At 56.5% G+C, this 140,579-nt stretch overlaps 4 protein-coding genes across 4 annotated transcripts; all 4 read right to left on the bottom strand.

Annotated features, from left to right (window-relative positions):
- Nucleotides 1-25,672: 25,672 nt before the first annotated feature.
- Nucleotides 25,673-75,409, bottom strand: PARD6G (par-6 family cell polarity regulator gamma). The gene is made up of 3 exons (XM_054583902.1): nucleotides 75,310-75,409; nucleotides 55,180-55,402; nucleotides 25,673-26,922 (listed from the first exon to the last, which is right to left on the bottom strand). The coding sequence occupies exons 1-3, from the start codon at nucleotides 75,379-75,381 to the stop codon at nucleotides 26,111-26,113; spliced, it is 1,107 nt and encodes a 368-aa protein (XP_054439877.1). The 5' UTR covers nucleotides 75,382-75,409; the 3' UTR covers nucleotides 25,673-26,110.
- A 9,959-nt stretch (nucleotides 75,410-85,368) lies between these two features.
- On the bottom strand, nucleotides 85,369-105,743 carry ADNP2 (ADNP homeobox 2). Its single transcript, XM_054583805.1, has 4 exons — nucleotides 105,670-105,743; nucleotides 98,516-98,636; nucleotides 91,365-91,454; nucleotides 85,369-89,664 (listed from the first exon to the last, which is right to left on the bottom strand). The coding sequence occupies exons 2-4, from the start codon at nucleotides 98,621-98,623 to the stop codon at nucleotides 86,377-86,379; spliced, it is 3,486 nt and encodes a 1,161-aa protein (XP_054439780.1). The 5' UTR covers nucleotides 98,624-98,636; nucleotides 105,670-105,743; the 3' UTR covers nucleotides 85,369-86,376.
- Nucleotides 105,744-117,311: 11,568 nt separating this feature from the next.
- RBFA (ribosome binding factor A) lies at nucleotides 117,312-127,691 on the bottom strand. The gene is made up of 7 exons (XM_054583901.1): nucleotides 127,484-127,691; nucleotides 125,607-125,649; nucleotides 124,426-124,602; nucleotides 123,755-123,867; nucleotides 122,007-122,091; nucleotides 118,468-118,541; nucleotides 117,312-117,643 (listed from the first exon to the last, which is right to left on the bottom strand). The coding sequence occupies exons 1-7, from the start codon at nucleotides 127,642-127,644 to the stop codon at nucleotides 117,370-117,372; spliced, it is 927 nt and encodes a 308-aa protein (XP_054439876.1). The 5' UTR covers nucleotides 127,645-127,691; the 3' UTR covers nucleotides 117,312-117,369.
- A 1,104-nt stretch (nucleotides 127,692-128,795) lies between these two features.
- LOC129078789 (probable 2-ketogluconate reductase) lies at nucleotides 128,796-139,912 on the bottom strand. Its single transcript, XM_054583804.1, has 6 exons — nucleotides 139,773-139,912; nucleotides 136,766-137,150; nucleotides 135,639-135,810; nucleotides 134,129-134,307; nucleotides 132,765-132,861; nucleotides 128,796-129,059 (listed from the first exon to the last, which is right to left on the bottom strand). Exons 2-6 carry the CDS (start codon nucleotides 137,145-137,147, stop codon nucleotides 128,903-128,905), a joined length of 987 nt encoding a protein of 328 aa, XP_054439779.1. The 5' UTR covers nucleotides 137,148-137,150; nucleotides 139,773-139,912; the 3' UTR covers nucleotides 128,796-128,902.
- Nucleotides 139,913-140,579: the final 667 nt, after the last annotated feature.

Raw genomic sequence — 140,579 nt, 5'->3', positions numbered from 1 at the left:
CTTCACTGGCAAGGTCTCAAATGTGTGGATTCTTGACTTGGTGCAGTAAAAATTTCACAACACAAAGCCAGGGGATATTGACAGTTTGTATATTAAATGTAGGGACAACGAAACAAAGAAAAGGCTTAAGATAGAAGAGGCAAACTCACAGCAACAAGAGTGAGACTAGGCGGAGCTGCTCCATGGAAAACAGAAAAATTAAGACACAAAGGTCCCAGGAGACAGGGTCAGGGGGTCAGCCCGGGACGAGCTGCCGCTGCCCACTGCTCCCCTGGTTGCAAGTCTCATAGGGACCTTTGGAGATTAGGAAAACCAAAGCAAAGATATGCAGTTAAGGGAAGAAGAGAAGGAAGGCGCCTTGTACTCAACTAACAGTGTGTGCTGGATCCTTTGTCTTAAGGGTTTTACCTGTTTTCTAACATTGAGGACTTTAGGCTGCTTCAGTTCGACTTGGGGACTTATGCTGGCATTGAATTTGACAGAATGACCATCAGTTTTTAGACACGAGATGCCAGAGCCAAACTCAAGACCCTGGACACAGACCCTTGACTCAATCCTGGACCCTGGAGTGCACCCCAAACCAAAACCTGGACCCCAGGTCCAAAGCCCCAAACCCAGAGTCATGTGCCCCAACCTCAGCCTGACTACGTGGTCTGAAGGCCAAACACCAGATGCCAGGGACTGACATCAGACCCTTAATGCCAGACTCCATACACCAGAACCTAAAGCTTTAGCTGCACGTGGACCTCACACACAAACCCAGTACACAAAGCCACATCCTAAAAGTGCGAGACTGCAGACACACAACTGAATACAGTTTTGACTCTAAAGCACAGACTCTGGACATAGAACCCAGATCTACAACCAGGGTCCCATGGCCAGAATCTGGAGTTGGAGCAGGGACTGGACCCCAGGTGCCAGATGCAGGAGCTGAACCAGATGCTCACACAGTAAACAAACCTAGGGTTCGATAAAATACAACTCATGTTTCTCCCAGTGCAAACTTCAAGTTTTAACAAACCCAGCAGCCATAGGCCAAAAGACAGAGTGGACAAAAATAACGCTTAGCTTTGATGGCAGACGTCCGTGATCTCTCAGTTGCAGGGGGTTCAGGGGTGAGCGCCGTCTCAGCCGTTCATTCCACACCGCCGGCTCTTCAGACCTGGGGGGATGAGAAAGCAGCATTTTCCACAAACCTTGTCAGTTTTAACACCTGTGAGATAATAATCACTATAACATGAGCAGATTAATACAAGGTGTTCAGCATTTAATACGTGCGTGAGTATAAATGAATACCAGACGAGGAGGTACTATTAGGTACAGAGGGCACTGAGGAGTGTGGGGAACAGGGCCTCACAGAGGTGAAATGGGTGCTGTGCAGGTGACTTATGGGAAGTGCAGCAGGCGGGGCAGGTTAGTTTCCGTTAGTCGGTCCAAAAACCACGGGACACAGGGTGTAAGGTACAGGGTTCAACAGAGTCCTGGCTGGAATCTCAGTGTCTAAACCTAAGGTGATTATGCTAATTTCCTCTTTTCCAAGTAAATTTCTTAGGAAAAAAATTGGGAACAATCATAGTTGTGGTTTTTTCCCTCAGTTTTGGATTCTAAAAACATCAGCTTAAAATCAACATACCACATGTCAAACTGATGTCCTGCTCATTTCCAGCTTTGAAACGTAAAAGTCTTACATGCACCAGCTAAATTAATAAACTCTTCCAAGTTTCATTAGCATAATCACTCAGTTAAGAATAGGTTTCTAGCTTTAATTTGTTCAATCTTATGGCAGCAGCGACAGACCCAGCCCGAGGGACCGGCCAGCTGCCGGGAAGGCCTGCAGCGCCCACAGGGCCCAGGCCCGACAGCCGTGTCCAGTGCGGTGCGGCCCGGCTGTCTCCACCCCGCTGCCGGCCCAGGGCGGCGGGGCCGTGACCAGGAGGCGCGGGCGGCGGCACACGCGGGACGGCGACGCGGTGGGGGCTTCAGCGCCGCGGAGACATCAGGTGACCAGGACAGGGGCGCGCTGGACACACCGACGCCACTGGGGCATTGCCGCGCCCCCTCCGTTCTCGGTCAGGGGACCCTCGCCCCATGCGCACCCGCCCACGCGGGCTCCTCCGTGGCCACTGAGAGGGAGGAGAGGGAACAGGTGGGCCGAGGGGGCACAGGCTGGAGCGGAGAAGGGCTCCGGGACCAGGGCCGCGGGGAGGCCCAGCCGAGGGCCCCGCAGGAGCGGCCCCACCCGGGCGCGGGGACACGGAGCAGAGGGCGCTCACTCGGTAAACACGCGTTAAGTATTTGCTGATGTCGGGCCCAGGGACGGGCATCGAGTGCGTAAGGGACACGCACGTTGGTCAAAGACCAAACGCGCCTTCGTGGAGCTCACTGTTCACAGGGTAGAAAATATATTAGTTTACATGGGGATAAGTACTGTGAAGAAAAAACAGAATATTCAGACAGGAAAACGAATGAACAGGGGGAAACCCTCTCTTTGCAGAAGCAGCGTGGACGCTGAGACCTAACGAGCAGCGCAGGCCCGGGCGTCGGGCCGAGACGCGGCGGAGGCGCCCAGGCCGAGCGGACAGGCACCGAGGGCAGCGGGCGGGAGACCCGACACCCAGGAGACCGAGTCCCGGTGCCGACGCGCTGCGGGCGTCTGAGGATGGGACGGCCGCTTCCTTCCTCGCTGCTCACACGTCAGTCCTTAATACCTGTTCCGTAATGTCACTAAAATACTCTTTTTTGGATTCCAAAATTCACCATCTAAAATCTTCCTTATTGAAAACGTGGGCATTTGCCATATAGTGAGTTCCTCAGACAACCTAGAAGGGGCACCATTTCACTTACAAAATATCTCAGATTCTAGAAGACCAGGGGTCCAAGCCCTAAACATTTAAAAATAACCTGTTCCTGTTTATTTAATCAGTAATGAACTTATCACCAAAAAAATTTTCTAACTCCTCACATTACCTCATTTCTTCATGTTTTCTTCCAAGCTTTATCTATTTTTACATTTTTAAAACAATTTTCGTACTGAACGATAGTGTGTTACCTTGATAACAGTGAAAAGCAACTTAATTATTGCAAATAATAGAATTTATTACAGGGAGGGGAAATAACATGCAGAAATAAATACCCTTTAGATGTATGTAGAGACAGTAAGTCAAAGATATAATCAAAGAAACAAACCAACAGCAACAGATAACATACCTAAGATAAACCTTAACAAGAATGTGCATTATCTGTAGGAATAGAATTTTAAAATAATACCCGAGGGAAGACAGTTGAGGAACTGGAAAGTAACATTGTATTCTTGGATAAACAAAAACATTAAAATGTCAATTCAGTTATTTATAAATTTAATGGGCTATAGATTAAAATATCATAATCTTTAAAACTAAAACCTCTTTTCAGTTCACCCTTTAAAAGTTGAAACGAAAATTCTGAAAGAGCAAAGTAATGAAGAAAAGCTACCCCAACCAGACAGGTAAATGTGTTGTATTACAAACCTGCGGTAACTGAAACAGCGGGCCCTGCCCTGGGAATAGACGAACTGAAGGGACAGACCTGAGAATCCAGGAACAAATGCAAAACCAGACGGGGATTGTCTATGACAGAGAGGCTCTTCCTCAGGTGGGAAATGTTCATTATGTATCAGTGGTGTTGGAACAGCTGAGAGGGGAAAACATTGGACCCTTTCATTGTATCCCCCACCAAAATCTATTCCTTACTGATTTTAGCAGCCACTTATAACTAACGTAAAACACTGAGAGCCATCTAAAACACAGAGACCTGAAGTGAAAGAATAGGAACAATATACTACACAAACATTAACCCAATGAAAATTACATAACATAGAGACCTGAAGACAAAAAAAGCCCCACTACTACAAATAAAGAGCACTTCATATAAATAAGTTCAATTTACCAGTTAATTCAAAATTTGTATTCATTTAAGAACATACACTCAAAATTATATAAAACAGAACTACACTGAAAATTATACAAATTCATAATCACAATAGGACGTTTAACAAACCTCTTTCATTCAGGTTCTGTTTCAGAACCAATTAGGCCCGCAAAAAATAGTAAAAATATAAAAAAATAACATGAGAAGCAAACTAGATTCGACATACATGAACACTTAACTGTAGCCCAAAACTGCAAATTGTAGATAATTTCCAAGCACCCTAGCAACTTTTTAAAAACTGACATTATTGTGATATAGAGCAAGTTCCAAAAAATTTCAAAGGACTGAAATTTATATAAAGTGTTTCTTGCTTTCCTTGCCATTTAGAAATCAGTAACAAAAGACAACTATAAAGTACTTACATTTATAAGTTATGAAATAGAATTCTAAATCATCCCCAAAATAAATCACAATCAGTGTTAGAAAATAATTTGCACAGAATGATAATAAAAATACTGCATACCAAGGTCAGATCATTATGGTTCCCCCCCAAAAAAATGATCAAAGCTTCAAGATCAGTGGTTGTAACCAAGGGCTGACTTTGCCCTCAAGGGGACATTGTATGGAGACCTTTCAGGTTGTCCTTAAAGTGGGGTTAGGAAGGGCGTTACCGCCCTGCAGTGAATAGAGGTGATGGATGCTAATGAGCACCCACAATGAAGAGAAAAATCCCCCAGGAGCAAGAACTGTCCTAGGCAATGAAAAACCCTACTCTCTATGGAGCAGGACACAGAGTCGATCATAATAGAAACAGCATGTGACTTTGGACCCTGGATCTGAAATAATACCTCTCTTTGGACAGGCAACAAGAAAGCTGAGAGCTAAAGAGAACAACAACAAACATCAGCCGAGACTGGGGAGGGGTGTCCTTGGCTGAGAAGACACCCGCAAAGCTCATCCGCCAAGGAAGACCTGACGCCTCAGGAGACGGAACCACTCGGTGATAAGCCACCGCGCACGCCTGAGGGTCACGCTTTTCACGGCCCATAAATCACTCTCCGGTAACTGTTTCCTGAAGTTACGTAGAATCTATAATCTTACTCTCTTAAATTCCAGAATTCACCCTCTAATATTCTCCTCTTTGAAAATGTGGACATTTGCAATATTGTGAGTTCCTCATATGACTTACAAGAGGCGTGTTTTCCTTACAAAATACTTCTGATTTCTAGAACACCATTGCTCCAGATCTGGAACTCATTTTAAATGATAAGAATCCTGTTATTACTTAATTATTAATGACCTTAAAACTGACACATTCTTTAACTCTTCCTTTCTTTGTGTTTTATCCCAAGCTTTAACCATTTTTCATGTTTTATATAGATAAACTAATGCAATTTTATTATTGCGTGATCTTATTTACCTTGACAACTCATGAATACAAACTGAAAAATTATTATAAATAATACAGCTTAGTTTGTTTTGTGGTAAATAACATGCAGAGATGAATTTCTTTTATATATACAAAGGGTAATTTAAAGATAAAATTTAAAAAAAAAAAGAACCAATAGTGCACTCCCAAATCCAGTATCCGGTCTAGATGTTGTGCTCATTAAAAAGTGGTCCCAAGGAATTGGTCACTTAAATTGGGACCTGAGACTTGTACACCACAATCTTTAAACAAAAATCAACATTCCGCTAGAATCAACCACTTTTCTTGCAGACCTGCACATTCCTCAAAGTGTCCACGAGATGGCAGCAGAGATGCACACTTGGAACTCATACTGTACTTAGTGGCTTGGCCAAACGGCTAGTTCGATTTTTACGTATAAAATGATAGCGGTCTTTTTTTTTTTTTTAACCTCTTGGGTTAGAATTTTACATAGATCTTACTTTCTTCATTGTTTAAGGAAGCTACAACAAAGAAAATTAAAAATGACTTTCAAGCACACTCGAAACTCCTAAAAACCTATTACACCATAAAGCAAATTCCAGCAAACGTCATATAAAACACATATATTGCTCCCTTTGCCATCAATCTGGAAACCAGTCCCAAATTAAGTATACAGTCCTTTCATTTAGACATTTTGATTACACTTCTAAATAACACTGCAATCAACAGTCGATATTCCACTAAAACCAACCCCTTTTTCTGCGGACCTGCAATAAGATATTTCCAAAATGCCCACGAGATGGCAGCAGAGACCACATTTGGGACGCACACTGTACTGGTTTGGCCAAAAGGTTCGTTCGGTTTTTATGAGAAGACACATTTTTCATTTTCACCAATAACTCTATTGAACAACGCGTTCACCATTTTGTTCCACTGCCTTATTCCATCTTTCAGGAAACTTCACAATTCCATCCTTCCAGAACTCTTTAAAAATTGCCTATATTAGACAAGTTCCAATAATTGTCACATACTTCACTTTTATTGCTCTCTTTGCCTGGCAACCAGTCACAAGGTAACTAGACAGTCCCAATATTTAGATGTTTTGAAAGACACTTCTAATAACTTCAAAATCACAGTCAGAATTGGAAAATAACTTGCATGTAAAACTAATAAAAACACTGCGTGCCAGAGCCGGATCATTCCAGTTTCAAAAAGAATAAAACCTTCGAATGTAGTGCATCTCTAATGAAGATGGCTTTTGCCCTGAGGGGACTTTAGTAAATGTGTGGAGCCAGTTCAGGTTGCCCTGAGGGGAGGGTGTCATCTGCCTGCAGTGAATGGGGGTATTGGATGCTAATAAGCACCCACAATGCAGAGGACGATGCCCCAGGAGAATGAACCCTCGGGCCCAGAAGGTCGATGGTGCCGAGAATGAGAAACCCAGCTCTGCACCAAGGAGAGCCCGTTAGAATAGAAATAGCAAGTCCCTCTGTATCCTGGACCTGAAACGCTGCCTTTCTTGGAACAGGAAGCAGGGAAGCTGGGACTTAAACAACAGCCCCAGGCAAACGGTCAGGGGGCAGGAGAAGGTCTGACAACTTAGGAGACTCGATCACCCTGTGACCCAACAGGGCAGGCGTCTGGGGACCTCGGCTTCTTTCCATCGCCCACGAGCCGCCTTAATAACTGTCTCATAAGGTGACTCAGAACAAAGAATCTTACTCTCTTAGATTCCAGAATTCAACACCTGAAGTTTCCCTCTTTGAAAATGTGGACACTTGTCATACTGTGTGCTCCTCAGATCACCAGCCCAGGACACATTTCCACTAGCAAAATCCTTGGATTTCTAGAACGCCGTGCACCCGAGGGCCTAAACTCATTTAAGTTACTAAGAATGATGTTACTATTTTATTTAGTCATTAATATACGTATGACCAACAAAGAGAATTTTTCTACCTGCTCACATCACCTCACTTCTCTCTTTCAAACTTTATTTCTACTTCATATGCAGCTACAGAAATGCAGTGACCACTCTTCATAAAAGCATATTTACCTTGATAACTCAGGAGAATCAATGGAAAAGTATTACAAACAGAAATATGTAGAAATAGTAAATAGTAAATTAAAGATATAGTTTTTAAAAAAGACTTAATAGCAACAAAACAGACTTTAAAAAACCTAAACGTAACAACAACGTGCAGGATCTGTATGAACAAAATTGGAAAATGCTACTCAATAACAGAAACTTTAACAAATGAAAAATATCATCTTGTTCTCGGATTTAAAAAAACAATGTGATGATACCCACTTACCAAAGTTGTCTATAAATGTAATATAATCTAGATTAATATAGAATAGTGGTCCCACAGGAAGTGGTCACTTAACTGGGAGCTGAGACATGTACCCCAGAAACAGCCTCGCCGCCCTTTTCTGCTCCCCTCAGGGTGGCTGTATCGGCCCCCCACCCTCTCACCTCGCACCCCACCCAGCTCACCTACTGGCCCTGGATTCCACTGCTGGCACCACATTTGGCCTGAGCGTCACCTCATGGCCCACGGAGACCAGGCACCAGCAACCCCCAACCTCCAGTCTGGCCCGTTCTCCCCTCAGGCCTGCGGCCCCAAGCTGCCTCCCACCCAGCCCCGCCCAGGCCTGTGGCCTGGCCCCCTCTCACCTGCAGCCCCGTCCCACCTCTGGCCTTACAGGCCCCGCCCCTCATCTGTAAGCTGGATGTTTAGTGGTCCATTTAAACGAGACAGACAGGAATGAGGTGCCCTTGTGAACATGCAGTTTAATGAGGAAATACATCAATACTGTATACTTTATGAAATTAAAGAATACTCTGAAAAAGTTCAGAGAATATAAAAGACAAGACACAAACTGGGCAAAAATATGAATTTCCTAAAATACAGAGTACAAAAAGATTGAAAGTAAAAGAATGTGAAAAGATATACAGGCTGGTGCAGAAGCAGCTTTACGGCTGTTCTTATGGAAAATAACACAATTCGTAAACAATAAGACGATAAACTCTGTTTCTCGTACTCGCCACTCTGGACCTACTCCTGCCCCACCCTGTGCTATGCAAACGTAAACCCAGTGAAAACTGCACAGTAACCCGCCGTGGACTTTGAGGCAAAAAGCACGACTAGAGGGGGAAAGCGCTTCGTATCAAGAAGTTTCATTTACCAGGAAGATCCACATTCACAATGTACTTATATCACAAACTTAAATTATATAGAACAGAGAGGCACAGAGTAATTAGTAACCATAACAGATTCAGCCCCTCTCAGCAGGGATAGAGCGGGCCTCCTTCAGAAACAAGAGAGCTTCTCGGGAAATCCAGCAGGGATACCAGGAACACCGTGAGCCGCGAATCGGATGCATTCTCCACAAGTGAACAACCGTATGTGACTCTACCTGCTGGCTGCACTAGGATGTTATCCTCAAAATGAACAGAATGGCCCGAGATGCACGATTGGAACATTTCTTACATCGACTGTACTGTAATGAAGCAAGTTTCAAAAAAATTCAACAGACTGAAATTATATAAAATATGTTTCTTGCTCTCATTGTAATTAATCTGAGGCAGGAGATAGTCAGGAAGGAGGACACTCCGGAGGTGCCCCAGGAGATAAAGCACATGGATAAAGGGCGGAGACCCCGTCCTACGTCTGGCGGCTTCTGCATCTGGAGAAGCGTTGGATCCCAGCGAATCAGGACTGACCCTGCGCAGAAGATGCTGCCTGACCCCGGCTCCACTGTGACGAATTAGCACCGTGGGGCCCTCTTCCCCGTAGCCAATCAGGGAAAGGGAGGCCCACCCTACGGAACAAAAGTCCTCCAGCCCCTGAGTCCCGCCCTTTTTGCCCTGCTCCTGCTCCAGCTGCTCCAGCGGCTCCAGCGGCTCCAGCGGCTCCTGCGGCCCCTGCGGCCCCTGCGGCCCCTGCTGCCCCTGCGGCTGCAGCCGCGGCTGGTAGGCTCGTCTCCTCTCCTCTCTGCTCCACTCTGCTCAGAGCTGCCCTGCTCCCATGTTCTGGGCGGCTTCATAACTCCGCTTTTCCTCGCTTTCTGCCATAAACTCTGTGTGTTCGGTTCCATTTTTTGTCCGCGATCACCAAGAACCTGGTTACCTGTGCCCACCTGTGGCAAATCTGGAACGGTAACTAGAAAGTTCTTACATGTGAAAGTTATGAAATGCACTCCTACATAAACCTCAAAATAAATCTCAATTGGAGTTAAAAATAATTGGAACTAAATAATAATAAAAATAATACATTAAAAAACATATGGGAAAATGTAGTGATAAGTCTGCACATTAGAGAGAAACAGCTGAAAATTTACAAGTTTTGCATCCATATTACAAACCCAGAATAATAAATTAAATCCAGAGAAAGAAGAATAAAAATACTCGGGTAGAGATGTCTGGAAGGGTTTATACTGAAAACAATAGCAGTGGTTCCCTGTTTGGGTAGGGTTTTCAATTTTTTAGTTTTCTGTATAATTTAAGTAAGCTGCAATAAAAAACAGGCATTCTCAGTTTGTGTTTTTAAAAAAAAATGCTAGAGGAAAACGTGGCACAATTTGAGAATAACAACAACCTAAACTGTCCTGGTGTCAACACCGGGGTCCCCTCTCCGCTCACACCGAGGGGCCCCTTTCCCCATTGGCCCTTCTTTGTGGGCAAGGGCAGCGGCGAGCAGAGGAAAGGCGGGGCCCGGCCAGAAGGAGCAGCTCCGCCCGGGGGGGCAGGGATGGGGGGCGACTCGCCCCGGGGCTGCCTCACGTCAGGGCCTCCTCACAGCCCTGAGCCTCGCAGCTAAGAAGCAGCCCCTCCGGGCTGACCCACGATTCACCTGTGACAACGCAGAGCCTCTTCACAGCCGCCTGCCCGCCCGGCTGTTCTGCATCAGGAGGAGCTACTTGCACTAAACAGAGTTCCCTTCTTCCCCGCACCCCGACGCTGGGACTCCTGTTGGCACTGAACTGGAGCCAACAACCATCACAGACGCCAGATGCCAAAGACGGACTCAGGACTCTGGAATCCAGAACCTGGACCCTGGAGCAGAACCAGGACCAAAAGCTGAACCCAGAGCCCTGCTTCAATCCCAAAACTGTCCCCATGACCCAAGCCAGACCATGGACCCTGAAAGCAGACACCAGGCACCAGAGACTGAGGCCAACACTGGACACCAGGCTCCACACACCAGACCCTAGAGCCAGAGCTGCACGTGGACCCCACACACCAGCCCAAGGCAGGAAGCCGCACCCAGAGACCCCAGATCCCGGACACCCAGCCACAGACAGATTCAAGCCCAGGCCACGGACCCTGGAGACAGGGCCCAGCCCTGTGACCAAGGCCCCACGGCCAGACTCCGGAGCTGGAGCTGGACATCGGAGCCCGATGCAGGAGGGGACCAGGTTCTCGCATGGAGACAGAGCCAGGAGCCCACGGAGACGCTCCTGACTCCCCAAGTCTGAGCGGCTGCCTCGCAAACACTTTTTCATGTCTGTGCAAGTGTATCAGAGGAAAACAACTTGCAGCACCAGCAAATTATACCAAACCCTGCAGAAATAGGCCAAAAAGGCTGACGAGCAAAAATAATAATGATGATGATAATAATAATAATACTCACTCCTGCCGGGAGCCGTCCACGGTCCCTCGGCGGCGGCACTTTCCGGAGGCCAGCGGTCCGGCCGTGAGCGTCACGGGGCCGGGCCACCAAACCTGCGGGGGAGTAAAAGGTTATTGTCGTCACACCTTCTAACGGCTGGGATGATGACCAAACTAACACCATCAGATGAACAGGAGATACTCAGCACTTACTACGCGCAACGGGAATCCCTGTTCAGATGGAAACCAGACACAGCGAGGTGACGATGGGTGTACAGGACATTTCGGGAAATGGAAGAACAGAGCCTCAGATTTCAAAGGTGACGTGGGTGACGTGCAGGTCATTTGGATAAAAGACAGCAGACCTGCCAGGTTCACTTTTGTTGGGCAACCCCCCCCCCCCACCCCCCAAAAAAACTGCAAGACACAGGGAGTGAGGTAAGAGGGTCAGCAAGCTCCTGCTGGGAGTGAGGCTCAGGTGACGGTGCTAAAGCTCTTCCCAAACCAAATTTTGGCAACTCAATCTCGTAAGAAGAAACGAGAAGATAATCATAACTGATTATGTCCTTCCTCTATTAACAGCCAGTGCAAAACCCACATGCCACGTGCAGATGCGGGCCCTCCTGGTCACCACCTGTGAAACTCTAAACAGAAGTTTTACACCCACAGGCTGATTTGTACATTGTTCTATATTTCGTTGACATAACCATTCAGTCTTGAGAATAAGTTACTTTAAATTGTTAAATCTTATTAAGTAAATGGTGACGCACACGTACTCCCCAAACTCACCTGCCCTCACACACCTGGCTGCCCGCCTCCGCGCGGGGGACACCGCCTTTCCTGTCCCCCAAGAACCTTCGGGCTGCTCTAAGGATCCCACAGCTACGACCCAGACCAGCAAATGACAGTAACCAAATTCCAGGCGTACACGGCGCGGGAACCTCACTTACAGGGGGAGCCAGACGCCCCACGTGCCGAGGAGCATCAGACACAGAACGGGGACGTGGACGCAGAAAACGAACCGAGGCTGTGCCCCCGGGAGGTGCCTGGGGCTCGGAAGCGTCCTGGCAAAACGGTCAGAGCCGCGGCCGAGCAGCGGGTGCCGTTCCCAGGACGTACGCCAGGTGGCGGCAGAGGAGAGCAGGTCGGGGCCGCGGCGCCTGAGCGGCGGGGTCCCCTCCGCCGGCGCCGAGGGTCCCGGCCCCCCAGCTCTGGACTCTCTGAGCTCTGGGTTCTGGATTCGCGGGGAGGGGTCTCGCCCGAGAGAGCCCAGGGCCCTGACGTGTCAGACCTGGGCCCGGTGACTGGGGGAGGGGCCCCCCAGAGAGCAGGGGTTCTGTCCTGTTTCCTCTGAGAGCCCTTGACTGTGGGGACAGGCTCCCGCGTGTTGGAGTTGGGGGTCCTCTCCCATCCCTTCTGGATCATTTGGGGCGCACTGTGCACCCACCTGAGAGAGTGCGAGATCCTCTGACCTCGCCTCTAGGTCAGGGGACTGAGTGGAGGAGCCGAGCTGGGGGCCTGGGACCTTGGCGCCGAGGCCTGTGGGCGTCGGGAGTCCCACCCGAGAGCGCGGGGTCCTGCGCGTCGGCTCCGGGTCCACGCGCAGTTGTCACGTCTGCGGATTTCAGGACCGAGACGCCTGCGCTCCTGCGTCAGCGGAGGCCTGGTTAGAAGGATCCGAAGCGGGAGCCCGTGTGAAGGAAACATTGTATCCCCGCCGCCCCGGCAGGAAGCGCCCCGCACGCCCGTCGGCGCCGCACGAACGCGGGGCGCTCCGTCCTCCCGACCGAGGGACACGGGCCGAGCTCCGCGCCCCGCAGCTCGCTGGCCGCGGTCCCGCTCGGACACTCAGTGACACGCGCGCCCCTCTCCTTCGGCTTCGCCCAATACAAAGCCCCTCCTCCCCGGCCCCTTCGCAGACCCCCCCACCGCCCGCCTTTCCGCGCTCGGCTGTCGGCGCCGCTCCCGCCTCGCTCTGGGCACCGGCCCCTCTCGGGACGGAATCGTCCCCTTTCCCTGAAACCCGCGCGCCCCGCCTTTTCATTCACTCACAGCCCATCCTTTTTTTTCTTATACACCGTTCCTTTCTCTATTGCTTTTCTGTTCCTTTAATTAGAATTTTTAACCTTGAAAAAACTTAATTTCTAGTTAAAAGTAAAAGAAACTGAATTGTCTGTTACGCCAGTATTCTTTAGGTTGACATTTATAAATAAATTCATTCGCTTCTAGAGACATATTTATTCACAGCCCAATTTTTTTAATATTCCAGAAGACATGTTTACTAACAGTCTCGAGTATCCTTAGTTCCTCTATCATTTGCAGCAAAACACAAATAAACCTGCGTCCCATCGCCGAGCCCTCACCCGAACTCTGCCGCACGCCCCACAGAAACCTACACCCCGGCGACGTCCCGCACCGACCCCACCCGGCGGGGACCCTCCCCCCGCCCGCGCCCCCGGGCTCGGGAGACGCCGCCCGGGGCTCCTGGGCGTCCCCAGACGCCACCACCGCGTACACGGGTCCGAGGCAGCGTGGGCGCCCCCCGCCGGCGGGGCCGGGAAGCCCGCGCCTCGCAGTTCGGGGCGGCCCGGGGTCCCGTCCAGCAGCCCCGCTTAAATCCACCACATTCGGGGAAATTCCAGCACCAACGAAGCCACAGATCCCACGGCTCCTCCTACAACAGTCACAGCGGGTTGGACACTGCAGCCCCGGGAACGAAGCGCCGCCGCGTCCGCGTGACTCGCTGCGGAAAACACGGACGGGGCCACCGAAGGCGCGGCCGCGGTCACTCAGCCACGCAGCCCCGCGGGGCGCCGCCGACCGAAACCTTCCAGACACGGCGAGCCCCGCAAGGAAGGCCCCGCATTTACCAGCCGGGGGCGGGGAGGGGGCGGGGGGGGAGCGATTCCCCTCCGACACCTTCTGCCCGATCCCTCCGGACCGCGCTGGCTCCGCCTAATTTCGTCACATCAACGCTCACGCTCGTCTTTCGAGAGAACTGGTCACGGTGGCTGCGGCAAAGACGGCCCTTCCCGGCAGTCACTTCACTTGTGGGACCAGAACTGTCCCCAAACTCCGTCTCTGCTCATCCCCTCGCCGAGCGCACAGGGACCACGAAGCGTCCCCGGGGCGGCATCCCCTCGGACGGGAGCATTTGTTCCGCCAGGGACGCCTCGGACGCGCCAACGCCGAACCGTCCCCACGGGCCCTGAGCAACCGAGGAAAGAAAGGCCTGGAGGGAAAAGCGCTCCCGCAACGAGCCCGCGGCCCGCAGGCCGCGTTTGTGCGCCGGGCCCTTCTCGGGCGTCCGGAGCCGCCGCTCGTGGGGTCCAGCCCCGCGCGACCCTCTCCCTGTTCTTGCACCGCGGGAAACAGGAGACGCCCTCAGTCCTTTACCACGCTCCCGGGGGCCGGTTTTCCCGTGTTTTCTTTTTTTCATAACCAGGAAAAGGGGGCTGAGCTAGGCGGTCTTGGCGAGCGCGTCCACGGAAACCCCAGCCCGCTCCGCTCCGCGACCCCCAGGCCCGCCCTGCGCCCCGCCCGCGCGGCAGAGGCTGGAGGCCGGCGCGCGGGGACGCTCCGCTCCACTCAGTCTTCTCGCGGGGAAGGGAACCCCCAGATCTGTGCGAGCGCGCGGCCCCGGGTCCCGTCCCTGACTCCATCGCCCAGCTCCCAGACCCTCCCCGAGTTTCCCACGGCCTCCACACCTCCGCCTGCCCGCAGGTCCCTGTCTCTAAACCTTGGTTCGCTCTGCTCCGCCCAAGTTCCGCCGCGGGCCCTTCCCCTCCCGCCCCCATTTAACCTTTTCAAAACCCCCTCAGGCGTCTCCGGTCCAACTCTCTCCGGTGCCCACCTCTTCCCAGCACCGCGCCAGGGTCTGGTCCTCCTTCCAGATGCGCCCGTTCTTCCCCTCCTCCCTGGGGCTTCTCCCCGACTCCGACCCCCCGACCCCCGACCCCGAGCCCGGATCGGAGCCCCGCCGGTACCTCTGCCCCCAGTAACACCCCCTTCCGGCCCCTCCCGGCCCCTCCGTCCCTCACCCGACCTCACCTGGTCACTCTTCCCCTAGAAGTTCTCGAAGTTCCCGTGGCGGGCATCGCCCGCGCCCCCTCCGCTCTCAGTCCCGAGACCCGCGCCCCCGCCGACGCCCCTCCGCGTCCGCGCACCAACAGCCCCTCCGCCCACGCGGGCTCGTCCGCCGGCGTGTCCCGGTCCTGCGGCCTCTGGGCGGGGAAGAGACAGGACGGGCGAGCCGAGGGGGGCGGGCTGGACCCGAGAAGGGCTCCGGGACCGGCCGGCGGGGCGGGTCAGGGCCGCAGGGAGGCCGAGCCGAGCGCCGGGCTGGTGCGGCCCCAGCCGCGGGGCGCGGGGCACGGGGGTGCGCGCGGCAGGACCAGGGCGCAGGGCCGCGCAGCGGAGGGCGTTCACTCGGTAAATACGCGGGAAGCGTCTGCTGATGTTGGGCCCAGGGACAGACATCGACACGCACGTTGGTGAAAGAACAAACGCGCCATCGTGGAGCTCACTGTTCACAGGGTAGGAAATAAATGTATTAGTTTAAGTAGAAAAAAGTTCTAGGAAGAAAAAGAGAAGGGTTTTTCTGACAGAGAAAAAAGACGAATGATCAGGGAGAAAACCTCTCTTTGAAGAAGCAGTGTGGACGCTGAGACTTTAATACCAGCAAAGGGCCAGGAATCTGGCCCAAATGGGGTGGAAGCGTCCAGGCTTCGAGGACACGCGGCCAAGGGAGACCTGACACCGGGGAGACCGAGTCCCGGTGACAACGCGCTGCGGGCGTCAGAGGACGGCCGCTTTTTATTTTGTCATTGCTCATAAATCACTCTTTAGTTACGGTTCCATAAAATTACTAAAAATAATCTTAACTTTCTAGATTCCAAAATTCAGCATCTAAAATCTTATTGAAAATGTGGACATTTGCCATATTGTGACTTCCTCAGATAACCTAGAAGGGGCACAGTTTCGCTTCTGATTTCTAGAAGACCAGGGGTCCAAGCCCTGAACTCATATAAAATGCTAAGCATCTTGTTATTATTTTATTTAATCATTAATGAACTTACACCAACAAAAAAATTTTTCTAACTCATCACATTACCTCATTTCTTCATGTTTCCTTCCAAACTATCTCTTTTTCCATGGCTTTACATAGCTAAAGTAGCACAATTTTATTATTGTATGATAGCTTATTTACCTCAATAAATCATGAAAAGCAATTTAATTATTACAAATAATAGAATTTATTACAGTGAGGGAAAATAACATGCAGAAATAAATATTTCTTACTCCTTATATATACAAAGAGTAATTTAAAGATATAATCAAAGAAAAGAAACAATAGCAAGAAAAGTGATAAAATGCTTGGGAATAAACTTAACAAGAATATTCACGATCTGCATGAATAAAATTTTTAAATGTTACCCACATAAAAAAGAAACTTTAACATGGAAAGTTACATCATATTCTGTTAGAAAACCATGCATATATGTCATTTCCCAAAGATGTTTATATATTTAATATAACCTATATTAAAATATTAGAAAGATTTTAAAAACAAGAATTTAAAAGAAAATTCTGAAAGAGCAAAGTAATGAAGAGAAACTACCCCAGCCAGATATAACAATATATTATGAAGTTACAGTAATTACACAGTGTGCTAATGGTCTGTACATAGACAAATCAATGAAACAGAATAGAAGTTCCAGTAAGAGGCTCGAAACCATATAGAAAGTTTGAACAATAAAAAGGTCCCCTTAGTAGGCAAATCATGTTAACCTAAAAAATACCGAGTCATTGTTATGGACAAATGCTGAGTCATGGTTACATAAAAATGCCGAGTCTAGGTCACACATTATATGGCATCAGAGAAGAGCTGTTATGAATGACCTTGACTGAAGTGTTATTCCAAAGATGCATGTTACATGGCAGCAGAGAGTAACTTTTTATGTTTACTCACAATCAGGAGTTATTCAGTAGTTTAACGCTAGATGGCAGCCGAAAAGAGCCTTTTTAGTGACCTCCACTAAGGGGTTATACCCAAAATGAGCACCAGATGGAAGCAAGGAAAGTTTTTTGTGTGTGTCAACCAGTCAGGTGTTGTTCACCAGATGCACACTAAATAAGTGTTATTTTATGGCATACACTCGGGTGTTATTCACTGGTTGCACAGTAGATGGCAGCAGAGCAGTGCCTTTCCTGGTGACATTTACACAGGAGTTACTCCCAGTTTACACATGAAATGGCAGCATAGAAGAGCTTTTTCAGGTGAGCTCCACTCAGGTGTTATTCCCAAGATGTACACTAGATGGAAGCAGAGTAACTATTTATGATGACATACAATAGAATTTTAATCACTAGTTGCACACTAAATAGCAGCAAAGAAGAGCTCTTTTGGAAGTTATGTGTTATTCATGAGATACATCTAGGTGGCAGCAGAGAATGCTTTCTTAGGATCACATACACTCAGGTGTTATTTATTAGGTGACCACTAGATGGCATCATAGTAGTGCGTTTGATGGTGTTATTCCTAACATGCACGGATTATGGCAACAATACCTTTTTATGTTGACATACAATCAAGGGTTGTTCACCAGTTGCACACTAGATGGCGGCAGAGAAGAGCCTTTTTGGTGACCTCCACTAAGGTGTTATTTTCAAGGTGAACACTAGATGACAGCAGAGAGAAGCTTTTTTATGTTTTTTAAGATTTTATTTTTAGAGAGAGAGGAAAGGAGGAAGAGAGGGATAGAAACAACAGTGTGTGGTCGCCTCTCACATGCCTCCCCCACCGGGGACCCAACCCACAACCTGGGCATGTGCCCCAACCAGGAATCGAACCGGCAACCCTTTGCTTCACAGTCTGGCACTCAGTCCACTGAACTACACCAGCCAGGCTCATTAAGGCCATTTCTAAAAGGAACTGTGGGACCCAGGCAGAGATGATTTCTGATGTGTGTGAATTTTAAAGTACATATATTGAAACATCTTTACCGTATGCAGGGTACCGTGCTAGGTAAATGATGGCAGTGACCTGTGCAGCTGTAGAGGGACACATAGAGCATCCAAATGTGCCTCTTCCCTGCAGCCATCCACCCGTCCACCCGTCCACCCATCCACCCGTCCACCGGTCCACCCGTCCACCCCCACAACGTGAAGGCAGAGTGAGCCCACCAGTGACCAGTTAGAAGTGCAGCCACAGTATAGCCTGAACCTGAATCCAACACCTGTCTCCTGTTGACTGGCAGGAACCGCACCGCCTGCGCTTATCCTGCTGCTTCCTTGCAAAGCTGGGAGTGGGCAGAGAGCATCCATGAACTGGTACCTGATGAGTTGTTTGATGGCAAGTGAGGCTTTCTTTAAAGGCAAATTCTGGTTCCCCATGAGAAATGTTTGCTTTTTCTGATGTTTCAACAGAATGTGGTTCTTGACACTGCTTTGTGTTTCTGTGGCACCTGCAGTCTCTGCTCATCTGAGTCTCAGACCAACCCTGTGAGAGAGGCAGGTGAGGCTTTTCTTCCTGCCAACGAGCAAACTGGCTGCGGGTGACGCGGCCTTTCTCAGCCTGCGGGGGGAGCCGGGAGAGCTGGAGCGGCCTGGAGTGACTGACTGACTTCCTACCATATGCTACCTCAGAATGAGAACAAGTAATTTTTTTTTTAAGATTTTATTTGTTTTTAGAGAGAGGACAAGGGAGGGAGAGAGGGGGAGAGAAACATGGAGGTGAGAGAGAAACATCATTGGGCTGCCTCTCACACGTGCCCCAACCCAGGACCAAACCTGCAACCCAGGCATGTGCCTCGACCAGAAATCAAACCAGCGACGCTTCACTTCGCAGGATGACACCCAACCAACTGGACCCAACACTGGACCCTCCCCATCTGCCGAGGCCTCTGGAATTTGGGTCGAGGGTAGAAGAAAACCTGGCAGCCGGCACAGCCCGGCTCCAGGCGGCTGGAGCACCTTCTCTGCACAGCTGGGCTGCTCTCCCGGGTAGGTGGTGACGTTCCCTTGACCCTACGCCTGCTCTGCTTGTGCCGAAGAAGGGCAGAAAGGCTTTCTGCTTTAAAATCACAGGGCGTAAGGGGCACACAGGTCCTGTCTTCGCTGGAAGGGGATGGTGTTCATTCTGGGTTTCTCCTGTGGGGACCGAATTTCCTATTCAGTTAGAAGACACCACCTTCCTGTTGCCGTTGGGCCCCAGACCTCACGGCCCTGGCCTTTCCCACCGGAACACGCCAACACACTCTTCAATCAGTTGTTCTGTCCCTTGCGATCAGGGACCAGCCCAACACACTGGTAAGAAATCACCGTACAGGCAGAGGTACCGCGGACTCAGTTCTAACCACGGCCCGAGAGTGAGTCTCACAACACAGGGAGCTGTGCTTTTTGGCCGGTGGAGGGTCTTGCCTTCAATTTGTAAAACAAACACAGCACCAGTGAAGTGCAGTACAAGGGGTCTGGGGACCCTCAAAAGATTGCCGTGTGGCCTCAAGGCCCCTGCAAACACAGACCCCGAAAATGACTTACTGCTCCCTTTACTTTCACTCCCTGAAGTGTTACCGGACCACAGGCTGACGCGTCGGTGTGCAAAACAACGGTTGTCCACAGCGACCCTGAAGAGAGAGGCAGGGACCTCCATGAGCAAATCAGCTAAGAATTCAGAGAGGCACTTCTAGGATGCTCACAGCCAGCCACTGTGCTCACTTTTTTATTGTGGTGAATACACAAAAAAATTGCCCTCCTAGCTCTTTGTAAGGGCACAGCCTAGTGGCATTAAGTGCGTCCACATGGCTGTGCCGCCGCCACCGCCGTCCTCCCTCGTCCTCCCAAACGGACACCCTGTCCCCTTTGAACACTCACACCCCCTCCACCTCCCCGGCCCCTCACACCCACTGTCTACTTTCCGTCTCCGATTTTTTCGCGTGGAGGCACTATCTGCGTGTGTGCATCACATCCCTGCAGAAAGGACCCCAGGGTCCCCCTCCTGTGCGTTGTTGTCCCCGTCCTCCGGGGCCTGGGATGGAGGCTGTCGGTGCGTCGTGACCGCGCTGCTGGGAGGAGAGCAGCTGGTGCGGCCGTTTTTCCAGATCTTTGAGCTGCTCGTCCAATCTGGCGCTAATCGCTCCACACGCGTCTGCCCTGCCTGTGGGGTTCACAGCCATCTCCCCAGCTCTGTGGTCGCCAGTCATTTCAAGCTCACCAGAGTGACCGTGCCTCACCGTCACAGCTGGGAGCTGTGGATGGCAAAGACCGTGGCTTTGAAGCACCCGGCACTTGCCTCTCTCTTTGGCGATGCTGACACTTTAAGCACATCGGCCAGGACACTCACATGTACTGTTGGGACGGCGTGGAAACGTGGCTCTGATTTCGACAACTCTACGAGCCCCACGGAAGTGGAATCACACAGCATTTGCCTCCTTGTGGCCGGCGTGTTCCACGGAGCATCGTGGCCGCCAGGTTCGCCCATGTTGTAGTGTGACTCAGGGCTTCCTTCTTTGTAAGCCTGAGAAATGTTCCATCATGCGGCGCAACGTTTTTCTTACCCACCCATCACCCGTGGACACTGGTTCCTTGCACGTTCCAGCTATTGCAGATAACGCTGCTTTGGACATGGGTGTACAAATGTTGTTCCCGTGAGTGTCCGAGGTACCAGTAGGGCTCAACTATGAGGCATGTGTCACAAGGAGGGACATGCAATAAGACCCAGCCCTGCACGGATGGTGAGGTGAGGGGTGGTTTTCTTCTTTGTGTTTTCTGTATTTTACACAACATTGATGTGCATTTATTTAATTTTCTAAAAATATAGTCCTGGCTGGTGTGGCTCAGTGCATTGAGCGCTGGCCTGAGAACCTGGCTGGTTTGATTCCTTGTCGGGGCACAGCCTGGGCTGCAGCCCAGGCTCCCAGCAGGGGGCACATGAGAGGCAGCCACGCAAGGATGTTTCTCTCCCTCCTTCCCCTCTTTCTACAAATAAATAAATAAAATCTTTTAAAAAAATATTTAAGTGGTATGTCATAAAACAGGGTTGCTGTTGGAAAAGTGATTAAATTCAATCGACCCATGAAGTCATTGATCACAGAGTTGTTGGTATCATTGTTGAAGTAAGAGGCTGCTCAATTGTGCAAGTTTCAAAGCTTGGAGTCTGAGAAGCTGCGAGCAGGTCATGGGGTTGACTGATCACCCCCAATAGCAAAGTTCTAGAATAAACAAGTAATTATATGTCTTTATTACCTTTGAAACTTGAGTGCAAGAAGACAAAAAACAGTGCCTTATAGGAGCAAGTTCTCCTGCCAGAACCAGCCTCATAAAAGGGTTCTGGGAATTCCTCCTGCACCGCCGACGTTCACTCAGCAAAAGGGCTGCAGGCGCGCCCTTCACAGCGTCCCCGGGACCTTCGCGGGGGTGAAGATGCCCCCTCCCCCGCCCCAACCAGGAGCCCACGGGTGGCCGCCTGCGGGGTGGACGGGCAAGGAGCCAGAAGACAGCGAAGACATTTTCTGGTCTAGACACATATTTAATGTTTGTTGGAAAAAAGCCTCATCACACGTCTGGCCAAGTCTGAACAGGGCCGCCTGCCGGCCCGGCCTGCCGCGACGCTGCCTGCAGAGGCGGCGTGGCGGCGGCACCTTCTCCTGCCGCCTTCCTGGAACTACGTTGCCATCGGGATTCACTTTCCGTCCGGTTCTCTTACCTGCGGGTCCGTCTGACGCTGAGGACGAAGCAGGACCGGGCGGCGCGGGAAGCAGAGTCCGAGGAGCGGGCTGGTCCTCGCCACGACTGTGCTGAGCGAATACACCTGACGCTCCCCCGACGGCAGGACGCGCTTCGCTCGTGTCATGCGCCCATGTCACCCCGCTGTTTCCCTCTCCGCCGGACAGGGGGTTGGGGGGGCAGAGCGCCCGTGGGGCGCGCGGGGCGCGGGGCCAGGACGGGCCCCCATGGCCCCGTCCGCGCACGTGCGGCGAGGAGGGTGTCCGAGCACCGAGGAGCCCAGGCCGGGGGCGCACGGAGGCGCGCGTGCGCCGAGGGCCCGTGCGGGGCGGCGCGGCGGCGGGGGTGCTGGGCCTGTCGACGGGCCCGCCCGGAACCTGGGGAAAGCGGCCCCGGGAGCCGACCTTCCCCGCCCAGGCGTGTGCAGCGCGGGCTGTCGCCGCGCCCAGAGGCACACGGCCCCCTCTGTCGCTGGGAGGCCCGGCAGCAGTGGACCCAGAGTGGGGGTCTGGCCCCTGAACACCGTTCTCCACTGAGGGAACCAGAGCTCCTGGGAGAAGAGGCTGGTTTCAGGTCTGAGGCAGGAAACGCATGCAACGCGCGTGAAGTACCGGAAGCGAGCGCCCTGCAGGGACGATGGGGACGGAGTGAAGGGCCACAACGAGCTTGGAGAGACTCCCATGAGCCAAGTCTGGGACATTCGGACATCAAAATAAATGGTGATAGCAATAGATTGTACCTCATTGAATAAAATAAGAACCCACGAGCTTATATTGATACGTACATGTTTCTTGAAATTTGATGAGGAGCAATGGTATTTCTATTGTCCCAAAGCATCTCCCTCCGTAACACCTAAAAAGGGGGAAAGAGCAGCTCTCTGACGGGGAAGCCTGGCAGACACCACCTTGTGGTCGGGGTGACGGCGGCATCACGAGCGGGACCACGACGGCGCACCGTCTGTGTGACGGGAAGCAGAGCTGCCGCTTGGGTGGTCCCTGCCGAGGGGCAGGGCCCGAACCTTCCCGTGAGGCCTCCTCGGACAGGACCGAATCACGAGGGCATCCGAGACCTCGGAAGTGCCAAGGACGGGGAAGTCAAGGGGGGCGGGAGAAGACTGCCCACCGCGGACTGCAGACAACGCCCGTGAGGAGGTGTTACCGAGGCAAGCGGCCAAGGGGGACTCCGGCCAGGGGTTCAGGGGTCGTAACATGGCGATGTTGACCTCTTGATTTGGGGTCAGGGGGTCATCAAAGGGGGTTTTTTTTAAAACATTTTTTATTGATGGAGAGAGAGAGAAACATCTGTTTGTTGTTCTTATTGATGCCTTCATCTGTCGCTCCTCGTATGTGCCCTGACCGGGGACTGAACCTGCAACCTTGGTGTATCACGGCGACGCTCCAACCAAGCTCCCCGGCCACAGCAGGAGATGCTATTTAATGGGAGAATCCAGTGCTGACAGTCAGAATATCTGGATTCCCATTTTTAAAAAACTTTGTATTGAGGTGTAACAATATCATGAGGACTTAAAAATACACTCTTACAACTTTCGAATATACAGCTCAGTGTTACCCACTGCAGCCCCGCCCTGCATTACGGCTCCGTAACGCACAGCGGGACAGTCTGTGTTTGCATCTCCTCCCCCGTTTCACCCCCTGCCTCTAGCAACCACCGATCTGTTTTCTGTATCTGTGAGCTTGGTTTTGCTGTTTTCGATCCCACACGCGGTGAGACCGGGCTGCCTCTGCCTTCCCCGGAGGGACCGCGCCCCTCACAGGGCCCCGGGCCCACCCGTGGGCCGCGTCTGGCTTCGCCCTCCCCAGCGGCTGAGGGGCGCCCCACGGCAGAGCGTTCAGTGACAGACACTTAGGCTGTTTCCATGCCTTTGCTATTGAAAAAAGTACTACAATGAACATAGGGATGCGTATGTCTTTTTAAGTTAGTATTTTGGGTTTTCTTTTAATACTTGTAAGTGGAATTCCTGGATCATAAGGTAGTTCTATTTTTAATTTTCGGACGACCGTCTCTGCTGTTCCCACAGCGGCTGCACCATCCACACGCCCACCGACACTGCACCAGGCTTCCCGTCCTTTGGGCAGAGCATCAGTGCCGTCTCAGCGGACCTTGAGGACGGGTGTCCAGCTGCGGGAGTGCCCCCACCCGGACACTGGGCGAGGGCTGCCCACCGCTCGGGACTGTCCCGTGTGCCTGCCGCTTCCTGGAGTTCCTGGTGCTCCCTGTCATTGCAACACAGGTCATTTCTTCAAGGAAGTGGACCGTGAGGCCATTTAGTGACGTAAGAATGATAAACCATTAAAAGAAACTTTGCAAACCTGAGTATATTTAGGAAAATGTGTAGAGTAAGTATTCAGAAAAGCTTCCTCAAAAGGGCTTTAAAGGAAGGTTCTGGACCTCAGACACGTCAATCTCCCACCAAATATGACTATGATTTGGTAGATTAAGAGTATCTACTACCTGCTTGAGTTTGGACCCATTTTCTCATCTTGAAAATGAGGACACTACCTGCCTCATGGAAAATACGAGAAGGTTAAGGGAAGAAACATAACCCGTGCCAGGCGCGTGGTGAGCGTCACAGGGACCCCAGCTGAGCTGGAAGCTTTTCTCCGCTCACTGTTAGCACTGACGTGCGTTCTGTTATTTAGGACACAAACAGAGAATACCATTAAAAGCAAAGAAAACATTTTTATTCTTTGATATATAAAACCAAGAAAACTTTAACATGTAATACAACATCGCCTCATTTTGTAAGAAAATGGCAGAAAGATAGACCTGGGTAGAAAAATAATCTCAAGCAGCTGTTCCCGGCAATTTCTAACTCCTAAAGTATGAATAATGCACAAATCTGAGGAAGCCTCTTCTTTTCTTTAGAAAAATTATTCTTATTTGCTTAACAAATTAAGATATGGTAAGAAATATAACTTTCTTTTTTGGTAACAGACCCAGTTAACAAGATACTCATGAGCTAGCAATAACACAGTAAAAGAACATTTCCTTGTGGTAGTACGTTAGCATTACATTTTTGGTTATATACTACATGTCACAGAACAAAAACCCACCGACCTTCTGGCTGCTAGTGCGCCCAGCGCCGCCCGCGCGCGGTTCGCCGGAGCTCACAGGGGTCTTTGGTCCGCCCTTTGCCTAGAACAAAACGGACAGCGTGCCTGGCGTTCAGATACGGAGTCAAACACGGGTGCAAGAAACAACCACCCCATAAAGCTATTTCTGAACAATAAATAGTTTCTGCACAAAAGAAAAATACTTTGCTTCTCACTTAACAAATTCAGGAAAAAAGGAGGGAGTGAGATACAGTTTTCCTTCTGTCACGAGCCCGACAGCCACGCAGGCGGCACAATTATGACGCCGGCCAGCAGGGGGCGCTGGGCCACAGGAGAAGGAGCCGCATTGAAAGGGCACCTAGAAAAATACTGTTACCTGTATTTATAGGAAAGCTTTATTTGGTCAAAGTTTAGTTCTCAAAATATAACTAACATTTTCTCCTCAACATCGGATTCAAACAGAATATACACTTTATATAAAATTTCATTGGTATAAACATGAATAAACATTCAAAATTACTAAACATGTAAATATCGCTAGAAGATCCAAGTGAAGTGACAATGAATATAATCTGTTAAAAATCAATTAAGATTTGTATGACTGGTTATTTAAAAACGAAGAGAACCGACGCGCCCGGATGTCTGTGTGCCTTCCAAGCCCCGCGGAGACGTCTCAGAAGCGGCGCTGGGCCCGCGTGACGCCGGGCGAAGGCTGGTGGCGCTCGTCTCCGCGCGAAGCGAACGCCGGCTCCGACCGCGAACGGCGCGCCCCGCCACCTCCCCGCCGGCCAGGCCGGTCCCCACGGTGGACCCAGGGGAGCTGCGCTTCCCCGCGAGGTCTGGGAGTCCGGCGCCCACTCGGCTGTTTGAAATCGGACCACGAACCACCGCACCTGGAAGTTCGCCTTCTACGCGCACACCGGTCGCAGGCGCAGCGCGGACGCCAGCCCGCACCACCCGCTCGGTGCCGGCCCATCCGCAGCGCTGGCGCGAGACCGAGGGGCCTCCGCGCCAACAAGCAGCGTGTGTTTGCGTGGCCAAAGGTAAAAACATGAATTTGTCCTTTTAAAAAGTAATTTTAAAGCTTCATGTAAAAATAAAGTTTTTGAAATTTAAAAGTGAAGTATTTCCTGCACTTGGTCAGACCCTTCCTACCACTTCACAAAGGCCTGGGCCTGCACCCGGCCTGGTGCGCGCGTGCCCTGTTTGTGGAGAAATTTATAAAAATAGACTATTTTGATTTTCTGTCCATAAGTTGAAACAGAGTAGGGGTGCAGAAGAAGAGGAGGGATAAATAAAACCACAGAAGGAAGGGTGATACGTAGAATGACTTTCTTATTTTAAAACGAGTACACACGTGGCCAGCGTTGCCGGGGGCCCGGCCGGGACGCTGCCCCGCGCCCCCTACAGGGTCACGGCCGGGCCGTGCTCCTCCACCCCGCCCGGGGGCAGCGCCAGGCTGTGGCGGGGGTCGGAGCGCAGCGAGCTGAGCAGCCGGAGCATGCTGCCCTCGCGCCCCAGGCCGGGCAGTCCGGACGCCGGGCCCGCGCCGTTGACCCGGGCGAGGCTGCCGGGCGGCCGCAGCACCGGCCGGGGCTCCAGGGCGCCCTCGAGCACGACGTCGGGCTCCTCGTCGCTCTCCATGTCGTCGGGGTGCAGGCTGAGCGGCGCGGCGGCCGGCAGGCTGTGGCGACTGGCCACGCTGTCTGAGGAGCGGCCGGAGCTGCCGGATGCACGGCCGCCGCGCAGCACGTTGTTGCGCTGATTGGCCGGCTTGACCGTGACGATGAGGTTGTGGCTGTTCGCGATCATCATGTCCGTCACCTGGTCCAGCGTCTTGCCCGCCACCTCGATGCCGTTCACCTCCAGCACCTCGTCGTCCACGGCCAGCAGCCCGGTGCTCTCAGCCAGGCCTCCCGGCACCAGGCGCGAAATGAAGATGCCCGGCACCTTCTCCAGGCCCTGCGGCGCCACCCGCACGCTCGTGCCGTCGCGGATGTAGAAGCCCAGCGGCTTCTGGCAGCCGTGCCGGTACAGCCTCACGCGCCGGTGCGTCTCGGGCAGGATGTCCACGTCGATGATGGAGGACACGGGGCGGAAGTCGTGTGGGAGCCCGATGTGCAGGTGCGCGCGCCGGCGCGGTCCCTCCTCCCGCAGCGCCAGCGCCTTCCTGCGCCGCGACAGCGAGCCCGTGGCCAGGCCGTGCTCCGCCTCCTCTGGAAGAGCAGAGAGGACAGTCAGGACAGGGGACACACGGGGCGAAGCGCGACCAAACCGCTCGGCGACACCCGGGGCCCAGGCTTCCTGCGGCCCAGCCTGGCTCTGTCTGTGGCGGCTGCGCACGGTCCCGCAGCCTCTCGGACTCCCCACGGCCCCGGGGAACCGCGCGCCGCCCCCCACCCCCCACACAAGCCTCGGCGCGGGACTGTCCGTCCACTTTGTCAACCTTGTCACACACTGCGCTGTCAAGTGTCGAAGAGCCTCCAGGATGCCACGCACACAGCCGTCCTGGGGCTGCCGAGCTGGCCCAGTGGAGTTCACCAGGCAGACGTTCGAGGCCAAGTCCAAGTGCAGTCACTTTCCCGAAATTAACTTTCTACACGTTTCCAAACGGATGCACAGCAACCCGCGTGATGCTGGAGAGGCTGAGGGGAAGGGAGCAGACAGAGACGGGGCCACGGACGGAAGGGCGAGGCCCTGCCCGGGCCCCGGGAGACGTGCGGAACACCCGGGCATCGCTCCTCAGCTGCGCAGCTGCAGGGGCGCGACCCGTCTGGCGTCGCTGTTTGGGAACTTTGGCATCTGTACGGAAGGCTCGCAACTTCAAGGAGAAGAGCTGGATGTAACAGCGGTCAATTTTAGTAAATTCCACCTACCGGCGCCGCCGCAGCCACCCGCCCGCAAGCCCAGCCCCGGCAGCAGCTGTCGCCAGGCGCGGGGCAGCTTGTGCACCAGCAGGTTCTGTCCTCCAGACACTGGGAATCGGGCTGACAGCCACTGCGGCTGCGGGTCAAAGAGCGAGGACGATGAGGGGGGGGCGGGCTGGCGCGGCCCCTCCCCCGCCTCCGGGGGCTCCGGGGGCTCCCAGGAGATTGGGGGGGGGGGCTGGACTCGACAGATCGACCCAAGAACAACTGCACGGGGAGACGACCGGAAAGTGGCCGTGCTTCCCGGAAAAATGGCTCGGAAAAGGCCAGAAGAGACAGCAAGTTGGCGCCTGAAGCGGGTTCTGGGCACAGCCAGGGCCCGAGAAAAAGAATTTTAAATGACCAAGAAAACCCGCCAACCCTGGGGAAGGGAAAGAATCTAATTTCCAGAGTTAAGTTATTAGATCCAAATGTCCAGTGTTCAACTAAAAAACAAAAAACAAACGAACAAACGAAAACAAACCCAAGACATTCAAAGCAACAGGAAAGCATGGCTCACTCAAAAAACAGAAAAAAGAAAAAGAAAAACAACTTCTAAACCAAAAACTATCCCCGAAAAGACTGAAGAGACAGGACAAGAAAGCAATGTGTGAACTAAATGAAAGTATCAACAAGTGATAGAAAACCTAAGAGGAAACCACATAGAAATTCTGGAGCCGAAAGGTACAAAACTGAAATGAAAAATTCACTGGGGGGGTTCAAATGCAGCTTTGAGCACAAAAAGAAGGAACCAATGAACTTAAAATAGGTTGATGTACACTATTACTATTGAGAAATCAAATGAAAAAAGCGGAGTCCTGACCGGTGCAGCCCAGCTGCTTGGCTGGTCCTGCAGAGCGGAAGGCCCGCCGGTTCGACCCCCACGCAGGGCCCCGGCCTGGGCCGTCGGTTTGGTCCGCAGCCCAGGCGCGTATGAGAGGCAACCAGTGCACGTTTCACACCCTCTCTTTCTCCCGCCCTTCCCCTCTTTCTAAAAATAAATAAAATCTTTGCTAAAAATTGAAGAACAGTGAACGAACAGCCCCTCAAGGACCCGCGGGACCCCACAAAGCAGACTGTAAACAACAAAACGGAGCCCCTTTCCAATGGAGCCGGAGCCGCCCCCCGGGGGGACTGCCCGGCGCCTCTCGCGCCCCCATCGCTGGACGTCCGCACAGGACGACCGAGCGCACTGCAGCCCCTGAACTCGGCAGAGACAGCCGGCAGTCATTAGGGCCGCTGGACAGGGGACGCCCAGACCACGGAGCCTGGCATCCCCGGGTTACGGCGTCTGCGCCCACGAAGCGCCTCCCTTCCCCGGGTGCACCCGTCCCGCCCGGTCCCAGGACGCCCGCCGCCCTCGCTTCCGCCTGGAGCCCTGCTTGGGCCTCTGCCCGAGCCGCCGCTTCCTGAATAGCCGTTCTTGATGATCTCAAATAAATGCTTGTTTGCTTCTCCTTTTGAAAGGCCTTTTATATTTAGGTTAACAAAACCAACATGTGCATGATGGGAGTTCCAGAAGAAAAGAAAGGCGTGGAGGGAATATTTGAAGAAATAACGCCCGAAGTTTCCCAAATTTGATGAAACGCATGCATATAAACATCCAAGAAGCTCAACAAACTCTAAGTATGATGAAGTCAAAGAGACCAAAACGGAGACACGTTACAGTAAAAGTTTCCAAAGACGAGGACAGAACCTTGAAAGCGGAGGTGGGGGGGGGGGGAGAGGAGCCGGTCCCTACACACGCGGGGCCCTCAGCGAGCGTGGCCGGCCCTTCCCAGCGCAGACTCTGAGCGCAGGGGCAGGCAGCGGACGGGAAGGGCCACCACAGGAAACGGACCGCCCACCAACACTCTTCTCTCCAGCAAAACGGTGAGAAATCCAGAAACAAGCTGAGGAGCTTGTGAGCGCGAGACCCGCCGGCAGGAAACGCTGCGGGGCCTCCTGGGGGCCTGACGGGGCCCAGCCAGCGAAGCGGCCGCGGAGAAATGCGGGCCTCAAGGAAGGCACGCGCAGGCGCGGCCACGCAGGCGCGGCCAGGGAGGCTGGGATCGTCAGAGCGATGGCCCGGCACGGCGCTCGTCGCTTCCCGACGGTTTCGGAGACAATACACCTGAAGGAAAATGTGAAGGAAAAAAAACTGTCTGAAAGCTAGTAGTGTTGTTACTTTGGTTTGGAACGTCAAATCTTAGCTTCGACATCACTTGAAAGACTAGAGCATTTAGGAGCACCATTCGTTTAGGTTTGGGGGCGCATGTGCACGGAGACGTGACTCTGTGACGCCCACGACCGGAAGCGCCGGGAGCGGAGCTGTGAAGGAGCAGAGCGGGTGTGTGTTGTTGAAGTCAAGCTGCTGTAACTTGATATTAGAATGTCCTAACTTCAGGGAGATCAAAGTAATCTACGTGGCAATCACAAAGACAATAGCTATAGAATATACATGGGAAGAAATAAGAAAGGAAATAAGATATTTTATACAAAAAAAATGAACTAAACACAAAAGAAGACAGGAAGGCAGGAAGTAAGGGACAAAAAGCCTGTGATAAATACGGAAAACAAAGAGCAACACGTCAGAAGGCGCTCCGTTCTTAGCAACTACTGTGAACGTAAATGGGTTAAACTTTCCAGTCAAAAGGCGGAGAGTGGAAAAATGGCTAGAAACACATGACCCAGCTCTGTGCTCTCTGTGAGGGACTCGCCTGAGAGCCAAAGACACGAAAGCCTGAGAGAAAGAATGAAGAGACGTTCCCCGCAAATTTTAACAGGAAAGACCAGGGGAGGCTGCACGAGCATCAGGCAAAGTCGGACTTGAAATACAGAAAACACAGGCAGAGGAGGACACTATCTACTCTGAAAGGTTCAACAGAGCAAGAAGATGTAACAATCACAAACATTTATACACGTACTGATAGATCATCAAAATATAGAAAGCACAAACGGACAAAACGGAAGGAAGAAAGTTCTGCAGTAGCAGCTGGACTTCAATACACCCCTCACAAAAATCTATATAATGAGTAACCAGAGGGAAGGAAAGTAAGGAAATAGAAGGCATAACGTGACGACCCACCTACATCTACCAGACACACACGTGACACTCACGTGACACCCACAACAGCGTGCAGAGCTGCCCCGAGTGCGCGCGGGCATGTTCCAGCACAGAGTGCGTGTTAGGCCATGCGCTCTCAGTAGAGCTGAAAAGATAAGACATCACACGAAGTATCTTCTGTGACCACAACAGAGTGGAGTCAAGAATCAGCAACACAAAGAAAACGGGAAAATTTTTTTAAATGTGGAAACCTAACACCGTAGTAAACAACTGACGTATCAAAGAAATCACAGGGCGACTAGAAAATAGGCAGAGGGGTATCGAAATAAAAACACAATGTAGCAACACGCATGGGATACAGGGGCAGCCGCGGCCTGCGCTGGAAGCCGAGGACGCCTCCAAGCAGCAGCCTGCTGTTACGGCCCAGGAAAGCCCCGGCTCGCTGGTTAAGTGGGAACAGGCTGAGCTCCAAGCTGGCAGGAGGGAAAGAGTCACGGACAACACGGCAGAGAGAAATGACAGGGAGGACGGGACTCAGCAGAGGAAGGCAATGACGCGAACAGTGCATTTCTCAAAAAGACGAACAAGGTCAGCAAACCTTCAGCTGGATGGACTAAGAAAACAAGAGAAGACTCAAGTTACTAAAATCAGAAATGAGAGTGTGAACATCACTACCAATCTATAGAAATGAAAGGGATTATGAGAGAGTATTATGAACAATTTCATGCCAACAAAGTGATTGTTTATATAAAATGGACAAATTCCTACCAACTCAAAACCTACAAAAATTAAATTACAAAGAAATTTTTTTTAAAAAAACTGAATAGATTTATAGTAAGGAGATAAATAAATAATCCAAGATCTTCCCAAAGAGGAGCTGTGGACCGGGTGGCCTCACTGCTGACTTCTGCTGAACATTTAAAGAACAAACACCGATGTTTCTCAAACTTTCCCCCAAATCGAAGAGGAGGGGACACTTCCCGACTCACCCCACGAGGCCCGCGTCACCGCAGCCCAGAGCCAGGCCGCAGCACGGCAGAGCAAGACTCCCTGGGAGCGCTGATGCACAAATGCTCAGCACACTACTGGGAAACACAACCCACCAGCGGATTAAAAGAATTATACACCAAGACCGAGTGGGATTGCTCCAGGAATGGAAGGCTCAACCTGCGGAAGGGCGATGTCATGCGGCCACCTGAATGAAGGGGACAGCATGAAGGGACTAAATGATCCTCTCAACTGATGCAGAAAAAGCAAACTTGACAACCTTTCATGTAGAAAGCTCTCAACACACTAGGAAGAGAAGGAGGCTACCTCAACATCCAAAAAAGTGACGTCTGAAAAACCCACAGCCAACGTCACGCCAACGGTGAGAGGCTGCGAGCTCCTCCTGTAAGATCGGGAGCAAGACAAGGCTGTGGTCCACTTTCCCCGCCCCGTTCGATGTGGCGTTGGGCGTTCTAGCCAGAGCAGTTAGACAAGAAAAAGAAAGAAAAGGCCTCACGAATGGAAAAAAGGAAGTAAAATTGTCTCTATTTTCAGATATGATGCTGCCTGCAAAAAATCCTGGAGACTCCACAAAAAGTTTTCAGATCTAATCAACAAATTCAGCAAACTCACAGGATACAAAGTCAACACACACACAGCAGTTGCACTTCTATACAAAAGCACGGAACGGTTTGAAGAGAAGTTACTGGTTAGGCAGGTGACGTTTGGAAAACTGAAGTAAACATTTCCTCATATCAGAAAAACTGTTTGGTTTCACTTTTTTTTATGTGCTATGCCTTTGGTCTGGGGGGCTCTATCAGAAAAGCGCTGGGAGCCGATGGAGGGGCAGCTGGCCGGGGCGGGGGCTGACGGCTGTCCACACAGGGCCGCTGGGCAGGAGGGGCCGCCCTGGAGGCCGGGCCCAGTCCCAGGGCGTAGCCACACACGCAGGCCCGTGGTTTGTGTGTTTGGGGCCATGTGTGTCCACTTTTGCACGTGGAATCTTCGCAGCTCCGCAGAGCCTGCCTGTGTGGGGTGGGGCCGTCTCCACCGCTTTGCTAATGAACACCCGACACGGGTGCTGCCCTCAGCACCCCCCCCCGCCAACGGGCGCCCACGAAGCGGCTGCCTGTCAACAACACGGGCCCTCTCAGGCATGCCTCTCGAGACAAAAGGCGGACAGACCGAGAAGAGACGAACCGCAGAAAGCATGAGTGGGCCGTCAGGGTGGGAGAAGGGCGGACACGGCAGGGGAGCACCGGGAGCCGCCCCGGAACCCCCGGGACCCCTGGGAGAACCGCCCGCAAACCCCGTCAACCCGGACACTTCTCCCCGACTGGCTCCCTCCAGAAAGGCCTGCGCATCGACTGGCAGGCCCGGCCCACGCCCTGCAGGGCCCGCGCCTGGCACGGGGGCAGCTCGGCCTGCACGGCAGCAAGCAGGCGGGCCGCCTGTGGTCGCCTCCAGGGACGGCAGACCCTGGGCCACAGCTCAGGAACGGACTTCGAAGGCACAAGCACGTCCACACGCAGCGCGGAAGGCCGGGCAGCGTGCAGCCAAGGCCGCCCAGAGGCCCGCACGTCTGCGCGTGCCACGGGCCTGGTGCCTGGAGCCGGGATCCTGGACCAGCCGTCAGTTGACTGGCTGATGAACTGGTGACACCATCAACCAAAATACCGTCACCTTTTATTCCACATTGATACGGCAGGGTCCAAAAGGACTTTTGAAATAAGGTGACTTTTCAAACAGTCACACTGGTAACACATGAGTATATTCCACTCTGCTCCACAGACGTGCCCACCCACGGGTGGACCTGCCCACACACTCACTGGGCACACGTGCGGCCACCTGCACCTCTGTCCCCTCGGCATCCAGGGTGGGCGGTGGCCAGCGTGCGACCTCGGCCAGCACCCGGCCTCTGTGCCTACACCCGCGGGCTCCAGGCCCTGGGCTCCTCAGGACACAGGATGCCAAGGGAGAGAAGTCTGTCCTGGAGAAACCATGGAGCTCGTGGCAGAGGGAGACACAGACACGATTTTAAGGGAAACTGTTTGGAAAACAATGCAAGAAGAGTATGGGCTGGACCTGGTGGGGACAGTGTGGCTTTGGGTCAGCAGGGACCCGCCTCCCACCGGCTGGAAGGAGGGGCCAAAAGGAGTGAACAAGGCCAGGCCAGTGAACAGCAACAGGACAGACCCACACAAACATTAATTAAAAGAAAGCATGAGACACTCCGCTGACATCAGATAAAGCAGACCTCAGGCCAGGGGCTGAGAGGAGGAGGGACCGGGAGGGACACAGGAGCACGAAGCAGCAGCCCACCAAGCACACGAGTTCCATGCAAGTCGTGGGAAGCAGAGCTAACAAACCGCAAAGACCAGCAAAACGCCGGGGAGAGTCGAGGAACCAGGCCCACAGGTACGGCTGAGGACGCTGGCCCTCCTCTCTGAGCAAGGCCACGGGCAAGTCCGCAGAGGGCCAGCAGCACACTCGGGGCAGTGCCGTCGACCCCGGGGCCCGGCAGGCACGTCGGCACAGCCAGCAGCAGCGGGGCACGCGCTCAAGTGCCCGGGGACCGCGGCCAAAGCAGACGGTGTCCTGGGCAGGGCAAACCAGCCCAACAGATTCTGAAAAACTGAAGTCACACCGAGTGTGCCCTCTGAGCATGGTTGTGAATCATGAGCTCGAACTAAAAATCAACACCAGAAAGACCACAGGAAAATCTCCAAACACTCAGGAAATAACCAACCCACTCCTAAATAATCTACAGGTCAAAGGGTCCGACCGTCTCCAAGGAAGACACCACACGGACCTGCGTGAACGAGCCTGACCCGTACGCAATGCGCGGCAGCAGCACGTGCGTCAGGGGCGGGCGGGCGGGTCGGTGCCCCGGCCTCAGAAACCCAGAGAAGGAGCAAACTGGACCTCAGAGAGACACGGGGCGGAAGGCATGAGGATAAAGTGACTCAATAAAACTGAACACATGAGAAGACCAGAGGAAGCCCACGGAGCGGACAGCAGGGTCTTTCTGGGGCAGTTGGCTGCAGGCGCCTCTGCCCGGACGGAACCAGCTCCACAGGCCGCCCGCCTGCCCGCCCGCTTCCCGCACAGGAGGCCAAGCCCAAACTGCCACCCGCAGGCCCAGTCCCTTTCCTGGGATGCACATCCCTCGCCTTGAAGGGAATTCTCTCCACAACGTGTCCTCCTCCTGTCTAAAGGGCGACAGCACCCCGGCCAGCGTGGCTTGGCAGGTGGGCATCGTCCCACAAACTGAAAGGTCACCGGTTCACGCCCAGGAGTGCACACGTGCCGGGGCTGCGGGTTCGGTCCCCAGCAGGGCTGCCTATGGAAGGAGCCAGTCGATGGTTCTCTCACACTGACATTTCTCTCCCTCTGCTTCTCTCTCCCTTTTCCTCTAAACTCAAAAATTAAAAAAAATAGACTCAAAGGGCAACAGCTTAGAACTTTCACGTCAGCGTTTCTGTGGGTCTGCTCTGCTCTTCGCTGCTGTCCTGTCTGAATGCCGAGTCCAGAGCAGAGCTGACCGGAGGGCCCTGGGCCTCCTGAGACCCTCAGAGAGCACACGTGTGCCTTGTGCACCCATCACCCCAGCCAACTCCCCACCTCAGTAACTGCTGGTTGGACATGCTGCTGAGCCGCTAACCTCCGGGAAGTTGCCAGGGAACGTCATCGCCACCATTTCCACCCACCTCCTGAGCAGCAAGCTGGCCACTTCGTCCCCATCTGGACCTACAAACAAGTGCTGTGGCTCTTCGCTTGTATCTGCCTCTGAAATGAAGGCAGGGGCACCTGCAGGGCCACCGGACACGCAGCCTGGCTCCCGAGGCCACCGGCCAGGTTGGCGCGGACCACGCGCCACCACAGCGACGACTGTGTTCCGGCCACCTGTCCGTCCCCAAGCGAGGCCAGTGAGCGTCTCCCAACGGGGGTCCTGGCGCCCGTCCCGGGAAGCCCCACTTCACGTGGCCAGGGTGGCAGCACAGCCCGGTGCTAGCGGCAGGTCTCCGCGGCCTCCCCTCCCCGCCCGTCCCCTCCCCTCCCCGGCGGGGAGTCCTGGAATGAGGCTTCTGGGAGGGGGGCAGGAGGCCGGCGGGAAGGCCCGGGGGCCGCAGCAGCGGCAAATGGTCAGGACTCCGGGCCTGCAGCCCTTGCTGGCACTCAGGGTCCAGGACAGCCAGGTGGGCCAGGGAAATGGCAGAGTCTCCGATGTCCCTCCTTTCTAGCGATTCACACGCACAAATACTGCCTGTTTCTCATGTTTGCCTACTCACGCGTGAGATGGTAACTAGAATCAAAAACGAGCCCTTACTTTTAAACACTATGCTACAAATTGTCTTCTCCCGAATACCACGGGTTCCCTCCAGCAACCGTTTCGGCACAGCAGCGGCAGTCTCCGCGTTCCTACGCCTCCTGACTTTCTGTGCACAAGTCTGATTCTGACCCTTTTCCTGGAACCACATGCTACCGTGGCGCGTGTACTCCTCCAGCATCCAGGCTGTTACTCCGCTTTAGGTGATGAAATGTTCCAGCTGCGCCAGATGGACTCTTGACACTGATGTTGGTGTCAGCTAACGAGCCCAACGCACGCGTGCGCCTCCCCCATCAGCAGGTCCACCGCAGGCACGGCTGCACACCCACCGCCCCCACGGGCGGGACCCCGCAGCTCCCCTTCCGACCAGCCACTCGGTGGCAGCTTATTTTTTAAGAACAAAACAGCATTTCCAACATCCCACTAAGTGTACTCCGTAGAGACTGTCCGACAAGTGGGGGAGAACTTGTCTCCCCCACCCATTTTCCCAGCCCCAGAACCCTCGCGGTCTACAAGGCGTTTCCAGCTCCTGGGAGGCCCAGCGCAGGCCCGCCCGGCCCCACACCTGGACCTTGGGGCTGACAGCCCACAGCCCAGGCGGCGGCGACGGTGTGCACAGCGGCTGGAGGGCACGTGGGCTCCGTCCCTGAAGCGCCGTGCTCACCCTTGTCCCCTCCAGGCACGGAGGCGGGAGGACGCAGGAGGAGGTGGGGCTGGGCTCGGCCCGTCTGCGCTGCGCCCCTGCTTTAGGGAGCCCCAACCGCAGCACCAGAGGGCCTAGCACACGGGCCCTGACCTCGGACCTGCGCCCGCCCGCAGAACTGATCGCTCCTCTGCGTCCAGCGACCCCGGTTCATTTAAGCAGCCTCCAAGGGCGTCCCGGCACATGGAAAGCTGACCCGCAGAGTCGCCCACTGGGGGCTTGCTGGCTTTCAGCCAAAGACCCTGGTCGGTCACAGCCGAGAAAGGGCAGCCACGCCCAGGGCCTCCGGTCCGCTGGGAGCGCTGTCCTTCGGGCTCGGGCGAGGCGGCCGGCGCGCTCAGCGGGGGGTGGGGGGGGGGGCGTGCGAGCCCGGACGTGGACCGCAGGCCGTGGGGACGTGGGCTCCCCAGACGCGAGCCCTGGGACGCGGTCGGTCCGGCTGCGAGAGGGGTGCGCCTGTGCGCGGCCCGTGACCGCGGTCTGTGCGGCGCTGCGCACGCTGCCCCGGCCGCCCCCCGCCCCCCGCCCCCGCCCCGCGCTCGTAACACTGGTCACTATCACGTCCCCTGAGTTGGGAAGCAGCTGTTCAAACTCACAGGTTTGAACAAGGCCAGGCGTCGGTCGCAGCAGATGGGGCGGCCCGGCCGCGGCCACGCGGACTCCCGTGAGGTGTGGCGGCGCCCCCCAGCCCGCCCGGTGCCCCGCCCGCAGCCGCACTCGGCCGCCCGGCTCCGCAGGAAGCTCCGCACGTGGACTCCATTAGTCAAAAGTTCCCCACGGTCCTAAAACCAAAATTTCTTCTAAAGAATGTCTCATTCCTAAGATTCCAGCTTGGGTTCCTAAAATGCCTTTTCACAAAACCAAGTCATCGCGGCTCATTTACCAAGCAATCCGTTACCTGCCGCGTGGTTTCCCCCGAGGCGCACGAGCAGGACAGGCCGGGACCCTCCGGGCACGGCCCGCCCGCCCTTCCCACCTCCACTCAAGTTAAATGCCTTTCCGTCTCCGCGTCCAGGTCCCGTGTCTGCAAGGGACACCGCTGCCGCCGCCGGAGCAGGACCGGGACCCGTGACAGGTGAAAGTGCTTCTCGGGACCGCCTTCGTGTGACGCCTGCGACGTCGCGGAGGTTCCGCGGAGCACGCGGGGCGGCAGGACCCAGACCAGGGCGCGGCCCGCCAGCTGCACCCGCGGATCTGTCGCTCCACGGACGTCCGCTCCAAGACCCTCGGAGGCCCCGGAGCTCCCGCGGCCGGACCTGCCCAGCGTCGCAGCTGCGCACCGCGGCGAGGCGGGTGGGCGGGGAGCTCGGCGCCAGGCACGCAGGGCCCTGCACAATGACGTCACCACGCAATGGGGTCGCCGTGCAATGACCGCAGCCGCCCCCATGGCCCACACGACCGCGCGTCACGGTGACCACAGGAAACCGTGAGGAAGAGCCATCCGCACCGCGAGCGCGGTGGGCCCACAGCTGCCATCAGGCTGCGAGGACCATCTCGGAGCGCGTGCCCCACAGACACGACGCCTGGAGCCAGGCTTCGCGCAGAAGCGCCGCAGCCGCCGGTGCCCGGCGGGGCATCGGGGTGCGCGGTGCCGGCGGTGCTCCAGCCGTTCCGCTCCAGCCACGCGCGATTCCTGGAGCAGAAACGCTGGCGCGGGGTGGAGGGCTGCGCGCCCAGGAGAGGAGCTTCCTCACCAGCCAATCGGGACGTCGGGGTCACACGACAGCGCGGGGAGGCATCGCGCCTGCTCCCCTGGGAGAGCCGCTGGGCCAAGCACCGCAGGACGTGAGCACGTGAAGGGCCGCTGGAAAAGCCTAGAACTGAAGCGGGGAGCGGCTGTCCACCTGGAATGTGCGCGGCCCGGGGCCTGAGCTCCCACGGAGGCTGGACGGGCGGCCGCGCGAGGCCGGCTCCGGTCTCGGCCCCTCCAGGGCGCGCAGGTTGCAGGGCTCCCTCCCCGCACCTGCGCGGACGCGCAGGCACACGCAGCGCTTCCGGCAAGGCCGCTGCGCCGGGCAGGGCGAGTCGGGGCAGGACTTCGCTCCTACAGGCTCCAGAGGCGTGGGCTCTGTCAGGGCGGCCACGCCAGTGGGAGAGCCAAACGTGGCGCATTTCACCAAGGGATCCAGGACCCCCGGCAGCTCCCTCTGCCCCCAGGCTTCAGCCTGAAGCCGCCTCCTTCCTCTGAGGCCCCTCAAGCCCCCCCCCCCCCACGGGCACCGTGCAGACCAGGCTCCCAGAGGGCCCGCCCTGGGGGTGCAGGCCCGGGACGGGGTGCCGCCCTGGAAGCCGGCAGGCCGGGCTCCCCGCCTCAGCAGGGCGTCCGGGTCGCGCGCAGGGCCCTGTGTCTCAGGGGCCGGCTGTGTGGGCGCCAAGTGCCTGCGGCGGCTTCGATCGGGGCTGGTTCCAGATTCAAAGGAAGTTTAACGGACAGTTTTACAAAGTGACCCAAACCGACTGCGGAAGAGGCTGCAGGGCGGCGCCCCCGTGAGGCCCCAGGTAGTGACAGCTCCGGCGACGAGGGAAGGGGATCCTGAACGGCTGCTGCCTGCAAACGGCCCTTCCTGCCCTGAGGGCGGCGGCCCCGCCCGAGCCCCCCCCCCCCCGTGGTCCCCAGAACCCATTCTGCCCACCCCCAAGTCAAGGACTTGGCTGGCGCTGCGGTCGCGGGGCTGAGGCCAGGACTCGGAAATGCTCGCCCGATCCAGCCCTGAACCGACAGGAGTCACTCTTCGCGCTATCGATTCACCAGTTTGGAACGTTTCACAGGAGCAGACTCGGCCGCGGCCCGGCCCCTCCTGTCTGACTCTCACTCAGCACGGCAGTTTCCCGGTTCACGTGTGCTGTGCCAACGGTCAGTTCCTTCTCAGGCCGAGCGGACCCCCCTTGTGGGGATGGACGCCACTGGGTGGAGCCACGTTCTTGAGGGACCCGTGGGTTGTTTCCACTTTTTGGCTCCTGTGAGTGAGATGCCACACACGTCCGTGAACACGCCTTTGTGTGGACGCGGGAAACACTGGGCGGAGTGGCGGGGTCAGCCACACCTCCCTGCCGGCCTCCAGGGCGGCCGCCGGCCTGCCGGAGGGTCCCACTTCTCACAATCCCAGCACTGGTTCTTATCCGTCTTTCGTGGCTTCATCTGCGCATCGACCATTTGTGTACCTCTTGGAAGGAATGCGTATTCAGATCCTTTGCCCATGTTCAGCTGTGCTGTGAGCTCTTTATATACTCTAGATATACTCTCTTAAAAGACTTGAAACAATTTTCTTCTATTCTTTCATTCTACTTAAAATGTCCTTTGACACCCAAACGTTTTAAATTTTGCTCAAATCCAATTTATCTAGTTCTCTCTTGATGCTTGCGCTTTCAGTGTTAGAGTGAGGAAACCATTGCCTCATACTAGGTCACACCCTGTGCACTTCTAGGTAGCAAACAAAGTGGCTTTGGCCCTTGTTTTAAAAAACACAGAAACATAAACACCCCGTGCTGGGGGGCTCGTCTCCGGAGGGCCCCCTGTCTGCCCAGGAGAGGCTGCCCAGCAGAAGGAGCCTGGGACCAGCGTGATACAAAATTGAACAAACCAAACGCTCCATGCAGACGGTCCTAATTTAGGAAGTTAAGTTGCATCGAGTTCAACTACCAGCTCCCCCAACGCCGTGCACGTGGGATGGGCTCCAGGAAGTGCGCGCTCTGGCCCGAGGAGTCTGTCTCGGGGAAGACAGGCCGCGGCCACCCTCAGGCACAGCCCTGGCACCTGCCAGGCAGGGCGGCGACCTGGGCAGACTCCACCCGGGGGACGGGGGGAAGCGCACCTCCATCTGCGCCACTTCAGTGACAAGTTTCCTCAGACAACAGATCTTTCCTGAGAGCACCTCAAAGTAAAACCAGCCTCCGCTGACTGCGTGTCCTCGGGCTCCTGGCCATCGTCCTGGGGCTGCGAGCAGGCCCCCCGCGGCCTGGGCGGCCCCCCACCGTCTGCGGGCCCCGTCCGCTGACCGCGATGCCAACCCACCTGAGAGCACCGCCCGCCCGCCCCGCCCCCGCCCCCGCACACGCAGGTCATGTCCCCCCAGCCGTCTGGGTGCCCTTCGGGCCAGGCAGGGTGACCCATGAAATTAGCCCTCCACGTAACCCACACGCGTCACAGTACACAGAACAACGGTTTAGGGATTGTTTTGCGGCAGAACTGGGGGCCTACGCGTTCCCTCCAGCTGCCACAAAGGAACAGCACAAGTGAGCGGGGCCCTGCAGGCTCCTCCAAGGCACTGACCCCACTGCCCAACAGCCCCCAGCCCGCTGCGACCTCGTTCTGCTCGGAGGACAGTCAGTCCGAGGGGCTTCCTGGAGGAGGGGCTCTGGGGGGAGAGAAGGTTTGTCGGTTTGCGCCCGGGGTCGTGGTGAGGGCCGCCCGCGGTGGAGGAGGGAGAGGTCATGATGAAGGGAGGGAGTCGGGAGGTCGAAGGGGTGGGGGCCAAAGGGCACTTCTTGTAACTGTCGGGATTCACACTTGAACTGGGGAGTACGAGTAACAGAGAACCACGTGAAAAAGGAGGGCCGAGGGGCCGGGGGACAGGCGGCAGCAGGAAGCCGAGCCGACGCGCGGCTGGTTTCAAAGGACGTGTGTCTGTGCTCCGGAAGCGACAGCCCCCCTGTCCCACCTGGAGACGTCCCGCGCGGAGGACAGGCTGACGGGCGGGCCCGGGGCTGAGGCTGAGCCCGAACGTGCTTCTCGGAGGCAGGCGCCCGCCCACAGCCGTTCCCTGCTCCCTTCAACACTGACACAGGACTGCCCCGAAGCCCCGGGCGCCCCCGCCGGAGCGGCTGCAGGGCCTCAGCTCTGCGGGCCTCGGCCTGGGGGAGGCGCGGCGCCCGCGCGGCCGGCCCTCCGGGCTCTGCGCTGCCAGGCCTCCCGGGGGCCGGGCGCTCTCCGGAGGCCGGGGCACGGGTGCACTTTCGTTTGGGTGCCCAGCCCTTTCCCAGCCCTGAAAACAGAGGAAGCGCACGCCGGACAGACTGCAGTCCTAGGAATCAGCACATCCTGCTGAACACGGGAAGCGGTGACCACTCCGTGTCCTATTTTGCCGGAGAGCTGTGATCTGTCCCTAAAACCCACTCGAGCCCACACGACGGAGACCGAGAACAAGGACCGTGGGGGATGGGAAGCGCGGCTGGGCCGCAGCACTGTGTGACGGCGCGAGACAGCTCTGTGCACTGTCACCGCTGAGGGAAACGGCAAATACGTACAAATCTGTGTGTTACTTCCAACAAGTGCAATCATCGAAAAGCAATTCTCAGTAAAAACCGCACCCCAGCAGAGGGTGGCTCCCAACGGCCTGTCCGCTAGGCCCAAGGGCAGACACTTCTGCCTCTGGCTGAGGCGCCGCAAACCCAGCGCCTTTAGGGCCAAGTCCCCCTGAGCTCTGAGCCCCTGAGCACAGCTCCCAGGCCCTGCGCCCGAGCCCAGACACTGTCCCCTGAGCCCTCTGCTCATGGGGATGCAGAGAGGGGCACTGAGCCGAGAGCCCACGGGAGCTGCCAGGAGAGCTCCTCACGGGCCCTGCTGCCCAGCTGCAGGCTCTCCAGCCATGGGTCCCCCTTGCTCTCGGGCTGGGCCGGCCCAGGACAGCAATTTGCAAAGGGGCTGGGAGCCTTTGGCACTCAGTTTGAAGGAGCATCACCTTCACAAACCTCTTATGACGGCTCTTTTGGGAGCCCAAAGTGAGTGCTTATCTCCACAACACATGGCAGAAAACCGAGGTCAACAAGTGTGGTAGATGGAGGCCCCACCCGGGCGGGGGCGGCTGTTTCCTGCTGCTCGGAGGGGTGTGGGCTGAAGGCGACAGGGCCACAGGGCCGAGGTACACCTGCAGCCTCCACGTGTCCACCCTGAGAGTCCTCCCCGAAGCCTGCCCCTCTCCCACACACAGGACCACACTGACGCCAAAACAGCCTGAGGCGCACGCCCTGTGTGCCCGGTCCCGGGAGCACCGAGCGGGGAAGGTAGGGCCTCCCAGAGCCGCCGGTGGGTGAGTCACAGGCCAAGTCCCGGGAAGAAATGAGCTGACCGTCCAATTTCCTACATTTTTGCTGAAGCCACAAAGGGAGGCTGAGAACGAGGCACTGATCGGAACTCAGGGTTCCCTCCTCGAGCCCACGTCGGGGGGGCTTCTGGCCAAACCCCCAGCGCTGTGCCCACGGCCAGGGCCACGAGGCGTGGCCACCGGGAGGATGCCCGCAGTCCCATTTTGGAACCAGAGGGGACATTTTTACTCTGCCATCCCGGGAGCCAAAATCGCTCGGCACGTCTCAGCGAGGCAGCGCCAGACGCGGCGAGGCCGGGGCGGCAGTGCACACCTGCAGCCCGGCGGACAGGCCCCGGGGCCCAGCGCCGCGCCTCCTGCCCACTGCACCGGCAGGAGAACATTCCTTTCCTTACAGGGCCGTGTGCTGGTACCACCAGCTGCCGAGAGCCGGGGGCTCTGTGAGGCTTGGGCGCAGCCAGCATCTAAGCCCGCAGTCCCCCCAGCGGTGGCTTCAGCCCCGCCCCGCCCCGCGGCTCCCCACGCGCCTGCACAGCTGACTCGCTGGAGCCGGTAATGACAGCCCAGGGCGCTGCACATGGGGTGGCAGGCAGCTACGTGCCCTGCGCCGGGGCCGAAGTCCTGGCAGCCCCGCCGACCAGAGGCTCCGGTGGGGTGCGGGGGAGACAGCTGGCCGACGGCAGGCAGGGACAGGCGGCCGCAGAGCAGCACTGAGCCCGCGACTGGGGGCGCAGACTCGCCCTGCAGGGGCTCCTGAGAGCGGGGGGGGCCCTGAGCCATGTGCCCGGCTGCCCTGGGCGCTCCCCAGGCCGACCCGACGAGACCCGGGTGGAGCCTGGGACGCAGCGTCCCTGTCTGTCCCCATCCCGGCGGCATTAACGGCAGCAGGGTGGGCATGACCCAATGGCCAGGGCCTGCAGCTGCCTGGAAGTTTCCAGAAGGACCATCCGTTCTGAACTGACCCCCACCACACCAGCGGCAGGGGCTCAGCACAGAGGCCCGCCCGGCGCAGCTCCTGCCCCTCACCCCCCGCACCCCACACCCCCGAGGCTCCAGTGGCAGCCGGCGTGGGGAGCCAACCTCAGTCTGCAGCCCAGGAACCGGCCCCGACCGGCCCCGAGGCTCCCAAACCCCAGGGGACAGGTGGTGACCCTGGAGACGTTTGTGGCCGTCGTGACTGGGGGCACTCCGTGGGCGGGACCAGAGGTGAACACCCACGGTGCTCAGGACACCAGGAGAGCTGCGGGCGCCAGCCGCTGCCGTACCCACGCTTCCAGCGGGCGCAGCTGCACAGCCCGCTCTCCTCGGCCGGCCTGCAACTGCAGAGCCAGCACCGTGTGAAAACGGTCACGCGAGCCAGTCAGCAGGGGCGGCGGGTGGGAGAGGTGCGCACAGAGCTCCCGTGGAGACACCCGGACCCTGCATCTCCAACCTGGGGTGGGGGGCCCTGGGCCGCGCGGAAGCTGAGAGAGGCCCGGTCTTGCGCCTCATCCGGGCTGGCGGGGCTGCCTGCCACTCTCGCCCTCCTGCCGCTGGCCTTGCCTCTCCCTGTGTGAGGTGCTGCTGTCCTGGAGCTGGACGCCTACCCCGCAAAAGACCCACGTGGAGATCCCGCACGCCTGCATCTGGCTGCACCGCTCCCCCATCAGCAAGGAAACCGGCTGGACGCAGGGGCTGCCTGGCGCCGAAGGCTCTCCCGCAGCCCCTGTGCCGTGTCCTCTGCCCAGACGCCGGCCAGGCCCGTGCGGCGCGGCTGCCCCGGGGCCTTGGCACGCCCGCGCGGCTCGCCCACGCTCGGATAGATTCCTTACAAGGTGACAGTTGTTCTTTGGGCAGGACAAACATCCACGGACGCCTTTTTCAATCCAATGTCACAGTTTTACTCCAGCGCTGGGTGCAGAGCTGAAGCTGACATGTGTCAGAAAGCTGAGGCGCCTCGCCTGCCAGCAGAGGCCCCTCCCCCAGCCTCCTGCGGCCAGGCCTCCCGGGGGGCCCGCGGGTGGGCAGTCTGTGCGGGCGGTCGGGCCGGCGTCCTCCCTCGCAGCTGCCTCCCAGCCCACCCTCGCGAGCTCCCCGTCTGCAGGAGGCTCTGAAAGGGCCTGAGGGAGCAAGGGGAGGGCCGCACGGGAGGCGGTGAGACACGGTGCAGCCGATTTCTGTCAAACGGGCCGGGACCACGCGGCAGGGAGGGCGGGGGGCGGGGGCGCGGGGTGAGCCACATAGCGGTCACTGTGGAAAAGTGTTCTGATCTTCCCCAAGCTGCTTCTGAAAAACAAGACTGAAAAACCCAAAGACAAAACTGCCAGCGCCGCTCCCCATCCTTTATGCTCCATTCGGACAGCTCGCCGCGCCCGAGGGCGCACAAGGCCCCCAACCCCGCGGAGCGGGACCCCGAGCCCCGCCCCGAGCCCCGCCCCGAGCCCAGCCGCTGCTCGCAGACCCGGCACCAGGCGCCCGCTCGTCCGCCTGTCTCCGTCGCTGTGCTATGAATAACAGGCTCCGCTCCGCGGAGGCTGGGAGCACCTCTCGCGGGTTTCTGCAGACATTCCTCTGGCTTCCGCACCCCGCTGCTCCCCCAACCACAAGGATGGGAACTGAGCAAAACCAGTCATCATGATCCTTCTCTACCAAAACCAGCCTCAACAACGTTTTACACAACTTTTAAACAAAAAGGAATGGAAAATACAATGCAACAAATCCTCTAAATAGAGCTGTGGTATATAGTTTAAATTCCCCGAGTCAGGAAGTCAACTCAGCTGTCCTGGTGTGGGCTGAGGGCCCAGGGACACCAGGGAACCACACGTACAGACACAAACCAGAACCGTAATTCCAACGGCGTGTGTGCCGGGGATGGCGACATGGCTAAAAGCGCTTTAACTCTGGTTTTTATGGACTTTCTCTTTATAACTGTGTTAGTGGTCAGGTAGCTCTGCTTTCTTTGATCCTCTTTTTTCCCAAATGAGATGAAATTAAAGAGACCATCCCCCCCAGATGCATTTGCCCTGATGTAAAAAACAAACACGAGAACCTCACGCTCATGGAAGGAAGGCTGGGTGCTTTCACCCCAGGACCGGCAGCAGCACTGTGCACCCCGAGAAGGAAGACGGCGGCTTAACTGGCGGCCCTGCAGCTACGGCTGCCAGGGGCCTCGCACGCAAACTGGACGTCAGGGACCGGCCTGCACTGACCGGCCTGCCCTGACCGGCCTGCCCGCCCGGCGCCCGGCCCTCTGGGTGGCCCTGAGAGGGCACTTCCTGGAATCCTGCCTCCACCTACAAGCCAGGGGCTTTCCCCATCCCGCTGGAGCCGGCAGCGTCTCGCTGACCAATCGGAGCAGCTCCATTCTGACCAATCGAACAGCGAGGATTTGGAGCCCTCGTCTGCATGAGGACCGGCGTCAGGGAGCGGGTTTCTGTCGGCCTCAGCCAGCTGCCCCGGGGCTCAGGGAGCGCCCTGTCCCTCCCACCGCAGACCGAGGGCTGCACTTCCCCACGGCCAGAGTGGAGACACCGAGGAGGACGTCTTGCCCGTGCAGAGCCGAGCCGACCCGACCTGCGTGTGGGGCAGGCCTGGGCTACTTGGTCACTGAGCTGTTTGCACTGAATAAAGTTTCCTTCTTCACCGCAACGCGAACTGCGAATTCCTTTTGGTACCAAACTGGTGCCAACGGCCGTCGCTTAACAGGACAAGGGCACCTGCTCTTCTGTTTGACACGACACTGGAGGTTCTGGCCAGGGCATTGAGGCCAGAGGCAGAAACCAGCCCTGACCGGTGCGGCTCGGTGGGCCGGGTGCTGCTCTGCAAAGCAAAAGGTCGCTGGTGCGACCCCAGGTCCGGGCACGTGCCTGGGTTACACACTCAGTCCCCCGTCAAGGTGCGTGCGACAAGCGATGGTTCTCTCACATCGATGTGTCTCTTCCTCTCTTTCTCCCTCCCGTCCCCTCTCTCTCAAAGTAGAATCTTTTTTTAAAAATTTAAAACAGAAAAAGAAGTCAAAGGCATCCAGGTGGGACAGAAAAAAGTAAAACTATGTCTTGGGTGGAGCTGCTCAGTCACGCGTTAACTCTATGCCTAACGCGCCAAGGACCCACCAAACTGGATTGGACACGTGCGTCCGCACAGGAACCCGTGCAAGATCTCTGTAAAAGCAACGCACAGGATGTGGCCCTTGATCCCTAAAACAGGCTTCATGGCCATGTCTTCGCATCCTGTCTGGCTGTCAGGACCACCCTCAGGAATCAAGGGGGAACCCAGGGAGGGTTCCTCTAATGGTGTGGGAGCACAGTCAGGCTTCTCTCCGCAGCAGGGGCTGGGCTTTGCCCTGGGGGCAGGGGCAGGGGGCAGGGGTGGTGCCACACACAGGCTCTGCACAGCAGACGCCTCCCCAGTGAGCACGCAACGTGTGGCACCGGGCTCGCCTGTCCTTAAACTTTGCTGCAGGTGGAAGGGACCGGTGTCCCACAGGCCGTGGGAGGAGGACAGCGTCGGGGCCGCTGGGACACCCAGTGCTCTCAGGACGCAGCCCGGCGGTGGCGGCCCAGGCGCTGAGGGAGCCGCAGGCACAGCCTTTCCCTGTTGCTGCTCAGGGACCAGGACCCCCGCCCGCGCTGCACTGCCTGGGGCCTGGAGGGGCCAGGACGGCCACTCACTGTCACGCTCGGCACTGCCTGGTGTGTAACCTCTGTTCTGAGGGGTCTCCAAACACTTAATCACCTCAAACAGGTTCAACAGGCGAGGAAACCGAGGCACAGGAGAGATGAAGTGACCTGCCCAGGGCCACAGCCGAGACGGGGAGGAAGCCGGTCACTGGAACCAGGGGGCCCTTGTGGACACTCAGTACCAGAAGCAAGTGCCTGGCACTCAGTCCACCCCTCTCCCTTGATAGGGTCCCTGCTCCCCTGAGTCTGCGATGTAATGAGACACTGTTTCATCTTAAGGCTTGGACTCAGCAACCCCGAGGAGCATCGTTGCGGGACCCGTGGGCTGACCCCCTGCCGGAAACCCTGGTGCTGAGACCGTGGAGCGGGACCCGGGCAGCTCCACGGTCGCCCCGCCTCTGCCGGGCAGCGCCCCACCCCGGCCGGCTGACCCCGCTCCAGCCGCTGCGCCCGCGCTGAGGGCCAGGCGCGCTTGGTGGCCCCCTCCCCCGCATCCTCCGGCCCCTCCCCTAGCCGCCTCCGCAGCCCAGGGCTGCGACTCAGCCTGTGTTTACAAGACGCTCAGGCGGTGACCAGACAGGACAACTGTAATCAAACAGCTGAAAATAACCGCTGGCAGGGGAGCCCGGTACTTAGAGCAGCGCGCTCGGCCAGGGCGCCACGCCCACCGCTGTCTTTCCTTTCACAGGAGATCGAAGGAGCCCCACAAGGAGGCCTCGGGGGTGCCAGCCAGATCCCCCCCTTCCCAGCTCCGCCACGGCCCTGCCTGCCCTCAGCGGTGCCCGGACGCCACCAGCCCCGCCAGCCCAGTGGGTGCGAACAGCCGCAGGCCTGTCCTCAGCAGAGGGCGGCGGGCGGCGCCCCGGGCCAGCGCGCACTGTCTCTGCTCCTCCGAGCCTCCCTGGCACCAGCGTGCACGCCGCGCGTGCGCGGCTCCTGAGCGATGGCCGGGGGCGGCCCCGCACAGTGGCCCGAGGCTGAGCCCCACCGGCGCCTCCCACTCAGCAGGTCCTGAACACCTTAGAGGGCAGGGCCTCGTGGAAATTGAGGGTAGAAATGCAAGTTGAGCCTCGCCACCTGCCACGTGGAGTCCGGAGGTGGCTGGATGCTTAGGAGCAGGTGTAGGCACCAGGGGACTGGGAAGCCGCATCTCTGTAGGGCTCCCACGCACAAGAAACAGCTATTTCCTGCAATTTGCTTTGGTTTGAAACATCCAAGGTGACTGTGGACGGATGTCACTTGTCAGTGTGCCCGTGCACATTTTATAGGCGGTGACAGCACCCGTGCGGAGCTGCCCTGGGAGTTTGACTGTAACGCGGCCAAGCAGACACGGGTTCACCGCTGCAGTCGCGGGCAGGGAAACGGAAAAGTTCAGGAGACACCGCCACCGCGAACGAGCTCAGTGGTGCTGAGCCGCACAATCACAAGTCGTTCCGGTAGTAAATTTTGTGTTACGGATGCTTTGCCACGATAGAAATCAGCCTCTGTTGTTAGTTAACACATGGGGTCGTCAACCCTGCCCTGCACAGGCCGGCAGCCACCCGGCCACCCGCCCTTCGTGGCTCCGTGGGGGCTGGGCACACCCCGGGGGGCGCGGGGACCGGCACCCACGCCCCCACAGGAAGCAGCTTAGGGGTGAGTAGCTGCAAGTGCAACTGTCGGCCTCACCCCCACTCCCTGTCTGCGCCCGTGACAGGCTACCAAGTGCTCGGCGGGTGCGGGAACCTGGGTGCAGGTGGAGCCTCCGCGCTGAGTCACTTTCCCACAGGACAGTGTGGAAAGTACAGAGACACAGGGAAAAAAACAGGAAGACAAACCGCTGCGCAAGAGGAAATCCAAATCTTGCTTACGCGGCTGGCAGAGAAAAGCGGTCAGGGCGGAAATTTTTGTATCTCTGGACTCCAAACCAGTGCAGGTAAAGGCCTGCGTACCAGGGGCACCTCACAGCCACGCACCACGAAAGCACCACTGCTCCTGGGGGGGCGGACGCCTCGGTGCCGTCAGGCCGGCTGACCTGGGCGCCACCGGCCGGGCCGGGGACGAAGCCCAGACCCAGTTCTGGAAGGTGTCAGAGGCCAAAGCCACCCCCCACCCCCCCAGGGCCACGCGACATGAATTTAACCCCTTGTTCCCCACGGCGGGGGGAGGGGCACTCCTGGTTCTGCCAGCTTCGGCGACAGTAACAAAACCGACTCGCACTCGGTGCTCTGCAGGCGCGGCAGGGCCCCCCGCACCGCACACCTGCCGCAGGAGGCACTGAGCAGCTTCAGCCTCCCCTTGTCCGTCAGGCTCGGCACCGCCTGGGCGGCCCCCCCCCACCCGCCGGGCTGGCCCACCCCCGTGGCTCCGCGGAGCCCCCACCGCCCCCAGCAAACCCTGCACTCGCAGAGCAGACGCTGTGCCGGGGAGGGGAGAGGTGTGAGTCCGGGGAGGAACGCGTGGTCACAGCCCGCAGTCGTGGGGCGGGGGGACCAGGGAGGGGTCGCGTCCTGAGCACCCTCCCAGCGGCCAGGCCCACGGGCGGGCGGCCTAGGGGCTGCGGCCTGTCCCGCGACCCCCCACCGCAGCCCTGTGCAGAGCCCGGACCCCTGCAGACAGACACGGCGAGGCTCCACCACCTGAGGGGCCGGCGGCTCCGCGTCCCAAAGAAAACCCTGACGACGACGCGGGCCGACCGCTGGCTGACCGCCAGCCGCGGCCACGGGCTTGACCACAGAGAGCGAGCCCAGGCCCTGCTGGGCCCGATTTCCTATCGAACACGTAGATCTTTGGCTCGCCCGCATTGCAGCCCAGCCTGAATAAAGGTGTCCTTGTCACAGCGAGCCACCCCAACGTGGCAGAGAGGAAACGGTGAGGTGACCAATCAGCCACCAATACTTTGGCCTCCGGGGAAGCCACCAGCCCCCGGCACAGCCCCCCTCGGGGACGTCGCTGCTACCCAGTGAGGCCAGGCTGCGAGGGGCCCCAAACACAGGGCCCGTGACGCCAGTGTCGGGGGCGGGGCAGGCGCAGGCTGGGGTCCCAGACCCGCGGGGTCGCTGGCGGCCCAAGCCGCGTGCTGCCCTCGCAGAAGCGCAGACCCCACCCCGCGCCTTCACCCTGGGGCCGATCCTCGCAGGCCTTCACCGCCACGGTCACGGAACGGGGCGAGGTCAAAGTGAGCCTGCTTCCCGCCACCGCCCCCAATTCACAGGGCACCCTGCTCAGGCCCTGCTGCAGAGAGGCCACCGGAAACAAACACCTCCGCTCAAAACCCGCGCCCTGAGTCCACAGAGAACACGTCCGTCCCGTCTACGCTGACAGTGCCTGACCCAGGGCAGCCCGGTTCTTAGTGATGAGAGACTGGAACAGCTGAAACAGAAACAGTAAGGGGTCGGTTATATTTTGTCACATTCATAAGGCTGGTAGGTCCCTTAAAAGGCTGGTAGAGATCTAAATACTTGTACAAAAATTAGACAATACAATTACACCATGTTTCCATGGTTTTAATTTTCTTTTACGAATATGCTATGAACAGAAAAGTCTTTAAAAACAAGAAGTTTTACAGAGAATTTAATGATATAGGATATGGTTGTGATGTTAAGTTTTTTAAACGCAGGAACCCACATTCTAAGTATACTACGGACTTGACTATGTAAAAGTACATATAACTAGGAAATAAATAAGAAAAGAGTAGACTCCGATCCCATTGTGCCAGTCACATGCAAGGTGGGCGGCTGGCCTCAGGGAGCGCAGTCGGCTGGGGGGGGGGGGGGCGGGCCCACCCGGACGCGGGTGGACCGTGTGCTCGCAGCCGCCCTGGCGCCGGGCTCTGCTTCCTTCCCCAGGGCTGCATCAGCGCACGCTCACCCAGCGCGCCCACCCCTGGCAGGCGCAGGGCGGGGGGGGGTCGCGGGTCAGGCATTTGTTTTCTGCATTTTCCCACAGGAGGCGTGGGAGAGGTTTTGCCCTTTTTTACAATTAAAAAAAAAGAAAGAAAGAGAGTCTCCAAATACGAAAACTTCCAGGAGCCAGCGACAAGCAAAGAAGTGTCTCGGGAAAAAGCTCCAAAGCAGAGGGCGCGAAGCCCAGGGCCTGGGACACAGGGGACCCCAAGCGGCAAACCCGCGCCTGCCCCTGCCCGCGACTCCAGCCGCCCGACGGCCGGGGCAGCGCTGGGCAGCGTCCGAGGAAGGGCTGCGCGGGGCAGGGGGCAGACGTCCAAGATGAGGCGCGCGGAGGGCTCCCTGCCGCGCGCGGGCCCGACCTCCGCGCCCCCCCCGCCCCGGCCCCGCGCCCCGACAAGCCGCTCTGACTGGGAAAAAGAAAAACTCTACAAATGTGTCTTCCTCATTCTGTGAACCCAAGTACATGCCAGAGAACAGTTAACAAATACATGCAAATGTGCTATATTTAGGTTAGTTTGAAAGTAAACAGTTTGTGCACTGTAACTGCGCTGGGATTCTCCCCGGCCAGGAAGGCTGCCGCAGCCTCTGCCGCCCCGCGCAGCGCGGACCCCGGGCAGCCGGCGGCGAGGGCTCCGCCGCCTCTCCCCGGCGCCCAGGAGTGAAGAGGGCCCCCTCTCACTACGCGAGGACAGGGAACTCTGGTCGTTGAAGTACTTATTTCGTGGGTGTCTGCACTTCCTGTTTGTCCTGCGAAAGCGAGGAAGAGCTACTCCGAGTGTCCGTGCGCCTCCTCCCGCACTCCCTGGGCCAGGACCGGGGCCCCCAGGGCACAGCGTGAAGTGCGTCCCTCACACCGGCTGGGTCTGTGACCCAGGTGTGCAAACAGGACCCCAGATTCTGCCACCGTGACCCCTTTACCCTCTTGCTAAAGTGGGCGAAGCGTGACAGCAATAGGCCTGAGAACCTTGTCATTTCACCAAGGCCAGGCCACAGCTTCCGACAGACAGCGGCCCAGCCTGGACAGACAGCGGGACGGCCTGTGGAGGGCCTGGGCCCCTCGGCCAGGAGCACCTCCGGCGTCCTCGGGAAAAGCCCCCACCGCCTCCGGCCAGGGCGCCCCATCGGCCCCGCCTGCTGTCGGAGCCCCCGGGGCCTCAGCCCGAGAACCCTCAGCGGCCGCGACGCCTGGCGACGCCTGGCGACGCCGGCTCGGGAACCGTCCTCCAAGGCCCACAGCCACGGACTCGGGGTCGCAGGGGACCTGAGCGCCTGAGGCGCAATGATCAAAACACCGCAGCGAAGGCGTGAGGCCGCACGACCCGCCGCCCCTCGGCACCCGTGGGGGATGGGTTCCAGGACCCCCACCGACAGCAGCATCCACGGACGCTCGAGTCCCTCGTTTAAAATGGCTGAGGGTTCGCGTGCGAGCTACGCGCAGCCTCCCACACACTCCCATCGTCTCTTGGTTACTCGTGGCTCCCAACACAGTGCAAGCGCCCTGCCAACAGCTGTCGCTCTGCACCGCATGGGGCGTCGCAGGGAAAACCGCGCACGGTCAGTGCGGATGCGGCCGTGCAGGCCTCCCTGTGGAGCACACGGCGGCAAGAGCGAGGCTCTGTCCCAAGCGTTTCTGGTCTGTGCGTGGTCCGCCCGGCGGGTGCGGAGACCCCGACAGGAAGGCTGGCTGACCGACTTCTTTACCAATACGCTGACCTGCACCATCGCTTTAAAATAACGATCCGCTGCCACCGACATTCGACACACCCGCCTACAGCGCCGCGTCTGTGAGTCCCGCGGGCAGGAGCGAGCCAGGCCACCACGGACCCACGGACACTCCTGCGGCGACTTCCTGCTTCAGCCTGAACACAACCCGGGTTGGGGGGCGGGGTGAGGACAGGGGGCTAGCTGGTCACAGCCGCGGACCAGGCGCTGGAGGGAGGCCGGCGCCTCTGGGGGGCTTGGGGGACTCGGGTGATCCCCCGGCACTGCAGGAGGGAGAAGAGGCAGGTGGGCGGCGGAGGCGCGATGGGAGGCTCGGCCTGGGAGAGGCAGGGCCTGGCGGGTCACGCACCTCTGCCTGCGAACGCAGACCCGGGCGTCCGGGGCCCGTTGGCGTCGGGGAGACAGCGGGCGGGCGCCACGTGTCCCGAGCACAGGCCTGGTCCAGGGCGGCAGGCACCCGCCATCCCGCTCCGAGCCCAGCCCCACGCGCAGCAGCTGAGACGCACGGCCGCCAGGCGGACAATGAGGCCCGCAGCCTCACTGCGCATGCAGCACCGCACCCCCTCGGCCGCCTCCCGCACCGAGGAGCAGGCGCCGGGCCGTGCGGGCAGGGCGGGGGGACACGCCAGCCCCGGGCGCAGGGGGGCGGCCGCAGCAGAGAGAGCAGCCGCCCCTCCGCGGAGCGGGACGTGGACACCAACCACGGGTGGCTGGGGTGGGGCCGGGGCGGCCGCGGCACAGCCAGGCCCGGCGGAGGCGGGGAGGGTCCTGACCGGCCACTGTGGGGAAGGGACAGCTGTGTTGACGTCTCAGGCCGTCAGCAGGACACCGGGGCTCAGCAGGAACACGGATGCGGAGCTTTCTGATCCTGTGCCAGCACACAGTCCAAAGGGGGCTGGCGGCCTCCTGCTGTTGCCTGGCACCGCAAACAGGAGGACGCGGCCGCTCACGGCCCGGAGCTCCAGGCTCCGCGCCACCGCCCGCTCCCCCCAGGACCCCCTGCGACAGAGAGGCGCCCGGCACAGGCCCAGCAGCCTCTGCCCAGGACACGGTGGCTGCTGCTTTTAGCCAGTGCTCAGGCTCTGCCCCAGGAGCCGCCCGCCTCCCGGAGACATGGACCATTCTCCTCCTGCCAAACCCTCGGTCACAGTGGCTCCCGCGTGAGCTGCGAGTGGCCCCACGGCCACGGCTCCCCGCGGCGCGGCGCTCACCTGCGACAGAAGGTCGCGCGGGGAAGGAGGGGCTGTCGTGCCCAGGTCAGCCACCGGATGCCACCTGCAGGACTCAGGGGCCGCGCCCAACTGGCGGCGCCGCCCATCAGCACCGCAGACCCTGAACGACGCAGGCGCGTCCCACGTGGGTCCTGCCACCCTCAGGCGTCCTCCCAGCGACGCCCGCTGCTTCTGAGCAGCAGGGGGCAGCAGGGGTGGGCTGCCTCTGTGCACTGGCCCAGGCTGTTCCGGAGGGGCCGAGCACCCTGGATCCCGGCCCCCGCGGGGTCCCAGAGCCGATCACCCGTGCACGCCCAGGGGCAGCTACGCCCTGGGAGTCAAACGTCACAGGCGACGTTCACGTGCGCAGGGTTCGGCGTCCCTGACCCCACGTGGTTCAAGGGTGAACGGCACATTCCTTTGAAATGCTAAGGTTCTCCCAAACTCAGCGAAGAGGAGACAAGCCTGGAGCGCGGCTCGAGGGGTGAGCACGCGAGGCCCCGCCCCCCGTCACTGGCCCACGCCAGCCGCTCACTTCTCAGGAGACCGTGACGTTGTCACAGTGCCGCTCGGCCCGTGGGGCTGACGGGCCAAAGGCACAGCGGGATGTGAGTGCCCTTCTCCGGGCCCGGTCACAGCGGGACGCTGCTGGCTTCCTGCTCGGGCTGCTAACTGCGGCCTTTTCACTACAGAATTAACTCACTTCAGTTAAAAAACTGAAAGTATCGATAGTATTTTTCTCCTCAGCATTTAACAATCAGACATCAGCACCATCTAAAGTGGAAAATGCCACTGAAATATTTTTCAGCCTCTCTCATACAGTCACGTTGACCGAGCAAATGCTCGTTCCTTTCGTCTCTTGCCGCTGGCGAGAAAACCTGCTTTCCTCCCGCGGTTCTGGATGGACAGATACACAGACAGACGGGGGGCGTGTGCCCCTGACCCACGCGCCCGGCCCGAGCGGCAGCCGGGCCCCCAGTACCTCGTTTCTGGATGAAGACCCTGAGCAGGGGGTTCGCGCTCGACACGGCCTTGCAGAAGTTGTCATCGTTGTTGATGGGCAGCAGGTCGCCGTGCACGTCTGCGTAGCCGATGGTCACCTCGGTGTTGGCGATGTGGTGGGTGTGCACGACCCGCTGGTAGAAGTCCTCAAACTTCCCGGGCTTCTGACGGTCTAAGGAGAACCTTCGGAACTCGGCCCCGAACTACAACGCAAGACACGGGCGTCAGTGAACAGCAGGGAAAGGGCACCGAACATCAAGGACAAGTGTCTGCTGAGCCTGGGGCAGAGCGGTGACTGGGACCGCCCGTGGGGCCTGTGGAGCGCAGAGGGGACCGCTCCCTGTGACCGAGCACAGGGCGGCCGCCGTCGCTCGGGCTGCCGGGGCGCAGCAACATCAAGGTGGATTGTGAGGACGGCAGGTGGGATGGAACAGGAGTTCATCCCTCACCTGCCCTCAGGCCCAGCCGTCTGCACAGCCCTGAGGCACCTCAGGTACGTGAGGGGCCGGGGTGCAGCTGAAACTTCTGGACCTTTTCCTACAGGCACGGGAAGTCCTGGAACAATTTTAATTTCAAGCAAGGAAGTGACCTGATATAATTTGCATTTTATAAAGAACAGAGGCCCTTCAAAAGGGTCAGAAGGGGAGGCAAAGGAAAGAAGGAATCTGGGAAGAGGGTGCCCACACATCGCAGGGAGAGACCGCAGGTTCTGGGGCCGGCCAGGGAGACGGAGCAGATCCCTCTTCCAAAAACATGCTCCTCGCCCTGCCTGCTCGGGGGTCGCCCCGGCCCCTCCTTCCCAGCCGCCCGGGCCCCGGCTCAGAGGCCGCGGCGCTGCCGCCAGCGGAGGACCCCAGGTCACCTCCCACCGGGTGACCTGTCCAGGGCCCAGCGCCGCCGCCTCTGTTTGTTTGGACTGAGGTTCTGGCTGTTTCCCTCACTTGGCAACAAGCAGACAGAATCTGTGCTCTTCAACAGAACTGCAAAGTAATTATAGTGGTTCCAAAATACACAAAAGTGAGATGCCTAATGTTTACACAAAACCAGCCGCTGCATCCTCTGGTCTTTACGTCAAGGCAAACCCGCTCAAACCATGCAGGTCGGCACCAGGCAGCTGGACAGCCCCCAGCTCTGCCACTGGGGCCCAGCGCAAGAATCTGCGTTTCTCACGAGGTCCCAGGACAAGCTGATGCTGTTGGCCTGGGGACCCCACGCATAAAGCCCCTGGTTGTAAGGAAATCGCTGTCGGAGTCACTGGGAGAACCAGTCTCCGGAGGCATTTCCCTTTTAAAAAGCAAAGGAAAATGAGCTCCTCACCCTCCCGGCACTGCCCCGGGAATGAAAAATCTTCAAGGCCCACGGCAGTGGAACAACACAGAACCCAGGTTTGGGAAAAGCCTCCTCCCACGGCCAGGCTGGGGAAGAAAGGCTCAGACTCCGCAGGGCCGGCCGGGGAGGGCGGCCGGGGAGCGAGCCCGGCGCCCACCGAAGGAGAAGCACTGCCTGTCTTCTCGGTGTTAACTCCGCGCACAGCTGGCTGCCCGCTGAGCGGCTCCCGAGGTTTTCAGGACAGAAGGCATCTCGCCTGCGACGTCCGTGGGACGGGACTTGGTCCCCATCTGGGGTCCCCACCACAGCGCACGCCTATCGGGGTCACCTGGCGTCTTTCCCGGGTCAGCTGCCTGATACTTGCCAACATCCTGAGCAGTTACTTTGTCATCTGTATATGCCTTTTTCTCACTAAATGTATAAAAAGATGTTCGTCCTGTCGAATGAAACTTGTAAGGGCATTTCTGACCTCTGAGTTTGACCTGCAGCTGACTGTCCCCCGAGCCGAACGCGACGCGGGCCCTGCCCGCTCCCCGCCTGCCCGGCTTGTGCCCCGCCCTGCAGCCCCCTGAGCGGAAACCGCGGGCCTCACAGACGCCCCCCGCAGCGTCCCCGGCACACGGCACTGGGCCCAGGATCTAAGGTGCATCTCGATTCATTTCTCCGTTCCTTTAATAATTTTCCTCAAAATAGGTCTTAACATGTTAATTTTTAATTTTTTTAAAGTTTAAATATAGTCGTCATACAAACTTATATTGGTTATATTAGTTTCAGGCATACAATATAATGATTTGAAACGAAAACAAATTCAGATTTTTTTCCTGACAGAAGCAGGTCAGACCTGCGTTTGGCTGTGAGGCCGGCTGTGTCAGACGAGCTACAAAGTTTGAAAACAGAGGTGTAAAACGTGGTATGTGGAGAACGTTTTTTCCAATTTTGTAATTGTGGCAAAATACATGTAACACAAAATTTACCATCGTAACCAGTCTTTCATTTTTTTATTTTCCAGTGTCAGGTAACAGTGTTACCCTGGTTTCAGGAGTGGGCGTAGTGGTTGCCCAATCCCACACCCTACAAGGGGTCCCCCAGCGCCTCCCGTGCCCACCGGGCACCAGGCGTGGCCCTGTCACCGGCCTCGCGCCCGACGCCGGACTTTGCGTCCCTGTGAGGCGTCCGTAGCTCTCGGTCATGTCGCTGTGTCTCTGGACCACGTCTTCTTCATTCATTCATCCATCAGCGCGACACTCAGGTCCTGTCCATATCTTGGTTACTGTGTATTCAATGTTCTTTATCTTGTTAGAGTCTTTGTTTCACCAAGTCTGTTGCATGTGATGCAAGTGTTGCCAACCTTCCCTTCACTCTCAGGCTCTGCGTCTCCCGCCCTGAGCTGGGTCTCCTGCGGGCGGCACGTGGGAGGGCCCGGTCTTCTGACCCCTCAGCTACCCCGGCCTCTTCATTTGCGCATTTAGTCCATTTACATTTGCAGACACTGTTGACAGGTATGTAGTCACCGCCATTTTATTATTTGTATTTTTCATCTTTTCTTCCTCTTCCTCTTAAACAAGTCCCTTTAACATCCCTAGCAATACCGATTTGCTGGCGGTGAACTCCTGGAGCGTCTCCTCGTCTGGGAAGCTCGGCATCTGCGCGTCGATTCTGAAATACAGCTTTGTGGGTGGAGTCATCTTGATCGCAGGTCCTTACTTTCTTTCACTTTGAATATTTCATGACAATCCCCTCTGGCTGCAAAGTGTCTGTTGAGAAATCAGCAGACAGTGTTGTGGGCCCTCCGGCACTCCCATGTCAGTAGCTGCCTTTAACTTGCCACTTTTAAGATTCTCTTTGTCTTTAATCTTTGGCGTTTTCATCAGGATGTGCTTGGCGTGTGCCTGCTGGGTCCATCTTTTTGGGGACTCTCTGTGCTTCCCACACTTGTGTGTGTGGTTCTTTCGCCGCGTTAGGACGGTTTGTGGCCATTACTTCTTCAAGTAGGTCCTGGGTCCTTGGTCTCTCTCTCTTCGCCCAGTGGGGCCCTACGATGCAGACTTCGAGGTTGTCCAGAGGTCCCTTGAACTTTCCTCATTTTTAAAAATTCTTCTCTCGGGGAATGACTGGGGCGGGGGAACGTGGTGGCGGGTAAATGGGAACAAATGTATGTGAACAGTAAAAAATTAAAATTAAAATAAAAAACTAATTAAAATTCTTCCTCCTTCGGCTTACCGTCTAAACCGCTGGCTCGGCCCTCCGCTGCGCCGACTCGCCCGCGGGCTCCGTGCGCCCTTCACGGCAGCCGCGCCATTCGCCACCCGGACTGGCTCTTTCCCAGGGTCCTCATCTCTTCGTAACGGCTCTCACTGAGTTCGCCTGTTCTTCCCGTGAGTTCATGAGCCTCCTTGTAACCAGCGTTTTGTGCCCTGCGTTTCGTAGACTGCTTGCCTCCATTTCATTTATTTCTTTTCCTGGAATTTTGTCCTGTTCTTTCACTTAGGACACATCTCTCTGTTCCCTCATCTCAGCTGCTTCCTGGTGCTTGTGATCCGCGCTGTGTCCTCGTCTCCAAACGGTGACCTCAGGAGCAGGCGTCCTGCAGGGCTGGGAGGTGCCGACGCCCGAGTCACCTGAGGAGCACGAGGGTCACAGCAAAAGGACAAAGGACAGGCCTGAATCTCTCCCGGCAGCCACAGACGGGATGACCTGTGTGTTGCGCCATCAGCAGGGATCGCAGCTGTGCGGCCGCGGCATGTACGGCGCGCGTAAGTAAACACGGTTGTTTATGACAAGCAGGAATTTACCTTCCACTTTGTGAGAGAGGCCAGGGAACCCACCCACCCTTTTGAGAACCGGCAAAGAATCAAGCGTCCTTTCAAAAGCTTGTTCCTGGGAGCCTCGCAGAAGCACCATCCCTCAGAGCCTGCAGGCAAACACACTGCCCCTCGTTACTATTGTGATAATAACGTGATAATGACTGGATTTCATGGCTGAACCCAACTATTTTCTCCACAGCAGAATATTAAAAGGCAGAATAAAAAAGTACCTCTTAATGTGTAAAAAAAAGATCTCCAACACGATGTAAGGAGGCCAATTAGCAAAAGGACTCCATCGGCTCCAAATGTAATTCATTCACATTTCCTTTAACAGCATTAAACAAGTACTGATAACACAGTCACTATGATACACTTAGACGAGAAGGATTCTCCCCCTCCCCGCTTCCTACTCCCCCCGTTTCTTGTCATAGTTCGGGGGGGAGGCTGCGACAAGCCCTCGGAGTGACCCGTACCGGCTGTCACGGAAGTCAGGGGCTGCTGAGCCACCTAGGTCACCGACGGAGTTCTTCCTCAGGGAACAAGGCACCTCTCCTTGGCCCGAGCGAGGGGGCACCGAGCGGCGGGGACCGCGGGCAGCCCTGTTGGCGCCTCTGGACGACGGCGCGCTCGTCCGCGAACCGCCCCTCCCCCAGGCCCGATACGGACCCCGGGGAACACGGTCCGAATTTTCCACTCTCTGAGAATCGGTTAATTTCCACTTTCTGAGAATTGTGAAACTTAACCAAAGGCCTGCCCCGAGCCAAGGAGGGTTTACCCTGAATCTCAGCAGCAGGCTTTGGGGGGCTTTCACTTCCGATCTCCCTCTCCCCAGCCCTCAAAACCAGCAGCCGCGCCGCCTCAGAGGGGCAGGACCCGCTCGCCGCGACCCGAGAGCCCCTCACCCCACGGAGCTCGGCCGCGCGGACAGAGCGCGCGCCGGGGGCAGGCACAGCGCGGGCGGGGAGCGCCGGCAGGGACGGCGCCGTGAAAGTGCTGAGGGCGACACCTCCGGTGCGGGTGTCTCACTACAACACGAAAGAGAGAACGAGGACGGGCTGGGGAATGACGGGGTCACGGGCGGCCTGGGAAGAAAGGTCCGCGCTGGTCTCCGGGACCCGGAAGGCCGCAGGCGTGTGCAGGGCGTGTGCGGGGCGTGTGCGGGCGTGTGCGGGCTGGGGCCGTCCGTCCGGGGAAGCCCGTCCCGCCCCGCCGGGCTGACCGCGGGGTCGGCGCCCCCGGGGAGTGAAGGCTCACGGCGCGGCGAGCCGGCGGGTGGAAGGCGGGCCCCCAGCCCGCGCAGGGCCCGGAGCACAGGCCGCGAGCCTCGCCGTGCCTGTCGCTTACGGGGGACTCTGTCCGATCACCACGCGGCCGCTAAGCTGACTACGCCGACACTTCGGTGGCCACACTTGGGAAAGGATGCACGTCACAGAATTAGCCCAGGAGTCACCGAACAGAGAGACACCAGCAACCACCACAAACCCTCAAGAGGGAAGCATCTTAATTCCAGAGTTATGACATATTATTTGAAACGTCACCAAAAAGGGTAAAAATATTTAGGAATAAAGGTAACAGAAGAAGTGAAAAGACCTGTACCTTGAAAACTGCAGTGTCCATAAAACTGTTGAAAAAGTAGAGCCGACCTAAACAGTATGGGCACACGTGGGACCCGCGGGCATCTACACGGGACAGAGCAGGAGAAAACAGCTGTCACTCCTGAAGTTCGCCCCTGCCGTGCGGGGCCCCCACCCCCCCTTTCCCGCACGCCCACTGCGGCGCTCGGACGGGCCGCCTGTTCTCCTCCAAGCCCCCGCAGAGGCCTTCCCGGAGCAGACAGTTACTTAAGGCGTCAAAAGGAGGGGAACAGACATTTGATGTTCATGGGTCAGGAGACTACATTCTAAGAGAGCAAGAGCCCTCACGCTGATTAAAGATTCAATTCAATCCATACTAAAATCCTAGCTGCTTTTTTTTTTTTTTTTTTTGCAGAAATTGGCAACCTGTGCCTAAAATTTATACAGAAATGCCAGAGACCCAAAAAATCCTAAGGTTCTTGAAAAAGAATAGTTGGAGGACTCACACTTTTCAATTTCAAACCTTATAGTATAGTGCTGGCATGAAAATAGACATACAATCAATAGAATAGACTTTGGAGTCCAGAAAAGAACCACCTTACATTTGTGATCAATTGATGTTGGATAAGAATGCCAGGAAAATTCAGTGGTGGGAAAGAACAGTCTTTTCAACAGATGGTCCTGGCCCGGGACCCACATGCGAAGAAGTGAGGCTGGATTCCTACCTCATATGAGCAAAAACTGACTCAGGTTGGCTCAGATAGACCTAAATGTGATAAACTTATAAACCTTTAGAGACACAGAATTAAATTTTCATTACTTGGGTTAGGCAACGATTCTTTGATACAGTGCTAAAAGCATAAGCAACAAAAGGATAGATAGATTGGCCTGCATCAAAATCGAAAACTCTTATGCTTCAAAGGACACAATCAAGAAAGTAAAGAGAAAATCCAGAGAATGGGAGAAAATACTGCAAACCATACACACGAGGGACTTGCATCGAAGACACATGAAGAACCCTTAAAATTCAACAATAAAAAGACAACCCATTAAAAATGGACCAAAAACTCAAATAGATATTTTTCCACAGAAGATGCACAAATGGCCCATAAACATGAAAAGCCCTCCGCTTCGCCCCTCGTTAGAAGCGTGCAAACCCGCCCAAGAGGGGCTACAGTCTGGCCCCCTAGGGTGATGCCAACCGCAGAGGGGGCGACGCGCTGGCGAGAAGGCGGAAGGACCCGGACCCTCGGCACCTGCGGGGAGGCCTGCCCAGGAGCCGAAGCTGCTTGGGAAATCAGCTGGAGCTCTGAACAACACGGACCGTGGGGTCACTGCGGGCCCAAGACGCCTCTCCCAGGGGTGCGCCCGGGAGCAGCGACCTCAGGCGTCCGCGCAGACCCCGCACGAGCGCGTTCCCCGTAGCGTTGCCTCCCACAGCCAAGAGTGGGGACGATCCGGGGTCCCCCGCAGACGACGCAGGGAAAGCAGGTGGTCTGCCCTCGCGACTGCATGTTATTCGGCCACAAAGAGGAAGGAGGTACTGACACACAATACGACAAAGAGGAACCTTGAAAACATTAAGCCAAGTGAAAGACTCCGGACACCACAGACCACGGACCGCACGCTTCCATCTCTGTGCAGCGCCCGGAAGAGGCCAATCCGCAGAGGAAGCAAAGCGGCGGCGGCCGGGCCGGGGACGGAAGGGCTTGCGATCGACTCGGACGGCTGGCGGGTCCGCGGGGCCGGGAGCCTCTAGCGCCGGACGGGGTCAGCGTCGCACAGCTCTGCGGGCGTCCTGAGAAGGACTGAACGCCCAGTTCAGAGCTGGGGTTTTTATTTTGTGTGAATTATAGCTTATAGAGCAATTTTAAAACTACTTCACCTTAAAGAATCATTTTTAAGACAGCCAGCTGAAGGGTGGTTGAAAATCCCATTTGGAAACACGGACACCCTGGGGGGGCACCTCGCGCGTGCACACGGAGGGTCTGCGGCCCAGCCACCCGCTGTCACGGTGACGAAGACGAAGCCCTAGGAGCCGGGGGAAGGCGCCCGGTGCCTGCCGGGCCTGCCGCCGAGAAGCAGGAGGTGACACTCGGTCCGAGCTGGCGGGGCCGGCTTTTCCAGTTCGCGTGGGTCCCACAGAGCTGAGCTGGGGAGGAGGATCGAGGACAGCAGCCGCGCAGGACGCAACTTGCCTCCTCTCACACGCCCCTCCCCACCCCGACCGGACGGCCACAGGCCCTCGTCCCCAGCCCAGAGACTACACTTCACGTGCGTGGCGCTTCGGGGGTCACGAGGCTCTGGCAACGTGAGTCTACGCGCACCCTCAACGTCACGTGACCTCAAGGGCAACCCACTGCCATTACCACGATTTTTGGTTTGCAGGTTAAAGACAGTAAAAATGCAAAGTTTTCTTTTTCTTGATACCTAAGGAGCCTATCTCCACACTTACCCAAGTGTTTAAGCAACTCCACTGAGGGTGGAAACAGACTGAAGTCCGAGCAGGGAGGGCTTTGCCAGGCGCCCTCTGGTCGGACCCGCGGCCTGCGCGCGCGCCGTGACAGCGGCGAGCCGCCCCCTCGCAGGGCCTCCCGACCCCGGAGCCGACGGGCCTGTGGGGGCAAAGCCCGGACGGACGCAGGACGCCCTGAGCGGGGACGGGGAAGCGGCCTGGCCCGGGGCGGCACGGCACCGTCAGGGCATCACAGGCTGTCGTCAGACTCGCCAGGCAAGGCCGCGGACGCCCGGCAGTGAGGGAGAGTCTTGGCCAGTCACAGTCGGCTTAGTAAGTGGGTCACTCTGCGACACCTCCCAAGCCCCGAGCAGCCACAGACGCTCAATCGCCGCACGCACGAGCCGTGAGAGCAGGTCTGGCTGGTGCAGCCCAGCTCGCTCTGCCCGGAGCAGGCGCTCCGGTCTTCGTCGGCCTCGTGGGCTACCCTGCTGTGAGCCATTCTAAGCGAAGCCCTCGGGTTTCCATTAAGTGAACACTGCCGGACAGTCACAGAACAGGTCGTCAGATGCCAGCAGCCTGCACCGGCCTCGCCCGGTGCTCCTGCCTCAGCCCACGCGCCTCTAGCAGGGGCCACGCGTCGGCGGGACGGGGATGGAGAAGGCACGTTGGAAAACTCGCTGACTGGCCGCCCGCGGCACCCTGGGGGTCTCCCAGTGAGGAAACACCCTCGGGCTCGGGGGACGCCCGCAGGGCGCCGGCCGTGACTGTCCGTCAGGCGTCCGGGCTCAGCGTCAAATGCCCGCGCGGAGGACACAGAGTCGCGCCGGCCCTCGCCTGCACCCAGCACCTACCTGCGGGCGCTGGGCGCTTCTGTGAGGAAAGGCCATCGGCCCCTTCCACTCTGCCGCCGCGGGAGTGGCCCCAGGCACCCCCTGACCACCAGGACCCTCCTGTAAAAGTGTCGTTTTAAGTGACATGTGTCTCTTTCCTTGAACTCCCTTCTCCAAACCACCAGCAGGAACTCAATGAACAGACACTGTCCTGCACTGGGCTTTTCAGTCGTTAAAAAAATAAAGAGGACCTTTAAAAGCTGCTCACACAGACGAGGCCCATCGCAGGGAGGAAATGCGCAGAGGCCCCCGGGGCGGTGGCGGCGGCGGCGGCGGCGGCTTCACGACCCCGGAGCCCGGCCGCATCGGAGGGCCTGCTGGACGCACCGGCGCACCGGCCGCACCAGCCACCCCGGCCGCACCCGGTCTGAGGCGCCGGGCCGGGAACACCCAGGACGCGTCTTCCTGGTTGCCACTCCGCGTGGTTCATTCAACAGAAGCGACTGAACGCAGTCCGAGGCCTGGCCCTGCGCTCCCTGCGGGGCGGACGGTGGGCCGGGCAGCCAGATGGTGAACCGATGCGCAACCACCAACTGTGAGATGCCGACGGAGAGACCGCATGGCACGGGCCGGGCTGCAAGGGCAGAGGCCGGGCGGGGGCGCCGCGCCCGCTGCACCGCCCACCGTGCAGGCAGGGGACCCGAACGCAGCGTGGCCCCCAGGGCGCCACGAGCAGGGCTCTGCCGCGGGTGCCTCCGGTGCCCCCCAGTCGTCGAGGTGGGTCCTGGGGTCACAGTCCATACAACATGCAGAGGAAGGGGACCCTCTGTCGCTCTGTGTGTGGGTGGGGAGGGTCCCGTGCGCCGCTCTGAGCCAGGCGCTGCAGGGGAGCGGGACTTCCCACGGCCGCGCAGCCTCCCACCGGCGCGGGGTCAGAGCTCCTGGCAGCGGGCGCCGGGCCTGAGCGGGGGGAGCGACGCGGCGTACGCTCAGGGGCCACGCACGCAGGGCCGTCCTGGGGACAGGGCCAAGGGGCCACAGAGAAAACTGAAGGACGACCTCCCTTTGGGGAACGAAGGGGCACGAAGCACAGCCACACCTGCCTGGGCACCTGGGCCGGCTGCGCATGGGACCCTCGACTTCCCGGCTGGCACATCAGGACGGTTCAAAACCAGGCCACAGGCCCGTGAGTCAGACAGGGCGGGGCCGAGCGCGAGCCCACGCGATCCGGGTGATGACAGGGCCGCCGCCGGCTCCCGGACCTGCCCCGACAAGCCCACGTCCTGCGCGCGAGGCCGCCTCTGCGGCCCGCATCTCGCCGGCCCCCAAGCCCCCGCGGCGGGCGTGGGGCAGGGCTGCGGGAGGGCACCCAGGCTTAGGGCCCCGGCCTGCAGCCTCCGCCCAGCACACAGGTCCAGCTGTGGGGAGGACGTGCAAGCAGCACCAAGCTTGGTGGGCACGTGGTTTCATCCTAACGGCAGGCGGAGGGGCCCCGTTCCCACGCGCCCACAGCAGCCTGGGACCCAGCAGGACTCTGAACCTGCCTGGTCACAGGCTCCTCACTGAGGGCGCCAAGGCTGACACAGGAGGGCACTCAGACAACGCCGCACAGCCCCGCGGCCGGGGGCTCCCACACAGAAGGCCAGGCAGGGGCAGGGACGCCCGGCAGGAAAGGCCCGCTAACCACTTGGGCCAGGAGGGGAGGCTCGGGCGCCGGCGCAGGCGCGGGAAGACGCCGGTGCTGCAAGATGCGCTGCGGCCGGGCTGCTCCTGCGTCACCACATCCACGGGACCGTCCGGAAGCACCAATCCACTCAGGCCGCGGAGCCTGCACCCCAACCTGCGCGTGGAAGCGGGGCCCCATCCCAGCAGGAGCTCGCGATGGGTGGGGACGGGCTGCGGAGGCATGCGGCCTGGTCAGGGGCGTCTCATCAATACCAACCGGGGGCAGAGTCGTTCCGAGCAAGGCCCAGGATCAATACTCCAGGTTCAAATTCCCAACTCGCCGTTACTGGCTGTGTGACTCTGGGCCATTTCCATCTCGCTGAGGGAACTTCCTCCTTTGTGAAGAAGGGGCAGCAGCACATTCCCAGGAGGTCGTCACCAAAATCAACCTCAACTGCAGATGCCGAGGGAGACCGGCACGCCAGCGGCGGCGCGGCGGCGGGCCACCACCGGCCTCCCCGGAGCCCCTCCTCGGCAGGCACAGGGCCGCCCTCCGCACACCAGCGAGCGGGTCGCGGGTACCCCCGCCCAAGGCGGGGCGCCACCTCGGTGCTGACCAGGGCCGTGGCTTTCTCAGGCCTGACCCTTCCCCCGCAGGCAGGCCGCTATTTCGCAGAGCTCGGTTTCACAGGGAAGCAAGCTTGTCATGGTTCCGTAAGAGCAAAGCTGTGCTCCCAGGAGACGCAGCCCAGCAGGCACCACCTGTCCCGCCGTGAAATTCAAGGGGCCTCGCGAAGTGACACGTCCAGGTGTGCTAGGCCCGGGGAACTCGCCGATGACACTCTGGTGACAGCTGCAAAGAGCCCACACAGCAGGGCAGGGGGACTGAGACGCACAGCCAGGGTCCCCCCACAGTCACCTCCCCCACAGGCTGGGCTCACGGGGGTTCTCAGGAAGCAGGCGGCCGGAGCCAGGGTCCAGGACACGGGGTGGGGGGGGCGGGGGCGGGGGCGGGGACACACGCAGTGACTTCAGATCCCATCAGCAGGCGGGTGTTGCCCACTTCCCAGGAGGCGGAATCCAGGCATGGGGACCGGACGGGGCAGGCGCGGCGGCTGGGCATTCGGGGCCGTGACCACGGTCGGCGGGTGCACAGGCAGCCAGGCCGAGGCCCGGGCCTCCTCCCTGCCACCGAGGTATAAGGTGCCCACCCAGCAGGGGGGCGGCAGAAAGCCCAGCACACGCCTGATGCTCCCGGAGGTGACACTTCACCTGGCCTCCCCCCTCCCCCCGTGTGGCCTGGAGGCGGCAGCTCCCACCAGTCCAGACGGGGCCCCCGGGGCGGGGGCGACCCCGAGGCCGGGTGCCCCCGACACACACCTGAGCCGGAACCGCAGGGCGGCCCCACGGCCCGTCCGCTCTCGAGGGCGGACGCTCACTGGGCAGCAACCAGAGTCTGTGAGCGCCTGGGCCAACAAGCAGAGGCGCCCCTGACGAGCAAGGGGCTGTGTCCCCAGGAAAACGCTCCCAGCCCAGGACGGGGAGGACAGGACAGGCCACGCCAAGCTCAGAGCGGGAAGCGGAGCAGGGCTCCCCAACACACCGCTCTCAGGCGTGTTCCCCGACGCCTGGGGCCTGTCTGACGCGTGTGCGGCATGCGGAGCCCCCGCAGCAGCTTCGAGGCCGCAGCGCGTGCCCCTGGGAGGGCCGACCTCTGTCCCCCGCCCCGCCCCTGCCGCCGCAGCTCCGTGCGGGCCGTCCCCCAGGCAGACAGGCTGTTTGGCCCCATAGCAACACCCCATTATTTTTCCAGGCCAGCGAGGGAAGTGAGGTCGGGACCTGTGGGTGGGGAGCTGGCGGCCGAGGCCCCCGGGCCGTGGAGAACAGGATACCAGCGTCGCTCCGGCCTCCCCGGTCCAGGCACAGCCGCCCCAGCGGCCCTGCCCCAGCAGCACGTGTCCTCGAAAGGGGGCATCTGAGGGAACTTTCTGGACCACACACGGGTGCTCACGTCACGTCCCAGAAGCAAAGGCAGAGAGCCCTGCTGGGAGGCCTGACCGGCGCGGGCCTGCTTCCAACGTGCATCCTGTGGCGCCCTGCTCACCGGACAGAGCTCCAAGAGAGCCCCGCGGCCCCCGCAGGTGTGCACGGGCGTCGGCTGCAGGCGATGCTCCACGGGCCTCCACAGCCCGCCCCAGGGAGGCGGCTGGGTCCTCCTCCACCGTCGCTGAAGAGCCCTTGGCTTGGGCTGCCCGTGGCCTGCCAGAGGACCCAGGCCCACCGGTGCTCGCCGACGCCTGGCCCACCAAAGGGGCCCACAGAGGGGGGAGTGGACAGCAGGCTGCCCGAAGGCCATGAGAGCCTCAAGCCAAACCACAGAGCCACACGCGGGACCTGGAGGCCCCTTCGCACGTCGGGGGTGGGACCCTCAAACTCTGTGAGGCAGAGAACATCTGTCCGGCTGTGCTCCTGTGTCCGTCAACAAGTACTCCGCGAGCTGCGGCTCGAGGTCTGCGGGGTCCCCCAGTCCTCAGACATCTATGGCAGCCACGGCCAGGGCCGGCGTCCACACACCTGATTCGGGAGCAGCCCCCGAGGTGTGGGTGAGACCGAGCGGGACCCCCGGCCGGTCAGCTCTGTGGCCTGTGAGGCCAGGCTCCGCGGCAGTGCCGGTGGCTGCTGGAACTGCCGGGCGCCCACGAGGAGCGCGGCTCACGGCCGCCCGCTGCAGGCGCCGCCCAGACCTCGACACAGACCGAGACACGGAGGGACGCCCAGCGTCCCTCGAAACCCCGTCCGCTCCCCTGCTCGGCGGGGGCAGGCCTCTGGGACACAGCAGTGAGTCCTCACACTGCGTCTGCGGGGGCAGAGCCCCTGCCAGGGCCGCACGGGGGTGCAAGCTGACGAGGCAGACGCCAGGGCCTCCTCCCGCACGCCCTGCCCTGACCCGTGGTCGCCAGGTGTGCATGCGTGCAGCTGGCTCAGGCCGCACGCCCGAGGGCAGCGCCTTTGCTGTCACGCCCGCCGGACACCCCGCAGGGCCCTCCGTGCGGCAGGAGGCCCACAGCAGCTCCCTAGGGGCTGAGCATCTGTGGTCCACGGTAGCAAAGGACTCGGTCACTGGACCCTCCGCCGTGGCCTGGGCGGGACACAAACTCAAAATTTACCGGCCAGGCCATGTGGGAGGACCGGGGCAGTTTTCAAACTCTCTGAGCAGCAAAGCCTCTTCTTCTTCCCCGCTCCAGGTAAAGTGCTGCAGGCGCACCCCAGGCACACCCGGGTGCTGGGACCGGGATGGGGCCACCCGCGTGGTGGCCCACGGCCTTGGGGGGGCGGAGGCGTGGGCGGCGCGTACAGGACACACCCCCCTGGACCCCAGGAACCTGGGAGAACTGCTTTTAGGGGACAAGGAACTGAGGATCCAAGGTGACATGTGTCCCCGCTGGTGCTGCCTGCCCCCTCCCTCAGGTGACAGGGGCTGCGCGGTGGCTCTGGAGGGGACACCCGGGGGCCCACGGTCAATGAGGCGGAGGCAAGGGCACCCCGTGGGCAGCATGGAGCCGGTGCTCGGGCTGCAGGCGTGGAGCCAGTAACCCTGCAGAGCCATCGCCACGTTTCCTTCACACCAGTTTCCTTCCAGCTCTCAAAGCCTCTCTTCCTGTTCATCTCTTCTCCCTGCCTGGCGCCCTCGCTCCCTCACAGCGCAAAGGGAGGGGGCAGGCCACCGCCCCCTCAGGCACCTTGGGGGCCAGCCCTCCGGAGGATCAGGCGCGGCTGATTCCCCTCACGGAGGAGTCCCCTTCCCGCCGCACGGCCGCCCCTCCGAACCAGCAGCGAGTGGGAAAAGACCGCGACTCCGCATCTGGACCCAACTCGCCCAGCATTTGGGCGCCCACTGTATGTGAAGCACGGCCCCTCCCACCGTGGGCACTGGATTTCCCGGGGAGCAAACCGCTGAGCCGTGCAGCCCCCCTCCTGCGCTGGAGGACGGCGGGCGGGGGGCAGGACCGGAGGGCCCCCAGGTGAGGCAGGGTGGGGCCCACGGGGGTGTCCTGGGGGGCGGGCACACGGCCGGCCACCCGCACCCGCGACCTGAGGGGGGTGGGGGACGCCTCACCCAGCCCCCCGTCCGCTCTCTGGCTGCAGGACCCTCCGCGGCGCCGTAAGCTGCGGTAGGGGTACCGCCCGCCAGGGCTGCCCCGCCCCGGGCTCGCAGCAGTGGTGACAAACAAGGGGACGCTGGCCCCAGGCTTCGAGGGGCAGCCACTGAGCAGAGAACGTCCCTCAAGGCGGCACAGCAGGAACCGGCCGCAGAGAAGCCGGAAAAGCAGAAGCTGCTCCCACAAAGGCACAAGACGCTACGCTCCCCGGCTCCGGACCCCCTCGCCGGGCAGCCTGCACCGACGCGGCCCTGGACCTCAGGGCCGCCTGTGGGGCCAGCGGCGTCAGGCAGGACTGTGGGCGGGGAAGCCCGTGGACTCTGACCAGGGGCAGCCTCGCGACTGTCCCGGGCTCCCTGCTGTTGGCGCGGGGGTGAAACCAGGACCCACCTCGCAGGGCGGGATGCGGCCTGACTGACTATGATGTGCGATCACAACGCATTCGGAACTGTGCTTGGCACAGAGGGACGTAGCTGCACTGGGGCGGGTGGCGAATAAACCTGAAGAAATAGTTGTGCACACAACCCGACCACGGGCCGTGTCCAGCCTGGGCTATCGGGGCGGCCGCGGCTCCTGGTTGTCACAGCAGAGCGGCAATCGGCGGCCAGGACCAGGGAGCCGGTCGCCACGAGGACAGCGGGCTGAGCGCGCACCGCAGGACCCCGAAGCATCGAGCCCTGGGGCTCCGGCCTGCTTCCTTGCCGGTCTCTAAAGGCCCGGGGGTCAGGGGGGCAGTGTGGGAAAGGTCGGGATGCCTCCCCACGGGCTGATTCGTAAAGGAGAGGCTCTGACCCCTTCAACGGCTGCATCATCTTCCGGCCCTGGACAAGCCCCGCTCTGTGCCGTGGGGAGAGCCGCCTGCCCGAACCGCCTGGGGTCCTAGGAAAGGGCCTGAGCCCCGGCTGGCTGGGGCGCCCCCGGAAGGCTCAGAAGGACTCCTGCCGCACAGGCTTGTCATCGACACCGTCCGTGCCCACAGACTGACATCCCCACCTGGTCCCCGAGGGGAGTCTCCTCTAGGTGCCACGTCACAGATCAAGTCACCGAACCCGTTTAAACGTGGCACGCACAGATTCAAAACCAGAACCTTAAAAGGGTGTAGCTGGCACACAGGTGAGTCAAAGCTCGTCAGGTGGTTCTCAACGGGCCCGGAAGGCGAGGGCCCAGCCCCCGCGGCAGGGGGGGCCTGGCTGGGAGCCAGGGCAGCAGACGGAAGGGTGTGTCCCTGCAGCCCGGCAGCCAGAGACAAGGTGTGGGGACGAGGGGGGGGACAAACGGACTGACAGCACCGGCGCCCCGGCAGCACCGGCAGTGACGGCAGCACCGGCAGTGACGGGCCCGCAGCTCCACGCCCGGGACAACAGGGCGGGGCCCAGGAAAGGGCGCGGGGAAGGAGCCAACCCATAGGGAGCCCGCTCCCCGGCACCCGGGACACCAGTGAAGCCCGAGAGGCCGCGTTCCACTGGCTCCACTGGCCTGACGGGGCGAATAAGAGAGCTGGCCGGGGGAGGGGCGGCGGGGGCGCGCAGAGGGGACACAGGGCGCAGGAACCCTCTGAGACTTCCCATACGGAAGCTGCGCCGTGCGTACCCAAAGCCTTCGCCCAGTCATTGGACTTCTAGGAATCTGTCCTCAAGAAATAATAAAAGTATAAAAAAAAATTTAACTAAAAAAATAAAAACACTGTACCACAAAAAATAAAATAAGAGTTCTGCACTGATTTAATAAAATAAGTGCTCTTTATATACTGTATACATTTCCATAAATATTTAAATATAAAGATGTTATTTAGAGCACTATTGTAGAAAAAATTTGAAACAGGATATTGGATAAATTAACTGTGGTTTACAAATAAGATGGAATAGCGTGTAGTCCTTTTTAAAACACGTTTCCTGAAAACACTCACGATGGGAGAAAACAACGGCAACACACGGCGAGTGGAGGGAAGGGCCTGCGCCCCAACCCTGAGCCGGGAGCAGAGAGGCCGCAGGGCCCGGGGGTGGGGGGGCTCCTCTTTGGACGGGGAGGGTGACGCCCCCTCTGCCGGACGCAGCTTCTCCATCTACAACGACCATGTGTTTGTTGAGGATCCAAGAAGGCCTCCCTCATACCATTTAAACGAAGTAGCAAACGGTGTGCGAAACGCTTCCATCGTGCTTTTCTCCCCCAAACACAAGGGACGCGAGCCCCGCTGAGTGCGCACATGGCCCTCGGTCCCCCAGCCCTGCGACAAGGGCCCTGGACGGGGGCCCATGGAAAAGGGGCCAGCGGGCGGGGTGCCCTCCGGTGGGGGCGGGGACGGGCTCTCAGCGGGGAGCGCATTTCCGGAGGGGCCGGGGACAGGGAGGAGACCGGTGTGGGGCCGGCGAGGGTGCGGCGGCGGAGACCGAGACCCGCGTCCACGCTCTGCCTCTCAGGCCCCACAGGTGCGGGTGGGGCTGGGGGCTGGCAGGGTCTAAGGCAGCAAGGAGTCCCAACACCCCTGCGCGGCCTTCTATCTTCTCCCCAGATGGCACGTCCCTCTCTGCCCCGGCAGGCGCTCCCAGCGCTGTCTTTCCGGTCACGCCCCTGGGGGCCGAGGCTGCTCCCCTGGTGCCTGCTCGGGGCCCTGCCTCCCACGGAGGGTCTCACGGGAGGGGGGGCCCCAGCTGGAACGGGGAATCACAGGCGCTGAGGCTGAAACGTCTCGGGAAGCGTAGGAGGCCACCTGACGGGAGGCCCGCCGGCTCAAGAAGGGACGCGCACCCAAAGCTTTGGGGATGGATGGGCCGCTGTGACGGGTGGCTGCCCCCAACTGTTCTGCGAGAGTCGGTGGTGACTTCAGATCCAAAGTCCTGAAACGCAAGCGAGCCCTGCCCTGCGGCCTGGACCCTGACGACGGGGGGTCCTGTGCGGCTTCCTGACCGGCGCCCGGCCCGGTCTGGGGGGGACAGAGCGCCCTGCCGCCTCACCGGGGAGTCGCTGAGGCCCTGGCCTGCGGGGGCTGGTGTCAGCACCACGGGCCGCGGCACCCCAGCACCCAGTCCCGCACGTGCAAACCCAGGTGCTACGGTCACATACAGACATCACTGTCAGAGTCCTGCCTCCTGCGCTTTTTTTTATCCCCACTCAAGGACATTTTTTTTCTCACCGCTTTGAGAGAGAGAGGAAGGCAGAGCGAAACATCGATGTGAGAGAAGCACCGGTCGGTTGCCTCCCAAGCACCCAGACCGGGGACCAAGAACTGAGGCTCGAACCGGCAAGCCAGGCATGAGCCCTGACGGGAAATCGACCTGCGATCCTGCGGCTCCGGGGGACACTGCCGCCCCCGAGCCACACCAGCCGGGGCCCCTCCTGCACTTCGACAGCAGAAGGGACGGCCCCTGCAGAGGTGGGCGCAGGGGGAGCTCGCGCTAACAGCTAAGCGGGTCAGTGGGAAGCTGAGCAGGGGGCGAGCCCCCAGCCTCGGCCCACACAGCAGGGGTGGGGGCCGCAGCGCCCGGCGGGTGCGGCCCTTCCTGGAGTTCCACCAAAACTGGGGCACTGCCACTCGCCCCCCGGGGAGCCTTCGCTGCGTTGGGACTCGAACCCAGGGTGAGGGAGGTGGGCGGCCCCCCGCCCGCCGCCCCCCGCCCCCCGGCCCCCCCCCCCCGCACAGCCCCAGCGCCCGAGGGGAGGCGAGGCAGGCCCTCACTGTCCGGCCGCCGCAGCCTGCGGGCCGCAGTCGCTCGCAGCCCAGACCGGCAGGGAGGCCTTTGACAGGACGTTCGCTCCCGGGGGACAAACCCCCGGAGTTGTCCCCAGGCAGCTGCCAGCTCCCACGGGGCTGGGCCCGGGACGTGCCAGGTGCAACTCAGAACAGCGTTAACGTCAGTGTCAGCGGCCTCTGTGGAGGGGCAGCCGGAGGGACCTGGCGACAGTGTTGGCGGTGGCAGGAATGCGCACGCGACGGAAGTGGTGACGACCACAAATGCCAACGCATCTGCCGAGGTCCTGGATGGGACCCTGGTACAAGATGTCACCTCTGAGGAGTCTCTGTATTTTACCCAACGGCCTGTGAATCTAGGATGGTCTCAAAATAAAAAGTTTAAAAATGGAAGGCCACACCGCTCAGCCACTGCACATAGCGGACAACTAGCTGAGGAGGCCGCCCTCTGATCCCTGAGCTGAAGAAACCGGCAGTCACGGGGCCTCCCACGCAGGCCTGGGGCTTTTCTTCCACGCAGCTCGGGGGGCGCATTTGATTTGGGGCAGGGGGCACTGCGGGGCTAAAGGGCGATGGGTGGGGGGCAGGGCCACAGGGTCAGCATTGGGGGGACGGGATTGATCTTATTGGAAACTAGGGGTTCATAAAAAATCTGCAAGAGTGAACAGGAGAAAGAAATCTTGCAACTCACTGCATCTCCCAAACCCTAAGACCCCCTACACCAGAGGACACCCCCCTCCCTCCAGCAGAGGCAGCCCGGGTTCGGGAGCCGCTAGACTCGTCTCCCCAGAGACCCGGCCAGGGTGCACCCGCCCCAGGAGTGCGCACCGGTCGGGGTCGGAGCCCACCCTCCGGGCTGCTCCGCCCGGCTGGACGGCGAGGAGGACAAGAGAAAAAGGCGAGAGGGCCAGCAATCGGCGAAAGGCCCGAGGGGGCTCCTTCTCCAGCACCCCGAACAGCTGCGGCCCCGCCTGTGCCCGTGGGGTTCCCCTCCTAGACCCTCGCAGACAAAAGCGTCTAGGGCGAAGGAGCCGCCCCTGCAAAGTACAGAAGCGCCAGATCCTATCAGCCAGGAACCCAACGCGCGCTGCTGCCCGCAAGTTCGGGCACGCTCGGGCCGGGCGCGGGCAGAGCGAGCTGCCGAGGCGGGCGCGCCCGGGGAGGCTGGGCCGGGGGCGCGCCAGGAGCCTCGGGTCAGGCCGGGGGTCGCGGCCCGCTGCGGTCTCCCCCTCGCCGGGTCCGAGGTTCCTCCGCAGCAAAGGAGGCGGCACGGCCAGGGCCTTCCCCCGTCCGGGCCCCCGAAGCTCCTGCACCGATCGGCGTGCCGGGCGCCTCCCGCTCGTGGAACAAAAGAGCCGCTCCCGCGGAGGGTCCCGAGCCCGCGCGGCCCGGGCCACGGCTCAGCCCTCTGAGCGCCAGGGCTCCGGCTGGATGCTCCGGGCTGCGGGCTTTGTGTGCGCGCAGGGGCGGGAAGGGCGGCCGGACCCCGCACAGCGCAGACCGCGTCCGCGCGCCAGAGCCGTCGCCTGCGCGGGCCCCGCGGCGCCCCGCGGCCGCGGGGAGCCCATTCATTCGCCGGGGGCGCAGACCGCCGGCCGGGCTCACCTTGCTCTTGACTTCCACCGCGCTGCAGCTGTAGAGGCGCAGGGTCTGAGACTTGTGGAAACTCCGGTTCATGGTTCCGGCCCCGCTCAGCCCCGTCTTCGCCCTCGCCCCGCTCCGGGGGCTTCAGAGAAACGCTGGGGGCGGCGCCCCCCGCCGCGGCCTCGGCCCCGGCCCCGGCCCGCGCTCCCCGGCCGCGGCGCTGCTCGCACTGCGGCGGCCCGAGCTGGGCTGGCCGCGCGCCTCGGGGACTTCAGCGGCCGCGCGCGGGACGGGCGGAGGACGCCGGCGCGCGCCGCCCCGAGCGCCCGTCGCCAATCCCCGCCCCGCGCCCCAAGGGCCCGCCCCCGGCCCCGCCCAGCAAACCGAGGGCCCGCCCCCAATCCGCGCCCCGGGCCCCAGGGACCCGCCCCGCAACCGAGAACCCGCCCCCAGGACCCGTCCCCCCAATCCCCGCCCTGTGCCCCGAGGGCCCGCCCCGCGAAGACCCGCCCCCGAGCTCCTGGGCCTATTAAACCCTCTCCCGGTTCCCACAACACCCTCCTCCAAGCCCCGCCCCGCAACCCGGGGACCCGCCCCCGGAGCGCCGAGGTCCTCTCTTCGGAGAACCCGCCTCGAGGCTGCGGGTGGCCGAAGGTGCGCGGTTCTGTCCGCGCCATCCCGAGCCCGCGGCCAGAAGCAAAGCCCGTCCGCCGGGTGCCTCACTCCCACCTCCGCGCCTGCGCTTTCCCCCTGGAGCGCAGGCCCAATTCCACCGCCTTGTCCGGGAAGGGGCTGCTCTGGGCTGATTTTTGCCTCTTCCTGCACAACGTGGGAACCACACCGGTCTGCACTAGTGCCAGGTGGTGGGTGGTCCGGGCGAAGGTCTGCAGGAGGCCAACGCCTACGGCGCAGCGCGGCGCAGCCAAGCGGAGGGAAAGGTAGGCCTCTGCCAAGGCTCATGGAAAAGCACGCGTGGCAGAAAGAGGCACCGGTTGTTACTGCCCAGGGAAAATCCTCACAAAATGTACCGTGAATAATTATAATTTATTAGTTATAGAATTTTACATTTACTATATATAAACTTATTGTGAACGAAATGTAGAGAATACGAAGAAATGAAAGGGAAAATGTTAAAATTGCCAATAATCACACTACGCAGCGCTCAATGTTATTAACTTTTTGGAATATTCCGATGCCTGTTTTCTCCATATATATTTATATATTTTACAACATTGTGAGATGCTGTTGGCAGCCTGCTGATGTCGCCTTATGTTGTATACAGAACATTCTCATTAAGTGTTCTTAGAAAATATGGCTTTCAAAAGCTGCGTATATGAATACAGCCATAACTTTGGATACAACCATTCCATTATTGAATATTTAAGATGTTTCCAATGTTTAGCTTTTATATAGTGCTGTTTCTTGAATTCACTTACTTCTAATTATTTCATTAGAATCCACTCCTCAAAATTGAATTACTAGGCCACAGAGAACACCTATCTCTAAACCCTTTAACGCAGATTGGCACATTGTTCCCCAATATTCGATTTGCGCTGAATTTCACTAGATGTCCTGTTCTATGTGGAATTTAATCACAGAGGCCCAGAATGACACTCGCTGTCCAAGACGGAAACACCAGGCTGGCCAGCGGGCCAGGCACGCAGACAGAGTTCCAGAACAAGCCCTGGCCGGGTAGCCCAGCTGGTTCGAGCATCGCCCCAAAACGCCACGGTTAGGGGTTCCACCCCGGTCAGGGCACATACGAGAAACCACCCGTGGGAGCCTCACAAACTGATGTTGTTTCTCTCTCTCTCCCCCCAACCCCTTCCTCCCTCTCTAAAATCAATAAATATTAAACATAAAATAAATCTTTAGGGCAGTTCCTGCTTTTGGTCTATAGCTATGTGACCCCAACTCGCAGGGGGAACGAGCGGGATATAAGAAGAAGGCATAGGGTCTGGCGGCCCCTGAACACAGACCTGCGTCCCACCTGCTTCGCATAGAAACCCCGGGAGCCCCCCGTGACGAGGGGCTGACTCATTTGAACACTTTTGGTCCAACATTACTGACTGGTTTTGACCAATTTTAGAAACCTATAACATATAATACAGTAATGAAGGCCACTTTTATCCAAAATTACGTATGAACATACCTCGGAGGTATTGCGGGTTTGGCTCCAGAGCACCACAATAAAGCGAGTATCACAATGAATCAAGTCTCACAATAAAGCAAGTTGCATGCGTTTGTTGTTGGTGGAGGGTCTGCCTCGATGATGATACAACTGCAGTGTCCCCTGGCTGGTGTGGCTCAGTGGACCGAGTGCCAGCCAGCCTGCGACCCGAGGGGTCACTGGTCTGATTCCCAGTCGGGGCCCACGCCTGGGCTGCGGGCCAGGTCCCCGGTGGGGGTGCCCACGCATGGATGCTTCTCTCCCTCTCTTCCATCCTCCCTCACCCCTTTCTAAAAATAAATAAATAAAATCCTTTTAAAAAATGCATTATCTGCAAGCACCGTTAAATAGGAAATGTGTTCAACAGCTGAAATACTTTATCTTGTTTTATTTGGGCCTCAAGCTGCCCTTTGTATTTTTATCAGCATCTTTCCAATACTGGACATGTCATCTAATCTGACAGAAGCTTCGATAGGCAGACAAATGTACATAGCACATTCCCAGAGGAACCTGGTCCAAAGATACTTTACTGCATCAGCAAGAAAGGTCGGCAGTATTGTCTACACAGTGAATTTTTTGTTTCCCCCCCTTAGGGCATTGGGGTTTTTTCCTTTTTTTTTCTTTATTGTCATTCTACTACAGTTGTCCCATGTAAAGTGAACTTCTTATAAAATAATTTTGCTGATAATCTTCAAGTATGCATACAAATAATGCTTTATTTTTAATGAGGACTAGGACATTTGCATAATCTCAAAATATCTTCCCACACAAGTATTAATGACAAAGGGAAGTAGCGGAATTTCACAGGGAAACCCGCCAGACACCATTCAATCAAGTGACGGATATGAATGCCAGCCTCAGAACAAGTCACAACTGTGCACCGCCTGAGTGGATGCAGCAAACAGCGCATTAATAGTCGGAAACGCTGTTGGAAGAATATAACATTATTAAATGTAGCTAGCAGCTTAATTTTTAAGATAAATGAACATTAAATTTTACATTAAAAACTAGTCATTCCGGCATTGTGTTCCTGGAGGTACCTCCTGCACACCACTGTCCTCCCAGGCAAAGGGACCCGGCGGCCAAGGCGCACAGACCAGGCAGGAGGGAGAGCCTGGATCGCGAGTTTCTCACGCTCATCTTCCTAGTTTGGGGTGCACAGCCAAGCGACCTGGGTTGAAGCAGACGTCATATGACTGAGCACAAAGACTTAGGGTTGTCCCAGCGAGTATACTGTGTTCTCAACTCCGCATCTTTTTGTCTAGTCTTTTTTTTGACAGTCACGGTAGGAAACAGTGGGCGGGCACAGTACAGATGCCCACTAGTCGGCCCCCGTGCAGAAACTAGTGGTTCCTGCAAGTCAGCAGCTGCTACCCATTCAGGAAGCGGCGAAGACCTGCTCCCTGCTTCTAGTGCACGGAAAGCAGAACATACGACTATACTGAGACCACTTCTTAGGAAATTACTTAGTTCACCGCCTCCCTGCCATTTCTTAAGTGGAAAAACAGTCAAGGTGTGGGAGGAACTTGGCGTAGGTTCTCAGATAGGGTAGAATAGGTTAAACAGTTCATATTAAGAACTTCTTTATAAAAAAAATTTATTCATTTATTTTTAGAGAGAGGGAAAGAGGGAAACATCAATGTGTGGGTGCCTCTTGTGCACCCCCTACTGGGGACCTGGCCCACAACCCAAGCCTGTGCCCTGGCTGGGAGTGGAACCAGCGGCCTGTTGGTTCACAGGCCGGCGCTCAGTCCACTGAGCCACATCTACCAGGGAATATATTCAGAACTTCTTCAATGTTGAGAAATTAGATTGGGTAATTTTTTTTTTAATTATACTAAGTCTGTCAGATACTGTGAGTAGCTATTTTGAACCTGTAAGCGAGATGTGTTTCAATTGGACAAAATTGTACAACTGCACACATATATTTAAGGATTTATTTCTAAGTGAGGCTCAAAATGATAAAAACTTTAAATAATAGTATTGTCCCCAGATAATCTAACTTTACTATTGAATAAATCTCATTGAATTTACCAAGTTTGTCATTTTAGTTTTTAAAATACTGAATTGATACCATGTTTAACATTTCTGTAGCAATAGATCTATTTTTAGTATCTCAACTTTTACCTTTAGCCATCAAATCCAGTAACACAGAATGTTATATAGAAGACAAAAATATTGGCAAGAAGTAGCTGGAACATGGCCAGAAAATTGTATGGTCCTGGGTGTTGATAGATGTGTATTCTCCTGGCTTTTAAATTAGTAACACAGTGGACAAAGATGTTCACTACCACCACCTGAGAATAAAAAAGAGTCAACAGTGAAATAGTGACCAGAAACCAGCACCAAGAACCCCTGTAGCAGCAACGGCAGCTCTCGTCCGAGGTGACTGATTTTCTAGCACGTTGCAGAGGAGCACCCCTAGAGCTGACCGGGCAGCAGGCTTTGTTAGCACACCTGTCATGTGACTAGAGGGGAAAGCAGTCATGGGTGGGGCTGAACTTGGGGTTCCCCAGAGCGTCAGTCACTGTGCCCGCTTCTTTCGTGCAAGTTGTCTTCCGGGTCTGCACATTCGCCCTATTCAGTTACGTGGAAGCACTGACAGCCCCGGCTGGTGCGGCTCCGTGGACTGAGCGCCGCCGGCCTGCGAACCAGGGGGTCGCCGGTTTGATCCCCGGTCAGGGCGCAGGCCCGGGTCCCCAGCAGGGGGCGCATGAGAGGCAGCCACACATGGATGTTTCCCTCTCTCTCTCCCTCCTTTCCCCTCTCTCTAAAAGTAAATAAATAAAATCTTTTTTTTAAAAGCACCTATAAAATCTAGACAAACTTAGTTTTTAAAATAACTGAGAATTACCTTCCCTGAGAAATGTGTGATTTCTCTAAAATGATCTCCTCTGTAATTCCCAATGTTTTCAGAAGTCATTTTCCACAAGAGAACAGCAGCCCGCGGATGAAGGTCCTGTCCTTCTTGGGACCAAGGACACGCCCCTTGTGAGGAGAAGACCCTACCGCTGAATCGGTTTGAAAGCTCTGTCTGGCATTCTCAGGAAAAAGTCTTGTAAGAAAAGCTATTGAACCCATTTAAGCCTTATTATTATTCATTGCTATGAAGTATTCGATTTTCTCATTTACTTTTATGTAAATTATTTAACATTGTATTAAAATTTCCATATTGTGGGTTATGAACTGCAAGAAACGAATTACTGAAAAGATAACCATTCATAACAACTAATTCTGAATTTGCATTGAAAAGTACGACCACACACTTTTAGTTCATACATAGTAAATGTGTCTATATGGCTGCTGAATTTTGGTTTATAACTTAAATACTGATAAAAATTTATATTTTTATTGGAAAAGCTTCCTTTTCTGAAAAGGACTTCATGTACTTTCTTGTTTAATAATAAACAATCAGCCCTGGCTGGTGCGGCTCCGCGGGCTGAGCGCCGGCCTGCCAATCAAGGGGTGGCCGGTGCGATCCCCAGTCTCCTGACCTGGGCTGCGGGCCGGGTCCCCAGCAGGGGGCGCACGAGAGGCAGCCACACACAGATGTTTCTCTCCCTCTTTTCTCCCCCACTTCCCCTCTCTCTAAAAGTAAATAAAATCTTTTAAAAATTATTTTAAAATAAAAAGAAACAATCATATTGCTCATGATTTTATGAGTGGGATAAAGCGGCTGGGGAAGCACCTTCTTTATTTATTGTTTTAATTTTACTAATTTTTTTGTTTTTTAGAAAGAGGGAAAGGGAGAAAGAGAGGGAGAAACATCGACGAGCGGTGGGCTGCCTCTCACACGCCCCCTCCTGGGGACCCTGCCGCCGCCCGAGCAGCCGCCCTGACCCGGGGTGAAGCAGAGAACTCCAGGGTCACAGGGCAGCGCGGGGACCACCGCGCCGCACCAGCCAGGGCGGGAAGCGCCTTCTTTACAAGATGGTGAAAAACGAACAGTAACTGCTATTTAGCAGTATTACATATATTTTTTTCTTCTCAAAGTATGTAAATAGGTCATTTGTGTGATTTATGTAAATGACTAGTGTTAGCATTTGTTTTCAAACTGGTAATATGGCAGATTTGAAGACCTCTATCAGATACAACAGACTTTCAGTTTAATCTCGTTTATAAGGTGGCCGTCCTAGACAGAAGACCCCAAACAGTCATACTATTTAGGCTGTTTTCATGGGTCATTATCATAGGCCTTTGAAGTTGGTAGTGCAGGTCAATTTAGCTCTACATGGTGAAAAATCTGATAACGTTACCTAGATTTACATTTCCGTTGACATTCACATTTTCCCTCGGCTGGCTCGTGGATCGCGGACTAAGCAGCTCTGGAGTTCAGGATCCCAGACCACTGCTGGGCGCCGCTGTAAGCGGCGCGTTCTTACAGCGCAGCCACTGAGTGTGAGAAGTTTCCTGATAAAACATCTTTACTGCTAAAATCATTTTTAAACTTGTTACTTTTAAAGACTAAATAATACAAATTCTTGAAAATTAGAAAAATTTTCAAGCTGAAATTCAATCACTGCGGAACAGAAAACCCGAATTCCGGAAGCGTCGGTTGGCAGGTGCGCCACGGAGTGGAAGTCTAGATGTCAGAAACCTCCGTGTAGGTGTCTGCTCTGACCGCCCATGCACGAGAAGGGAGCTGGTTGGAAAACATTAAAATTATAATAACAGAGAATAAAATTCAGCTCAAGTTTTTAAAGCTAAAAATAAGTTTTCTGGCAGAAACTCCTACATGGAGTTTTTATTCCTCAGCTGCTAAAACGTTCAGTATGGCCCTGGCCTGGGGCTCAGCTGGCTGGAGCTTCATCCTGTTCGCCCAAGGGCTGCGGCTCCATTCCCGGTCGGGGCACGGGTGGGTGTCTCCCCCGTGCTCCCCATGCCCGCTCCCCTTCCATTCTCTAGAATCGATGAAAACATATCCTTGGTGAGGATTTAAAGAAAAAAGACATTCTGCACAGACTCCGTTTAGTAACATGGGGAAACATCCTCCAGTATCTAAACGGCAAAACCGCGCCTTCTGTTGTCGCTCCAGCCCCTCCAAGGCACCCGGGTCCACTCCTCACTGCGTCACACAAAGCGCGCACGTGGCACCTGGCACAGTCAGCAGGTCCTGTTGACTGGAAAGGGCACGTTGGATCGGATGTCCCTACATATCGCAACACTGAAGAGCTACGTCCAAGCCTAGACAGTAGAGTATTAGACACAGTATTGCATCTAGTGACATGTCACTTCGGGGAGTAAACAGACCTTTGTGAAGGGTACCAACCCGCCCCTGCTCGCCCGGATGCTTCCAGTGTGGGCACTGAAAGCCCTGAAAACGCCAAGTCCTGAGCAAACTGGGACAGTCACCTGACCTTTGAATCCGTTTCTTCACCTGCACGGTGCAGGTGAAATACCACCTATGCCGCAGGACGGCGGAGTTTCAGTGGGTGACACCCAAGCAGAGGCCCCACCTCACCGATTAAGCCAGGCCCCGTTATCGCCCCAGCCCCCCACCTCCCGCCGGCCCCTGGCTGGGCAAACGCTGCCTCGGCGTCTGCGTGTGAAATGGGACACACTGCGCACGTGGTGGGGAGACCGCAGGCGGCCCTGCGTGTGGCCTTACCACTACGCGTAAAGCGTTCGGCCTACTTCCTCGCAACGGTTGATAAATGTTTCTTACTTACTAGGAAGGCCTGCCTAAGCCCTAACGTGGAAAGGTCAGCGTTTGGGGGCTGTTTTTCTTTCCGAGACAGGGCCATGCTGCTTTGTTCGGTGCAGCGCCCGTCGATCGTGGGTTGGTGGGGGCCGTGCACAAAGGGAAGGGTGGGCGCCCCACTGGGCCACAGCGGGACCTGCTGGCGGGACCGAGGCCGTGCAGAGCTGCCCCAGACGACATCCAGCCACTGTGGGCCTGGCCGGTCACTGCCTTTGGAAGGACGTCTCGCGACTGTCCACTACGGCCAGGAGGATGCGTCCGAGCCCGAGGTCGGAGCCTGTCAGGAGCGGGAGGCACGTGGACTCGGAGTTCGGTGCCCAGCGCCACGGGTACGTGGCAGGTCTTTGATGAGTGGCAGCTGCGAGGCCCAGCATCTCCCTGAGGCACCTCTGTGCCCAAAACGCCGACATCGGGCCGTGGCTGGAGCCCACGCGGTGACACAGCAGCCAGGCAGGGCCTGCGTTTCCGTCACTGGCTGGCAGACAGGCGCGCCTCTTCTGGGGGCTTCTCCATTGGCGGGCTGCTTTAGTTGCGCCCACGGATGGAGGTGGTGGACGAGGGAGGGTGGCCTGGCAGGCTTTCCCCGGCCCAGGACCCCAGCCTGGTCTGTCAGCCCCAGGCTCAGGCCGCTCATCCCGTCCAACTCTGGAGCCCGGGCTGCGGGTGCGCCCCGTGCCTCCTTGGTGCCCCGCGGCCCCCGCAGCCTCGCGGGAGTCAGGCTGGTTTTGTCGGGGCCGCTCACTTATTCAGTGGTAACAAGGGAACTGATGTGGTTTTCATTAATTAAAAACATCAAGTACATGCCACTCCGCTCAGAGGGGCTGCGTGTTAACTGAAGACTTCAAATATGTATTGTAAAGGCTGAGGCTACACAGGTAAATATTTTAAAGTACACAATTTCTTGTAACCATCAAAACTCTCCTTCCCTTCCCAGTTTCTAATCATCTTTTAAGACCATTTTCCCACCACCGCCCATTACTCTGTAGTTCTCATTTTCCACTGAGAAATACGCGGTGGGAAAAAGGGGGTTTACAGTTGACACTCCTCGGCTGGCAAAGCTGTTGCACTCACCCTACCGCGCACGCCCTCGCCTATTCCAACTGTGAACCGACTTCTGCCCGCCCTCGTACACTCATTTTTCCACATTCGCAGGAACTCCCACAGGCGCTTCTGGAAGCTTGGCTTCTATCACACTTTGCCTAACTTTTGGAGCTTAAAAAAACTTGTTTCACAGCCAGCACCCAGCACGACGTGGGACTCAGCCCCCAACGCTGAACCGCAGCTGAAGCGCAGTTCCAAGGCAGCACCCCTCTGCCCCCAGCTCTCGCCAAGGCTGACTCCGCCCCCGGGGGCGCTTGGAAACGGCATTTTCAGTTGTCAGGACAGGGCAGAGGGGGAGGCAGAGGCAGGGACAGGACAGTCACCCCGACGCATTGTCGGGGCTGAAATGCCAACAGAAACCCTGAGACACGCCCACCGAAAGGTGGGCTGCACCACGAGGCCACCACCTGCCCTGCCGGCGCCCCCAAACCCGGCCCCTCCGTGGCGGCGCGGCGGCCACGAGGCCCAGGCACGTCCGGCACGTCGAGCTACACCTGCCTCGGGACCCCTGTAACGGACCAGCCCTCTGGGGTTGTGCCGGCTTATGTTCACCATCACAAGTCAGGTTTTCCTTTTTTTTATATAAACGTGGTACCTAGTTCCATGCTGAGGTTTCTCCTGTGACTCACAGTGACAGTTTAACAATTAAAAGAAGTAAACAATTCCATTTGCAGTGGTATAACAAATTTTAATTCAAAATAGACACTCTGAAAACAACAGGTAAAAAAAAAATAAACTTCAACAAGCTCTTTTGAATTTACAAGAGTACACCAATAATCACCACCAGTTTCACAACTGCCTCGAGAAATGCACACTATAGCAATTACATGCAAGTATTGTATTTTAAATCCATATAGTAACAGTATCTCCCAGACTCGTACCCTCTGAACACACTGGACAGGTGCCTCTGCTGCGTGTTGCCAGCCACAAACACGACTTACGGTCTGACCTGGCCGGTCTCCATGCCCGGTTCTGGCGCTTGAAGCTCCCCTGTGCGGCAGCGTTAGGTAAACACCCCCGAGGTGTAACTGTCCAGGGAACGCCGACGCAGTGGAGCTCCTTAGCGACGCCCGCCCCACCAGCCAGACGCCAGGCCACGGGATGCCCGTTTCCCCTGGAGAGACAGGCCGACTCCTAGGGACTGTCAAAAACACACGCCCCAACCACGGGACTCAGCTCTTGGTCTGCTGGCTTCCCCTCGCCCCTGAAAACCTACCTTTCCACTTCAGTATCCACTCAGGGGTAAAAATTTTATTCCTGAGTAACTTGGTCCTTGTCCTCCCTTTCATGGTTTAACAGCTAGGTTAGTAGAAGGGTTTGTGTATTTTCAGTGTTCACTCTAAAGGCACTAAAGATTTATTGTCCCACCTTTGAATGGAAACATGACTTATCACCATATCAAAAAGAGGGATAGTCTACACTGAAAAGTATTTCTGTACCTACAGAATTACTTTTTTTTGTAAAATAACTCTTGACTTATGAGCTAAAATACCAGAGTTCAGGTATTTTTTAACGAATGAAAACACTGGATTTTCTATGAGTTACGATGAAAAATGGCTGGGACAAGCCTGAAATAAAGTAAATGAAAATTATAACCCAATAAGCAAGTATCTCACAAGGAAGTAATCAGCAGAGTGGATGCCGTGCGCCTGTGGGAGCCGCACACGTCACAGGGTCTGCGCTCACATCGCTGAACGTCCACTGCATCACTTGCAGCTACATGTGAAGCTGAGGGAGACCAAAGCGTTAATTTGCAGTTAATTAAGAATTCTGAGACAAGCTGAAATTTCCTTAAATGAAAAAAGAAACGTAGATTTCAATTTTTATCGTACAATCCTGACACTACTGGGAAAGCAAGGCGTGCATGAAACATCGAAATATTTAATTTACTTGACAGAGGAAAAAAAACTAAAAATAACTAACAAAATCCAAATGCAGCGAATAGTAACTTTGAATGAACTATCACGTCTTCATATGGAAGTCTTGCTCAGCACCTGAAATACATCTAAAGAGCAGCATAAAGACCACTGAAATTGATTAGTTCAACATACAGTGAAGAAAATAACATTTTAAAAAAATCTCAATTGTAAAAACTACTACTTTCCTAATTTCTTTCTTACAAGTTTTGTGGTACATACTCAAAGTTCAACCTGTGTTTAACGTTTTTAAGTTCAGACATGTCAAAGCCCAAAAGGACAGAAGGCTTGTGACTTTTTATTGCTTTCATGCAAATATACCTTCTTTTCCCAAAAAATGAAGCCACATCAATTTTCCACACCCACAAGAGTGAGGATAGCAGCTCTATTTCCTTTTTACTAGGATATGGTCTCTTGTGGAAATAATCCTTAAGAAATTGCTTCTTCTCTTCATAAGAACGGTCTTCGTACTTCTTGGGATTTAACGCTAAAATCTGAAGCGCGTCGTCGTTAACCACCAGCGGTCCCTCCGTCCTGCTCTCGTTCCTCTGTCGTTTAAAAGGCACGACACTCGTTACCTTCTCCGGAGCCGGGGCCGCTTCCGTGTTTATGACCGGAGGCCGCGGCTCCCCTTCCCGCTGGTCTTCGGCCCCCGCGTGGCCGTCCGGCAGCTTCCTTTTCACGGGGAAGCTGGCGTCGTGCACAACCTCGCCGTTGACCAGCAGCAGCTCGCCGTTCTCGATGAAGCCCGGCTGCCCCTGCAGGTCCGAGCTGCTGTCCTTCGGGGCACTCCTGCAGCGCAGCAGGTGGATGGCGATGGCCGCCAGGGTCATGTTTCCAGTGTAAACCCCGCAGCAGTGGATGCACTTGAAAGCGGGAGATTTCAGAATCGTGTGCACTGTCGGGGTGATGTGGTGCCTGTCCTTCAAATGCAGCTCATACGCCTCGGTTGTCAGAAAGGTGCCAAAGCAGAAAGGGCAGGTCAGCGCCTGCCGGCTGGGGCCCCCAGGCGGGCCCCCGGCCTGCGGCCTCACCTTGACGTACACGGGCACGAGCGACTTGGAGTGTATGCCGGCCAGTATCGCCAGGTAGACTTCCCGCTCCCCCAGCTCCTCCTTTGGCAGCGTGGTGATGAAGTCAAGGTGGGGGAACAGCAGGTTGCCGTTGGCATCGATGTCCAGCTGGAAGCCTTTGTTACTGTAATCCACAGGTAACTTCTTCTTCCCCAGGTGCGTGGTCCTGCTGTGCTCCGAGAGGCCCCGGATGTCATGGAAAGTGCGTGGACAGAACAGGCAGCCCAGGCCGTGCATCAGCAGGTGGTGCATGAGCTCCTCCTCCGAGACCAGGCACTTGCAGGAGAGGCACCGAACCGTCTTCTCCCTCATCCACTTCAGAAACGGCGCACATGCTGCCAGCTTTTCCGGCTCCAGTTTTTCAACAGCTTTGGACTCGCTGTGCTTATGAGCCACTTCCATGTGGACCTGGTAGACGTTGGAAGGGAAGAGCTCGTTGCACACTGGACAGGTTTTCCACTGCTTCGCCTGTTTGAGCCCCGGGCTCGCCTCTGCCACCGGGGAGGAGGGCTGCAGGAACACGCTCGGAGCCGCGTTCACCACCACCGGCGGGGAGGGCACGCCGGCCACGGGGCCGGCCATCTGGGCGGCCGCGCCCGACTGCAGGAGCTGGATGGGCACCTGGGGCGGGGTGACACCTGCAACGCCTGCAGGCGGCACAGGCAACGTGACGGACACTGGGGCAAGTGTGTAGGTGGGAATCCCGTTCACCTGCTTCCCTGTAGGTATCAGCTGCCGGAGAATGGAGCCTGACGTCAGAAAGGTGGTGTTCTGGGAAGCACCAGGTCTCACCGGTTGACTTGCGGGCAGGACACTGGTGGTCACAGCCTGATTGAGCTGCAGGACACCCGGCCTCCCCGGCTGGCTCATCGGAAGAACCCCCGACACGACCGGCTGACTGAGACGCAGCACGCTGGGGTTCACGCCCTGGCCCCCAGGGAGGAGGCTGGGCGAGACCGTCTGGCCGGGAGGGAGGAGCCCGGGGGGCACCGCCTGGCCCGCAGGGAGAACCCGCAGCGGGACCGTCTGGCCAGGGGGGAGCGGCCGCGGCGGGACCGTCAGCCCAGGGGGAAGAACCCCTGCCGGGGCAGTCTGGCCGACGGGGAGAACCCCCGACTGGACCACCTGGCCAGCAGGGAGAACCCCCGAAGTCGCCGTCTGTCCTGAAGGGATGACCCCGGCAGGGGTCATCTGGCCGGCAGGGAGGACACCCGACGGGACCGTCCGGCTCACGGAAATGACCCCCGGTGAGACCGCCTGGAGGACGCCGGGCGTGACCGAGGGGCTGACCGGCAGGACGGCGGGCGCGACGGGTCTGCTCACCGCAAGAACCCCGGACCCGACGGGGCGGCCCGCAGGCCCCCCAGGCCCCCCAGGCCGGTTGAGGGGAAGGACCCCGGGGCGGGTGGGCTGGCTCACGGGGAGGACGCCCGTTCCCACAGACTTGCTCACAGGCCCCGCCGGCCGACTCAGGGGCAACACGGGAGGGTTTGCCGGCTGGGGAAGCGGGGCTCCAGGAGACAGGAAGACAGGCTGCGGCGCCGCGGGGGGCAGAGTGAGACCGCTCTGGCCCCCGGGCAGGGGACTGGAGACCAGAGTTACGTGGGACTGGGCAGCAGAGGGCGGAGAGTGGGTGAGGCTTCCGGAGGCGCCTGAGGTCACCGCCACCGGCTGGACCGCGCCCTGACCGGGCTGGACGACGGCCTGGCCCTGACTGCTTGGCGGCAAGGCGAGACGAAAGCAAGGGGAGGCAGCGGGGACGCCGGGGGCGGGGCTGCTCGGTGGGACGGCCAGGTGTGCAGCTGGCTTGGGGGCGATGTGCATCTGCTTCAGAGGTCCAGTCTTCTTGATGTGCTCTGAAATCACGGACCTGAGCTTGTTCTCCAAATCCCGGTGTATATCCGATGTCAAAATATGATACATCAATGCATCCTGGCTGCTGGCATTGGCGCTGCATTTTTTACAGAAATACTTGTCAGCGGGCGGCGGCTTCTCCACAGAAGGGGGGTCATCGGTTCTGGGTCGCTCGCCCGCTTCCTCCGTTCGCAGGCCAAAGTAGGAGCCGATCAGGTGGTGGAAGTGGGCGACCAGCACGTGCTTCTTCATGCTGTAGTACAGGGTGTTGGAGAAGTTGCACTTCAGACACGTGAAGCTGATGACGTCGCTCCTGGACGGCTTCGCCTCGCCCAGGATGTTCACCGTGTAGCTCTGCACTTTCCGAACCGGCGCGTGGAACATCCTGAAGTGCCGTCCCACCACTTTGGGCTGAGAGGAAAACACACAGTTCGGGCAAGGGATCACCAGCTCTTGGTCAATTTCATCTTCATGGTGGCGATGTAAATGATTTTTGAACGAAGCCAGCACTTTTGTAGAATATTTACAGAGGCCACAACAGTATGGCTTTGTTCGGTATCTCTGTTAAAAGAAAAAGTCGGCACCTGTTAATACAGTTATGAGGCGCTAGCTGCACTGCACACAGTTCACAAGCACGTGACTTTCTTCTTCTCATGGGCTAGAGAACTGTCCCCCCTCTGAGACCCATGTGGCTTTAGGCCGGGCTAGCTTTCCTTAAAGGGCCAGAGGGTCAAGGTGTCAGGCCTTTCGGGCCGCACGGCCACCCCCGCAGCAAGCGCTGCACGGCCTGCGGAGACAAGTGGGTGAACGAATCACATGAACACCCGTGCGCACGGCTTCGTGCCAGTGAAACTACAGACGCTCGTTCAAAGTTCTTATCGTCTTCACGTCACAAAACAGTATTCTTTCCCATTTTTTCTTTCTCAAAACATTTAAAAATTGAGCAACTCTTCTTGGCTGGTAGTCCCTACAAACACACAACACACATACAGTGACCCATTTCCAAACCACCCACTAAAACCACACATCTCATTCCTTCGTCCTGTACTTCAAATCAACTGCATCAATGAAAATAAACTCAGTTCTCTGCAAACATACAGTTGCCTTCTCCCCTCCTCACCCTACTCCCCGATGTTTTTACTCCGCGTTCTAAAACACCCAGAACCCACCACAGATGGACTCGCTTGTGAACTGTGAAACCCATCATCCCTCCCGTTGCGAGTCCTGGGGCAGCAGTGCCCGGCAGGTGTGAGCGCCCGATGAACCGCCGGCCGCTGTGCCCCCGACACCTCCGCCGACCCTCAGCGGGGTCTCAGGCCGCTGAAGACTCGCCCATAAGCGCGGCATTTCTCTCGGAGGCACACGTGGGGGAATTCGACGAGCTCGGGCACAGGGACGGACACTCACGCCCCCCGGCCAGCAGAGCAGCGAGGCTGAGCGGGGCAGGCCCTCGGGCCGCGTGAGTCTGCAGCCCCGGGCGCGGCCTGGACAGACGGGGCGCAGCCCCCAAGGCCCCGCCCCTCCCGGCCTGCGCGCCCCCGCCGAGGCTCCCGCGCACCACACACAGCGCCCGGCCTGGGGCCGTCGCCCTGACTCGCTCCTGCTCTGGCACTCGGCCGCCTCGGGACACGGGCCACAGAGGTCACCCAGACACGTTCAGCGACACGCCGCGCCCCTCTGCAGTGGGAGCCCCCGGCCCTGGCATTTCTGGGAGGGGCCGTCACGAACCCAGGCCAACGGCCAGCCACACACTCAGACCCCCACTTCTCAGACTCTGAGGCTTCTTTTTCAACTTCAGTGTCTCTGAAATCTGAAATACCTTACAACTAATGGCTCAGTGGTGCACAGTCTAAGTGAAGTTCATTAAAAAATACTGTCTTACATCAATGAAATACTGTACTGAAAAACAAGATACTCATCCAAAATTACACTCAATGAAAAAGCCAACAGAACTCACCAACAACTGCATGTTATCATCTGCTGGTGTGGGCCAGATCCCTGGGTTGGCAGAAAATGTCTTAAATGTGATCCATAAAAGGAGAAAATAACAAACTAAACTTGATCAAAGTAAGAAAGCTTCTGCTCTTTGAAAGTCATGGTTTAAAACTACAAGGAGGAGCCACGGTGGGTCGGCCACCACGCGCCCCCACCCCCGCCCGAGCCGCCACTAGCACCCGGCACAGGCAACGCCCCTCCGAGCTGACCCAACCCTTATGCCCAACTTTTGAGGAAACATGAAAATCAAATGCAAAAATACATACCGCTTTCTTTCCAGAAGGTTCCCATAGAGAAATATCTCCCCATGATGTGTTATAAAAGTACTTCTCTCCTGGATCAAAGCCTTTAAGGTCCTTTTTAACAAAGAAAAAAAGTAGAGAAATCATTACGGAATTTCAGCAGATAAAGAAATATTTACTTAGAACCTGATGGGATTCCTTGGCACATAAGGAAACTACACGGGGAGAGTTAATGAAACTGCAGCCACCAGCAGATTGTGGCAGGCGCTCAGGACGTACGAGACCTGAGGAAAAGGCTGAAAGAATCCCAGTTAAAATTAGTTCTGTAAGAAATACACAGATAGCAGGTCCCACGAAGAGTTTCTAGGAGAGAGAAACCACGCGCGCCGCCCCCGTCGGCGGTGAGGGCTACCGGGCTCCGGAGTGCGCCGCGGACGCCAGGCGCAGGCCCCGCGGGCCAGGGCACGGAAGGGGAGGTGCCACCGAGAGCCCAGCGACCAGGTGCGGCCTGGCCCAGACGAGCTCCGGTTCAACCCATCAAGTGTAAAAACTATTCAAGGAAAATTGGAGACATCAGAATATAAGCTGGGTAACTGGTAAGACAGACTCTCAATGACACAGAAAGAGGAAGGTAAGAAAGTGAAGCGGCAGCCGCGTGCGATCTGTGTGCGCTCACCGCGTGTCGGCCGCAGAGACAAGGCTCAACAGCAGGGTCGGTCATGGCGGAAATGTGGCTTTTAAATTTTTATTTTCTAAAGAAATAATGGGCAGTAGCTTCTCTTTCACAGTTTATATGACTGTTTTTACAATAACTCGAGGTCTTTTAATACATCCAAAAACGCTAGCTCGGCCAGCAGAAGACGGCTGACGGAACCTCAGGCCCTGAACACAGCGGGGGACAGTGCGGCTGCCCAGGCCGCTCAGGACCAGAGGGAAGCGCCCGTCGTGACAAGGACTCACAGCGGCGAGCACGCACCCTGAGGTTCAGCACGACGCGGCTGCAGGGGCTCTCGCACCCCACGGGTGGCGGGCACCACGCCGCCAGAGGTCGGCCACGGCACAGAGCTCTCACGCCAATACGGAGGTGAAAATGGGATTGTAAAAAATACTCAATCCAAAAGAAAGCGGGGGGGAAAAAGGGAACAAATAGCAGATGAGACAGTAAAAACACACAGCAAGGCGGGAGACTTGAGCCCCACCCTGCCAGCAAGCACCGCGGGAACAGGCCAGGAGGCGCCCCAGCAGGGCTGGCTTGGGCTAGGCCGCAGCCCCAGCCCGGCCCCACCCCCACGGAGCGGCCCCAGGCCGGATGCAGCTCGGCAGAGGCCAGTGAGGACACAGCCAGGTTGGGCCCACACTCCGAGCCCAGCTGGTCTACGCCTGGTCGAAGCACCCACATTCAGAGACACAGACTATCACACTGGGTCTAAAAACAAGGCTCGGCTATATGCTGTCTACCAAATTCTCACTTTAAATATAAAGACACACCATCTACAGAAAGAACACCCAATGTCTCTCCCACTTTTCCAGCGATTCCATCTGTGTTGTTTACTACAGCCCAGCACCGGTTCCCTCTGCCTTCGAGTGAGTGAAAAGCAGTCCTTTCCAAGCTGACCGCGCAGCAGCGGGGCCGGGGCTGACCCGCCGTGGGTCTGACACCCTCACACAGGCCAAGGGCTCTCCTGGCAGCAGCTCTGGAAAGAAACCTCTCGTCACGTTTATCCGGGGAAATCTAAGTAAAATGACGGATGTAATTGAAAACATATTAAGAGCCAATACATTTCACATAACTGTTTTATAGCATTAAAATATAATTCAGCAGGAGCTCATGTGACCCATTTCTCCGCTTCTTGGTGTTCAAAGCTGACCTGCACTGTACAAACTTAGAGAAGGGGCCTCAACCTCCGGCTGCACGTTAAAATTGAAGTGACGTGGGAACTGAGCAAAGATAAAGTAAAATCAAAGAAACCAAATTTTGCTTATTTGAAAAAAAGTAATAAAATTTACAAATGTTTAACTACACTTACAGAAAAAAAGAGAGAAGATGAAAACCAATCAAACCAGAAGCAACAGCGAGGGCATCACAGCCGAGCTCACAGGAGGGGAGGGGAGACGAGAGCGAACACCGCCAACGTCCGCGCACACACGAGACAAAGCAAACGAAACGGAAAGAGTCCTAGGAACACACAGACGACCTAAACCAATTCAAGACGAAATAGAAAATATCAAAAGACATACAACGAGTAGAGAGTACAACAGCCATCAAAAATGTCAAACAATAAAAAGTCCAGGACCCTGATACCAGAGCCAAATACTAACATGGCAAGACAAGAAAATTACAAATATTCCTTACAAATAAAGATGAAAAATCCTCACCAAAATACTAGCAAATAAAACCCTACAGTATATTAAAAAGATTAAACCCTATATTCAAGTGGGTTTAATCTTTTTAATATACGTGGGGCCAAAAACACAAGGGAGGAGTGTTCAGCGTGAAAACATCAATCGATGTGACAGGCCACACGTCGCCAGACGAGGAGGAAGACGGCCTCCGCACGGTCATCTTAACTGACACAGAGACAGCGTCTGACACTCCCCCCCCCCCCCAGGACAAAGCGCATTCGGGAGCTCGCTCAGCATGACACAGGGGTCTCCGAAAGCCATCTCGCTGGCCGGGGAGGGGCTGCAGGGCTCCCCCGCGACGCTCAGGAACAAGACCAGGATGCTGGCTTTCACCTCGCTCGGTCCCGGCAGTACTGCGCTCGTGGTCTAGACGGAGCCCTCAGGGCAGAGAAAGAAAAGGCATTCGAGGTGAAAGAGAAAAAGGAAAACTACTTCTATTCACAAATGACTTGAGTCTATCTACAGAAAATGCCCAAAAATCCACCAAGAAAAAAAAACAAAACACAAAAACCCTACCAGAAGTAAGGTCAGTAGACCTGCAGGTTAAAAATCAACACACACAAGTCAGTTGTGTTTCTACAAACCTGCAACAAATGATCTGAAAATGAGATGAACAATTCCATTTTCAATGCCATCAAAAGTAAACAATGCGCCTCAGTATAAATTCAACCAGGCAGGTGGAAGCCCTACACACTGACGCCACCACCACATGACCCAAAGCCACTCACGACCGAAACGAGAGAGACACGGCCCGTGGAGCGGCCGGCGGGCGGGCGCCCCCTCTGCAGCGCTGGCTCCCCCGAGCGGGCGACTTCCAACGACCCCCTTCTGCTTTGGCCTTGGCCGGTCAGTGCGGGTTTCTGTGGCTTGAAAACAAGGCGCCCAAATGCGGTGGCAGATCAAGGATAACGCGTTTGACACTGAAAAAGCTCTTACCATGAGATTCAGCGAAAAGACAAAAAACCAAGCTCATACGACCTAGATTGACCGTGTCCCAGTTGAAAAGATCTAGACGATGTACAACCGTATTAGCGATGGGTATTTTGGGGTAGCAGCTTACAGCTGAGCCGTCCTCGCTGCACCGCATTTCCATGTGTACAGCAATTTCTACCTGTTCTACAATAAGCTTCTCCATTGCCTGAATGTTTTAAATTTCATAAATATACAACCAACTACAAATTACCAAAAACAAGAAATTTCCCCCAAAAGCATTCATAACATTTCACCCGACAGTCCGTCTAACGAACCTAGTGTGCGCGAGCCGCTCGGGCCTCGACTCCGCCCCGTCGGTCTAGGGCTGAGGCACTTCCGACGCAGGCGCACGGGCCGACCAAGGAAGCCCAGGGCACGAAGGCTATCCAGTTCTATCCAATGTCCAAAAAAGGGCTCCAAGACAGAAATTCCCATTTAAGTTGTTACTGATGTCTCATTGAAAAATAAAAGCAAACCGATTTTGTAACAGAATTTCATTTAAAAACTCAGGTCTGCCCTGACTGGTGTGGCTCAGCTGGCTGAGTGCACCTGCAAAGGGTCACCAGTTCGAATCCCAGTTGGGGCACAGGCCTGGGTTGCGGGTTTGGTCCTGTTTCTCCCTCATGTCGATCTCTCCCCCACCTCTCTTTCTCGCTCCCTTCTCTCTCTGAAAATAAATAAAATCTTAAAAAAAAAATTAAAATTAAACCTGAGCTCACATTAACGGGACTGAAGAGACACGACAACGACAGGCAACACCTGGTCCTGGCCGGGCCTGCCCCTCATGGAGGACAGAGCGCAGCGCGGGCTGAGCCCCGGCACACGCACCTCAGCGGCGCTGGCTTTGCCAAGGCTGGCGATCGTCCTGTGATGAGAGACTATTCGATTTTTTAAAAAGTCCTAATTATTGCCTTTTAGACAGAGAGGCGGGGAGAGAGGAAGTCGTCAGTCTGCATCAGCTGGGGCACGGGTTGACTCCCACATGTGCCCCGACCGGGGACTGGAACCCGCAACCTCGGCCGATCCGGACGAGTCTGTAACCAGCTGAGCGACCCGGCCGGGGTGGGCGTCTGCCCCGGTTCTTAGAAAACACGTGTGAAGCATCTGGGTAGGAAGGGCCATGGGATGTGCAGCTGACTCTCAAGTGGCTCCGGGAAAATACCACACACACAAGCAGACACACACAGCAGAGGCCAAAGAATGAGATGTTGAAGCAAACGGGCTTAAATGTCAACAAGTGTTAAATCCAGGTGAAGTGCAGTGTGTGTCCCCTTGTACTATTTCACTACTGTAACTTTTCTGTAAGCTTCAATTATTTCCGAAAGGAACAATTAAAGAAAACACCTTACTTCGCTACTTCTGGTGTGACAGAAGCTCGTCACCTGGGATGTGTGTCTCTGCCCTGTGTCCCTGGAACACCCTGTCTCCCTCTTCCCGGTGGAGGCTCCTGCCCTGGGAGGCCGGTTCTTTGAAGCAGCTCCAATCCCGCCTCCTCCCTCAGGTCTCCGGGAGCCTCCCAGTCGGACGCGATCCTGCTGCGGGGTCTACTGGGGGGCCGGGGGGGCGGGGGTCTGACTGCGTCCCTCTAGCCCTTCACTGTCCTAGTGAAGACACTGAGGCCCAAAGAGGGACCGAGCTGCCCAAGGTCACACCATTTTCTAACAGCCAGGACTGAAATAAAAGGCATCTCTTTATCCCCAAATAATTCAACAATATTCTCAGTCTGTTTACTGAAGGGCACTATTATACCTTCTGGGGTAACCTTTCCAGTATCTGCCACATGCACGGCACATTCTAGGAGCTTCCCATTTATTATCAGTTGAAATTTCCTCAGTCTACACACATACACTTGCGTTCTTAGCTTGTTCTTACACTCTGTAAATATTAAATCCACTATTTCTATTATTAACGGACTGTGTCTACTATCCACCTTCTCAATCTTGCATCCAAATATAATTAGCCTGCTTTCTTCCTCATGACGGTCATAAAATATGACTTACAGACAGAGCTGCAAAGAACTCCAGGAGCTGTCTTCTTGCAATATTGCTCCTGAGAAACCGTGTCTGCCTAAGAGCTTCTACTTCAGTATCTTTATTTCCCAAAAGACTTTCAGACAGTCTGTTACTAACAGTAGTTTCCTTCACTGATTCATTTAAAAGTTTTGGTGAAAAAATATATATACACATTTGTTAAGCGTCTACGTGCCAGCCCCAGTTCTGACCACAGGTAGTGGAGCTGACAAAACAGCGAGGCCCGCGCCTCCCCGCACTCAGGTGTGGGGACAGGGGGGACCGGGCGCCTCAGGGCCCGGGAGCCACAGCGGGGACGGAGCAGAGCCGGGAGGCTGCACCTGAGCGGGAAGAGCGCTCGGGGGGCCTTTGGAAACCCTCACCCGTCCGCCTGCTGACCGTGGACGGGAGTCCCGGGAATTACTCATCTGTCGGTATCAGGCTGCCTTTTCTTAAGTGCAATCAATCTGGTTTCAAGTCTGAGATTTGAAAATTAAAAAACTGAACTCTTCCCAGGTCAAGACACTTTGAATCAAATTCTTCACAAGTTTAAAAAAATCAAAGCAGACATTTCATAACTATTTTGATAGTTATGAATAAAACATGCATAGAATTATCAATGGCTATAAGGTTACACAACATACCTCAGAACAATTACTTCTTTACTAAATACGCCTGTCATGTAGTCTCAAGAATATAAAATTTTCACTGAATACAACTTATCAATAGTGCAACTGTGACCTTAATTTTTAAACTTTTATAAGAATGAATGTATTAAATTCACAAATCAGAAAAACCAACACCCTATCATATGTGTGCATCCCATTTATTGATTATGTTAACAATACCTGAAAATTAAGATAGGGTCTTCTGCTAAAATAATAAATAATTCAACACATTTCCTTCAAAGATCAAAAACAAATACACAGTTAACCCCTGAACAACACGGGGGTGAGGGGTCCCGACCCTGGACCCCAGCCCTCTGCCCACAGCTGAAATCCCCATGTAATTTCAACTCCCCAAAAGTGTAGTTGTCCCTGGGCATCTACAGGGGATCGGTTCCAGGAACCCCTGCGAATACCAGGGTCTGGGGACGCTCACGTCCCCTCCATGGAATGGCCTCGATCGGTGTACACAGCCAGCCCCCTGAACCCGCAATTCCTAGCCATGGGTCAGAAATACTGTTTTTTCTTTTTTAAGATTTTATCCATTTATTTTCAGAGAGCGGAAGGGGCGGGGAGAGAGAGAGAAACATCCCTGTGTGGTTGCCCCTCGCACGCCCCCTGCTGGGGACCTGGGCTGCAACCCGGGCCTGGGCCCCGACTGGGAATCGAACCAGCGGGCCTTTGGCTCGCAGGCTGGTGCTCCGTCCACTGAGCCGCACCCGCCGGGGCCAGAATCGCCAGCTCGTATCTGTTGGCGGAACCCAGACGCAAGACCCAGGCGCACGGAGGGCCGGCTGTACGGTGGCTGGAAAGCTAGGCACAGGGGGCCCGTGCAGCGTGGCCCCCTGGTGCTCAAGGGTCAGCAGTATTTTAAAACTGACTATAAAAATACCCTCATAAAAGTCCCTTTAGAAACTTGAAGAGCTTAAAATAGCTCGATTTACTCAGAAAGACATAAATAAGATGCCCCAGACAGGCACGTCAGCTGTCAGCAATCCCCACTCCGAGGAGCCTCCCCGCTCTGCAAACACCCCGAGGTCGGTTCTCAGCTGCAGGGGCCGCCCCGGGGACCAGCACCTCCAGGGTCCCCGGCGGCCCCCTCCCCCCGTTGCTGACGCCCTCTTACCTTCAGCAGCTCCTTGCAGCTGTCAAGCCCAATGTCCACAAGAATGCCTTTCACCTTTTTTCGTACCTTCCTGATGTTGTCAAGATTTTCCACAGGAATCTGAAACATTTTTGAAATTTTCCTTGGAAAGGGAAGAAAACAAAACAGTAATAAGTAACAGGGTTGGTAAAACACGAAGGAGAGAGTAATTGTCAACAAATCATGCTGGGTCGGCTCGTTACCCACAGGCAAAAGGAGGAAGTCTCATTCTTTTTCTACACCATACACAAAAATCAACTCAAAATAGATTCTACACCTCCCACGCAAGGGATCAAACTTTAAAACTCTCTGAAAACACAGAAGCATAAATCTTCATGACCTTTAGACTTGGCAATGAATTCTCAGATGACACCAAAAGGCACCAAGAACAAAAGAAACACCAGGTAAGTTGGACTTCCTGAAAATTTAAAACTTTTGTGCTTCAAAGGAAACCATGCAGAAAGCAAAAATGGAATACACAAAATGAGAGAAATTTCTGCAAATTGGATCCTGATAAGGAATGTACACCCTGGGTATAAAAACCACCCTGATAACTCAATAATTAAATGACTAGTAACTCAACTTAAAAATGAGCAAAGGATCTAAATACCTGCGTCTCCAAAGACAACGCACCAATGGCTGTTAAGTACATGAAAAGATGCTCAAAAGCATCAGCCATATGGAAATGCCGACGGGAACACAGTGCCACGATACCGCTTTACGGCTCCTAGGAAGGCTGTGACTTTGAAAAAAGAGCAGGACGAGGGCTGGCAAAGATGTCGGGAAAGCGACCTCTGACACATCGCTGGCAGGAATGAAAAACCGAACAGCCAGAGGACAGCCTGGCTTTTCCTCAAAAGACTGAACAGAGGCACCACAAGCCAGCAATTCCACCAAAAAGAAGTAACGTGCACCCAAGCAAAAACCTGTGCAAGAACATTCGGTGGCATTATTCATAACAGCCAAAACACAGAAATGACCCAAACACCCATCAACTGATGGACGGATAAATAAAACATAGTGCATTCACACAACGGAGCTTTACCTGGCCCCCAAAAGAAACGAAGCACCAACGCGTGCTCTGGTGTGGCTGAGCCACAGGGAACACGGTGCTCAGGGGCGGGAGCCTGGTGCACAGGGCCACGCGGTGTCTCACGGCATCTACACGCCGCGCCCAGTACAGACACATCCCAGCAGAGGCGGCCCCGGGCGGGGGAGGGGACGGCTGGGGGAGGCTGAGGAGGACCAGTCTCCTGTTAGGATTTTATGCATCTACTTTTAGAGAGGGGGAGGGAGGGAGAGAGAGAGAGAGAGGGGGAGACATCCACACGTGGCTGCCTCTCACACGCCCCCACCATGGACCCGGCCGATAACCCAGGCCTGTGCCCTGGTGGGGAATCAAACAGGCGACCTTTCACTTTGCAGGACAATGCCCAACCCAACGCAAGCCACACGGGTCAGGGGAGCGGAGGCGTTTCTGGAACAATGACAAGGTCCTGAAACTGTGGTGACGGCGGCACAAACCTGCAAACACAGTGAAGGTGAACTGTGCGCTTTAAATAGGCGAACTGTACGGTGGATAGACTACATCTCAATAATAAATCTGTTTTTAATACATATGGAAAAGCGTAACATTAAAACAAACCCTGTGATACCTGACTGGAAAAGACGGCACAGGTGTGACCTCACCGCTTCTAACATACACGCACACACGGAAAATAAACGGCACGTGCGTCCCACGGCTCCACCCGAGCAGCGCTGCACGTCCCGGGAGCAGTGAACGCTCCTAGGGCCCAAATCCTAACTTCTAAACACCACTTTCTATCACAAGGAAACAGCGCTCCTTGGAAAAATGGCCACTGTGAGGGCTGGAACATGGAAAAGCCCAGTTGCTTCTAGAACACCTGGTGCCGGAAACTAAGGAAGCTGGTCCAAGAATGGTGAGACGCATCAGGAGGACTCAAAGGAAGCCAGCTTGAAGAAGTCCCCACAAGCCAAACGGGGGACAATTTGGCAACAAATGATGATAGTAACTGGCTGGTTAGCATGTGGCACTGGATTGTCCGAAGACAACGCAACCCGGCCTCCCGTCCCACGCCCCCTCCCGCTCCTCTGCGAACAGGACTTGGACTCCCCTTCCAGAAGTGAGGGCACCTGAGCCCCCGCCCCTGGGACCCGGACCGCCCGCCACGGCAGCCGCCCCAACACGGCCCCACGGAGTCACTGCCACATGGCCCTCGGGGCCAGGCCGTCGTGGCGCCACAGCCCCACCTGTCTCTGGGGCCCGACGCCCGTGGAGCCCAGGCCCCACGAGCAAGGAGGCTGAACAAGCCCCTGGAGCCCGGGCATGGACGGTCCCCACCCGCCACTGGATGCGCAAGGCAGACGCCACGGGGGCCCGGCCCGCCCACCCCAGCCTCTGGGTCTCGCAGGCCGCGGCCTGGATGTGGCGGAACAGAAGCGACCGGCTACCCCACTCCCGCCCGAGTTCCTGAACCAAAGAAGTACTGAGCTTTTTTAAACGAAATGTTTATTCCACCGGATTTTGGGGTGGTGCAGGTTGGCACGCAAGGGTAACTAGAACATAGCCCGCTGGAGTATAAACTTAAGTCCGTGGTGCCGTAATTAACTGAAAGCTCGATGAGGAATGGGGTATTTACAAGATTTCCAAGCATCTCCCCACAGCATACGTAATAACCAAGGGAAAAAAGAGTAACTCACAGAAGTCTGGCAGAGAACCTGAAATTAAGAGACAATGTAAAAAACCACCACCAACTAGCCTAAAATGGTCCACGGTGCCCAGATCATACAACATAACACTTCTCACAGCAGCCAAAATGTGTAACCAGTCCACAAGTCCCTCCAAGGGTGAAGGGCTGAACTCACGTGGTGCGTCCCTACGACAGAACACGGCTTGACGATGAAAAGCCACTAGGCCTGACACGGGGTCACACGAATGAATCTCAGAAACACGCTGCTAAGGGAAGAAGGCGAACGCAGAGATCCTCATATTCTGTGACTTCACTGGCAGAAAACACGCAGGAAAGACGAATCTGCAGGCAGAGGCAGGCTGGCAGCTGGCGGGAGGAGCCGGTACCGACTGCAAACGGGCGGGTTTGGGGTCGGGGCAGAAGCGCTGGAAAGGGTTTGTCACTGGACTGCGGTGATGGCCGTACGACTATGAATTTATGTTTTTAAAAATCAATGAATTATACACTTAAAAGATCATGAGAGGAAAAACTAAGTGTGCCAGATTGAAGGAAACTAGGTAACTAGTATGATATGCAATTTTATCTTGATCCTTTTACTGTAACTGTTATTGGTCCTGTTCTGGATAGGTTGGAGAATGTTCTCATTTACAGGAAAGAGACAGTATTTGGGGGAACGTGGCATCTTGTTTGGTAACCTACTTTCAGATGAATCAGGCGGAATGTTCTTTGTACTTGCAACTTTCCGTAAATCTGCAATTAGTTAAAAAAAGTTTTTAAATGTGCAAACTTTAAAGGCTAAAAACAGAATCAGTAGAATCTGAGTTAAAGAAATACTAGGTACGATAACAAATGCCAGATTTTAATTATCAAAACCCTAACTTTTTAAGGTTGACGAAATCCACTAGTAGAGAAGGTAAGTAGAAAAACTGCAACTCACACGAGAGGGCGACTGGGCAGGGCCACCCAGGGTCCCCAGTGACAGCTTCCGGTCCGTCAGCCGCCCCGCCCTCCCAGGGGTCCGAGAGGGGCCGGTTCGGGCGTCTCTCACAGCGCCCGCCTCACTGCGTTGCAATGGCCTGTTCGCGTCAATCCCCCCCCCCCACTACGCTGCAGGGAAGGAATGGCGTTGTATCTGCAGGGCTGGGCCTATCACAGAGCATAATTCACAGCCAGTGTTTGTAATGAAATGAGCAAAAGGCGTAAAATAAAACAGCAAGAAAATGAGACACGGAGAAAGGGCTGAAATGATTGGGGTAGAGGGGCAGTCTGGACGTTTGGCAAAAGGTAAATTCGGCCAAAAAGACAGCCCGGACCCTCATGGGGCTGGGGGTGGGGGGAGCAGGCAAGGGTGTCACGTAAGGAGGACGGACCCTGGTGGGCAGTAAGGAAGGGTCAAGTTTTCGAGAGGCTGCGTGGAACGGGTAAATTTTCAGACAAGCTGTCCAGGTGAAAAGTATCTGAGGCCCAGGAGGAGACAGGCCACCAACCACAGGCCACGCGCGGCCCCGGCTCTAAATGCGGCCCAACGCAGAATCGTGAATTTACTGAAAGCCTTTTCTTTGGCTCATCGGTTTTCGTTGGCGTCTGTACTGAACACGTGGCCCGCGACAACTCCTCCTCTTCCAGTGGCCCCGAGACACCGAAGGGCCGGACGGCCCTGGCAAGGACCCTTCAGCGCTGCAGCACTCGGAAGGAGGAATGACGTCATCCCCAATGGCATGCGCTGAATTGGGCTCCAACCTTCCAAAGCGTCGCCCAGCAGAGGAACTGTCAAGAACCTCACGATGGCTCTCTTATAAAAAGCGCGTACAAGGCTACTTCCCAGCCCAGACTGCCCTCCTGGCAGAACTAGGCCGCTAGAAATTCGTTAGACGCTTCCCATTCAGCCAGACTTCTTTTCATTTCTGCCCTGAAGCTCCGCTACCCTCCCTATCCCAAGGAGGCGACCGGCTCGCCAAGTCTGGCCTCGCCCAGCACGTGCCACTGATCCTAGGACAGGGATCGGTGGACTCGCAGCAGCTGGGGACCGGCTGATTTTGTAGGCTGGTGCCCAGAGGCTGCGCTGGCTCAGGGGGAGGAGACTGAAAAGAGGTTGTGTTTGGGCAAGTTTAGAGAGGCTCCGTAGTCACCTGATGTTCAAGGTTAGGAGCAGGGTCAAGCAACTGTCAGTCTTCTCTCTTCAATTTGGAGAACAGGAAATTTTTATTCTCATATGGACGTACCCCATTCCCTTATCATGGGTATTGTGGTTCTCCCAAAACAAGCACAGATCACTTTCAGCAATTTGCTAACTGTTCAAGGGTAACAAGAAATAAAACAGGTAAATTATAAGTTTCCTAACTGTTCAAGAGCCCTGGTCTAATGTTGCCACTTTGGGGGAAAGGAACTGAGTTTTACCAGGATTTTTCCATTCTAAAATACCATAATTTATCTATTCTGAGATGCAGGATTCCACAGAAAATGCCCAGTGAATTAAGTGAATTAATACCAGGGAAGAAAACTGTTCAATGTTTCCATATTTACAGATCATCTAATGACGCCGCTCTCCACGCGTCCTTAAGAGCTCGGTTAGGTTAAACCCGCGCATCTGCATGCAACGTTCGCCAGGAAACAGCGGACTCAGCCTCCGCGCCCATCTGTCAACCTCAGTTCACGGCAAACCACCTGTGACTCCTCAGTGTTGGACAGACATGGAACCACCGAAGAGTCCGCTGATGTGGACAAGGAAATCTCACTGCCCAAAGGGGCACTTAAAGGGTTTTCCTTTGTTGCTTTTTAGCATCGTGACCATTTAAGAATATTCCATTATGGAAAAATTACACTCCAAAACACAAAGTCAATCAGATAACGCCTTTTAAGTCACGGAACTTCTCTAGAGTGTCCTTGGAATCTGACTTCTCAAGGGACTTTCCTTGAGAAGCACCGCAGCACCTGACCGCGCTGGCAGGGGTTCCGGGGCCGCTCCGCCTGGTCGGCACCCGCTTCCCGGTCCCCGCTCTGCGATCTTCGACAAACCACCCAGCCCCTGGGCCTCAGCTGCCTGTGCAAGCGGGGAGCACAAGCGACCCCGCGAAGCAGTTGTGAAGATCAACGAGTTCATGCGAGAAAAGCACGCAGAACAGCCACACTGAGTCTGCTGTTGATCTAACTCCAAAAATCTAAATGAAATGTCCCGAGCGTTGGAATATGGAGCTTTAAAAAGAAAAAAAAAAAAAAAAAGTTAAAAAAAACCCCACAGATTATTTGTGCCATACATGGAAGGAAGATTCAGAAAGTCTTGCTTGGCCTTCAGCAAGTTATCGGCCTTTGCGATTCCCCCTACAAAACATGCTGCCCTAACAGGTGTGTGACAGCAGAGTGGAGGGAAGGCAAAACGCGGGGGTCCCGGCCCCGCACAGTGACCACAATCGCAAACCCGCCAACAGCACATTGCAAACCTGGGTCCCAGGTACCAGAGGTGCCCAGATCTCTCCGGCTCGAGATCGTGGCAGGCTCCCCACGGGCGACCACCAATCCGCAGCCCCACTCCAGCGCCGACCTCGCCACGGCCCCCGGCCCCACCCTCCGGCACCGCCCGAGCCCCTCCACGCCCTCGGCTCCTACCCGAAATGGACACGCAGCTTTCGCGACCCTCCTGCTTCTACGTGGGGTCCTCCCCGACCAGAGCTCCCCAGACCCCGAGCCCGACTCACTCATTAAACCTGCAAACCTTCTCCCCATAATTTTAACAGCGTTCAGGCAAGTCTCTCCTTCAGATGCAAAGAAAATAAATTAAAATATTTAATCACTGGCCATTCTGCAACTGCGCCCAATTGCAACCGGCAGTTACAATTCTGACATTCCAAAGCCAAATGTTAGCAGAAATGTGGCAAACAATCTACGTCAACGCAGTCAGCACTAGCACGTGAAAAGTTAAAATTTCAATGTTAACACCTGCCTATCCAATCGTCAATATGCACATCAAACGCTCAAGCCCGGAGGCGCGGGATCTGCCGGTCAGGTCCTTCGGGGGGACACCGCGGGGTCGACGACGCTGCGACCGCATCCCCGCGGGCCGCGTCCGCTGCCACTCAGGGCTGCGCCCGGGACGCGCTGGGAGCTAGCGGGCCGCCTCCCCCGCCCTCTCCCGCGGCTCCGTCCCTCCCCGCCGTCCCCCGGCCCTGCGCCCCAGCCCCGGCCCCTAGCCCCCCGCCACGGCCCGCCGGCCCCTCTGCATCCGCGGCCCCGCCCCGCGGCGACCACCCCGGTGTGCACGTGACGCGGAGGGACGACCGGCACCGTTCGGGCCGCGAACCCGCGCCTGGAGAACGCCGCGGGATTCGTGAGGCGGCCGCGGGTGTGGGCGGGGCGGGGCGGGGCCGCCGCCCGGACTTCGCGGGCCGGGCCGGGGGCGTCGTCGCGGGGCCGGGCTGGGGTCGTACCTACCGCTGGGCGCCTGGAGCGCCACCGCGTCCCCCGCCGCTTCTCGCCTCGCCCCGCCGGGGCCCGCGCCCGCCTCCGCCCCGCGCGGCGGGACCCCCGCCTCGGCGCGCTCCCACCCCCGCGCGACCCTGTCCCCTCCTCCCAGCTCTGCCAGAAAGAGAAAATGGCGCTCGATTTGCCTCCGGAAGTGACGCGCACCCTCATTTGCATGCCGGTGCAGCCAACCAATGAGAGAAGAGGGTGCATGAGACCCCCTGGGCCGGGCCCCACAGACCCCTGGGGGCCCCTGCCTAAAGCTGGATTGGAGGCTCTGGGGTGGGAATGGGGGTGTCCTGCAGGAGCCCCCTACCCTGACCCCCCTCCTGCCCCAGTGCACCTCCCCTCAACATCATCTATGCAAACTCTCGTGAGAGTTTGAGTGGGTAATGACGTCATTGAAGAGGTGGGGCAATTGTGTCATCAACCACGTGGCCAATCACGTGGGCTCACCAGTTTTGACCTCATTTGCATGAAATGGGGGTGGGGCTAGTGGCTGCAGCAGGAGTGGAGGCCCCGCCCACACCTCAGGGCCAATAGGAAACTAGCTGTGAGGAGAATCCTGTCATGCCATTGGAGAGTAGACCTTGGCTATCAGGACTTTTGCAAGTGCGTCCTTGAAGGATGCATCCTGGGGAACTGACTGGATAGGGTCTCCTGACTTTGGTCTAGGAAAATGTATGTCACACCTTTGCATGACAATTCTGATTTTTAAGTCAGAGCCACTACATGTTTTGTAGGTTAATCGCATATATCTGTACAAACTCCTACAGGGCTCTAAATTCACTTTTGCTCAGATTTACTACATATTGTGAAGCGAGAATACAGTTTTCAAAAGGAGTGGAACGGAGTCGTAGCCGTCAACATGGCGTCGGGCCTTGGTCCGTGGAGTCAGGCGCCCCCGGGGCCTGAGAGGACTGCTCCGCCCTCGGGGGCTGGCGGCTTCCCGGCCGGGCGCGTGCACGCGCTCTCACCTCTCGGCCACCCCAGTCCGGTCCTTGGTGACGCTCCGGGCCTTCGCCACTGCGCCGGGCCCCAAGCAACACCTGCCCCTCCTCGACTTTCCTTCCGGAGGCAAGGCCTCCTGCTCCTCCTTCCAGAGCCCAGGTCGCCGGGCCTGGTCTCCCTCGAGCGACTTCCTCGGCCGCCACGCCAACCGTGGAGCTGGCCTCGGAGGACGGTCCGCCCGCGTCCAAGACCAGCCCGTCCAGGCTGGACCTGGTGTGCCCGCCCTGCGGGTCTTTGTGTCATGGTCCGTTGCCCTCTCTCTACTGGTACCTTCCGCTCAGTGTTGGCCTGGCGACAGAAACGCAACGGGCGCCCAACAAGTGTCCGGTTGACCATCCCCGAAGGACGGCTGTGTTCCCGTCTTCCCGGAAACGTGCTCCGACGCTGAATCTCAGCGGCAAGCGGGCGCGCTGCCCCGGCCCCCGCCTTCCTCCTGGAGACCGCGGTCGCGACGGGACGTCAAGCCACAGTCTCCTGGCGTCGCGACCCAGCGCGCGCTCGGCGGCGCTTCCCCGAGGGGCCTCGGCGCCTTGCTCTCGTCGCGGTGCTCGCAGCGCCGCCTCCGCGCTCCGCGGGCCGCCTCGGTCACCGGGCCCTCCTGCCCGCCGAGGACAGGAGCCGGTCTCGGCCCTCGTCCCTCTGGGCCCCTTCCGCGCACTGCAGTCCTTTGCTCTCCGAAGACGCCGGGCCCTGCCGTCTCGCCTCCTCCCACCATCCTGAGCGTTCCCGGCCCCCTCACCGGCCTCTGGTCCTCACGGTCCTGGGAAGTGGGCCTCCGGGCCCGGGCCGCTTTTGTCCGCTTTCCAGGCGCGGTCATCAGCCGCGCCCGTGCCAGGCACTGAGAACCCCAAGCCCTTCACGAGTGTCTCTGGCCTTTCTATCAAGTGGCCTTTTCTCCACTTCGGTGTCTCCGAGGTTCTTCAAATTCAAAATGTCTGAAGCTGAACCCCTCGTTCCCTCCGCAACAGCCTCTCCTCCAGGAGGCAGCGCGCTTCCCTGTCCCTTATTTCCTGGTTTCCAACTCCCAGGGTCACATTAAATGTGCCTCAAAGCTGACCCCTCTGCTGCAGCCCTGACATTGTGGGGACATCGAGGTCAGCCCTGGCAGGAACACCAGCCTCAGCACCCCAGAGCCTCCTGAGAAGACCGCACCCGGCCCTGTCGTTCCCCTTGTATCTTCAGCCACCCCCCAGGCCCGAGCCCCAAGGGTCAGCACAGCACACCCGCCTGAGACCGGCCAGCCCCAGCCCCAGCCCGTCGCGGCGGCTGCGGAGACCACCGAGCGGTTCACTGGGTTCTCCCTTCCACGCCACCTGCACTGGCTTCGGTTCCGCTGCCTTGCAAGGCTGAGTGCTGCGGGCCTCTCTTCCAGAAAGGTCTCCCTGACCGCCGCCGCCACAGTCACGCACGTCACACAGTGTGGCGCACACTCTCGATGTTCCCAGGCCACTCAGGGGGTCCCCTGCACCCACCGGGTCGTTCCGTTTGTATCTGCTGATGCGCGGCTCTCGGGAAGGCTGCGCCAACAGGGACCCCGCTTTCTTGTTCGTCGTTGTCTCCCTGAGGCCTAGGTGACTTTAATACAGATAGGTAAATGTTTTAATAAATACAGTTCATTAAAAAATGGAGTTTCCCTTCAACATCTCATGAAAACTTCTGAACATTCTGAAAGTTGGAACAATCGCACAGCCACCGCCATCGCCCAGATCTTACAAGCAGCACTTCGCCGAGTCGCCTCGTCACCCAGCTTCCAGCCACTCACCTCTCGATCCATCCCTATTGACTTATTTATCTTTGGAAGCAAACTAAGTTGCAGGCATCAATCCATGGCATTCCTAAATACTTCAGCATCGATATATCATCAATGACACAATGACATTTAAAACTACAGTCAATAGCTTTGCTCCTGAAAGGACGGTCCCTCCCCAGCACAGAAGGAATGAGCAATGTGACTCAGTGGGACTCATGAAGATTATTTTCAAGATTCAGGAAAGCGTGTGACAACGATGTCGCCAAGTCATTCTAAATCAGAAGTCGGAACTGAGGGCCTGTCTGCCAAACATGTCACCGCTCCTGCAAGGTCCTTCTGCCTGCCCAGCCTACTTGGCACCAGCATAAATTCCGATGCCTCCATTTCAGCTGTTCCGCGCGTGTCCAAGTGAGGGCGCTGTGCTGCACCCTTCCTACTCGCTCACCCCGCGCCCCCTATAAGCAGCATCGACACTTGCTAAGACCGCCATCCAGCGTAAAGACAGCAACCTGGCTGACCCCAGAACAGAGACAAATCTCACACTGGCCCCAGAGCCAGCCCCATCGGCTCGCCTTTGGGAAAACCAGAGAAGGGAGGAAGCCCTGTGGGCATGTGCTGCCCGGGGGGCTGCAGCTTCAGGATAAAAGTGCTGTTACCAAGTGCCAGCCCCGCAGCAGGGTGCAGGCCTGGGCAGCGCAGCGGACTGCGTTTCAGCTGCCACCTCCCTCCCACGGCTGGTTTCCATGCCGCGTCTGCTTGCTGCAGAACTGTGTTCAGCAAAGACAACCGTGCACATGCTCATCTAAATTGCTAAGGTTAATCTGAAACCACTGAAATTCTCATAGAAAAGGGGGACGTTATTTGTGAACAATCTCCATGGAATCTCGCCCTGCTCGCCTGTTCTACACATGCGTTGTGTGTGTGTCTCCCAGGTGCCGAGCGGACACTATGTGCAGAAAAGCAGACTTGGTCCCTGCTTTGCTAGAGCTTGGAGTGCAGTGGGGAAGAACGCCATTTATGAAATAATGTCACAATGAAAGGTTCATTATAAGCTGGAGAAAGAAGACTCTCCAAGCATCTACGGCCCAGGAGACAGACGTAGACTAGCAGTGTTGGAGGTGCAACGACAAGTAGACCTTAGCCGATCGAAGCAGTGAGGAAGGAGAGAGAGGACTCCAAGCAGCAGGAGCAGCGCCGGTGGAGACCCTGCGCCCGGAGGGAGGACGGCCGTCGGACGGGCCAAAGAAACAAGGAGGGCTGGCCCGCAGGTCCCAGGGAAGGGAGTGTTATGAAGGGGGACTAGGGACCACGTCGTGAAGACGCTTGGCCTTTTTAAGACCAATGAGAAGCCAGTGAGGTGTTTTTAGTGGGTGGGTTGATGGAAGCAGATTTGCATTTGGAAAGTACAGCTGGCATTTTTCTTTAAAAAATAAAAAACAACTCCAAATTGGGGTACCACTGAATCTGCACAGAGCCATACAAACCAAGGCTCTGCCTCTCATGGACTTTGTGTTTATTTCTCTGAATTTTTGTTTCATAATTACTTTTCCTTGCATGCAAATAAGCATATAAAGTGGCAACAAACTGCATGTGACTTCAAGAGTATTTACAAGTCTTTTAAAAGTATTCCCAAATGTTAATGGTGATTTCTAGTTACTTAGTCTGGGGATGTATAGTATCTGAAAACAGAAATTGGTAACTTGTATATGTTATCTGCAAACTGTTTGTTTTAAAATATGGTAGACAATTACCAAGTTAGAATGAGCCTGTAATATAAATACTCTGGGACAATATTCTCCATAAATATTAGCAACAACAGATTGGAATTTATTTTGACATTTATTTGGTTATAGTGCAATATATTTTGGATGCAAGCAGTTTCAATAAAGTTTGACCTTCCTTTAATAATTGGTGTTGATGCAATTCTTACAAATGATTGCTTTTAAAATTTTAATATAGGAAAAGAAATCTATAGAAGGTGTTCTGCTATGAAATGTACCTGTTACCATTGGAACTTTCACATCATAGGAAGTTAACCATTATCTACCAACTTTCAAGAACTTGATCTCATTTAATAAGGTGAAGAAAATCAACAAAATGGTACAAAAACATATTGTGCCCTTACAATATGCACTACATCCCTTTTTTTTTTTTTTTACAAAGGCTGAATTCAGCAAGGCAATAACTTGCTTACATGTGAATTACTAACTTCTTAAACTGTAATTTGATTCACACATTTTCAAATGGAGTTGGACTTTATTCATATTACATTTGTGTGCTAAACATGTATGTTTTCCAGTTCAAAGTCATGATGCTTTAAGAATCTGATTAAAGTTTCAAAGATCTGGGAAAAAGAAAAGGTACAGCTGGCCGTCACGTGCGTGGTGCTAGAGGAAGGGCGGACGTGGGAATGCGAGTTAGGGGGTTGCTGGGGAGGCCCAGGCGGCAGGCGGCGGTCGTTGGGCGCTCGCCTCAGCATGTGGCCCTGAAGGTGAAGCGGGCAGGTGTGAGGTACTGGAGGCAAAGTGAACTAGACCTGACACGAGTCGGGCGCGGCCGTGGTGAAGCACCCAGAAGGGTGGCTCTAAGGAGGGGGAGCGCAGACCCGGGGGGGCACGCGGGGTCGCGACTTTTGCTTTACCCACCTTGATTATGGCTGTTGAGACCTCTAGATGCCATCATCAAATAGATGGTTGGAAATACAGGCCCGGATAACAGAGAGCCTGGGGTAGAAATAAAAACTTGAAGGTACCGCCATTCAGATGATCATTGAAGCCATAAACATGGATGAGAGAAAACAGTGAACCCAACACAAAGGACGGTACCAGGTGGAGGTTGCTTTCTGGAGTCACCTGGCTTCTACTACTTGAATACAATGATAGTCAAAACAAAATTCACTTTATAGACAATTACTTTCCTAGGTTTTCATGCCAAATAATGAAAATAAGATAACAGAGTCTTCCAATCCGTGAGCATAGGATGTTTCCATTTATTAATGTCTTCTTAAATTTTTCAGAAATGTTTTGTAATTTTCTCTGTACAAGTTTTCACCTCCTTGGCTAAGTTAATTCCTAAGTGCTTTATTCTTTTTTTAAAAAAAATTTTATTTTTACAGAGAGGGGAAGGGAGGGAGAAAGAGGGAGAAATATCAATGCGTGGTTGACTCTTGTGCGCCCCCTACTGGAGACCTGGCCCGCAACCCAGGACTGTGCCCTGACTGGGAGTTGAACCGGCGACATTTTGGTTCGCAGGCCAGCACTCGATCCACTGAGTCACACTAGCCAGGGCCTAAGTGTTTTATTCTTTTAGAATCCATTGTAAATGGAATTGTTTTATAATTTCTTTTTCAGATTGTTCATTGTGTATAGACACGTCATTGATTTTTTATGTTGTTCTATATCTTGCTATTTGCTGAAATCATGTATTACATATAACAGCTTCGGTGTGGACTCTTCAGGGTTTTCTACACATAAGATCATATAATCTGTAAAAAGATAATTTTACCTCTTCCTCTTCAATCTGGAGTAATGTTATTTCTTTTTCTAGACTAACCGTTTGGGCTAGAATTTCCAGTGTGTTGAACAGAAGTGGTGAAAGTGAACGTACTTGTCTTATTCCTGACCTTGGAAAGCTTTCAGTTTTTCGCCATTATTATGTTTGCTGTAGGTTTTTCACATATGGCTCGTATTATATTAAGATAGTTTCCTTCTGGTCCTATTTTGTTGTTTTTCATGAAAGTATTGATTTTTGTCGGGTTTTTCTGTGTCAATTGTGATGATCATGTCCTCCCCCTTCTTATTTCTGTCAACGTGGCTTAGACATTGATTTTTCATATGTTGAACCTTGCAGTCCAGGAATAAATCCCACTTGGTCATGGTGTGTAGTGTATTTAATATGTTGTTGAATTGTTTGCTATAATTTTTGCTGAGAATTTTTACTCCAATGTTCATAAGGATATTGGTCTGTAGTTTCCTTTCCTTGTAGTGTCTCAGGGTCATGCTGGCTTCTTAGAATGAGTTCAGTCCTTCCTCTTCACGGAGCTGTCACAGTGCGAGGAAGACCGGTGTCAGTTTCCTTCAGACATTTGCTGGAATGGGAGGCTGTCAGGCCCAGGCCGTTTTTCTGGTGGTGGTTGTTGCTGGAAGATTTTCAATTGCTGGTTCAGTCTTCTCACTACTTATAGGTCTATACGGATTTTCTGATTTTTCATGGTATAGTCTTGATAGGCTTTTGTTTCAAAGAACCGTCCATTTCACTGAAGTTTTCCAATTTGTTCCTATACATTTTTTCATACTCATAATCCTTTTTATTTCTGTAGAATAGGTAGTATTGGCCCCGCTTTCATTTCTGATCTTAGTTAATTTGAATCTTTTTTTCTTCATCCAGCTATAAAATATAAAATATATACTTGTTATGTATGTAAATATATAAAGATTGGTCAATTTTCTTGCCGTTTTTGAAGAACCAACATTTAGTTTCATTGATATTCTGAACTGTTTTTCTAGTCTCTATTTCATTTATCTCCGCTCTAATTTTTATTTCCTTTCTTCCTCTGGTTTTGGGTTTCATTTGTTCTTTTTCTATTCCCCCACATTGTAAAGTTACATCGCTGATTTGACATCTTTTTTGTTTTTAATGTAACCATTTATAGCTATAAATTTCCCACTTAGCACGCTTTCAGCATGTCCCGTAAGTTTCGACACGCTGTCCTTTCACTTTAATTCATCTCTGTTTTCTGATTTCCCTGTGGTTTCTTCTTTCGTCCACTGACTAGGAGTGCGGTCAGCCCTGGCCAGCGTGGTGAAGCTGCTGGGACCGTCATCCCATAACCCCAAGTTTGCAGGTGCGTTTCCTGCTCAGGGCACACACCTGGGCTGCGGGTTCAATCCCCACTCTGAGTACACACGGGAAGCAACAAAGCCATACTACTGTCTTGCGTCCCTGTTTCTCTCCCTCTGCCTTGTTCTCTAAAAGCCCTGAAAAAAAACGTGCTCCAGTGAGGATAAAAAAAAAAAAAGTTCGATTTCCAGTTTAGAATTTCCATTTTATTTTTGTTGATTTCTAACTTCATCCAGTTGTGTTGATAGAGGATATTGTATGACAGCTGTTTTTAAATCTATTGAGACTTAATTTGGGAGCTGATGGTCTATCCTGTGAAGTGTCTCGTGTGTACTTGAGAACATGGACGCTGTATGTCTGTTGGATGCAGTTCATTTGCTACAAGTCTTCTATCTCCTTACTTCTGTCTGGGTTCTCTGTCCATTACTGAGAGACGGACACTCAAGTCTCCAGTTGTTATTTTAGACATACTTCTCCTGTCACTTCTGCCAGTGTTTGTTAATATGTGGTGGTTCATCATGAAGTGCCTAAATGTTTATGTATCTTTTCATTGAAACTTTTATTACTGTATGTCCTCCCTTGTCTCATCATCTTTTTTATTTCAAGGCATTCCTGTCTGCTGTTAGCATAGCCAGCTGTGGTTCCTTTTGGTTACTATTTGCATGGGATGTCTTTGTGCGCCCTTCCACTCTCAGTCAATGCACACCTTTGGATCTGAAGGGACTCTCCTTTAGACAGCATCGTTGGACAGTGGGTTTGGTTTTTTCAGTCTATACTGTCTGTCTTCTTCACTGGAGAGCCGACTCCATGTAAAAATAATCCCCGAGGAGGAGGGCCTCTGCTGCTGTTTCCTCCCTATAGGCTGTATAGGGGTTTTGTTGTTTTCTTTTGGTCCCTCATTTCCTGCATGACTCTTTTCATGTTTGTGGGTCTTTTATAATTAAATATGTGCATTCCTTTCTCACTTTTTTATTTCCTTGTTTGTCGCCTGAAGCTCGTTTCTTCGCTGTTACGTCGGGGATGGCTCTCTGGGCTCCGTGCCTCCGTTTCAGTCGCGCACAACAGCCATGCCCCCAACCCTTTGGCTGCTGTCACGAAAATACATTGTGCCCTAAAACATAAATCAGTGATTCTTTTAAATGCTTTAATCTTTCAAATTATATAGAAAACAAAACGTGGACTTACAATCATACCAGCCTTTACACTGGTGACATTTTAAAATGCGCTAGTCTCCCAAATCATACAAAACAAACAGTAGCGACGAACTGCTCTTACGGGAGAACCAGCTCCGACCGTCGCGCAGGCACTTGCCTTTGCCGAGGCTGGGCTTCTCCACGCGGCCTCGAGTGGGTCCCGGGGGCTCGCGTTGCACCTGCAAGGCTCCCCTGCGCACCTCCCGCAGGGCGGGTCGGGCCGACCCGAACCCCTTCTTTTATCTGCACATGCTTTAATTTCTCCCTCACTTTTGAAGAACAACTTTGCCAAATACAGGGCTCTTGGTTTTCTTTTTTTACCACTTTATCAGCCCACTGCCTCCTGATCTTCAAGGTTTCTGGAGAAATATGTTCATCTAACTGAGGATCCCTCGTGTGTGGTTTGCTTCTCACTGCTTTCGAGATTCCCTTTGTGTTTGGCATCTGAGTCTAATTGTCTCGCTTAGTTCATCTTTCTTGGAGTTCACCGATCTTCCCGGATCAAATGTGGGGAATGTTCAGCCATAGTTTCGTCTACTGCTCCCCCCCTCCCCGCTCTGGGGACTCCCACAGTGAGCGTGCGTGCGAGCGTGCTGGTCTGCGTGACCACGTCCCGGAAGCCCCGGGACTCTGCTTTTTCTTCAATCTCTCTTTCCGGTTCCCCAGACTGTCATTTCCACGTCTTACAGTTCGGTTTGCTGTTTCTTTCCTGTGCCTACTCAAATGTGCCTTTGAATCACTCTAGTGAATATTTCACTTTAGTTACTGAACATGTCGGCTCCAAAATTTGTAGTTTGTTTTTCCTTTATTGCTAGGTTTTGTTCACGTTACCATTTTGACTTTCTCGACATTTTCAGTTGTTTGAGCAGTTGTAGAGTTTTAAAGTCTCTGTCTAGTAAATCTACCATTGGGTCTTTTTTGGACAGTTTCTATGGATTTTTTCTTTTGAATGGGCCGTACTTCCCTATTTGTTTGTATTTTTTCGTTGTTTTTGAAAATTGGACATTTGAACCTGATAGTGTAGTAACTCTGGAAATCAGATTCTGACCCTTCCGCAGACCTTGCTGTTTTACTGCCCATTTTCTTTCCTCATTGTGGGCTGTGAACCTGACCTTCATGGTATGAGGCTTCCCAAGATGGAGCCAAACCCACAAGACACATGTTGGCGGCACAGGCTAGGCAAGAGTGCGTGTCACAGTTGTTGTACACGAAGTCTTTGCAGGCCTGAGCTTGTGCACAGGCGCGCACACAGACTCATGCACACAGGGAGCCACACGTGTACACCTGCACACATGGGCACTCACGCTCACACACACTTGAGACAGCACTGAGGTCGCATGTAGCACACACGTAGGCTTTGCTGGGTTATGTGAATAGAATTCAGACAAGAACCTGCAGTGAAACTTCTGTCACTTCTCAAGGAACCTTCCTCTGCCTTTCTCCTGGTAACTAAAATACACTCAGCTACTCTTGGCTTTCTTACCAAGATCGACAATCTGATAGAACCCACTTGGAAGACCTAGTACTGGAGCGTGGGAGCCGGAAGGTGGCTGCTAATGCCTCGCAAGCTTCCTGGGCCCCGACGGCGTGTGACGCAGGCATCCGGCCCGTGTGCCCACGGGCAAGTCGTGGGCCTGGGCAGGGACCAACATCAGCAAATTAACTCCCCGAGTGGGACAGACCAGCCCGCACACCAGAGGCCGCCCCCACACCAGCCGTTGCGCCGTGAAGACAGTGCCTGCTCTCAGGGTCTCTGGACGTGGGTCTCAGTCCCCAGGGCAGAGGCGCCCAGAACGGGGCAGCGCCTGCGGACCCTGCAAACGCCAGCGTCTGCGCACAAAGCGGAGGCAGAGGAGCACCGTCTGGGGCTGCGCGAGGCGGCGCCACTGGACACGCCCTCACGGAGAGTCCCACACACTCTTCCCGCCACAGCTTCCTCTCGAAAGCCGGGCCTTACACTCTCACGCCCCGCGCTGCGAGGTGCTGTGCACAGGTGAATCTGAAAGCGCATGTAAGCGTGGTGCCGCGGGGCAGGCCTTCCATAAAACCTGGCATCTTCCAGGGAGAAATGAAATACCATAGGCTAAAATTTTTTCTGCTCTGCCTTCAGTCGCTACGTTTATTTTTTAAAAGACAGATGGAAACCGAATTGCTTTCATACATAGTAGGAACATTTGGGTTCCTGGTCAGGGCGCATCCTTGGCTTGTGGATTCGACCCCTGGTCGGGTGTGTGCAGGGGGCAACCAATTAATGTTCCTTTCACAGTGATGCTTTCTCCTTCCTCTGTCCCTAAAACTGATTAACTCTCCTAGGGTGAGGATTAAAAAAGAAAAGACACAAAAATGTGGAAAATATGGCATGAAATAAACTGTGAAAAGCAGTTGTTTACAGTACGCCAGGAACATGTGAACTTCAGGGGGGACCGTGCATGTTAGGACTCAATTTCCGCCTCTGTGGGCGCATCCCAGGATGGGTGTGAAGGTGCCGCCCACGTAGGGACGGGGGGTCTCAGGAACTCTGCACTGAGGCGGCAAAGCTGCAGATAAAGAAGACCCACCCCCTCCTCCTCAGCCCAAGAGGCTTTCGGGCACTTTCCACAGCGACAGAAACCGCTGGTGGAGAGAGAGAAGGTGCTAACAGCACTGCCCCTCACTCGAAGGCTCTTCCCAGAAAACACCAGAGGCGACTGGGCTATCAGAGCAGAACTCCCATCGGGGCCGCGCAGAAGCCTCACAACTCACACCGGCCGTGACCCCGTCCACTCTCCAGGGCCCTACCTGCCCCCGCCCCCCGTCCCCGCTCCCCACCCTGGCCTCTCCCATTCGCTGCCCAGGGCACGCTCCCCTGCACGGGCCCTGCCATCTCCCAGGCCGCCCTCACTCGCCAGCTCCCCCGGGGGGGGGCCTGGGGGAGAGCTCATCGTCCACGCGAGGCCCGGCCTTCTTCCTCCTCTCCATTTGCCGCCTCAGCTCCGCCGCCAGCTCTGGCCCCGGGCCCTCGGGGCTCCCGCCCGCACGCCCCTTCTCCCTCCTCCTCTTGTACGCCATGATCTGCTGGTGGAGCGCCTCGTGGTCGATCCCGCACAGGCTGGAGCACAAGGTGGGCCCCGGGGCGTCACGTGGTGAAGAGACCTCTGGGGCGTCCAGGTCCCTGGAGGGAGAAGCAAGGTGAAGCGCCAGAGCCACCGCGCGAACGCCTGGGCTCCCGCCGCACCTCCTTCCACCCTCCGCCCGCAAGCCGTCCCCATGCCGCTGGCTGGCGGCACCTCACCGGGCCCGGCGGCCTCCCGGCCGGACAGCACAGGCCGCTCTCGGCGTCTGCGGGTGGCGCCAGCCGCCCCAGCTCTGAGGCCGCTGCCTGCACTGTCACCCAGCACACCCCGAGCGTCGCCCTGTTCACAGGCGGCCCGCGCACGAGGCCAGCCGCGTGGTCTCGGGGCGGGGGGGCGCAGGCTGCTCGACGAAGCACAGCAACAGGGAGGCGCCGACTCGGAGAGCCAACGGGGGGCCCTTGGCAACCACACCGGGCGGTGCTGCAGCTCCGAGCCCCTTGGCACTCGCTGCGGAGGTTCCCGCCCGCAGCCGTGGCCCTGCGTGCCACCCCCAAGCGCCCCTTACCGGTCCAGGGTGCACGGACTCGCCGCAGCCCGGGGCCGCTGTCTGGCTTAGCGGTCCCAAGGGGAGCCCCCAGCGCCTGGCAGGCCGGGGGCCTGAGCAGCGCCCCGGGGAGGCAGACACAGCGGGTCTTGGACACCAGGCTCCTCCACACGCACCGCTCAGCCCCCGCCGCCCACGCTTCAGCAGCGTCCCACCCGCCTGGCGACCCGGCACGCAGCCCTGGCCCATGAGTCTCTGCAGCGTCCGCACCCGTCAAGAGGCTCCGACAGCGCCGAGTGGGCCTGCATACCCTTGGGGCAGCCGCGACCCCGCACCCGCCATCTGCCTGAGACGTGGGCGCACGTCCACACGCATCACCTGAGGTCGCTGTGCCCAAAGTCTTCGTTTTCATCTGTGGGGCCAAAGTCGGCGACCGCCAGCAGCCGGTCCACCTGACAGGGAATGGAGGGCGCAGCGTCAGAGGGATGCGCGGCCACTGCGGACCCCTCCCCGTCGCTCCTCACAGTGACACTTCCCAGGAGCTGGGCCCGTCTGCCACCTGTGCTGTCAAACACCTTTTGTTCTAATGGTCACGTTTTCTCTGATGATGAACAATTTTTAAAAAGTGGATTTAAATGTGTGAAAGTCCAAGTCATGACCCAGGAGCTGGACATCGGCCGACTTGCCCAAGCAACCCGCGCTGCTGTGTCCCCTGCGGCCCCAGGGCGCGCAGTCCCCATGGCACCGGTGCTGGACCCGGGGCGGGGCGGGCACGGAAGCACCAGGAACAGGACCAGCAAGGCCGGGCGGAGACTCGTCACACACGCGCTGAGCAGGGATGTGGACAGCCCGCGTGGCCGCGCAGCCCGACGACCAGCAGGGCTGGACAACGTCCCTGAAGGAGTGGCGGCCCACAGGCAGCGAGGATGTGCACCAACCCGCCAGGCCAACCCCCCCAACCCCCCCCCGCCACGCCCCGCAGCCTCACTGGGACAGGGGACCGCCGCCCACCAACAGGCGGCAGAGTCGCCGGCTGCGTTCCGGCTCCCCAAAGGAGCTGCGCGCACAGCAAACGCCGGGCTGAGCCAGAGGCCCGCACACGTGGCGCGTCAGGACGGGGCGGCGTGCGTGCTCTGTACCTTTGACGAGAAACTGCCCACCGATAAGGCCTATTTTCAGAGTGTGAACAGAGGAGGAGACGCCCCATTAACGCTGGCCGCCTGTGTCTCTGGGGCCGTCACGTGAGAAAGGGGGCCCTGCGCGGGGCCACGGGCCCCCGACCCACCAAGGGAGGCAAGCAAGCGGAATAAACCACAATGCGGGTCTCCTGAGTCCATGGATTTTCATTAAAAATTTTCTTCCTTTATAGTTACGAAAAACACCCCATTTTAAAAGCCTTTCGGTTGAAAGATAAGATGCCCAGGACATGCACACAGCCCTCGGCGGACAGCTCGGCACTTCACACCGCGACCCCCGTGGCACCCTGCGGGACGTCTGGGGGACCAAGTGCTCCCCCGAGCCCCTCCCAGCGGCGGCCGGTGCTTTGACTTCCGAAGCCGAAGACGGGGCACTCCCGTCCTTGAACTTTTATAGACAGGATCAGAGCGCGAGGTCTTTCCTCCAGCGCCTGGCACAGGCCCAGCACCTCGGCCCCCCGTTCTAACAGGGGCCACCAAGCGTGCGCCCCGGAGGAGCACGGCATAGCCCTCCCCTGGCGTGGGGACTCACAGGGGATGGTGGGTGGCAGGACGTGCCCCACTCGGCTTCTGCTGGTTCGACCTCTGCCTCCCAGGGGCCCCCCCTCCCCAACAGCGTGGCGGCGCCTCTTGCTCCCAAGGGGACCCTCAGTACCCTCACTGCTCTCCTGTCAGCAGGAAGGGGGGTGTCATGTGGCTTCATGAGCAGGACCCAGACCCCCGGCCTGGGTTTGCTGGCAGTAACAGTGCTATTGCCAGAGGCTCTGGGGCTCAGCCTGCACAGAGCACCTGCCCCCCGTTCCCACGTCCACACCAGCGACCTCACAACCGCCTGGAGGGGACAAAGATGCTGCTCAAACTCTTACAAGCAGCTCTCATCACGAGCGCCCACCTGCAAGTTTTCAACCGGGTGCAATCGGTGCAAGACACAGAATGAACTGGCGGGAGACTCAGAGGGGCGTCTGTGGCTCCCTATTTTCATTTTGTGTCCATCGGAGCTGCTTTTTCATGGGCTGACCCCGAGTCATCGCGAATGTGCAGTGTTCGAAAAACCCTGCGCTGACGTGTGCCAGGGCAAGCGAGTGAGGACCGCACCCTCGGACCCTCACCCGGACAGACCAGAGGCCCCACGGCCCAGCCCTTCCTGACTCCCGACTACGGGGGGACAGACCCCGCGGCCGAGATCCGCCCTCCGCCCTCCTCCGCTCAACCATGGGCTCCAGGCACGTGCACGACCGGTGGGACCATGGGGCTCGTGGGGGGACCCTTCAGCGCCTCCTCTGGGCACACGTGGGACGCAGGGGGGCAGACGCCGCACAAGCTGGGGGCAGCCTCCCACACACATGCCACCAACACTGTCTTTGGAGAAAGGGCCTCCCCAGAAACGAGCACCGCACCCGCCACCCTCCTTCCAGCGGCTGCTTCTGAACAGGAGCCCCCAGAGCCAGGCGCGACCTTGGTGACTGCCGACCCCACCACCGCAGAGACAGGGCCCAGCCAGGCACAGGAGCAGAGGGCGCACCCCCAGCCAGGGCCAGGACAGCCTTCTCCCAGCCTGACCAGCGTGCGTGGGTGGATCCCTCGCTAAGTGTCTTTGCAGCGCCCCCACAGCCTGTATTTTGCGGGATACTTCTTCTAATATTTTATTTTTTTATTTTAGAGAAGGGAAGGGAGGGAGGAAGAGAGGGTGAGAAACATCGAGGTGAGAGAGGAGCATCCATCGGCGGCTGCCTTCCATATGTGCCCCAGGGCGGGGTCCCCAACCTCCGGGCAGCAGGGGACCGGTGCTGGTCCATGGCCTGTAGGAACCAGGCCGCTCTGGCCCCGCCCCGGTCCATGGAAGAGCTGTCTCCACGAAACCGGTCCCTGGTGCCAAACAGGTTGAGGACCGCTGCCCCGGGGGACCAAACCTGCAACTCAGGCACGTGCCCTGACTAGGAACCGAACCTGCGACCTTGCGGTTCACAGGACAACGCTCAACCCACTGAGCCACCGCAGGGGGGCTTTGCTGGATTTTCTAAAGTAGACACTTGCCTCCTTTGTTTCCTGTCCTATCTGCCAAGGTTGTTATTCGTATAACGCTTTCAGTGTTGCTTGTAGGATGAACAAGGCCAAAAAAATGTCCAATTAGATATTTTCTCTCCATGGACGTAAATACTTAGTTCTATAAGCAACTAATAGCCACTTAATCAGAATATTGTAAATGCTACTTAGTGGTTTTTTGATAAACTTTAAAGGTATAACATACCTTAGTAACCACCAGGCAACCAGCAACCAGATTAAAACACACACACACACACACACACGCACACACTCTTACACGTTTTAACCTATGTAATTAACCTGTGGCTAAAACAAGAAGATACACGAAAGTTACAGTCGCAGGTCAGAATGCAAACCCTGCGAGCCGTGCCGTAACGGTGTAACTCAGCCGGAGTGGGACTGAAACCGGGGAAGGGAGAGGGAGCGGCGAGCAGAGGGTTATATATCGGAACCTGGAGGCCTGACTTACTAGTTAAGAGTTACAGGGATAAACATTAAAAAAATTAAAATCAGAAACGAGTTTCCCTCTGGTGGCTTGCGCTGGGAGCAAGCATGGGGGTCTTACTTGCTGTCTGCACCCTTGCCAGTATTGCCTCTTAAAACAGTGTGTGCTACCCTCTTAGGGACCTTGCCTACGTGAACGGTGACAACCTGCGGTCTGTCACCTCAGGGCCTCACCTCGGCCAGAGCGGCGTGCTCCTTGTCCTGAACAAACACGACCGGCGGCACGTTCCTCAGCGTCTGCTGGGACATCAGGAGATGCCTGGGGGAGAAGGGGCACGTTATGCGGAGGAGGGGACACCCGGGGGAGAGGCATGACAGCGCCAGAAACAGAAAGACACGATGGCCTCACACAGGCGTAAGACGACAGGTCTGCTCATCACGTTATTCAAAGATGAAAACGTCAGCCCAGAAGAGTCTTCCGCAGCCCGCCGCACATCATGGCAGGGCCGGGACGGCCCCTCGGACTGGCCTGACCTAACCCGCGGCTGCCTCCTGGGCATCGCTGTGGCCTTGGGCTCCACGGCTGGTCACTAACCAGCTGTCAACGCTCCACCCTCCCGCCGACGGACATGCTCCAGCAACAAAGCCGCCCACGCCCCCGATGTCACAAGGGCGGGCTCTCTGTGGTCCTCAGACCCAACGGCAGATAAAAGGTGACTCTGGGTACAAGCAGCCAGTGGCAAGGTGGCTGTGACACACAGCACATCCGCTCAGGGACAGTGGCTCTTGGAAGACACAAAACCCTGGGTGACCACAGGAGTTGGGAAAGGGGCCACTCTGTGTAACTGAATTTCCTAACTGCCTAAAAATTAACCAGCAAACAGCACTGCTACCGGGACCCTTGTTACATTTCTGTTTTGTTTCTGTTCAATGTAAAAATGAGATGAACGCATCACTCCTTCATAACCAACTTTACAGACACTCAGGGATCCCTGGGGTGCATGTCAGCGGTCACGACGCAGCAGAGCCACACAGGGAGGTGAGCGGGGCAGCTCTGGCCCGTCCTCCTGACAGTGCAGGGGACGCGGGTCGGGAGTGGCCACGAAAGCCAAGGGCAGGCGGGGGGTTCCAAGCCTGAGAGGGCGAGCGCGTTGGTTTCTGGACCTTTTAAGCCCAAGGAAACTGAGTAACATCTTTACTCCCACCCAGCTCAGCAGTTCTCAAAACCTCAGGACCGCTCTACGCTAAAAAAATTACCGAGGGCCCCAAAGAGCTTTCGTTTACGTGGGTCGTATCTATCCACATTTCCCATACTAGAAATTAAAACTAGGAATTTAAAATATATGTATTTATTAATTCATTTAAAGTAAACCCACTAAACGTTCCCAGACATTTTTAATGAAAAATAATTGTTTTCTAAAAAAAAAATATTGCAAAGAGTGGCGCTGTGTACACCATTGCACATTTCTTTTTGCCTGGTTTAATGGAAGACAGCTGGGTCTCATGTCTGCATCTGTATTCAATCTGTTCTGATGGTGTTGCAGCTGAAACGTAGGGGGAAAATCGGCCTCGCACAGGTCTGTGGCTGGAAGTCGGAGGGCTATACGCACACCCTTAGGAGACGCGTGGGTCTCTTTGAAACTGAACAAAACTCAACACGTGGTAGTCTCTCAAAGGCTGGGTGCGACATGGAATCTGCAACCAGACCGATGAACTCGCCCCCCCATCCCATGAAACGCCCTGCCCCTGCGCGGTTCCGCAGCCTCGGGCACTGGGCGCCGAGCCCTCTGATTTTCAGGAGGCTGACATGCATTGGCACCCGCCTCGCCTAGGTTATGCCTTATGGGAAAATGTAAATTACACTGAGGTTCAAAAACCGCTTCCCAAATTCTCCTCCAAAGCAAAAACACCGTGAAACAGGCCGGGGCCGCCCCCCCCCGCGCTGTGAGTGCGGACGCGCCCGGCCGGCAGCACGCGCTCACCTCATGTGTGCGGCGTGCCTCTGCAGCGTGGCCTGGGCGTGCGCGGTCCGCTCCGCCGACGACGTCGTCCTCCAGTACACGCGGCAGGCAGAGAAGTCTGAGGTCAGAGACACCTGACCCCCCCATCCCTTCAGCTTATGCGGCTCCTCCGCAGACGGGGTGCAGGAGAGAAGGCAAGCCGCCTGCAGCCCGCCCACCCCCGGAGCGAGCGCCCCAGCCGCACTGCCACTGGCCGCCGCCTGCACAGCCGGAACCCGAGGCCTCGCCTCTGCGACCCCGACCCCGACCGCGACCCCGTGGCACTCGCCAGCACCGCTGCCACTGCTCTCCTCCTCGCGCCCCTCCGGCTACGCTCCCTCCAAGGAGACCGATGGCAGGAGGTCACCCCCTTCACCTTTCCTCCGAGACAAACGTGACACATCCACACCCCTGACCCGCAGGCCTCCTGACCCTGCATGTGGTGCTGTCTGGTCAGAGACACCTCCCGCCCCTGCTGTGGCACCACACGCAGTCCCTCCCTCTGTCTTAGTGCTCCCGTGGCCACACTTAGCAACGCTCCTACAGCCCTGACCGAAGCCCGTCTGAGCGAGCTGGGCCTCAGCGCGACGCCGGGGGCGGGCCCCCAGCCCCAGCCGCCAGCCCGTCCCTTCTCGCCCGGGCCCCGCCTCTACCTTGGACAGCTCCACGTGCAGGTCGCAGACCTCCTGGCTCACTTCAGGGGTGCAGAGCAAGTCGCGGAGCGCTTTGTGCAGCAGGCCGTTCAGGGCCCTCAGGCGCACGTGGTCTTCCTTCCTGGCTTTCTTCGAAGTGCTCTTCGTTAGGAACTCCAGCTGGGACGGCTTGGGAGTCTGCGGTGAGGAGGGCACACACAAAGGCAGACGTCAGACTGCGCGCGACACTGGCACCGACTGACAAAAAGGCCGGTCAGTGCCAGGCAGCTGGGAAGGACTTGAACACCTTGACAAACAAGAAACAAACGCTACGCTCCATCACCCCCGCTCTCATTAAGACACACTTTGGCCCTGGCTGCTGTGGCTCACTGGATGGGAGCACCGTCCCCCCGTAACCCAAAAGGTCGTGGGTTCCGTCCCCAGTCGGGGCGGCTGTGAGAGGCAACTGGTCGGTGTCTCTCTCCCTCCCCTCCTCTTCCCCTCTCTAATATCAACGGGCATGTCCTCGGGTGAAGATTAAAAAAAAAAAAACCACTTTATTTTACAGAGCTGGATCCTTGCAGATTTTATCTAGCATTCCTCCCGAATAAAAATTACTACCAGTACATATTTTTTTCAACAAAAACTTTTACTGAAATACATCCCACATATCATAAAATTCTCCCTGTTAACATGCACAGCCGGCCTGGGGGGGACGGCTCGGGTGGCTGGAGCACCGCCCTGAGAAGCCAAGACTGCGTCTCCTCCCAGGCGGGGCACGTACAAGAATCAACCCACGATGCACAGAGAAGTGGCACAACAAATTGGTGTTTCTCCCTTCCTCTGTCTCTCTAAAATCAGTAAATTAGAAAAAAAACAAAAACGCATACAATTCAGCGGTTTTTAGTATGCAGTGTTTTTCCTAGCCAGAATCGTTCATTACATAAACTTCTACAACGTATCTACGTGTGTGTGTTATACACACATTGCGACGTTAGCGTTTGGCCGCAGCTGCGACACCCTGAAAACGTCCCGGTCGGCCGTGCATTCTAACGTCGAAATCCCACGCTGCCACTCGCCCCAGACCCGCCCCTGCCGACCCCGCTCCCTCCGCCAGGGGGACGCTGGTGCCGGGGCTGGAGCCGCCCGGCGCCTGGAGCCCATCGAGGCCAGGGAGCGGCTGCCGCGGGCCCTCTCCTCACCAGGTGAGAGCCCAGGGATGGCCCTTCGTACCAAAACTTCTTCCTACAGGAAGAAAACAAAAGCTGTGTTGGATACAGACAGCAGGTTAAAGAAGAAAAGTTACACACGTTTAGCTCAAGCTTCCGATACCACGACTGCTTCTCAGGGGCCAAATTCGGACAGCGACACTGAGAGCGGGAACGTACCTCACTGACAACAACGCGGGCGGGGGGCGGGGACGCAGCAGGTGGCTTTACCTCGACCTCCGTTTTTACTCTAAGTCTGCTGCTCATCCCAACGGCAGAGGAGGAGAACCTTAAAAACACACCTAGGCAGCCGCAGGGGAGCACGCGCTCTGCCCGGCAAAGCTGCCCCCGGGCGAGCGCGGGACTGGCTCCGGGCCCGACCAGCTGCGCGAACAGGGGCCTCTCAGCGGCGCGGGAGGGCGCCCCCCACGCGCAGGACAGGGAGCCGGGGCGGCCCGTGGGGCTGCAGGACCCTATGAGCTCAAGCTGCGCTTACGGCAGGTCCGAGTGGAGACACGCGAAACGTTTAGAGGTTAGTGCACCTGCGGTTGTACTATATTTTGCTTTGTAAGGTGAAAGGGCCCAAAAGAGAGACACCTGGTAGCAATGAGCACATTCGGCTCCCAGGGCACCTAAGGCCGTTTGCTACTAACAGGACCCAGAGCTCCCGGCATAAGCGGCTGATTGCGGAACGGAGGCATCGTGAAGTGAGTGCCACTAAGTAAACAAGCGCTCAAGAATACAAATTAAAAATGTAAAAGTCGCCATGAACCCCCAAATGACGGGTGTGTCAGAGGGATGCGGGAGCCAAGCGAAAGCGCTCCCAGTGGCCCAACGGGAACAAGCGAGCACAGCGGACGCGCGCTGGGCTGTGACCCGCGGGCCCAGCCCACAGGACCCGTGACGCAGAAGAGGCTCCTCGCCCAGGGGGAGGCCCAGGCGCGTCCCCCGCCAGCCCGCCCTACGAAGAGGCCCAGGGCCACACCCAGAGCGACGACCCCCGTGGGCAGCGTGCCCCCCAGACCGGATGGGATGAAAGCGGCACCCGCCGTCTGCGGCCTTCCTACCCAAGCCTACACCCCGGTGTCCTCGTGCGGGAACCCCGCACACGCCGCCGCAGAGGGGCCCCGACGGGGGATGACCAAGGCAGGCGGCCCCAGAGCGGGGCCCTGGAACAGGAAAGGGGCGTCAGGGAAAGAACAGGAACAGGAAAAGAAACGTGAAGAGCGCGTGGACTTCGGCTAATGACCGCGCGTCCGCGCCGGTTCACTCGTTGTAACAAACGCGCCAGACGAGCCGCCGGCGTCACCACCGTGGTGCGGTTTCACGGAACCGCTGTGCCACCTCTGCCGGTTTCCACAGGTCTGACCCGGGTGTTCAGAGTAGTCCGTTGCCCCAAATGCCACGTTCATCTACAAACGTGGCGCGGAAGGCAGCGTATTTCGTTACAGTTCCCTCCGGCCTTAAGGACCTATCCGGACAAGCTTTGGGGCTTCCTTCTGAAACGAAGCCCACCCCTAGGAAAGCGTCCCCGACAGGAAACGCCTCAACTGTCGAACTTCCTTCCGTTAGACGGCCGCGCACCGCTTCCGGCGACCAGCACCAACAAAAACGTCCGCGCCGCTGGGCTTCCCGCGCTCGCGGGGCACCGCTGGTCTTCAGAGGACTCGACGCTACCGCCTCGACTGTAACGGGACGGAGAAAAGGCCGGCCGGGGCGAACGGCGACAGGGCGGCGGAACTGGCGGTGGCCTCTCCGTGACCACCAACCTCCCAAGCAAGGCTGCGCGGGCCGACGGAGTGCGCGTGGGCCCCGCCCCCGCCCTCAGGGCACGGCCTCCACCCCCTACCCCTGCACTCAGGGCGCCGTACTTGGTTTTCGAGGCAAATTTCTTGAGCAGGTTCTTGCCGCAGCGGACGGGCGAGCCATGCAGGCCTCGGGCGCCGCCGGGAAGGAACCCCGCGTGGCTCCCGCCGAGCAGCGCCCGAAGCCCCGCGGGGAGACCCAACAGCCGGTGAGCCTCCACCCACATGGCGTCGAGCGGACCCCGGGGCGGAGCAACGAGAGGCGGATCGACGCGGGGCGGGACGTAAAGAGGCGGGGCGACGTGGGACAGGGCCTAGTACAGGTCTGGGCCTCGAGGACGAGTAGGCGGGACGTGTAGCAGCGGGGCGGGGAACGTGGGGCGGAGCGACGCGCGCGGGGCAGAACGTGAAGCGACGGGGCGGGGCCCCGAGCCTATGGGGCAGCGTGCGTGCTGAGCGGTGCGCACGACGTGGGGCGGGGAGACTTGCGGTGGGGCGGGGCTTGAGGACGGGTAGACCGACGGGAAGCGTCGGGGCGGGGCGACGCAGAAGGCGGTGGCGCGCGTGCGGGGCGGAGTGACGTTGGGAGGGGCGTCGCGGGGCTGAACGACGCGGGTGCGGAGTAGTGGAGAACGAGGGGCGGGGCGACGCGGGAGGGGCGGAGCCTAGAGGAGGGGTGGGCGGGATGTGGAGCGACGGGGCGGGGCCGGGCTACCCCACGGGACCGCCCTGAGGGCGGGAGCGGGCCGGCGGGGCGCCGGCGCCGGCACCGAGCTAGCGAGACTGCGTCGCGGCTCGGCTGCCACTGCGTAGCAAGGGGAGAAACCAGGGCGGGAGCGGTGAGAGCTCTCCGCTGGTGGTTCGGGGGCGTTCTGGGTGGAGCCCATGTTTCTGCCTCCCGACACCGCAAGGCCCTTCGTTACACCGAATGCTTTCTCCGTGCGCTACCTCCTCAGCAGGTTCAAAACCCCGCAGAAAGGAGGCACACCGTCGCCCAACCCGTCGTCACTGTCGCCCCTGCTAGCGCTGCCCACGCCCGCTGTCACTGGCTCGCGGAGACGCGGCGCTGCGTGGTCCCGGGCCCGCTGGTCAGTCCCCCGCGGCCCCGGAGGGCGCCCAGCAGTCAGCTTTGGGATGGTTGGAAGGAGTGACAACGGTGGTTAGAGTTGGAGCAAGGCTCCCTGCCGGGGACCTGTGGGAATTTAACAGGATGGAAGGCACCAGCCCAGGGTTTTAATCCAGTTTCACACACTTGCAGCGTCCGGACGCCAGGCGACGAGCGGGCTCCGGCGCGTTGCCAGCGCGGTGCGAACGCAGGGTGGGCCCTTAGCCCGCGCTCAGCAAAGCGTCACCACTGCTGCGGTCTCAGATAGTGACAGTAGACGCATCCGTACGTTGGACCCCAACGTAAATACAACACGCAAGGTAACATTTCCCCATTTAATCTGCCGCGCGCCATCCCTCCGAATTCGCAGCCCACGCCACTCATGGCAACGGCACTTCATTGGGAACCGGACGCCCGCTGAGCGAGGCCAGGATGCTGCCAGCCAAGTTTTCCATCATCTGCTGTCGGGCCTGAGGGGTTGCGGTTCCAGCGTGCGGCGTCAGAGTGACATTCTTCAACTTCAGCAGAGGATGGTCTCTGAAACACAGTGCAGTGACGGGAACCAGCAGAGCTGTTTGTCCCTTGAGCTTCGGTCCTTGGAGCTCAGGTTCCACAGCTGCACCCCGAGGTGGGCAGGCTGGGCGGCGAACAGCACACTCCAGATCCCGCCCAGCTGGGACCGCCACTCGTCCAACCCCTGCATTTTGGGTGCAAAGCACGTATCCTACCTGCAGCCAGGCCGTCGGCACACCGTGGCACACCGTGCACAGTGGATTAAATGCTGGCCCGCAAGGCAGAAAAGGGCCCTAGGGGACACAGGTGCGGGTCCAGGCATCACCGGACACGCAGAATGGGCCCTGGAGGAGCGGCACTCAGTGGAGGGACGTTTCCTCACTAGAACTGGCAGGTTAGAGGGCGCTCTCTTCCCGGAAGACTGCAAGGCTGGGGGCCAGCCTGGGAAGAGGAGGTTCTTCGTGAAGTGGGTGAGGCCAGAGCCCAGTGCTGGGAAAGGGCCGCGCCCTGACCCACCAGGGACTCCTGGCTGTTTTAATGCAGAGAGGCCAAAGTAGCCACGTGACCATCCTAGCCCTTGAGGGCACCCCGTTGCAATCTCATGCACCCTAAAACCTACGGACGTTCTCTGGGGCACTTGCCACTCTGACTGCCCCAGTCTGCAGGGCTGGGCCCCTCGAGGCATGTCCTGTAGCACAGCTGACGGGGTAAGAACTCTCCTGAAGACACTGGCCCTCCCGTAGGGAGACGGCGGTCCCTGCTCTGTGACAGCACACGTTGGAGACCGCAGGGCGACTGGCTTTGTCCCAACTGACCTGGAACCCAGCGGTCACTGAATCATGAGCAGCTGTCACGCCTGTCCCTAATACTATCTGGTGTAGAGGCAAGAGCCAATTCTGTTGAGATGGTGGAGCAAACGTAGCAAATACCTATGTAATTGTTACTGGTGTATCATATAATGAAGCCAAATTATACCATGAATATATTATGATATGGTGTAACACTGGCATTGTTGGTAGAATTTAACCACCTCATGTAAATGAGTCATATGATACTGCTGATATTGATGATCAATTGGAGTGACAGATTGAGTAAAACCTTCTTCATAATATACCACTGGGGAATGGCTGGCCTAAGGAAAAACTGGACTTAGCTAAATAGCAGCTAATTTATATACTCACAGTACTGTACAAGTTCACCATAAGGTACGAAGAGTGGTAGGTCAATGGGCAAACAATAAATGAGTACAATAAACACAAGAATGCATGTAATGGCTTTACAGGATGGGTCAGTTTTTGCTTTGAGTCTATCCCTGCCCCGCACTGGCTCTTCCAAATGTTAGGCATAGTCATATTGATGTTAGGGCTGCATCTATTATATAAAAACTAATAAACGTAGACACTCCAGTAAATATAATCATTTGGCTGTAAGACAGCCTCGGTCCAGGGTCAGGGAATAACCCGTGAAATAAAGGATTAACTCAACAGGCCTGCAGAACTCTGGACTCTGGAGAGCTCAGACCCTGCACATTCCAAACACACTCCTCTGGGAGCTGACCTCCGAGCCTCTGAGGTTCACTGCCTGAAGGGAGTGTCTCCTTATCCTTGGGACCTTGAGCATAGCCAGGCAGCTTATGCTAACAGAGGAATTTGGGGTGAATGCCTGTTTTTGCTCACCTGGAACCCTGGCCCACGGTGTGTCATCGTGACCTCTGGAGAGGCTGGAGGCCGACTAGCTAACACCAGACATGCGGGCACCCGGTGCCTTCCTGGCCCCTGATGCCGATGCTTGGGTGCGCTTCCCTGGTCGGGCTGCGTGTGTGTTGTCAAACCTCATTGCGGGAAGTAGTAACTATTATCCCTATCACTCCACTGGGAGGGGACAGCTGGAAGCTCATTTCTCCTGGACTCCGCTGGATACACTGTTTACATTTGCTGATTTCACTCTGTGTCCTCTCCCTGTGATGGACAGGAAGTGTGAGGGTGAAGGCTTTTCTGAGTTCTGTGAGTCTTTCTAATAAGTCCTCAAGCCGGAAGATGATCTTGAGGACTTTTTATTCTATTGACGAATGAATTTTTCTTTTTAAAATAATCTTGTAGTAAATACTTGTGTAAGGCAAAGAATACATTTGTAGTATGACTAAGTAATCCCTAATACCCTTCTTTTTACAGTAAGCAACAATGAAATTCCTCCCTCCAAAAAATCAAGATGAACACTCATCTGTCTGATAAAGATAATACAGAAATTAAAAAAATATGGAGATATGAAGATTAAGTTATTCATAAAATAACTGCTAAATCTCTTGGCCACAAAATGGTTTCCCAGGGGCATGAGGAGTGAGTCACCTATTAGAATAAACTGAGCTCTGCGAGGTAACCCTGGTATTCGCCCTGTGTCACCTTCCTAGTGAATCTAATAAAAAGCTCATTGTAGCAGACTAGACAACACGGGTGACCACATAGCTTCTAAGTTTTGGAGTAAGTGGACAACCGTTTAAAATGTTCATGCTTCTTAATTTATATCGAAATTATTTTTTATTGTACATTAGTGGTGCTTAAACGCTTGTTCTCAGGACCTCTTTACACTTTCAGAAATTGAAAACCCCATTTGTTTATGCAGGCATCTGTCCACATTTATAGTATTAGAAATTAAAACTGAAAAAATTAATAATACAGAAGCACACGCTTCCTTAGCTGTCAGAGTGTCACTGCATGTCATCGGCGCCCTTGTGAGGAAACAGGAGCGGGAATAAACCCCACCGGACAGTATGAAGGGTGTACCTCTGACTTCAGAGCCCCTGAAAGGGGCTCCCGCCCACCTTTGCAGAAACACTGTTCTAAATAAATTATTTCCCTCAGAAATGTCTAAGTTCTATGGTCAATCTTGATAAATTTAGATAATAAATTTGGTTGCAATGTCATTCAGCTGATAGTAATTTACTTACTAGGTGGAAATCAAAGTTGGAGGAATCAGAGTGAGTTTAAAGAATGACAGCATCAAGTTTCAAAATAAACGACAGAATCAGGGCTCTGGCCCTAAAAGCCTGGATCTTAGGGTCAAAAATTAAGTCCAATAGAAATAAATGGAAAATTCCATGCATATGCTTAAAAAAGAATTGCTGGAACAGCAATTTCAATTTTAGCTAAAAACTTAAGCTAAGGGTGCAACAGGGCTTCTAAAACAATGCATGTGCTGCTGATGCGAACTTTGCATAATTTTTCTACAGTGGTCAGGCTGCGACAGCCACGCTGGGTTTAGATCTTGAGAGCACATTTCCAGAGGACCTTAAAAAAGAAAGTGCTCCAAAACCGTAACAACGACAAGGTATGTGGAAATGCCATTGCTTAGGCTATAGTTGAAGGATATGAAGATGTTTGGCCTCCAAAAAAAAAAAGACTAAGATAAAACACATTAGCTGTCTTCAATCACATGAAGGTTTTTAAAAGACAAGAAAACCAAAGTTATCCTTTGATGCTCAAGAGGGCAACCCAGGGCCAGGGGCTCAGGGAGGACTGGAGGCGGACAACGCAGGGCCCCGTGGGCCGCGCCCCGCCTGTGGGGGGCGCTGCAGCGGTGCGCAGGCTGCCTGCAGGGCTGGGCAGGTGTCCAGGGGCCTTTAGGCCCCTGCTGGCCACGACCCTACAGTTCTGTGACAACCCAGCTGCAAAAGCCAGAGCCCGGCTGTCCCGGGCCCCTTCCAGGGCTGGGGGTTCTCTCAGGCCTCCTTACCTGGGCAGGGGCTCTGGGTACGCCACGTCCAGCGCCGCTGCTGCGATCACCCCCGTCTGCAGAGCTTCCACCAGCGCGTCCTGATCGATTAGCAGACCTGAGCCAAGGAGACAAGTCCTCTGTGCTCACCACAGGTAGGCAGTGCGTGGAAAAAACACTGGTCGCTTTAGCTGCCCTTCCGAGCACATCCTGACACAGGTGCACTGAACCCTCCAATAAGCCACAGAGTCGATATCCATTTGACAACGACGAGGAAGCCAAGGCTCCTGGTTACCAACTTGCTCGAGATCACACGCACCAACCCAGATGGGAGCCTGGGCCTGGCTCGCTTCTTCACACCGCCTCCCCAAGCAGCCCCCAGAGAACCGTTTTGTACACACTTTGTATACACGCTGAAAAACTAAGCAGCCACAACCACCACCTATGACTGTCATTTCAAACACAAGACACAGGGCAGATGCTGAGAAGAAAATCCTTTCCCTCCAGCAGAGACCTACAAGGAGCCCACCACTGACCGTGGCTGGGAGCAGCTGCCCCCGGTGACTGCCCGTCAGGGCACGGAGCACCCCTGGCTTGCCTGTGTGGCTGTGGAAGAAGCCAGGTCCGAGGCCCCTTCCTGGTCTCTGTTGCTCCGGAATCCTGACTGTGGTCACTGGCCTGTGACAGCCCCGAAAGCCCGGGATGCCCACTCGCAGGGTCTGAATTTTCAGAGAAGTTTCAGCTTCTTGGCTCGGCCAGCGGAGCTGCAGGCCGGCACCGCTTGTTCACAGGCAGCACAGGGAGGCGGGGCAGTGCGGTGTCTACGTGCTCAGCCAGCAGCCCACTAAGGCCAGCAGCCCGGATGTTTGGCGTCAGCCCCAACCCCACATGTGCTGTCGCTGGCTGAAGTCGCGAGCACTTCGTGTCTCTCCTTTGTAAGTGCCGCCCCAACCCACCCCAACGTTTGGTTACAGTATAGGGCCCACCTGTGCTGCGCGCGCGCGCGCACACACACACACACACACAGTGCTACGCAAATGTCAGGTAACCCAGCCAACGCTGTTATTTTAAAGCAAAGGCTCAGAAAATTCATCCCCATAAATTTTGCTTAGTTACACCTAGAAGATCAAACTGCCGCGTCCCTTCCCCGAGTAGATGCCCAAGCCTGGATTTGAAAACCTCCATTAATGACCTGAGGTTCAAAGAGAGGTAAAGACAAAAATCAGAAATATTTCTAAAGAAGCAGCTCAGCACCACACCCGTCTAAGTGGACTGATTAGCCACTAAGGGCAAAGGCCGACTGCAGACGCCGAGGGTCTGGCCGGGGGCCCTCCTCCTCCACGGCCTCCCAGCCACAGGGCCTGCACACAGGCGGCGGGTGGTACCTCGGCCGATGTTGACGAGGATGGCGGTGGGCTTCATCCGCCGCAGCTCCAGCCTCCCGATCAGCCTCTGGGTCTGGGGCGTCAGGCTCAGGGCCAACAGCACGAAGTCTGACTGCGGGAGCAGGTCGTCCAGCTTCTCACAGTAACTGGCCCCAACAGCTTCCTCCTCCTCCAATTTCCTATGAAGAAATCAAGGAAGAAAAATCACATTTCCTAGTCAGAAATTGATTAAGTTGCCCCAGGCAGGAGTTTCTGAAGGGAGCCAGGGACTCAAATGTGTCCCCTTCGCGGGGCCATGACTAGCCCTGGAAGCCCTGTGGGCACCTGGGTTCTCTGCAGGGTCTCACAGCGGACCCACAGCTCCCTGAGAACAGGACCGTGCTCTCAGCTGTGAACCCCGGGAGCCTGGTACAAGCTGATTGTGTGTCAGACATGCTCCCAGTCATGTCAGAGCATGACCAGCTGTGAGCACACACATCACCGTTCCCAGAACACAAAGCAAAACGAAACGGAACAGGAGCGGGCCCGAGAATGCTGTCTGTTAAACAGAAGCAAGGACCCGAGGGTCTGACGGAGGTAGGACTGTGCGTCGGTTTTGGCCCAATGTGAACAATTGCTCTGGCCACCCCAGACCGCGGATTACGCAGCAGACATTCCAGGCTCCGAGGGGTCGCGGCCAGGAGCCGCCACTGCCATACAAACGCGGAACACAAAGTTCTGTGAACCCGGGCACACCCAGCTTCCTTCTCAGTGCCCTGCCCACGCGGCGCACCTTGTCTGGGGAGCCCGGGCCTCCGCCTCTGCCCTCCCCTCACATGGAATGTTGTCTCCGCTGTCCTTTGTGCGAATGGCGACAGAAAAAGGGGACGGGCCTGGACATAAAATCTCCCAGCTCACCGTGCCACCACCACCATCATCAGCGAGAACTCCATTCCATGCAGAAGGGAAGCCACTGCAAGGTGGCAAGCAGTGTCTTGTCCTGATTTGGAGAGGAGACTGGGCATTCAGGAGCAGCACGTCAGCCCCTTGAGGGATGTGCAAATCAAGTGAGAGACAACATGCAGCTTAGAGTTGTCTAGAGACAGACTCAATAGAGCTGGTGTTGGGGGCTGAATCACGTATGAAAGGGAGTGGCTTTCAGACTGAGCGAGTGGGTGAGCATCGAGCTCGGCGCTCAAGAACAGGTCAAAGTCTCCCCCGGTGTGGACAGCACCTCCCGTAAGGAAAAGTCACTTGAGAAATTAAAAAAAAAAAAAAAAAAAAAAAGAACAATTATAGGTGAGTTAAAACCCCTTTCTGGTGAGTTTTTTTTTTAAATGGAAACTAGTCATAGTCACATTTCTAGGTAATCATAAAAATACCGTGATCCCTCTCTGGACTATCAGTTCCACTTTCTGGGAGAAAATTGGGAGTCTTATAAAAAACGGAGAGATCATTCATCCAAAGCCACATTCAGACGATGACGGCGTACGTTCTGCTCAGTGCACCTCGAGTCCACTCTGAAGCGCACCTGCGTTTCCTGTTGTGGTACACGACCTTCATTCCAAACGCCCTGGCCCGCTGAGCCACCTTGTAGCCGGTCCTGCCCATGCCCACGATCCCCAGGGTGGCCCCCGTCACTTCCTGACCCATCCAGTTTGTGGGAACGCTCCTTGTGTCTGGTGAGACAGCCAGCTGGTGACCTACGAGGCACAAGAAGACAGTGGGGAGCGGAGATGGCACCGCACAGAACCCCACAGCCCTTCCTGGGGCCTTTCTGTCACGGTGACAAGGCGAGAAGGTGCGGCTGGCAGACCGTGGCTCTCATGCATGTCTCCGTGACGGCAAACGAGCATTTCTGCAAGGGGAGGAAGGGGAACAGAGGGCGATGTTCTCACAGCGCAGCCAGCGCTTCCTGGGGGGGTGCTGCCAGAGAGAAAGTCCTCGCGCGTTAAGGAAGGTTTTCTGGTTAAAATCGGTTGGGGGCTGTGTCTGTGTGTGTGACTATGAGTGTGTCCGTGACGGTGGGCGACTGTGAGTGCACGTACGACTGGACGCTTGTGTGTGACTGTGCGGGACTGTGTGTGAGCGTGGGGGACTGCGTGTGTACGTCGCGAACCAGCAGTTGAAGCAGAGAGCGCAGCCTCCTCGCTCCCCTCTCCTCGGCCCCTTCACACCAAGGCTCCCTCTGCGGGATGGGCAGGTGCTGAGGGGACACGCTGCCTTTCCTGGGATGCCCCCAAGGAGGTCCCCCGACAGGAGGGATGCTGCCTACTCACATGCAGGCCTTCACCCCCGGATGGCATGCTGACCAGCCAACGAATGACCCCCAGGGCATTTCCAGACGGGTGCTGAAATCATCGCACACGCACGCTTTCCACCTGTTACGTGAGTGAGTGGCACTTGGTCAGGGGAAACGGCTGTCGTCAGACAGACTGCTGAGCTACTTGTGCCCGGAGCTGGGCTTGGGCACCAAGTCGGCTGCAAATAACCAGGAGGGACTCTGATTCCCAGGTGCCACCAAGTCCTGGATGGAGAGTAAAGAAATCAGGGCCAGAAAAAGATTTGAAGTTTGAAAGTAAAATTATACGTGTCACATGTGAACAAGTGTCTAACATCCAATCTCTTGGGAAAACCAGCATCTCCAACCCGGCTCACCTTCCACTACTCTCCGCGCTGCAGCCAGCAGCAAGGCCATGCCCATGTCGGCCGTGGGGACGCAAACAGCCTGCGGCGTGTTGGCCACCTTCACGCCAAAGCTGGCCAGGAGCTTCAGGTCCAGGTGGTCTATGCCGGCTCCCGAGTTGGCAACGATCTTCAAGGCGGGCAGGCCCTGCAGGAGCTCCTCATTGATAGCGGGCTTTCCGATCCACATATATATAGCCTGGATCTTGGGACCCAACTCCGTTTTATTTTCCAGAAATTCTTGCACGGTAATGAGATTAAAGTGTTTCCGCAGCTCTCCAACATGGTCTTCACATATACCAGATGGCCCTTCAAATCCAGACACCAAAACTCTTGGTAGGTCCTGATTCCCCATGACCTGCAGAAAGACAACCGGGATTTCTGCTGTCAACACAGAGTCTGTGAGAGAGCAGCCTGTGTGCACCCCAGCTCCTCAGGTTTTCTAAGCTACAACTGAGGTTGGAATTCATTCTGAAAGTCAGTAGACCCAGAGCTCTGAAGACACCCGCCCAGTCCTCACACCCGCCTGGGAGTGACTCCAGCCGTGGAGTGTGCTTCCCCACGAAGAGAAGATGGCTGAGCTGTGCGGCTGGTGAGCGCTGCCCGCCCGCACTCTCCCTGCGCAGGGAGGCGGCCTGGGCAGAGGCCGAGGCCGAGCTTGGAAGCAGGTCTAAGAGGTCTGCCCCCACCCAGCCGAGCCGTGCAGTGCCGCAGCCCCGGTCACACCTCAGTTCGAATTTCCAGAGACCCTGAGCCACAGTCTCCCAGGTGAGCCACTCCTGGGTTTCTGGCCTGAATGCCTAGGAAAGAGCAGGCTGTTTGTTTTTTCCAGCCACTAAAATTTAGAATAACTTGTATTATAGCAGCAATAACTAATAAAATTAGTTAAAAAATTAACTAATTTTAGTTAATTTAAACTAATTAACCAATTTTGGTTGATTTAAACTACATTAACCAATTTTAGTTAATTTAAACTACATTAACCAATTTTAGTTCATTTAAACTGCATTAACCAATTTTAATTTAAACTACATTAACCAATTTTAGTTAAACTACATTAACCAATTTTATTTAATTTAAACTACATTAACCAATTTTAGTTAATTTAAACTACATTAACCAATTTTAGTTAATTTAAACTAAATTAACTGAAACACTGGGTGTGGACAAAAAAAAAAGGGTTCTGGAAAAAGTAACCTGACAGGGTGCTCTGGTCCCAACTTCCCAGCTTGGCAGACCACACCCCAGGCCTGTAACATTTTGATCAAAAGGCCTGTCTTTGCCCTAAGAACACCCTGCCCGTTGTTTGCGGTTGTTTGCGGTTGTTGGCGTGTGTCTAGGTTAACGGAACCTTGAATGCCAGATGAGTGCTATTTTTCAGGCCCCTCGCAGCGTGACCGCCCTCGGGAGAGGCCCCGTTTGGCAGCTCCCCTCTAACCCACCCACTCTCTCCCACACCCGTTTAACCTTCCCTCCGTTCCCTGCTCGGCTCCAAAGGCATGAAAAACCTGAAAACTGTCATTCTGGGGGGCACCGGAGATCTCGCCTCCCGGCAATCGTCGGATTCGGCTCAAATAAACTCTCATTAAAATTCTCTACAGGTTTGGAAGTTACAGCGGCCATTTTTTTACTGTGAAAATAAAATATTTTTGTTATCTGTCAAATGACTTAAATAAGGTTTTATGTTTCATGTCACTCACTAAAAATAAGGCATTTCTCACATTCTATAGCCTTCCTCCAAAGTAAAGCTATTTGTTTCAAGAACCGAGGCCTATGAACGCATTTTATCTTTGTGTCGTGACTTAGCCAAAAACGTTTAAAGCTTAAAACGTAATTGGTTTAAAATTTTCTTGGACTCTAAGTAAAAGGCTGAAAGACCTTTATTCACGGTAAGAAGATTTTCGTTTCCTTTCGCAGAGAGGCGGCCTGAGTCCTGGCCACTCCGTCTTCGCCTTTCCCGAGCACTGGCCGGAGAACCCCGGCGCACATCCCTCGCGCCAGGATCGCCCGCGTCTCACGTGGAAAAGGTCCAAGAGCCTCCCAGCGCCTCGCGGCGGCCCCGGGCGCTACGAGCGGGCGAGAGTCCCGCCGGGAGCCGCGGACCGCCGGCCGCAGGGCTCGCGCCTTCCTCGGCCGCTGCCCCGCCCCGCCCCGCCCCCGACCGCCGGCGATCACGGCCCGGAGTCCCGCGAAGGAGCCTGAGACACCGGAGGCGCCGGGCGACGGCCCGAGCGGTCCCGGCCGCATAAGGGACCCAAGAGATTCCGACAGGCCGCAGGCGTCACGGAGTCCGCGGGGTCTGTCGGCGAGGCCGGCGCGCACGAGAACCGCAGTCTGCGCCGTTCCGGACGGTTCCTGGAGTCGGCAGGCACCACAGAGCCGATGGCGTTTAAAGCCGGGGCCGCCGCGCTGCGTCTCAGCAAAGCCAGCTGCCACTCCCCCAAACACCGGGTTCACGTAACGAGGAACTAAACCCCCCGGCGGCTGCGGCTCCGTCACTGAGCACCGGCCGCGACCGAAAAGGCCGCGCGCGCCCGGGTGGCGGACCAGGCCCCCGGCTGGGAGCGTGCGAGAGACGCCGGGGCGCTCGGACGCTTCCCGCTTTCTCCCTCCCTTCCCCTCTCTCTGAGCGGAAATACACAAAACCTTTAAAAATAAAAAACTACAATCTGAGGCGTGTATCCCAACCTTACCCCTTAGAGCTTAAAGTGCCATTGCCTGAAGCGTAGAAAGAGACACCTGTCCAAACCGAGCGTTACGCTCCGGCGGAGGCCCCCGCAGCGCCTCGGCCTCCCTTAAGCCTGGCCACGTTGCATTTTCCCTGGAAAGTCCTTCGGGGCCCTCCGCTGCGGGTCGGGAGGGGCCTGAGGGTTCGCAGGACGGGGCCTGTCCCAGGCCAGGTCCGGGGCCACAGCCACCCCCGCGGCAGAGCTCCGTCCGGTCTGCCGCCCTCACCCCGGCAGGCTGGGGGCACACTTACCTTCTCAACGGACCGCAGACCTGGGGGATACGCGGGTGCAACGCAGCCGTCCCGACGCGCTCCTCACGCGGAACGCCATGGCTGAAGGGGCACAAGACCTCGCACCTGCCATCACACCACACCAATCCCCGCCTCCGCCCCTGCCCGGCCCCGCCCCCGCAGGGACCAGCAGGACCGCCCCCTGCTCTTCGGGCCCCACCCCGGCCCCGCCTCTGCCGAGACCAAGAGGCCCCGCCCCCATTTTAGTTTCCTGCTGGAGCGCCTGGGAAGTGGTGGCTGGGGCGCACCGGAAGTGCCCTTGCGTGCTTCCGTGCGTGGGTACGGTGGCTCAGGAGGGTTTGGGAAGGCACCTCCTTCCGGACCGTTTGAAGAAGCTGGGGCGGGACAGGGAGGGGCCTGGGCGGAGGGTCGAGTGGCGGGCGTGGCCCCAGCGCCGCGGGAGCGGAGGCGGGGGCGAGACTGCCCGCCTCCGAACCAGGAATCCGGGGGCTTCAGGAGCAGGTTTAAAGTCGTGCATGTGGTTACCGTGATTTCAAGTCCATATGTTTATGATAAATGAAAGGGTTTTAATAGGTTTGGTTACGACAAAGATTAAAATGTTGTTTTGACGTAAGAATGAAGTCGTGCTACCTCTGTTGTCTTTGATGGGCAGCAGCCCAGCTGCTGGAGCGGGCCGGTGCTCTTGGGTAAGAACACGTGGAGGAGCCACTGTATGGCCGGGCGGCATTTAGGCTACGGGCGCTGGGAGTTGGTGAGAACTATCTGAGAGCTTTGGATCATGTGAGGCGACTCCTCGAAAAATCTCTC

This window comes from Pteronotus mesoamericanus, unplaced genomic scaffold (assembly GCF_021234165.1).
Source record: "Pteronotus mesoamericanus isolate MK-2021 breed Mesoamerican mustached bat unplaced genomic scaffold, CSHL_Meso_final contig_74, whole genome shotgun sequence".
In the NCBI taxonomy this organism is placed as follows: Eukaryota; Metazoa; Chordata; class Mammalia; order Chiroptera; family Mormoopidae; genus Pteronotus; species Pteronotus mesoamericanus.
This window is presented reverse-complemented; position numbering and strand designations above follow the sequence as displayed.

Bases quoted from the DNA above. Each gene is read 5' to 3' on its own strand.
- PARD6G (XM_054583902.1), bottom strand. From the start codon at position 75,381: ATGAACCGGAGTTTCCACAAGTCTCAGACCCTGCGCCTCTACAGCTGC. The intron at 55,403-75,309 runs GTGAGCCCGGCC...CTTGCGTTGTAG, and splicing joins CGGTGGAAGTCAAGAGCAAG to TTCGGGGCCGAGTTCCGAAG. The intron at 26,923-55,179 runs GTACTGGGGGCC...CTGCTCTTCCAG, and splicing joins GGTCTTCATCCAGAAACGAG to AGGAGGCGGAGCACGGCCTG.
- ADNP2 (XM_054583805.1), bottom strand. From the start codon at position 98,623: ATGTTTCAGATTCCTGTGGAAAATCTTGACAACATCAGGAAGGTACGA. The intron at 91,455-98,515 runs GTAAGAGGGCGT...TTTGTTAAAAAG, and splicing joins GCTGCAAGGAGCTGCTGAAG to GACCTTAAAGGCTTTGATCC. The intron at 89,665-91,364 runs GTATGTATTTTT...TTCTTTTAACAG, and splicing joins AACCTTCTGGAAAGAAAGCG to AGATACCGAACAAAGCCATA.
- RBFA (XM_054583901.1), bottom strand. From the start codon at position 127,644: ATGTGGGTGGAGGCTCACCGGCTGTTGGGTCTCCCCGCGGGGCTTCGG. The intron at 124,603-125,606 runs GTGAGGAGAGGG...TCCTCACCGCAG, and splicing joins CATCCCTGGGCTCTCACCTG to ACTCCCAAGCCGTCCCAGCT. The intron at 122,092-123,754 runs GTGAGCGCGTGC...CTTCTCCCCCAG, and splicing joins AGGCACGCCGCACACATGAG to GCATCTCCTGATGTCCCAGC.
- LOC129078789 (XM_054583804.1), bottom strand. From the start codon at position 137,147: ATGGGGAATCAGGACCTACCAAGAGTTTTGGTGTCTGGATTTGAAGGG. The intron at 135,811-136,765 runs GTGAGCCGGGTT...TGTGCCTCGTAG, and splicing joins AGCGCGGAGAGTAGTGGAAG to GTCACCAGCTGGCTGTCTCA. The intron at 132,862-134,128 runs GTACCACCCGCC...TCCTTGGCTCAG, and splicing joins CCTCGTCAACATCGGCCGAG to GTCTGCTAATCGATCAGGAC.